We start from the raw sequence: 109184 nt of genomic DNA, 5'->3' as shown, positions 1-109184 counted from the left end.
TGGGTCCTGAATTAAGGGACTGTCGTCGTGGTTGCGGGGTTGTTTGTATTTGGACGATGGTCATGTCAGCTGTACGGAGTTCAAGAAGTGCCTCATTGTATTGTCAGCTGACTGAATGTTGATTGGTCGAGCTGGTTTCACGTGGAGCTTTGTCACGTTCGTGTCTCCTCTGGACCAATCAGAGACGTCCTGGACCTGTGAGGACCATCAGTGTTTTTGCTTTGCATGTGACTCATGTTCATCTCTTTAATTGTTTTGTGCATTGTAACTTTTTTTTTTTTTTTTTTTTTGCTCTTCATATGTCTCATCACACTTGGAATCACAGAATTCTTGACCATCGTGGTCACTGGTGTCTGTGTTGTGGTCCGTCAGACGGTTGATGTGTCTGTTGCCGTGTTTCTTTGCTGCACTTTGGGGAAGATGTTCTTTGCCTCAGTTTTAAGGTCTGCAAAATATTTTAAAAAAAGTTGTTTAACCCACTGAAAATGCCCCACCCACTACCACTGTGATTGACCTGAAAATTTAGGTCATCTGTGCTCGTTAAGAACTGATTTAAAGAATCAGGGCCTGTATCCTCGGTGCATCTAAAAGCCCCCTCAAAGAGCTCCTAACTTAGCCTAAAATATCCTGGCAAGGAATCTAAGCCTGAGAGACTTCCAGCAGGTGTCTGAGAGCAAGTCTAAGCAAGGAGGGGACAGAAACTCCTGTCTTTGTGAGGAAGCGGGGTTGACCTTGTTCTTAAGTATAATGCAGTCCTCTAAGAGCTGTGATTGGTTGTCAAGGAAAGAATAAAACACAAATGCGCTCCGCCCTCCTAGTCATGAGTGGACAGTGAAATCAACCAGTCATAAGCTGAACTGCATTGACGTGTTGTCATAAATGAATTGTTACACAGCTTGAAAATGTTTGAACGTACCTCATTCACAGGCCAAAGTGTGTACATGCGTGAGTTTATTTAGTAAATTCAATGTAAGTACATCATATAATTGTAAATGCGTTAAAAATACATGCATGACACAAGAAAGTGAAAACACTTATTTCCATTGTGGTCCATTTAAAATCAAATGACAATATAAAAGTAATAATGAAAGAAAATATTAATAATAATACAGATGATATTAATGTGAATAATGATAATATTAGTAGTGTTTATATAAGAACAATTTATAAATACATTAAGACAGTAAATTAGCATAAAATAATTACGTAGATGAAGCGGGTAGTGTGTTGCTGACTCACTGTCATCCTGCATACGGAGAATATCTCTGCTTCTTCTGTCTTTTCTGCCGTCTTCTCTGTTTAAGGCTTCTTAAAAGTCCTCCTCCCTCCTCTTACCAGTTTGGCGCCTTAGGAGCTCTCTTAAGGCCTAACGGACAACGGCGGACAACTTTCATCTTACCAGAATTTGAGGGTTTCTGAGTTTTTTCTTAGAATAATGTCACTGGGAGCTATTTTTAACCTTAGGCTGCTTTGTGGATACGGGCCCAGATTTCCAGTCAGATTGCTTTTACTTTCCTGTTGGACTAGTTTTGTTTCATCTGTTTTTACAGAGTGCTGACGATCCGTTTAAAACGACCCCTTTAAATCCGTACAGATGTCTTTAAGGCACCGTGTCTGCATGTAGAACTCATTGTTTTTCATCTCTTAGTTGCGTCCTCGCGTGACATCCGTTGCTCATCCTGTTGAAATTTGCGCTCCAACAGAAAAGGACTCGGGTCGGTCTGAAGAGAACTGGGTCCGATGGACTGTGGAAACATCTCTGTGATAACGAAACTTTTGTGCCGTCATCCTGATACCTCGACTCAGCCAAAGCATATAGAATTTAGCCTTAGTTTTTTACTAGCGAAGCACTAACCTGAGATAATGTGTATATTTTTATAGTTTCACATGTTTCATGAACTTTTCTAGAATTCTATATGCAAGGACCATGAAATGTTTTTTTGTGAATGATGGACAGAATTGGGAATGCAGCGTCCAAACAGTCGTATTCTATGTTTTTTCTGTAGCTGCATCCCAGATTCAGCCTGAGAACATTCACAGCGGCACAAAACATTTAAAATGGTTCGAACCTTTTATTTTTTTGTAATGTGTAACTATTTCTGACTTCATACCTGAAATGACTTGAAGTTTGTGCACACAACCCCGAAAACGAAATGCTGAGATTTAATTTATTCTTAATAATGCACACTGTGATCTCATTTAAACAGGAACGTAGATTTAAAAAAAAAAAAAAAAAGCACAACATTTGAGTCTCATTATGTGTTCCGTCTCCAAACGTGAGAGAAAAGTTCTTTTAAGTGGCCTTTTATCATGTGGAAGAGAAAAAAACACAACACTCTGAATAAATATTGTCCACAGCAATATTTATTCTTTGTTCTCATTCACAAGAATTCTTCCTGTTCTGCATTCCAAAAACAAAGCAGAAGCACTGAAGTCGGCGACTCCTCTGCTTCGGTGGTGCCTTTGTGGTGTCATGTTGTTTTGTTTTATTTGTCTGGAATCTGTCCAGGGTGGCACTTGGACCAATGTTTGAAAGTGGTTAAGTCTCAAAATAAGATGTGACATCATGTCATGTGACCAGAGCGCTGATCGGATGTGATCAGGGTGTTTCTTTACTCTCGCACTGTGTTCACGTTACTTGCTGAAGTGACCCGACTGAAGATCTCTGGGTCCGTGTTTGTTGTGATCCTTGTCACGGCACAGATCCAGGACCCAAACCTGAAACTTCAGTGTCAGGTTTGGTGTGTCAACGCTGTTGTCTGTCACATGCAGTAAAAAATCCAGATTCAGGTCACTTCAGATGGAAGTGTGAACATCAGCTTTGTGCCTCAAATCAGACTTGTGGAGGAAGAACAGTAAAATAATTCTCTGTAATCACATGGAGCTGTTTTTTTCCCTCATTCACTGTTAGTTTTAAAAAATTCTTGAATAATCTTTAAACAGGAAAAATGGAGGAAAAGTGACGACTGAAACTGATTTAAATGTAAACTGTCTGCATTCAGATGTGTTGTGTTTGGATGTACAAAGATGAGATTTTTAAATTTTATGTCCTTGAATTGAAATATGAATAAAACATATTAACAATCTGAAGAACAGTGATTTTATTCAGGTGGCCTGTTTTCCCACAATGCTTCACTTCTCACGTGGTGTCAACGAGTTCTGGACTCAGATGAAGAATCTAATTTGCTAATAATAATAATCTCAGATTGACCTTCAGCAGGTGTGCAGTGCAGGTGGGTGAAGGTTTCTGAATAAAAGCCACCAACCTGAGACTCAAACCCAGAAGACGGCCTGATGGACCAGGACCTGGACCTGACCCAGTCTGCTGGCTTACATTTGGCTTTTCTCTTTTGAATGATGAACCTCGACGTGTTTCAGCCACTTTATCTTCTGAACACCAAATCTGAGACATTGAGGAGAAAGATGACAAGAAACTGACATCTGAAGCCAAACCAACCGTTCCCCGACCAGAACTGTCTGCTGTGGATCACCACCTTCTCGACGTCCAATCAATTTTATTATATAGCGCCAAATCACAACAACAGTTGCCCCAGGCGCTTATATTGTAAGGCAAGGCCATACAATAATTACGTAAAAACCCCAACGGTCAAAACGACCCCCTGTGAGCAAGCACTTGGCTACAGTGGGAAGGAAAAACTCCCTTTTAACAAGAAGAAACCTCCAGCAGAACCAGGCTCAGGGAGGGGCAGTCTTCTGCTGGGACTGGTTGGGGCTGAGGGAGAGAACCAGGAAAAAGACATGCTGTGGAGGGGAGCAGAGATCAATCACTAATGATTAAATGCAGAGTGGTGCATACAGAGCAAAAAGAGAAAGAAACACTCAGTGCATCATGGGAACCCCCCAGCAGTCTAAGTCTATAGCAGCATAACTAAGGGATGGTTCAGGGTCACCTGATCCAGCCCTAACTATAAGCTTTAGCAAAAAGGAAAGTTTTAAGCCTAATCTTAAAAGTAGAGAGGGTGTCTGTCTCCCTGATCTGAATTGGGAGCTGGTTCCACAGGAGAGGAGCCTGAAAGCTGAAGGCTCTGCCTCCCATTCTACTCTTACAAACCCTAGGAACTACAAGTAAGCCTGCAGTCTGAGAGCGAAGCGCTCTATTGGGGTGATATGGTACTACGAGGTCCCTAAGATAAGATGGGACCTGATTATTCAAAACCTTATAAGTAAAAAGAACTCCACAGAACTCTAAGACTGAAGGTGCCACTGCTGAAATCCAACAAACCCGTGGTGCAGATAGTGAGTGCCAGATTCCTAAAAGGATGTCCTTGACACTTTTGCAACTGAGGAGCAGCACCTTAAACCAGACCAACTGTGAGAGATGTTTCTGAGATCATGTGCTCAGGCTGGTGTCCCTCAACAAAACAACAGCTTTGTGTCATCTGGGTGGTTTTTCGCGTGTCTCACACCCACAGTCTAAATGACTGGATTGAACACACAGACGACGGATCAGAAATAGGTGTGGTGTAATGAGACTTTGTTTCTTCTCAAACCCAGTAATGGACAGAAGATGAACTGAGATCCTGCCAGATGGACCAGAATAATAATCAACCAAGAGGTGTAAACCCAGAACCTCTGAGGCCTCAAACACGCTGACCCACAGGAACCTCACTTCACTTTAGACGTTGGACTATAAAACTGCACAGACATGTCCCCGGTCGGCTGAGATGCCCGAGTTATGACCCTCTGGAACCTGTAACATCCAAAAACCACTAGTCTGGGATTTATGCCTTTATTTTCTTGCTCCTCCGCTGGCAGAGGGAGTTCGACCAGAGCGCCATAAATCCAGACTGCACTTGCAGCACACTGACCATAATGAGCTCTGAGATAGTGGAAATATGTCGATTGTCTCCAACTGCCAAGAGTCAGTAAAACGTGCAACACACACACATGCACTAAGCACCGCCACTCATTCTGACGCCTCCGAGGTTTTATGGGTACAGCTCAAGAATTAGTTTTCATTCAAATCAAACATATTTTTGAGCCAAAACTTTGACCAAAAAAAAAAAAGATTTGGATGTGGAAACTGGAAACACTTCGGGTTGCCATGGCAACACTTCAATTTAAAACGCTTGAATTTATGGTTCCAACCTGTCTTAGTGAGTAAAAATGTCTAAAATGAATACTATTACAAAAAACTAAAGCACAAATGTCTAAAATGAATAATACTACAAAAAACTAAAGCATGTATCAAATTCTACTTAAAATATTTCTAAATTATTTCAATACTCCTATAATAAGCTATGACAAACAAATTTTTACCTTGTAAAATTTTCAAGGTCAAAGTCCTGTTAGAAATGACTTTTCAGAGCTAAAATATAATACAAAATATAGACCAAAAGGGGCTTTTCAATATTAAAATCAAATATCTGCTAAATCTGCAATATGGATCAATGTGAGTGTGTTCATAGCGTCAGTCTGCACCTCATAATGTAAAATGTACATTTAATGGGGTTTTCAGATCCAGATCAAACTTGGTCAGTTAACATCCTACATAAGACTGAAATATGAAAGCAATTTGATCTTTTTTGAGAGAGTTATGAATTTGATAGAGATTTTTCCTGACTTTGACCTTGAAAATTGAACCACTTCTTGCCTGTCAGGATGTGAATCTTCTAAAAATTACATGAAGATATGAAGAATTGTGGGTTAGAGGCTGTTCACAGACAAACGGGGGTGAAGACAGAACCTCGGCCCAACTTCTTGTTGGAGGTAAAAATTGGCTCCTGCTTGTGTCTCGATAGCACGTTGGCCTGAAATAACCCAAAGCTTCTTTTAGATCCGACTTAACATTGTTCTTGAAATGGACCAGAAACAACGTGACCTTTGGCCCCAACCTGTAGCTGTATTTCGGTAACTGTTTTGTTTAGGAGACAAACTGGACATAAAGAATCTGAGTCGATGTCGATGCTGCAGACAGGAAACATAATTTGACCATGAAGACTTGAAGGACCTGGTCAGGACTGGTCACTGAGAGGAGACTCGCCTCCTTTATGACCAGAACTTTGCCTCCTTTAAAAGATCCACAGCAGAACTCCAAGTGGTCCGGACCGGACAGGAGCAGTTCTGGGAGGTTATTAAGACGGAGTGTTATAAACCTTTTAATGAACACAGCGAGCACAACGAGTCCACGTTCAGCTGTGAAAAACGATGTATTCATTTATTTGTCTTGATTGCTGCCATATAAAATCCAATTTTTCCGTTAAAGTTTGTTAGTTCTGCTTCCTTCACTGTGTCTAACTTGACGTTCTGCTTGTTTCTGCTCACTTGTTCTTATTTGGTCCAGTGGGCCGGCGCGTCCTGTCCTGCTGTGACCTCAGCTGTGAGCAGTCGGCCTCTGGCGGCTTCACATCAGTCATGGTGGGAATCGTGGGCCGGCGGCACTCTGAGCGCAGATTTATAGTCACAGCCTTGAACGCTGTTGCTCATGGAGCAGAGCCCATCGTGTTGGAGGCCCAGATGAAGCCAGCTCGTCTGGGCTTCTCCCATCCACCCGACAAACACTTCAACGTGACTTATGGACTTGGACTTCAGGACCGAGATCTCATCTGCAATTACAGAGAGAACAGACTTTGTTGTATAAATTATGAGTCGAGATCCTCAAATACAAACACGGTGGAGAAAAGAAGATGGTGCAGGTTTAGTTTCTGTTTCTCTCAAAGTGGTTTCTGCTTGAAACACAGAAATCAGGTCCAGAAGCAGTGCCCTGGTTCCTGGATGACAACCACCTAGGTGGACCACCAGTCAGTCCCCAACTCTCAAAAGTGACATCTACAACCCCTGGCAAAAATTATGGAATCACCGGCCTCGGAGGATGTTCATTCAGTTGTTTAATTTTGTAGAAAAAAAGCAGATCACAGACATGACACAAAACTAAACTTTCTGGCTTTAAGAAACACTATAAGAAATCAGGAAAAAAAATTGTGGCAGTCAGTAAGGGTTACTTTTTTAGACCAAGCAGAGGGAAAAAATATGGAATCACTCAATTCTGAGGAATAAATTATGGAATCGTGAAAAACAAAAGAACGCTCCAAGACATCACTAGTATTTTGTTGCACCACCTCTGGCTTTTATAACAGCTTGCAGTCTCTGAGGCATGGACTTAATGAGTGACAAACAGTACTCTTCATCAATCTGGCTCCAACTTTCTCTGATTGCTGTTGCCAGATCAGCTTTGCAGGTTGGAGCCTTGTCATGGACCATTTTCTTCAACTTCCACCAATGATTTTCAATTGGATTAAGATCCGGACTATTTGCAGGCCATGACATTGACCCTATGTGTCTTTTTGCAAGGAATGTTTTCACAGTTTTTGCTCTATGGCAAGATGCATTATCATCTTGAAAAATGATTTCATCATCCCCAAACATCCTTTCAATTGATGGGATAAGAAAAGTGTCCAAAATATCAACGTAAACTTGTGCATTTATTGATGATGTAATGACAGCCATCTCCCCAGTGCCTTTACCTGACATGCAGCCCCATATCATCAATGACTGTGGAAATTTACATGTTCTCTTCAGGCAGTCATCATTATAAATCTCATTGGAACGGCACCAAACAAAAGTTCCAGCATCATCACCTTGCCCAATGCAGATTCCAGATTCATCACTGAATATGACTTTCATCCAGTCATCCACAGTCCACGATTGCTTTTCCTTAGCCCATTGTAACCTTGTTTTTTTTCTGTTTAGGTGTTAATGATGGCTTTCGTTTAGCTTTTCTGTATGTAAATCCCATTTCCTTTAGGCGGTTTCTTACAGTTCGGTCACAGACGACTCCAGTTTCCTCCCATTTGTTCCTCATTTGTTTTGTTGTGCATTTTCGATTTTTGAGAGATATTGCTTTAGGTTTTTTGTCTTGATGCTTTGATGTCTTCTTTGGTCTACCAGTATGTTTGCCTTTAACAACCTTCCCATGTTGTTTGTATTTGGTCCAGAGTTTAGACACAGCTGACTGTGAACAACCAACATCTTTTGCACATTGTGTGATGATTTACCCTCTTTTAAGAGTTTGATAATCCTCTCCTTTGTTTCAATTGACATCTCTCATTTGCAGCCATGATTCATGTCAGTCTCCACTTGGTTGCAACAGCTCTCCAAGGTGTGATCCCTCCTTTTAGATGCAAACTAACGAGCAGATCTGATTTGATGCAGGTGTTAGTTGTGGGGATGAAAATTTACAGGGTGATTCCATAATTTATTCCTCAGAATTGAGTGAGTCCATATTTTTTTTTCCCTCTGCTGGTCTAAAAAGTTACTGACTGCTTCTGTGTAGGCTCTGTTGTCCAGGTGGTTTCCATAGTAGAGAAGCTTGAATCTTCGACTGGACTGGGTTGCTTGACGTGAGGACGATTCACTTCAAATCACAGAAGCTTCCTCAGCTAAAATTCTTGCTCTGGTAGTCTGACTTCTGTCTTGACTCTTGTAGAGAAGAATAAAACAGAAGCCAACAAAAGCTGGAGTTTTTTAACCTAATCAGACCCCTCCTACCGAGAGGCCGACTGCTACAGGCTAGTGACTAAACAATAGCTCTAATTAGCACCTATTGTGCTCTAGTTAGCACCCTCCTAATGACAGGGCAGCTGTCCCTCCTAATGATGGGACGGATGCCTCCCCTGATGGCTCCCTTGACGACTCTCCTGATGACGTGAATGACTTATTACCATGAACAAAAGACTGAAACTGCTTTGACCTGAGTACCCCATTGTAAACAGGGGACAAAGCGTGTCTGAGACCCCCTCCCCGGTTAAGGCTGGGTTTCAACTGTTTTACAAAGAATGCTTCTTTGACCCCTCTCTCAAACCATTTCTTCTCTGGCTAATATTTTAACTTCCTTGTCCTCAAACGTGTGGTTAGTGTCTTTCAGGTGGAGATGAACTGCAGACTGAGGTCCACTGGCGCCCTCTCTGCGGTGCTCGTATAGCCTTTTGTGTAAAGGTTGCTTAGTCTCACCTATGTCGTGTTCGTTACAGTTTTCCTGACATCTGATATAATACACTACATTGCTCTGTTTGTAACTAGGGATCCTGTCCTTAGGGTGAACTAATTTCTGTCTCAAGGTGTTAACAGGTTTAAAGTAAACTGGGATTTTGTGCTGTCTGAAGATCCTCTGTAGTTTTTCCCCTACTCCTGCTAAATAAGGGAGAGACACTCCTCTTCTTCTTGTCTCTGTCTCCTGTCTATCTGGTCTCTTTGTTCTCTGGGACTTCTGCACTTTGTCCAGGGACCATCGTGGGTACCCACATACTGTGAGGGCTTTCCGGACAAGTTGTTCTTTAGCCCTTCTCTAGTTGTGGGCACCTGTAGGGCTCTGTGTTGAAGCGTCTTGATCACCCCGAGCTTGTGTTCAAGGGGGTGGTTTGAGCCAAAGAGCAGATATTGGTCAGTGTGAGTGGGTTTTCTGTAAACATCTGTCTGGAGCTGCCTGTTCTCTCCAATCGTAACATCACAGTCCAAGAAAGCTAAATGGTTGTTTCTGGCATCCTCAAGTGTGAAGTTGATATTGGAATCCACCGAGTTGATGTGTTCTCTAAAGTCCTCGACCTCTTGTTGCTTGATTTTAACCCATGTGTCATCGACATATCTGAACTTACTGACTGCCACAATTTTTTTTTTTTCCTTATTTCTTATAGTGTTTCTTAAAGCCAGAAAGTTTCCATTTGAAATTACTTTAGTTTTGTGTCATGTCTGTGATCTGCTTTTTTTTCTACAAAAACAAACAACTGAATGAACATCCTCCGAGGCCGGTGATTCCATAATTTTTGCCAAGGGTTGTACATGCTGCAGCCAGGTGAAATGTGGGTGTGGACTTGTTCTCTGGGGTCCTCAACACTGAGGGACCTGCACACTGGATCATGCCAAGAGAAACTCCCCACATGGATTAAACCCGGTGTCTGATGTTCTTCAGTGTCAGTGATCTTCCTCATCTGTGTCTCACTAAGTAACCCATTCACTGGACACAGCGAGACTCAAAGATCCTCCACAGAGACCTGGGACCAAAGACATCCAGCCCTCACCTTAGGTCACTGGTTAAAGTCCAAGTCTGACAACCAGGACCCTGAAGACTTGGACCTTCATTCTCCCGCAAAGGTAGCAACATCACCAAACACCTCTGACCTTTGACCTCATGACTCCATAAGCTCCTCACAGGTGTGCCTGAATCTCCAAGGCTGAAGACCCAGAGACATGAAGGTCACTGCTAAGGTCAGTGATCGTCGGGCTACTGGTTTCCACCCAACAGGTCCAAGAACTAAACGCTAGGAGCCAGCACACATCCCTGATGAACACCAGAGTTCAGCAGGAAAACGTCTAATGCCTACGTGTCTCCTGGCTGTGATGTCCAAATACTTCTTGGTGATCCTGCAAATTCTCAAGATGCCCTACAAAGAATCCAGATCAACCTTCACGATCAATCAATACTTCACGAGGCTGCAACTTGCAAATATCCACGCGTGGATCCACTGAGAACTCTGATGGTCGACAATCTTGGGCAGGGGTGCATCCAGAAAGTTTTTGCTGGAGTGGGTGGAGCTCTGATTCATCTCAATTGGGCAGTCTGCTCAATCACGGAATGATGGTGTAATAATGTCACAGATACTAAAAACAATTTTTTTGTGCTAGTAGTAAGCAACTCTTTCAATTGTCAATATGAACATTAAAAAAGTCCAATTTACAAAGTAAAATATACATTTATATTGTAAACCAAAAATGGATTTGGAACAATATGAACTCTAATAATTATTCATTTTCAAATCTGCCCATTGACCATTAAAATCTGGATGAAAAACATCATGAAACAAAGTTTCTAGACTTTGTTTTAAACCTGTAAGAGCTCCGTGTGGCTGTTCATGAGGTTATCAAACAGCATCACTGACTGAAAGCTGAAGGCGACGTGCTAGAAGCAGATTTTATTGGCCAGTGAAACGTTGCGTTACACCTGAGGAACAACAGCTTCATGAAACTCGACCCAATGAAGGAAGAGATGTGATCTGGATGAACAAATTGATGTCTGACGCTGTCAGCGATAAACTGGTGAGTCTGCAGTTTTTTTAGGTGCATACGCTGCGGTGTGTTAACTCGATGATGCAAATTTTGGACTTCGATGGGTTTGATGAAGTGAACTGGATCTGTGTTTAAGGTTACTGTGCCTTCATGCTGACAGCTACTATTGGCTGTTAGTAAAAACAACAAAAAAAAAAAATCATAAAACATGAGCTCTATTGATGATTTTTATTATTTCTGAAACACTTTTAAATCAGACTGACACACAGCGAAATACAAGACCTACAGTCTGAACACAACATGCTGCTTTGTTCCCACAACAATCTGAACGTCTGTCTGTCACCAGACACAGACCATCTCCCGCCACAAACCTGCACTGAAAAATTATATGGCAGGTGGAGTAAAATAAATAAATGATGGGACGTTCCCCCACACTTTGATATGAAGTAGAGCAGCCTGCTGGTTTCTCCTGCAGCCATTCTGATAGTGAAGGAATTTTGTCATCCAAAGAATCTCTGGTTGTCTTTTATTTGATCTTCAGCTGGCAGGAAATCAGACACCAAAACTCTGAAGCAGCAACACATCTGGTTTTTAACCAAATTCATGAAATATTGAAGGAAAAAAAACTGCACAACACGTAAGCTAAAAACAACCAGCAGTTTATTTCAGATTTCAGTAAAGCAGAAACTGAACAAATATTTAAATCTTAAAAGTCATAAATTGTAAAAAAAACAAAACAGAAATTAGTTTGTTAAATTACCTCTGCTGATTTTAACGTGTCTGTTTTATGACATAAAAAATGACAAAGATGTATTATGAGGGGAATAAAAACCTTTAGAATACGGTGTCAATACTGAAATGGAGGCTGGACCCAGAATGCACCTGGTTTCTGTGAAGTCTCTGAAGCTTCAGGTGTCTTGGTGGCTTCCCTCACCGGGCAGGTTTTCTGCACTATGTCGGACTCTTTACATTCAGCTCGTATTTCAAAGATTTGTTTTTACTTGGACATTAAACAAAGTAACTAAAAAAAAAAAAAATCAAATCCTGTATAATGTTACTTTAATTTGACATAAAATAACAAAAACCTGTCAGTTCCTTTTATAGGCACTAACTTTCTGAGCTTGGCTGTTTTAATTTGGACGTAGGCCTCTGTTGGTCAGTGAGGGTCAGTGGGTGTGTCCCGTCCAGGTGGAGGCATCTGATTGGTCGGCACCCCTGACAGCAGATCTCCCACGCTGCCGCAGTAAAGCAGAGAACGCATGGGCCACTTCTGACGGGACACACACAAAAACAAATAAATCAACAGGAAGTCTCTGCGGGACGCTAAAATGTCCCTGAGACATTTTAGACCATCGTAAACTGAACTAAATTCTCTGTGCATGAATAAAGTCATTATATTTTAGGATCAGAGTTTGTACACCAACGTGCTGCACAACTATTGATTATAAAAAAAAAAATCACTAAAATAGGTCCATTTTAACAGGTGATGCACTTTGATGCTTTTTTTTTTGTATGATGTGTTACAGTCGAGTTCTGGGGAAGATAAACATAATCGTCAGTAATTAGTTTTTTTCAGTCAGACTTCCAGAAAATGAAGCTTAATGATTCAGGAAGAACATTTTTTTCCACACTTTGAAACAAACGGATGATCACATGTAAAAATGAGTATCAGAGTGCAAACATGATGGACAGAAATCACGTGACGTGTGTGTGCACTCGCACGCTGTGAACCCTCATAAACGTAATTACAGTACAGCGACGTTACCGCCAAGAACTCTCACGACGTTTGATTTCTTTACACGAAAACATACTGAGCTCTTAATGTGACGGTCGTCAGTTCACTGGGTGGGTATTGGTCTGTAAATATCTTGATTTATGTGGTGATGTTTATTTTAATATATAATTCATGAGAAGAGGGAGGTTCCTACTTTTCCAACTGTTTCTTGGTTAACATTTTTCTTGTGAATTTTTTTTTCTTTTTCTTTGTGCAAAATAAATTAATTGATTCAAATATTACCTGTAATAAAAAAAAAATACTGACTATATATATATAGAGAGAGAGATCATTTGTATTCTGGTTATTATTATTAACTAGCTTGTTTATATTGACTGATTATATTCATAATGAAGTTGTATTTAACAGATTAATTATGCAGCCTTTTTAATGTCCTTGTTGTCACGGAGACGTCCCAAGATGCTGTCAGATAAATTAATTAATTCACAGTGACAAACATTTTACAAGGTGGAATGTATGTGTATGGATCAATTTGTGGATCTTTTCCCTCGATTACTTTTCAAATGATGCCTGACTGAATAGAAGTGATTAGATCAGGATCCAGATCTGAATCTGACCAGTTCTTTAGATCTGATTAACTTTATCTGATAAATAAACAGAAGCAGTGATCTGGATCCAGGTTCACCTTGACAGGATGCAGGTATCCGCCCTGCCTGGACGGCAGGGTGCGCTCGGACAGCGCCCCCTCCTGGTCCAGCGTCTCGGTTAGGTAAGCGATGTAGTTTGTAGCCAGAACCAGAACATCCAGTTTGGACAGTTTGGTGTCGGGCGGGACAGAAGGCAGCGCCGCCTGCAGACAGGAAGCAGCAAAAAACAAACGAGAGCTTGTAGAGAACCAATCCCACTGTGAGACCGGGTTCATATGCTGCCAAGGCCGGGCCACAAATATTTGGACACTGAGGTCGGTGTTTGAGGTCCATCAGAATGTTATTAATAAACAAAATAAAATTTATTAATAAGTAAATAAAATAAATATTTATTATATTAGTAATATAATAAATATGAACTTTAATTTCAGGGTCGTCACATTAACGTCACCGCTGTTTCTGCAAGTGGCTCTCGTTATTGGAGGGACCAACTGAACCCTTACGGGGGGGTGTTCGACTTGTTCATTCACTGGCAGGATTTTGCGTGTCTCTGCTTTTTCAAAGCATAACAATTGAAATCTGCTCTGGAACTTTTATCTGCTGACTTGACACAAAGCAGCGCAACAGATGCTCATCTAGATAACGTTGAAGTCTTAAAGAACCAGGGTTCAAACCAGTGCTTCAGTCCATTTTATTTAATTTAAGAGAACAGGACATGTCCAAATACTTATGGACCAGACCATAAATGAACCATCAAAAGATCCTGCCTGGTAATAAATCTGAAGATGGAAAAAGTTTCTTCCGGTTTCATAAAGCCGATACATGAAGCAGATTTCATGTTCCAAATGACTGAAATGCAAATGAAACATTTTGGACTCCTGTTTCATTAAAAGTCCAGCAGCAGCGTTTTGGACGAGTCAGATCTGACAGACACTAAATTAAGTTTTTCTTTGCCGGACTGGAACCACTTTTGTTTGTTTTTGTTTTACCTGCAGATTGTGAAAAGCCTGTCGCAGGTTTCGAACACGGCTTCGCTCCCGTGCAGCGTTTTCTGGACAGTTCTGACTCCTCAGCGTCCTGGACTGGATCACTGACCCAGAACCAGAGCTGGACCTGGACCCACAGATGGGCTGAACCTGAACCAAAACCCACAAAAGATCCAAATCAAAAGTTTTTTTTCTGTTCCAATAACAGATTTAAGACTGTTTACACAGATTTAATCACATCTTAAGTCCAAGAATGTGTGAAATATTACAAAATAAGAATAACAATAATAATGAACCAATGACTGCCCCCCCACCCAAGACCCTTAATTGGAATAAGCAGATATAGAAAATGAATAAATAAATAAAATTACAATAAAATAATTATTCATCTGTTTTAAATGCATATAAACTTTCTGTCGTTTGACTGTGATTTTTAAGAAATAAATGAACTTAAAATAAATATTTTGTCAAACACAAATGAAAGAAGACATTTATGTAAAAATACAAAATAGCCAGATTCATAAATGTATTATCAGTAAATAAGTTTTTTCCACATTAATAAAAACCAGATTGACAAAATGTCACTAAGTTTATTCATTTATATTCAAAATGTCAAAAATATTCAAGTTTTAATTTACAACATAAATCTTCAAGCTACATTTGTATCGACATCAGGGAGTGTAAAGCAGAACTATTTTTGTGCAAGAGGTTCCTAAAATACATCAAACTTATTTTTCATTTTATTTGAACAAATTTATTTTTTTTCTTCCAGCTGCTCAGTTTTAAAGTACATTTTCAGCAAATTTTGTTTTAAAGACAAGATAAAACTAATAAATGACAGAGATTCATTTATGCTGCTTTACAGTGATTATTATTTTTAAACTGTCACCTTATTTCAAATATGTTAAAAAGTGACAGAAGAAAATAATTTCACCAGCAGTTATCCACACGTCATATTTTATTTAAATTAGTGAAACAGTGAGAGGATTGTATTTAATGCTGCAAAGTAAATAAAAGAATAAATGAAATTTATGAAATGTAAATAACAGTGAACTATTATTATTGTTTACATGAACTGAGCTGTCAAATATAAAATTATTAAATCACAAAAGTTCAGTCTGGATGAACATTTCAGGTCTGTGCAGATTTTTGTTGCTAAAAATATTACAGAATGTTTTTGTTACAAAAAGCAAAAGCAATGTGTGAATTTAAAGATCCTGAGAATTAATATTATTTTACTAAAAATAAAATTTAAAGTGACAGAAAAATATAATTCAAAACAGCCTCTTAATATATAAAAAAAAATCAATCTATTAATTCTACCCATTTCTCTTTTCTTACACACATTAAAAACGTTTAATGGCACTTTTTAAATTTTAATTATTCAGACTCATTCAACCAACTTGTGAAAACGTGTCATTCTGTGATTGATTGACTGAGTGACTGATTGGTGCGGCGGAGACGACCACATACTGACCCACTTCTTGGCGGGCCAGACGCTGCGGGTTCCGTGCTGGTGCTGGAGCAGCGGCGTGGGGCTGCTGGTTGAACGGCCCGGTTGGACCTGTGGTTCTGCCGCGGGGACCAGGTGATGTTTCATCGCCACCGACATCAGACCTTCCAGAGGACTAACCGCCATCGATGGTGCAGAAGAGAAGCTTTGAGGAAGAGAATCAGGTCCCTTTAGATGCTGCCGGCGGCCGGATGGACGTCTCTTTCCTGTGTTGGAGAAGCTGCTGTGAAACGAGCGGTCGGGTCGTGAGTATTCTGCAGACTGTCGGGTCAAAGCCGAACGAGACGTCTGGAATCATGTTCAGAACAGACAGAATCCCTCACCTGAGGTCACGAAGCTGCCGAAGGTGAGAAGAAATTCTGCCATCGTGTCTGGATGGACCTCCTCCAAATGCCTCTGCAGGGTTCTTTGGACCCGAGAAGTACCAGAGTTCCACTGAGAACCACCCAGGTAGAGAATCAGGTCCAAAGTCTGCTGGCTACCTGTGTGCAAGCAGACAGTGTCTCTGCTCATCCCCGTCCTGAATTCCTCTGAGTCAAACCCGCTCTGCTCCTTCCCTTATCGGGTGAGGTAATGTGGGGATCTTCATGTGGTCCTTATCTCATCCGCCCGGTCATCCTGATCCTCCCCTGCCGAGATGTGTGCCAAGAAGAACCGGCCGGCAGGCAGCCGGGTCCGGGGGAGTGCACGACTGAGGGGGGGGCGTCCTGAGACGGGGCACGAGGGGGCTTGGGAAACTCGTAACCGCGCTAACAGCTGGCCTGAGGGGAGGGAGGGGGGCATGGGGGGTGCTCAGGGCAGTGCGACATTCAACATGTACGAGTCGGAAGCGATTTTTGGTTTCACTGGAAACATCTGAAGCATCTCAGTGTTGTGAAGTTCAACAGAACAGGACAAGAGAATCAAACCAGCTTAGTCCAGTTTGTCTCAAAGTTCCCCTGATTCGGGACAGACGTCCAGCAGCGGGACTCCCTTGGTGCTGGATGTCCGTCATAATGTGCTGAAAACGACCACAGTGTTAATTTATGGCTGTAAAGTGTTTCACACTGTAATTTATTTGATAGGGGTGTTTACTGCCCCCTACTGGTTGTATGCAGACTACAACTCTGAGCAGCCCTTACTGGGCCCCCGGTGCAAGAAGGTGGTTCATGTTTTATATGACTGTTTTCTATCATCAGGTTGAAAAAAAAAAAAAAAACTGATTTAAATATGAAGGTCAAGTTTGTAAGATTTTTATTTATTTATTTTTTTATGTGAGTAAAGTTAGTGAAGCAAATATTAAGTGAAAGAAATATTTTATTAAAAATAAAAGTTAGAAAAGATATGTCTGTGAGATTTATACTTTCTCATCTTTAAAAATGTAAAGCAAACAAAAGCAATCTGATTTAAGTAAAATGTATTTAACTGCATCCACACATCTGGTTCTTCTGTTTATCTACTTCAATGACATCAGGATTTCTTAGTATCTTCAGTTTTTTTTCATTGCCTCTTTTGTGCAGCAAATGCATACAAAAGGTAAAATATATATATTTAAGATTTAAAAGGAAGAGACTCAGGAAAGTCTCAGGATCCATTTTATTGCATTTTTTGCTGTGAAATACAGAAAATAAATGGTGTGAAAATTATTCTATTTCTTATAAACACAAGCATTTCTGAAAGACCAGAAGCTCCAAATATAATTTTGTAAATGCAAACTGTATTCACAAAACACCTTTACAATTACAATAATGTGAAAAAAATTACAAGGTGAGTAAATAGTTTAATTTTTTTTGCATAATTTTATATTAACTGCAGTCATGATTATTTAGAAACATATTAATTGTGACGATTAAACACCTCAACTAAAAATTATTAAACATCAAAAAATAGCAAAGTATTTTTAAATAAAATTCTTCATTTAAAGATTGAAGTATTTTTATATGGTCAACTTGTATTGAATATAATGAACAAATCAAAGACACTAAACAGAAGAAAATACTAAAAAATAAAGAAAACTATGGACACTAAATGTCATCAAAATGTTAAGTTCTGCAGAAACTCACATGAAGAGGTTTAATGATCTTGCAAAGCAAAATGTAAAAACTTAAATTCCCCCATTATAAGTTATTTTTACAGGAAGCTGGCAGATTCTGACTGGCTGTAATAAAATTTTGTGCATGATTATAATTTTGGCATAAATCTGATCAGAGGATGAAGGTGATCGTGTGGCTCAAAAAAAAAAAAAAAAAAAAAACAGTTTGAAGAATTTCTGGCACCTTCAACAATAACAGGCGACCTTTGACCTGCTAGCTGCAGCTGCTGAAGTCAAATGTGCACAGCTGAGCAACAAGCAAAATCCGAAACAACGGATTCACCACAGAGAATTTAAGATTCAGATGTTAGAATTTTGATGACAGAGTTCAGATGTTTTGCTGAACGGCTGCTTGATGTCTGATGGAGAACAGAGACGGAGTCTCACTACGGTGAGTGAGTGAGTGAGTGAGTGAGGACGCAAAGCTTCTGTCAGTGTGTAAAGCCTCCTGCATGTCCAGATGTTTGGTTCTGATAAGTCCAGGTGAGAACCACTGAATGTCAGATTTTGGACCATTTTTAAACACATAAAATAAAATCAAGATGGGCCGAACATTCAAGCTGTATGTTGCCACTGGAGGGCGCTATTACTTGTCTGAAAAAGAAAAGGTGAACAATTGCCAGAAGGCACATGTGATACTCGAGCGTATCTGATCTGATCCAGTTTAGTCCGTGAACATTCTTCTCTGTTCCACCATGAAGCTGCAGTTTGTCCAATCACAGCCTCAGACACCTGGACTCCTCCTGGCTGTCTTGGCGTTTTCCCTCACTCGTCTCCTCCTGGCTGTCTTGGCGTTTTCCCTCACTCGTCTCCTCCTGGCTGTCTTGGCGTCTTCCCTCACTCGTCTCCTCCTGGCTGTCTTGGCGTCTTCCCTCACTCGTCTCCTCCTGGCTGTCTTGGCGTCTTCCCTCACTCGTCTCCTCCTGGCGGTCTTGGCGTCTTCCCTCACTCGTCTCCTTCTGGCAGTCTTGGTGTCTTCCCTCACTCGTCACTGCCTGAAGGATTGATGGGGAACATTTTTATGCATGCTGTTTTATTTTTGATAAGTTTTTATTTTGTGGAATTATAGAGATTTAATTTAAAGGAGATGACTGTAGAACCTCTCAGAGGCGAGATTGTCTTAGACTGTCACCACGCTGTCAGGACAGTTTTTGATATGTAAAATCGGTGCCGCGTTCTCAGCTGCTGGATAAGTTGCACAATTTTAATGGTCGACGGTTGTTAGCATTTGGCCAATCAGCATGAACGTAGCAATCAGTGACTGCAATGGCGATGACATCACGATAAACCAATGTTGCTGTTCTCGTGCTTGATAAAGGTGCCGATATAAATTTGGCAGCACCAGGATATTACAAAACCACCCTGGGTCCTGGATGACAACCACCCGGACAAACAACCAGTCCATCCAAAGAAGTCTGAATTATTATGACTTTTTGATCATTATTTTATGTCACTAAATTTGTAACACGACTGATTAAATTCAGTCTGAACTCAAAGAAAAGAGGAAAGAAGCTTCTTTAATTCTCATTATTAATTGCATGTTTCTGCAGCTCGTCATCAGTCTGTAACTTACTGACTTCATTCTTCTGTCATTCAGCCATTCATCAGTTCACCCTCTACTGATGCTTCTTCTCCACAGACTTGCAGAAGTTCTGGATGTCTTGGGCCATCAGCACTGGTTCTTCCATGGCGGCAAAGTGGCCGCCGCTAGCCATTTGCGTGAATGTCAGGAGTTTGCGGTATTTCTGTTTGACCCACAGTTTGGGGGTGTGCATGAGCTCATCGGGGAAGCAGGCAAATCCAGTGGAGACGTACACAGGAATCCTGAAAGACACGATGACATGCTGGTGTCAAACTTAAACCGCTGCTTCTCAGTCATTCAACAAACTGCTCAGACCGCTAACAAAGCTAATGACGGCCTCTAGTCAAACACTGTGTCTAATTAAACCATATCAAAGTTAAATTCAGCTTCAATGAAAATAAATATTCATTTTCTGCCGCTCATCCCACACTTCCCTATCCTCTGCCAAGTCCTCTAATTCTTCTTGGGAAATATCTCTTTATGTCTCTGAAGGACAGTCGCTTTAATATCAAAGTAAAAACAAATGATCACCCCTCAAATCTCAAGAGTACAAATATTAGGTTCTCAGTAACACAAACAATTTCACTCAATAACAATTATTAATGTATAAAAATAAACTGTGCAATCTAAGAACTTTTGCAAAAATGATGCATCATGAACATAATGAAGCTTTATATAATCTGAGTGGGTGGGGTTATTTCTGTTACATATGTCACAGAGGTGTTGAACTGTGACATAAATTCATTTTGAATCAGGAGAATATGTGTAAAAATTGTGGGACTTTGGAGATGTTAAATATCAAACATGAAAAGGAAGATTTAAAAAAATGATTTGGCACAAAATGACCCCTTTAATAATTATCTAATCGGATCCAAAACCATTTTATTTTTAAATGTGCCTATTGAACATTTAAAATCTGGATGAAAAACATCATGAATCAAACATTTTTAGACTCTTTAAACCTGTAAGTGCTCCGAGTGGATGTTAACGATCACTGAAGCCAAACCGGCGTTTCATCGTAAAACGCCAGTTTACGTACAAAACCTCCAAATTTGAGATACATCAATGACAGTTATTGAAGCAAGATACTTTGGTATGACAACTATTTAACAAGTGCTTTACCTACATGTAGCAAAGCAGCAGGGAACGTGAACAAGGCTGTTTTTATTCCTCATGCTGAAGCTGATCCGTGATGTGCTAATAGCGCTTTTTTTCCCCATGGGACTGTTTTAAAAATAAAACATCTTTGTGGTGGTCTGCAAACTGTGCCAAAAGTGTCTTTATTTACAGACCAAGTCAGTGATGTCAAAACAAAAAGGATTGTGTGATTTAGATTTATAAATTTTGAGATGTTACAGATGCTGTAATCAATTTAATCTAAATGAACACATTATTTTGAAAACCATATAATTAAATAAATTTAATAAAGCTAAAAAAATGTCAGTGTGTTTTAGTGTATTTATTGCTTCTTCTTACTGAGAGAAACCAGTGCACTGCACTGACACCTGTCACTCACTTTGTGTGGGGTTGGTTCACGCCGTGGCCAAAGTTTTCTTTGTAGAACCTCATGGAGGAGATGATGCAGCCGGACGTCCAGTAGATCATCACATTCGTCAGCAGGTCGTCCAGGTGGAACTTCCTGTAAGTCATCACGCACACAGACTGAACACATGGCCACCGTGAGGACAATCACACTTGTCCATCAGCTAGAACAAATCCTCCAGACCATCAATGAAATCATGAGTTCTTCTACTTTTTCTTAGTTTTTAACGTCACTTTTGTCTTTTTTCAAATGCTCGTCTACACCGTATGAAGAGTGCAGAGTAACGGCTCCTACTGTTTGCACTTCCTGCTTTATTCTGGACAGTGCACTCCTCCTCCTGTCAGTGCATACTGCAGGACACTTGACGTCTCCTCGTCCACCCTCACTGTCTGTGCTGTGTTCCAAACCACACAGACCTCCCACGTGAAAAACATTATTTGGAACGTCCCCTGAAGTCGGCGCTCAGACGGGGAGGAAAAACTGCTCATCGAGCCCAAGGTCACAGAAAGTCGTTAGTGTGACGTGACTGAAGGGGGCATTGTTTAAATAACCAGCAAACAGCTAATTAAAGGAATTTTACTAAATGAGATTGAAGTTACAAAGTAACTGGACAATGTGACACACGTGGAACACGTGCAGGCTGACGGCAACAAATCAGCACAGTCGCACTGTACCTGTGTGTCTGTGTGGGTTTATGTCTTTGCTTGTTTGTTTTTGCACATTTGTTTTTATATTTATACATGTGTGTGTTTTTTGCAAAATACAGAAGAATGGAATGAATGACTGGAGAAATTGTGCACAGTGCATGATTTGCATTTTGCATCATCACCCTTCGCTTCATAGTGGAGTAGAGCAGAGAAGGATTTTCTTTCACCAAACAGATCAAATCCAGGCATCTCAGATGGACCTCCTGGCAAATTGTAGCTGAACTTTCAGCTCTTCTTTTTAAGAAAATCCTCATCTGTACCACTTCATCATGAAGCTGTATAACTGGAGCAACAAAATGCAAAATTTGTCCAATCGCAGCAACAGAAGGCTGTAACGTCTTATGGGTGTGTTGGTGGCTTTCCTCACTCTTCTCCTTCAGTTTTTGAGAACTGTCTACTCCACACACAGAGTGTCATACTGTTTGTATTTCTTCATAACTGAAGTAAATAAAGTCCAAGACATATTCAGTGGCAGCTTCACCATCAGAGAGCCTCGTCCACAACCACCACAAAAGACTCCAAGCTGTCAGTGAGGTTAAAGGGGGCAACACACGGTGTGAAGAACAGGGGATGGAAACTGGGTCGTTTGTTGTCATTTTGATTTAAAAAGAGCAAACACAGTTGATGGACAATAAATGGCTTCACCTGACTACTAACCATGAGGAGAAAAAAGTTTGGTGTCATCATTTATGTTCTCTGAAAAATTGGCCAAAAAAAAAAAAAAAATCCTGGCAAAGTATGTAAACTTTTCAGCACAATTGTATTTGTGTGTTTGTGTGTGTGATTAGGTTTGTAAGTGTGTTTATACGTGTGTTTTTACAACCCCTGGCAAAAATGATGGAATCACCGGCCTCAGAGGATGTTCATTCAGTTGTTTAATTTGCCATTTGAAATTACTTTAGTTTTGTGTCATGTCTGTGATCTGCTTTTTTTCTACAAAATTAAACAACTGAATGAACATCCTCTGAGGCCGGTGATTCCATCATTTTTGCCAGGGGTTGTAAGAACCTGGAATGCTGTGAGTTCTGGAACAGGAATTCTGAAGTGGCTCCACGGTGTGAGTGCAGAGGGAGGGGCGTGCTCGGGTTCGTGCCGGCTGTTTGAGTTCCACCAAAATGTCCCGTTTCCTGACGTTCTGATTCTTCGAGCCGCTCAGACACTAAAATAAATGAAATGGGAGCTGAGCTGCCCCTTGTTGTCAGATTGGAGCGTTTGTTCTCGTTATGTGCTTTTGATCAGGTGGAATCTCTCGCCATTTGCCTGCCGTGTTTCCTCGCCTATGTTTGGACTTTTACTTTGCTCTGAGGTCAAAGGTCACAGCACTGTATTTATTTCACATCATGTCACGTTCAAACCATCACGTGTCCAAGAAAAGTCTGAAAAGGAACCTGTTTTAATCCTGATCTGCTCACCTGGTGAGTCCTCCGTCATCCAGGTCTCTGAAACTCCGGTTCGTCCACGTGGAGAACTTTTCCAGAATGTATGCAGCAAGACCAACTGGGGAATCGTTGAGTCCTCGTCCTTCAGGGAGACAAAGTCCCTCTTAGAGTTACCAGAGTCACAGAGACACACTGAGCACTGTTTGCACCCTGAGCAGCTTTGTTTGAAGGTTCAAGCATTTTGGGAGAAAACAAGCGAGACCCAACGAAACCAACTAACTAAAACCTGCTGGTTCTGTTTGCTGGCTGCAGTGATCATCAAACGCGCTAATGTTTCGCTCTAATGTTTTGCTCTAATGTTGTTTGTGTGAAGTGCTTTGAGGCAGCTTTGTTGTGATTTGGCGCTATATAAATTAAATTAATGTTTCTGTTGACCTGGTAGAAGGTAGTGTTGTAGTACTCGAGTCTGGTCCTGGTCTCAGCCCCTCTAAAGACTCTGCTCCAAAATCCCAAAGCCAAGACCAAGACTTGGGATTTTGGAGTGGTTGAGAACAAGTCGAGGCCAAGTCTTTGGAGGAGGTGAGACAGAGTCCAGAGTCCAGACACGGGTACTACAACACAATCTGAAGCTGCGGTTCCACTGTGTTCCAGACCCGGTCACGTTCCACAGCGTCACTGTTTGCGAATCAGAACTGAGGCACATCAACTGATGTCCCTCTCGCCCTCCTCAGGCTGGAGGCCTCCAACAGAGTTCTGGGGCTTTGACAGTTCTGCTCTGTACTTTAGCTGGACAGAGCACCTCCGTCTTCTGGATGTTGTTCCTGGAATCTGCTGGACCCATTCTCCCGGTTTCTTGAGTTCAGCCACTTCGTCTCAAACTGAGGCTTGTGTTTCCATGAAGGACCTGAGGTACTCACTCAACAGTCTGGACCTCAGGGCTGTCATCCTGATGTACTCTGGGATCCTGGACAGCAGTGCTGACGCTCAGACGTCCCCACGAGCTGCTAAAACTGTTTCAGGTGATTGGTCCGGTTACAATGATTCATTTATTTTTTTGCCTCTTTCTTTTCAGGTATGTTCAGGTCGTGACAAATATTTTGTTTTTTAATCTGAATCGATCTATACGCTGTGAAAATGTTTCTTCAGGTGTAAAATTATTCATCCTGGCAGTTCTTTGACGTGTCCTCTGATTGAACACTGTGAGCCTGAAGGAGCCCGTTTATGAACCTTGACCTCCGTCACAACATGTGAACTGCTCAAATTCACAGCTGCGCTGAGTTACGATGTTACTTATGTGGTTGAAAAGACGTACAAGCAAAGCCTCAGAAGGTGAGCGTCTGCTTCATTTTTTAACATCACAGACGTCTCTAATGTCATCCAGCGTGGCCTCTGGAGGAGTGACCCCCAGAGGTCACAGAGTGGAGCTGAAGGTTGTACCTGCGGTGTCCGGCTTGGTGGCCTGGATGTGCATGTATCCAGACTCTTTGAGCGGCTCCACCAGCAGCTTGTCGGCACGCGGGTACAGACGCCGGATATCCACAGCGGTGAAGCCAAACAGTCTGGGGAAGAGACGTCCGAGCAGGATGGACACGACGACGAGCAGGGTCGGTTCAGCCGGGGCGAAGTTCAAGTGCAAACCTTTAACCGTCCTGAGGGAAGAATAAAAACATCTGCAGCTGATTTATGGTTTAATACGAAAAGTGACCAGAAATCGAAACAAAGACGAGCGGCTCCACGACTCGTTTACAAAAGAACATTTCTGCTTCTTCCACTGTCTCAAATATGACGACTTTCATCTTTTTGAGATGAAATAGTTTAGACTGATTTTAAACATGTTCAAGAGAAAAAGATAAAAAAAATTAAACACTGCAGATATTCTGCTTGGTGTTGTTTTATTTCAGAAATGTCTTAAATTCAACAAATAATCTGGATTTATAGACTGCTGCTGTTCGTAACACCACGGGAGCCACTAGAGGAGACTGTGTCTGAGGAGAAGTGCTTTTGGTCAGGCTTCTTTCTCTGTGAGGGCAGCACAAGAGTGGAACACAGTACCTGTGGTCATTAGAGAAATGACCACCTTTAACACATTTAAGGTTAATCTGAGGAAGTGGCTCGTTGACCATCAAACATGTCAGCACCAAATCTCTATATTATTTAACCTGCATGTTTTATATATATATATATATAATGTTTACTAAATTGTATAATAATGTGAACACTTATTTTTAGGGTGATTGCTACCACCTGTCCAGGGACTGCAGATGAAAAATAGCCGCTAAGGCTAATTCTGGTGCATTTACAGAAATGTTCATTAATGTACATTGTCTCTGTCAAATAAACTAATAAATAAATAAATAAACATCAGCACCAAAGAGGGTTTTTAAGTTTTGTTTTTGTTTAATATTTTTTTAAGGGCTTTTCGGCAGATTTAAACATGACTGACAATTGAAAGACAAACAGGCATAAAATTGGAACCTCCATCTGGTTTTGGGGGTGTATGTCAATCCAGAACAGAAAAATGAGAGTGACTGAGGCACCTTTGATTGAGATATAATGCAAAATGTACACCAAAAGGACTTTTCAATATTAAATTCAAATGTCCACAAAATCCACAATCCAGATCAGATCCAGATCAAACATTGTCAGGTGATAGTGAGTGTCGGTCTGCACCTCAGTTTCAAATATGAGAGTGATTGAGGCACATTTGATAGAGATACAATGTAAAATATACATTAAAAGGGGTTTTAATGTTAAATGTAAATGGCCACAAAATCTGTAATCTAGATCAGATCTGAATCAAACTTTGTCAGTCGATAAAAGATAACATCCTACATAAGGCTCCCAAATATGAAAGAAATTTGATCTTTGTTGACAGTTATTAATTTTTGAAAATTCGTTCAATGTTAAAAGGATGGGGATTTTTTTCCAATTTTTAAGATTTTTCCTGACTTTGACCTATGACTTTGAAAATTGAATCAGTTCTTGCCTATCAGGATATGACTCTTCAGTCAAAAATTCATAATGATATATGAAAAATTCTGGGTTAGAGGCTGTTCACAAACAAACGGGCAAAAACATAAAAATATAAAGTGAAAATTCAACAAATCTGTCATTTCCCTAATTGCACATTATTTTCAATAAAATTAGTTAAGTGATTATTAAACTTACAGAAATTTAATGACAAAAGTCAATTATTGAGCTAATATATAAAAATATTTTCAGGTTCCAGTTTGTCGAACGTTGAGGATTTGCTCTGGAGCATAACATGAAATCGAGCTTTATGACCCTGGAACGCTGAAGCCGCTGCTTTTGTGTTTCACATTACGTTCATCTGCATCACTTCACTCATTCATTCATTCATCTTCACAAACAGTCTCACACAACATCCATTCTATGAATGCACACATTCAAACTGCTCTATTTAATGTGTGTTTACACTCACTACCAGGTTCAAGTGCTGCATCTGTGGCGCAGCAGCAGAATCCTCAAAGCTGCTCTAGTTTCTTGAGATCTTTAAACGAGCCCCTGATGGAAGAATCTTAATTGTTCCAGCACTGGATATAAAGTCTCTGTGGCCTGAACATCATCATGTTTCTGACTGAATCGATACCTGCAGCTTTAATTTTCAGGTGTTGCAGTAAAGAGCTCGTCTCTTACTGTGGCTCCAGCTGGGCCATGTTGGTGCAGATCAAATAGCCCCAGTCGCCTCCATGAGCGTAAAACTGCTGAAAGCCCAGACGCTTCATCAGTTTGTGGAAGATCCGTGCCGCACAAACTGAGTTAAAACCTGTTCACACACACACACACACACACACACACACACACACACACACACACACACACACACACACACACACACACACACACACACACACACACACACACACACACACAGCTGTGTGACACCAGATCAGATTCCCGCCGTGAGTATTTCATATATTCGCACTGGACCCACCTTTCTTATGTGGTGCTTCGGAGAAGCCGAATCCTGGTATGGAGGGACAAACCACTTCAAAAACAAGGTCATCAGGATCCGATGGTTCTGTCAGTAGCAGGATCATCCTGTAGAACTCGTAGAAGGATCCGGGCCAGCCATGAACCATCAGCAGAGGGACGGCGCGCTTCCACTCCGGGAGCTGGGTGGGCTTCACGTGCACATAATGGACATCAATACCTGGACGGGATTCAGACAGATGGACCTGAAGTGAAGCGACACAGGAGATGGTCTGGAACGTGAACTAAAGGTGCGACCAGCCGCCCTGACCTTCGATGTTGGTTTTGAAGTGTGGATACTGGTTGAGTTTGTCTACTTGTGTCTTCCAGTCAAAGGTGTTCCTCCAGTACGACACCACCTGCTGCAGGTACTGAGCGTTGAAGCCGTAATTGAACTGACTGTCCTCTAGCGAGGGAACGGTGCGCGTGTGGTCCATCCTCTGGTGCAGGTCCTGACACACAAACAGACCGAGAGCGTCCACACGCTCACCTGAAGTCAACAGACTTTGACACGTCTCACATTATTTCTGTCTGCAGAGAAACACAGTTCACATCAAAGATCCTCAAGGTCCCGCAGTCGTATCCGTGCATGTATACCCAGGCCCATAAGTATTTGGACAGTGATGGTTTTTGTAATTTTGCCTCTGAACATCACTGTTATGGACTTTAAGAGAAACCATCCAGATGTTCTTGTGTCGACTTCATTCAAGGGCTTTAAGAACAATATCATTAACTATTTAGGAATTAAGGACATTTTTATTCACAGCCCCTCCATTTTCAGAGCCCATAAGTAATTGGACAAACTAAATTTAAGGACTATTTTTCATACAAATCACCATTTTTACAGCATTTTTCTTTTTTTTTGACAAGGTAGGGGCTGGACACAGGAACATTTTCTTGGAGTTAACTTCCATCATTCATGAAGAAACACAAACAGTGAGGTACTACATTTTAAATCTGATTGGAGTAGGCAGTTCTTCAAAAACTAAGTGACTGTGCAAGAAGGAGACTAGTGAGGGAAGCCACCAAGAAATTGTGCAACTTTTGTCTACTGTTTCAGCAGTCACACAGCTTCATGGTGGAACGGAGAAGGATTTTATTAGAATGGAGATGAAATTTCAGGTACAGTTTACCAGAAGGCACATGGGAGACTTGAGCCTAGATATGATGTTTTCTTGCATGAAAATCCTTTAAAATCAAAAAATTGTTGATGCCCAAATACTTATCAAGCTGTCTGTAAAAACACCTTTGCAATAAGTGAAACAGGAACAGTTGACCCACCTCAGCCAATCAAAAGAATGAAATAATATCTTTAATCTGGTGATATTGTTTTTGGAGCTCTTCACTTCATAATTAATGTTTTGCTTCAGTTATCCTGCAACAGTGTCTTCTGAAAGAGAAGATTATACCATCCTGATAAAGTCAGAGGGAATCTTACCTCAAGCTCTTCATCGCTCGTGGTCACTTTGAAGGAACGGATAGTGGTGTCCTCCTCACCATCAGGGGGCACTCCTGCCCCCCACCAGCCATCCTCTGTCTTCAGAACCTGCTCCTGGTTCTGCCAAACTAGGAAGAAAATCACTCCTGCGATCGTGAGACTGACCAACACCACTACAAACATGGTACCAAGACTCTGTTCAGGGACGGGGAGAACTGAAGGGGAAAGATCAGAAAGGATAAAGAGACCAACAACGCTATGATGTCAGTAAAACAAAGTGTTAAATGACTTAAAAAGCACTTAAGGTTTTCCTACAATGAAGGCGGGTGTGAAATCACCTTCTCACCACTTTCCATCTAAAAGAAAAGTCAATATATTTCTCCGGCTGTTAAGCGCTCTGCTTATTTGCTGCTGTGCACAGTAAAAGCTCAATGTGTAAAGCTACCGCACAGTTCTTTATCTAGATGATTGAAAATGTAAAAGAATTTTAAAGGCAGAAGAATCTTTCCAGTTAACATGAGGTAAATCTTCTGTCATGTGAACCGTAAAACCTCTCGCAGGCTCTTGAACTCAGTACAGCTGATTGTCAAACAGTGTAATTAAACACTTGCGTTAGACGCTTTCTGTCAATGAGGAAAGTTTATTGACCTTAACGATGTGGACGATGCTGTGATCTTTGCGGAATCGATGGAAGTCTAATTTCAGCACTGGAGAAGCAGAGAGGAATCAGATTATCTGGGTTTGTGACGGTCCTGGATCCAGACTAAGATCTAGACTAAGATTCAGACTTTCAGTGACTTCATGGACTCGTCCATCAGACGTGTCTTTGTATGTGGTCAAAGTGTTGTAGACATTCACTCATCTCAGCAGGAACATTCATGTCTCTGAGTCCTCGGCCTTTGAGATCCAGAGACACTTGGGAAGATCTAATGGGGTCAAAGGTCAGAGGTGTTTGGTGATGCTGATGCAAGAGAATGAAGGTCCTGTCTTCCTGGACTCTAACCAGTGACCTAAGGTGAGGACTGGATGTCTCTGTGGATGATCTTTGAGTCCCACTGGAATGACTTTGTGTCAAACAGGCGGAGGAGGATCATTGACACTGTCAGACACCACATTTAGTCCATGTGGTGTGTTTCGCTGCGCATGATCCAGCACACAGGTGTCTCATTGTTCAGGACCCCAGTAGCTCGAGGAGGTCAAGAACACGCCCACATTTCATCTGGCTGCAGCAGAGAGATGGTTATGTTGGAGAGGAGAGGATGGACTGTTTGTCTGCCTGAGTGGTTGCCATCCAGAACCCCAAGACGGTTCTGTTTAGCCAAACTCCAATATGAATATGAATATCAATATGAAGATCTGTGAGGTTCGACATGTGTGGGACTGAACCAGAAGCTGCTTGAGACGTTCTTCATAAGCTTCTAAGACCTCTACTGTTGGCCCCGCCTCCTTTTTAGACTTCTACCTCACCAGCTTATTTCTGTTCCTCTCAGAGAAAGTGATGAATGTGCAGATTTTAGTAGAAAAAAGCCATCGTTTGTTCTCGCTGACATTCCGTGAACGCCGTCAACACGTGCACGGCTGTGTACTGTTAAAAAAAAAAAAAAAAGAGACTTACAGTTTATTATAAACTGGAACTCTGTGGTTGCATCAAATCTTACATAATGGAAACTGATTAGTGGCACATTAATAAACAGAACATTCATCTAAATGTTGGATCTCGATAAAAGAAAATAATAATAAACATGAAGCTGTAATATAAAAATGTTCTGATCAGGATCCAGACTGGATTCAACTTTTTTTTTTTTTATTGTTCTTGAGCATGATATATTGTAAGGCAAAGCCATACAATAATTACGTAAAAACCCCAACGGTCAAAACGACCCCCTGTGAGCAAGCACTTGGCGACAACCCCAACGGTCAAAACGACCCCCTGTGAGCAAGCACTTGGCGACAGTGGGAAGGAAAAACTCCCTTTTAACAGGAAGAAACCTCCAGCAGAACCAGGCTCAGGGAGGGGCAGTCTTCTGCTGGGACTGGTTGGGGCTGAGGGAGAGAACCAGGAAAAAGACATGCTGTGGAGGGGAGCAGAGATCAATCACTAATGATTAAATGCAGAGTGGTGCATACAGAGCAAAAAGAGAAAGAAAGACTCAGTGCATCATGGGAACCCCCCAGCAGTCTAAGTCTATAGCAGCATAACTAAGGGATGGTTCAGGGTCACCTGATCCAGCCCTAACTATAAGCTTTAGCAAAAAGGAAAGTTTTAAGCCTAATCTTAAAAGTAGAGAGGGTGTCTGTCTCCCTGATCTGAATTGGGAGCTGGTTCCACAGGAGAGGAGCCTGAAAGCTGAAGGCTCTGCCTCCCATTCTACTCTTACAAACCCTAGGAACTACAAGTAAGCCTGCAGTCTGAGAGCGAAGCGCTCTATTGGGGTGATATGGTACTACGAGGTCCCTAAGATAAGATGGGACCTGATTATTCAAAACCTTATAAGTAAGAAGAAGAATTTTAAATTCTATTCTAGAATTAACAGGAAGCCAATGAAGAGAGGCCAATATGGGTGAGATATGCTCTCTCCTTCTAGTCCCCGTCAGTACTCTAGCTGCAGCATTTTGAATTAACTGAAGGCTTTTCAGGGAACTTTTAGGACAACCTGATAATAATGAATTACAATAGTCCAGCCTAGAGGAAATAAATGCATGAATTAGTTTTTCAGCATCACTCTGAGACAAGACCTTTCTAATTTTAGAGATATTGCGCAAATGCAAAAAAGCAGTCCTACATATTTGTTTAATATGCGCATTGAATGACATATCCTGATCAAAAATGACTCCAAGATTTCTCACAGTATTACTAGAGGTCAGGGTAATGCCATCCAGAGTAAGGATCTGGTTAGACACCATGTTTCTAAGATTTGTGGGGCCAAGTACAATAACTTCAGTTTTATCTGAGTTTAAAAGCAGGAAATTAGAGGTCATCCATGTCTTTATGTCTGTAAGACAATCCTGCAGTTTAACTAATTGGTGTGTGTCCTCTGGCTTCATGGATAGATAAAGCTGGGTATCATCTGCGTAACAATGAAAATTTAAGCAATACCGTCTAATAATACTGCCTAAGGGAAGCATGTATAAAGTGAATAAAATTGGTCCTAGCACAGACCCTTGTGGAACTCCATAATTAACCTTAGTCTGTGAAGAAGATTCCCCATTTACATGAACAAATTGTAATCTATTAGACCAGTGCAGTGCCTTTAATACCTATGGCATGCTCTAATCTCTGTAATAAAATTTTATGGTCAACAGTATCAAAAGCAGCACTGAGGTCTAACAGAACAAGCACAGAGATGAGTCCACTGTCTGAGGCCATAAGAAGATCATTTGTAACCTTCACTAATGCTGTTTCTGTACTATGATGAATTCTAAAACCTGACTGAAACTCTTCAAATAGACCATTCCTCTGCAGATGCTCAGTTAGCTGTTTTACAACTACCCTTTCAAGAATTTTGGAGAGAAAAGGAAGGTTGGAGATTGGCCTATAATTAGCTAAGATAGCTGGGTCAAGTGATGGCTTTTAAGTAATGGTTTAATTACTGCCACCTTAAAAGCCTGTGGTACATAGCCAACTAATAAAGATAGATTGATCATATTTAAGATCGAAGCATTAAATAATGGTAGGGCTTCCTTGAGCAGCCTGGTAGGAATGGGGTCTAATAGACATGTTGATGGTTTGGAGGAAGTAACTAATGAAAATAACTCAGACAGAACAATCAGAGAGAAAGAGTCTAACCAAATACCGACATCACTGAAAGCAGCCAAAGAGAACAATATGTCTTTGGGATGGTTATGAGTCATTTTTTGTCTAATAGTTAAAATTTTATTAGCAAAGAAAGTCATGAAGTCATTACTAGTTAAAGTTAAAGGAATACTCGGCTCAATAGAGCTCTGACTCTGTCAGCCTGGCTACAGTGCTGAAAAGAAACCTGGGGTTGTTCTTATTTTCTTCAATTAGTGATGAGTAGTAAGATGTCCTAGCTTTACGGAGGGCTTTTTTATAGAGCAACAGACTCTTTTTCCAGGCTAAGTGAAGATCTTCTAAATTAGTGAGACGCCATTTCCTCTCCAACTTACGGGTTATCTGCTTTAAGCTACGAGTTTGTGAGTTATACCACGGAGTCAGGCACTTCTGATTTAAGGCTCTCTTTTTCAGAGGAGCTACAGCATCCAAAGTTGTCCTCAATGAGGATATAAAACTACTGATGAGATAATCTATCTCACTTACAGAGTTTAGGTAGCTACTCTGCACTGTGTTGGTATATGGCATTAGAGAACATAAAGAAGGAATCATATCCTTAAACCTAGTTACAGTGCTTTCTGAAAGACTTCTAGTGTAATGAAACTTATTCCCCACTGCTGGGTAGTCCATCAGAGTAAATGTAAATGTTTTTAAGAAATGATCAGACAGTAGGGGGTTTTCAGGGAATACTGTTAAGTCTTCAATTTCCATACCATAAGTCAGAACAAGATCTAAGATATGATTAAAGTGGTGGGTGGACTCATTTACATTTTGAGCAAAGGTAAAGGTCAGTTTGTTTGTACAGGGGTCAAAAGTTGCTCCAATTTTGATTAAAAAAGTGATGCAATTTATTGGTTGGGTTAATAAAGTTTTAAAAATGAATAGTTTGTACCATGTGTCATGCTCAGTTATCATGTTACGGGGCAACACGGGTCAGAGAATCCAATGGACGGTGACCTTCTTTGACCTTTACTCTGGAGACCAAACATTCAACACGGTCAAAACTGTTCCATTTATAAATCCTATCAGTTTTAGTTATTAGCTGTAGTTAGCAATCAGTGTGTGGTGGTGCTGCATGTCACTGCATCCACCACACAACAGCCTGTGGTCCTGGATAGCAACCACCCAGGCAGACAACTGGTTCACCTCCACCTTTCTAGAGTAACCATCCATGAGCCTCAGCCAGGTGGAATGTGGGCATGTCCTTGACCTTCTCCAGTCTCTGGGATCCTCGACACTGAGGCATCTGCGTGCTGGATTCACGTCCAGAGAAACACACCACATGGACAAAATACGGTATCTCACAATGTTTGTGATCCTCTTCATCTGAGTCTCACTGAAAACCCAGTGAAAGACACCTAATACCAAAGACCAGTCCAGCTGTCTCAGCAGTGGCCTTCATGTCTGTGGACCCTCGGCCTCTAGGATCCAGAGACAGAGATCTTATTGAGTCATGAGGTCAAAGGTCAGGTCCTGTTTGGTGGAGCTGATGTTGTCTTCTGTTCTCTCCAGGGAGTTCTTTTGAGAAATGTGTTGTTTTGTCCATCATGTTGTTGCAATTTAACAGTAAAATTAAAAAGCACATTTTTGTTTACCATGTGTGAAAAGAAACCTGAATTTTTGTCAAATCTAGTATCCTGCAAAAATCTTAAGGACTGAGTACTTTTTTAGGTGCTGGAAATTAATGTGGTTAATTACTGTTTTTGTAGAATTTGTCGTGATGGGAAGGTTCGCCCAAAGAGGTGTGTGTGTGTATGTGGGTGATTCTTTAACTACAGGCACTATTGGCCTTGTAAATGTAATTTCCACCACACCATTGCCTTACAATATAAAGTGCCTTGGGACAACTGTTTGTTGTGATTTGGCGCTATATACATGTGCTCTGATGTCACTGTTTATCTCCATAGAAACTACCCAAACAATCTTTCATACAAACTGTTTAAAAGGGACATTACAGTGTTGTGGTGGAAATTACGGCAATGGTGTGGGACAACTACATTTTGTTAAAAAAAAAAAAATCACAACAGTTGTATGACATTGAATACCCAAATTATGTTTTGATTATTTTACTGATATTTTATTCAGGGATATTTTAAAACATTAGAAAAAATGTTTCTTTACCATTGAAGATCAAAAGTCTGGGACAAGCACAAAACGGCAATATTTGCATATAATGATGCTGAAAAAAGGTGAAAAAGTCATCATAGACTACTAGAACAAATTTCTTAAAACACTTTCATTGTAAAGATAACTATAAAAGTGTGAAATTTCCCCTTTTTTCTGTTTTTCATACAATATGATCAAAGGACATAAGTGCCTGTAGTCTAAGAATCACCCATGTATGTATGTATATATATATATATATATATATATACACACTCAAAAATATAAACGCAACACTTTTGGTTTTGCTCCCATTTTGTATGAGATGAACTCAAAGATCTAAAACTTTTTCCACATACACAATATCACCATTTCCCTCAAATATTGTTCACAAACCAGTCTAAATCTGTGACAGTGAGCACTTCTCCTTTGCTGAGATAATCCATCCCACCTCACAGGTGTGCCATATCAAGATGCTGATTAGACACCATGATTAGTGCACAGGTGTGCCTTAGACTGCCCACAATAAAAGGCCACTCTGAAAGGTGCAGTTTTGTTTTATTGGGGGGGGATACCAGTCAGTATCTGGTGTGACCACCATTTGCCTCATGCAGTGCAACACATCTCCTTCGCATAGAGTTGATCAGGTTGTCAATTGTGGCCTGTGGAATGTTGGTCCACTCCTCTTCAATGGCTGTGCGAAGTTGCTGGATATTGGCATGAACTGGTACACGCTGTCGTATACGCCGGTCCAGAGCATCCCAAACATGCTCAATGGGTGACATGTCCGGTGAGTATGCCGGCCATGCAAGAACTGGGACATCTTCAGCTTCCAAGAATTGTGTACAGATCCTTGAAACATGGAGCCGTGCATTATCCTGCTGCAACATGAGGTGATGTTCTTGGATGTATGGCACAACAATGGGCCTCAGGATCTCGTCACGGTATCTCTGTGCATTCAAAATGCCATCAATAAAATGCACCTGTGTTCTTCGTCCATAACAGACGCCTGCCCATACCATAACCCCACCGCCACCATGGGCCACTCGATCCACAACATTGACATCAGAAAACCGCTCACCCACACGACGCCACACATGCTGTCTACCATCTGCCATCATTTGTTGTGATTTGGCGCTATATAAAAAAAAATTGATTGATTGATTGATCTGCCCTGGACAGTGTGAAACGGGATTCATCCGTTGCGAGAACACCTCTCCAACGTGCCAAACGCCAGCGAATGTGAGCATTTGCCCACTCAAGTCGGTTACGACGACGAACTGGAGTCAGGTCGAGACCCCGATGAGGACGACGAGCATGCAGATGAGCTTCCCTGAGACGGTTTCTGACAGTTTGTGCAGAAATTCTTTGGTTATGCAAACCGATTGTTTCAGCAGCTGTCCGAGTGGCTGGTCTCAGACGATCTTGGAGGTGAACATGCTGGATGTGGAGGTCCTGGGCTGGTGTGGTTACACGTGGTCTGCGGTTGTGAGGCTGGTTGGATGTACTGCCAAATTCTCTGAAACGCCTTTGGAGACGGCTTATGGTAGAGAAATGAACATTCAATACACGAGCAACAGCTCTGGTTGACATTCCTGCTGTCAGCATGCCAATTGCACGCTCCCTCAAATCTTGATACATCTGTGGCATTGTGCTGTGTGATAAAACTGCACCTTTCAGAGTGGCCTTTTATTGTGGGCAGTCTAAGGCACACCTGTGCACTAATCATGGTGTCTAATCAGCATCTTGATATGGCACACCTGTGAGGTGGGATGGATTATCTCAGCAAAGGAGAAGTGCTCACTATCACAGATTTAGACTGGTTTGTGAACAATATTTGAGGGAAATGGTGATATTGTGTATGTGGAAAAAGTTTTAGATCTTTGAGTTCATCTCATACAAAATGGGAGCAAAACCAAAAGTGTTGCGTTTATACAACTCCTGGCAAAAATGATGGAATCACCGGCCTCGGAGGATGTTCATTCAGTTGTTTAATTTTGTAGAAAAAAAGCAGATCACAGACATGACACAAAACTAAAGTCATTTCAAATGGCAAGTTTCTGGCTTTAAGAAACACTATAAGAAATCAAGAAAAAAAATTGTGGCAGTCAGTAACGGTTACTTTTTTAGACCAAGCAGAGGGAAAAAAATATGGACTCACTCAATTCTGAGGAATAAATTATGGAATCACCCTGTAAATTTTCATCCCCAAAACTAACACCTGCATCAAATCAGATCTGCTTGTTAGTCTGCATCTAAAAAGGAGTGATCACACCTTGGAGAGCTGTTGCACCAAGTGGACTGACATGAATCATGGCTCCAACATGAGAGATGTCAATTGAAACAAAGGAGAGGATTATCAAACTCTTAAAAGAGAGTAAATCATCACGCAATGTTGCAAAAGATGTTGGTTGTTCACAGTCAGCTGTGTCTAAACTCTGGACCAAATACAAACAACATGGGAAGGTTGTTAAAGGCAAACATACTGGTAGACCAAGGAAGACATCAAATCGTCAAGACAGAAAACTTAAAGCATTATGTCTCAAAAATCGAAAAATGTACAACAAAACAAATGAGGAACGAATGGGAAGAAACTGGAGTCAACGTCTGTGACTGAACTGTAAGAAACCACCTAAAGGAAATGGGATTTACATACAGAAAAGCTAAACGAAAGCCATCATTAACACCTAAACAGAAAAAAACAAGGTTACAATGGGCTAAGGAAAAGCAATCGTGGACTGTGGATGACTGGATGAAAGTCATATTCAGTGATGAATCTCGAATCTGCATTGGACAAGGTGATGATGCTGGAACTTTTGTTTGGTGCCGTTCCAGTGAGATTTATAATGATGACTGCCTGAAGAGAACATGTAAATTTCCACAGTCATTGATGATATGGGGCTGCATGTCAGGTAAAGGCACTGGGGAGATGGCTGTCATTACATCATCAATAAATGCACAAGTTTATGTTGATATTTTGGACAACAGCTGGCAACAGCAATCAGAGAAAGTTGGAGCCAGATTGATGAAGAGTACTGTTTGTCACTCATTAAGTCCATGCCTCAGAGACTGCAAGCTGTTATAAAAGCCAGAGGTGGTGCAACAAAATACTAGTGATGTGTTGGAGCGTTCTTTTGTTTTTCATGATTCCATAATTTTTTCCTCAGAATTGAGTGAGTCCATATTTTCTTCCCTCTGCTTTGTCTAAAAAAGTAACCGTTATTGTCTACAATTTTTTTTCCTGATTTCTTAGTGTTTCTTAAAGCCAGAAAGTTGTCATTTGAAATGACTTTAGTTTTGTGTCATGTCTGTGATCTGTTTTTTTTCTACAAAATTAAACAACTAAATGAACATCCTCAGAGGCCGGTGATTCCATCTGCGCCCCCTGTAGGAGGCTCGCGGCATTGCACCGTAAATGTACTAAAAACATCGGATATTTGTTCTGTCCGGTAACGCGTAAGTTCACTAACCTGCATGGTTCTGTTCTGTTTTCTGCACGTTTGTCCAACAAATAAATTGCGAACTGTTGGATAAATTCAGTAAGTCCAGAGTCCGCTTACCTGGTCCAACACCACGGACCGAACGGAACCTGCCTCTCTGGGTTCGTTCGACGTTTAAAGCGCTTTTCTCCGCGCTTCCTCTTCCAAGGTGAGCAAAAACTTGCTTTTAGTAAAGGTTTTTTAGCTTTGGTGCAACGAACAGTCCAAAGGTTTTCTGGGGCACGCTAGAGGAAATACCAGAGGTGCATGATGGGATATGTAGTATTAGTGGCTGAGCGGCTGCCGAGAACCACAACCTTTGAAACTTCTCTTAAAAAAAAACAAACAAAAAGAACTTCTCTCGCTTAGCAAAGACGTTATGAGAACTCGTTCTCATTTATAACCTCTCTCTCTCTATATATATATGTGTGTGTGTGTGTGTAAATGAAACGAGTCAGACTCTAAGATGATATAAAACCACTTTTCAGCTTTATATTTTTAAAATCCAGATAACATTATTATTCATTAATACTTCTCTGTTATGTCAATAAATCATGTTTTAGTGTGAATGTGTATCATGATGTGGTGGATTAACACATGGGCTTGTCTGGGAAGATGTCTGAGGACCTCACTGTGGACTCCACCTTCCACATTTTTCAGTTCTTCCTTCAGATCCCGGTTCTTTTCAATCTTCTCCTGGTCTTTCTGATGTTGCTCTCACAGCTCCCACAACTGCCCTTTAACCACCGCTATGACTGTCGGTCTGGAACTTGAAGATCCACAGCACCTTAGCTCTGTTCTCACCCACCCTGGGCGGTGTCCCCCCATGTGGACCAGTACATCCAGGCCATATTTGGCACAGGGGTGATTCTTAGACTACGGGCACTTATGTCCTTTGATCATATTGTATGAAAAACAGAAAAACGGGGAAATTTCACACTTTTATAGTTATCTTTACAATGAAAGTGTTTTAAGAAATTTGTTCTAGTAGTCTGACTTTGCCTTTTTTCAGCATCATTATATGCAAATATTGCTGTTTTGTGCTTGTCCCACACCCAGACTTTTGATCTTCAATGATAAAAATGAATGGTAAAACATTTTTTCTAATGTTTTAAAATATCAGTAAAATAATCAAAACATAATTGGGGTATTCAATGTCATACAACTGTTGTGATTTTTTTTAAACAAAATGTAGTTGTCCCACACTATTGCCATAACTTCCACCACAACACTGTAATGTCCCTTTAAATAGTTTGTATGAAAGACTGTTTGGGTAGTTTCTATGGAGATAAACAGTGACATCAGAGCACATGTATATAGCACCAAATCACAACAAAGTTACCCCAAGGCGCTTTATATTGTAAGGCAATGGTGTGGTGGAAATTACATTTACAAGGCCAATAGTGCCCGTAGTTAAAGAATCACCCACAGATGTTTCTGTACACTGTTCCAGTTGATTGCACCCTCCACTATCTGCTGGACTGTCTCTGGGGTTATGTCATGTAGGTTGGACCTTTGCTCTTGATATGGTTGACTCCTGGCTCTGTGGATGTGGTCCTCAGGGTCTGTTTTGTGCTGCCATGATCAGAGCCTCTGTGTTGTCCTTCTGCTCACCGTTTGTAGGATTTCGTGGTTTGGGCTTCCATGACATCTTTTCCTCACCACCCTGTCCTCTGCTGTCTGAAGTCCTCAACTAGCAGTTTGTCCCCTGGGGTCCAGCTTCTTGAGATACTCCTGGAGCCTCCTTTTTTCATCCGTGATAGTGGCTTTGAATAGTCATACTTAAATTATCTGAAGCCTGTGTAAAAGCTTCAAAAGAGTCACAGACACATCAATAGAGGTAACAACCAAGATGTCAAAAAATAAAAAGTGTTTCATGGGACACACACACACACAAAACTAAATATCCCTGTCAACCCACCTCAGCTCTACCACAATGCAATTTCAAAGTAGTGTTTTAATTAACTTCATACATTTTAAGCTGCACTAGTTTAATCTAAAAGGTCAATAAAAGCACCAGGTTGAGTTGTGAGTAGGTGGCAGACTTTAAAGTAAAGGAATTTTAAATTTGATTCTGTACACTTTCATGGACCACAGCTGGTGTATCGTTCCTCCCCCATTAGATTTGGAAGTGTCCTGTTGCTTCAAAGATAAATCTCTGCAAAATGTCAAACTCTAAGATAGAGAGATACCAACACAAATGAACCAAATAATGCATGTTTTATTTGAATGCTTCTTATAATTCTTCTCAGGTGATATGATGCAGCAGGTGTTTGGTTTCTCCACACTACTGTTATGAAATTAGATGTTCCCACTTCATTCAAGGGGTAAGAAGAAGAAAAAAAAAAAAAAAAACCTGCACTGAAATAGTTTCCGACTTGGAACATCTTCCCCCCAGAAGTTTAAACCTTAAAAAAAAAAAATAATAAAAAATTCTCCACACATCAAGGTCCTAATTATGCTTCAAGAACAGCAGCAGATGTTCCACTTTTCCCTTCCAAACCTCTTCAAATATTTTCCAGCTGCCTGTCTGATTTTCTTCCACAGAAACAATCAGGGACATGATCAAAATACAACAACAAAAAAACAAGATGATGAAAACGTAAATGAGAGAACAAGATGACATCCCTGATTGATCCCAGGTCCTGACACAGTCCAGATCTCAAACCCATGAGGTTCTTGTGCTCGCCATCACTCAGTTTAGCCGCTCTGTGACACTTCAGTCTGCTTCCATGGCACCGCTGTGCGTCTCTTTGCACACCATGAGCCTCATCAGTTTTCCGTGCAGCTTTTCAATCTTCTTCACGTCCTGGGCCTGATCTGTCTTATACTGCAGACACTGAGAAGAACAGACCACTCCATTAAAAAGAATAAACGTTTGTGCCGAGTGAACTTCCAAACTTCACATCCAAATTGAGGGATTTTTTTCCCCCTCCTTTTGTTTGAGCTCCATGGTGAGCAGTCCACTCCCACAAAGATGCATTCTGTCAGAATTTGAACATGATATTTATCTGCAGGTCAAAGCCAACTTGATCAGCAGGTGACAAACAAAACATGCATCCGATTTCACAATGACTTTAATTTCTTTCAATCAAAGTCAGATGGGAGCTTCACACCCGCATATCCTTAACATGATGAAGGTGTGATTTAAACAAGAGTCATCAGGAGATGACACGTCCCCACAAATCAGTAATACAAAGTGTCAGATCGCCCAGAAACACCCTTATGCTAAATATGAATGAAACTGGTCAACTGGTTCTTGAGATATCACACTAACGAGCAAAAACAGCTGCACGGGCAGACAAGTTGATCACTATATCCCACCCGTATTCATACCAAGGGGATAAAAAAGGAGATTATCCTTTAAAATTACTTTAATCTGAAAATAAACCAGTGCGAACGTCACCACCAGATTGCCCTGCTGAGAATCTGTGCATTTCTACTGTAACGGTAAAATGACTGTTCTGTCACATTACTTTGGATTCAGACTTTAACCTCCATGTTAGCGCAAAAAACCAAACAAACAAACACATACCTGGCTCTGCCCCATGATGTATGATAAACCGCATACGGCACTGAGGCATTTACAACCTGCCCCCCGACCCATTGGTCTGTGTGTACCATTGGAATGAGTTTTTCTCTAACAAACCGTTACTTATGGAGACTCTGGCAGATTTCTCTGGTCATAATTCCCCACACAGAGCTGTCTGTGTGTGTTGGTTAAGCGGTTGTAGAAAGTACAGGTCATGCCCACGTTTCACCTAGCTGCAGCAGGTAGAGTGTTCCTTTGTAGAGGAGGAGGGGATGATGATGATGGACTGGATGGTTTCCATCCTGGACCCAAGGCAGTTCCTGTGCATGCTCCCACACCTGACTTCACACTCAGACGTGTAACAAAGCATCCAGCATGTGTAACAGTACAATAACACAATCAACTGACTGGCATCCCCACACACTATCACTATTCAATCCCCTTTATGCTGTCATAAAGTCTTAACATTAAAGAAACAAAATAATCTAAACCAGAACATTGCCATCCTGAATGTTAATTTATTTTTGCACATTTTTAGTATCGATGAAAGAATTCCTATTTTATTAGTCATGTTTCTCATGGAGTTGATGTTAAAAATGTATCATGATATTGCGATGTATCGTTAAACCGCTAACGCTTGAGCGAGTAGTCATAGTGAACTTAGAAACTAGACAAGTTTTTCATGACATGAACAGATTTTATCACAGACTGAATCTGGGTAAAATTCACACGATCATCAAAGCTACAGAAAAATGACGTCAGAACATTACGTATGAAGTTAAAAGGCGAGTTACGACGTCACCTACCACTGCATTGTCGGTGACTTTAATGCACAGGTTACCGTCACAGTGTCGATATTTCACAACCACTCGGACCTGCAAACACAAAGTTTAATCACTTTAATAATGAGCAGCTTTCATGTTGCTTTGCTAACAAGCTAACCGCTTAGCATGCTAGGTTTCCTATGTTTAAAAAACAGAGTTTTAACCTTCATGGGATCTGTCAGATAAAGTTTCTCTGCCGCGCGGGCGAACTCCTCCCAGGTCTGATAGTAAGGCATGAGTCCAAAAAAAAAAAAAAAAAAAAAACGAGACAAAAGCCCACCAGAACCACTGCGAGTCAAAGTATCAGCAGCCTGCCTGCACCACTGCACCACATCAGCAACGAGTCGAGCTAGCAACCAATCATATTACAGCACGGGCGCATCCACATCCGCTTCCGCATCCACATCCGCCTTCAAAACAAAAGCAGGAATCCATCGAACAGGATAGCAACACAAAAGTATGTAAAGCAACAGTTACAATCATGAGGTTATAAACTCTAAATAGAAATATTAACACATTTGACAGATTTAAGGTTTCATAAGAAAGATGCATTTTTTTTCCTGGTAAAAATAAACTTTATGATTAAAAACAGTTTATTGAACAAAAGGAAACACGAACATTTAATATTTAGAAACACCTCAAAAACACAGCAAAAAAAAAAAAAAAAAAAAAAGCGTTCTGGTGTCGCAGACCGACCCCCCCCCCCCAAAAAAAATCGGTCCACCCTGCTTTCACTGTAGTTAAGGCATGCGTCATTGATTATCACCTCGTTTCTGTTTCAAAGTGCTTCCAGCCATCATCTAGGTTTCTTCCTGTTAAAAGGGAGTTTTTCCTTCCCACTGTAGCCAAGTGCTTGCTCACAGGGGGTCGTTTTGACCTTTGGGGTTTTTACGTAATTATTGTATGGCTTTTGTCTTACAATATAAAGCGCCTTGGGGCAACTGTTTGTTGTGATTTGGCGCTATATAAATAAAATTGATTTGATTTGATCTATCTCAGTGACATTTATCTGAAGCTTTTGTACAACAATAATTTCCACATAAATTCACCATTATTTCATTATAAAAGACGGAGGAAGCGATCAGAGAACCACAGCTACACGAGCTGCTAGATAAGTTCACTCCGTCAAATCGTCACTGAACATTGCCTCATTTTTGCTTAAAACTGCCTTGTTTCTGCTTAAAACTGACTTTAGAATGATTTAAGATGGTTTACTTTGTCATCTGATGATTAATAATCAGATTAATCCATTTGATTGCTTTGGATGAAGAGACTCCATCTCAGACGAGCAGCTGAGCTCTGAAATGACACGTGCAGTGGAGGCAGGGCAGACTGATTTTTAGGGGGGACTGTTCGGTCTGCAACACTGGTAATAAATGAAAACCTTTTACAAATATTACTTTTTAAAAATATCTTTTATATTTTGGATATTTTCCAAAGTGCCAAGATATAAATTGCACTCTGACCACACACACACACACACACATATATATATATATACATATATATATATATATATATATATATATATATATATATATATATATATATATATATATATATATGTGTATACACAAGAAATGGCCTCTGTTGGCATTTACATAACTGACAAATCCACATATAACATGAGAATTTTCAAAAAAGAACGTATTCACATTGATACAATTAAAGTAACACAAATCTGAAAGTCCAGAATTAATCAAATAAATTCTCAGGAAATAAGCCATTATAGGTATTATTTTAACGATTATTTTAAGAGGTGGAAAACTCCCGCTTTAGAAAGTAAAAGTCCAACCACATATTTGTTCTTCCTAATAAACCAGCTGATTAATTAGTTAAACTCTTCAGGCAGGTGGGTGAGCTAATTAATGAGATCACCTGTTTGAGGTGCACAGGTAGAAGAAATACATGGGAGGGTTTTTACTTTCTGAAGCCGGAGTTTTCCACCTCTGATTATTTTTTTTATTTATTTTCTGTTCATTTAAGGAGAAAGCGTCGACGTCACGCGCATGCGCGCTCGCTGCAGCTGTGTGTGTGGGAACGCGCGTGCGAACGCGCGTGCAGATCTGTGATGTGAGTCGGAAATAGAATTCCGCACTTTGTGCCTGCAGGATTAAAGTTTGTGTCTTATTTTATTTTATTGAAATTTATTGTTTTATCATGGTTTTATTTATTTATGTATTATTTTATCTTATTTATTTTACTGTTATTATTGTTATTATTTTATTATTTTGCGTGACTATGCTTTTGCTGTGCAGCACTTTGGAGACTCGAGTCTGTTTAAATGTGTTTTATAAATAAAGTGGATTGGATTGGACTGAAAGTTTGAAATGTCGTTGAAGGACCGACCTGCTTCAAATGGTAAACGAACGAGACCCTGTGAAGCTTTGAAGCATTTTGAAACATTCAGCAGATGGTTTACTGCGCTCATCGGCGACATCTGGTGGAAAGGTGTATGCACTGCAGCCAGCTGTTTTTTCATAGTTTCCAGGCTGCACTTTGTCACTTCACTTACAAACGAAACAAAACAGTTTACAGCAGCACAAAAGGCACATAAAAATAGAATAAAATGGAAGAATGAAGTCAGAAAACGGACAACCGCACAAACACACAAGAATAAGCTTTTAAAAATAAACTTTCTACTAATACTGGGTTATAGTTATTACTGATTTATTTAGATGACATTATGTCCTGTACATGTACAAAAAAAAAAAAACTTGGAAAAGAGTAATCTGATTAGATATACTTTAGAAAACAAAGTATTCTACTGCAGCCTGAGGGCCCGCCTGCAGGGGGCAGTGTGACCAAACTCAGGCGCTCCCTTTTCTTAAGGTGTTTACTTGGTAACTTAATTAATTTTACTAATTGGTTTATGTGTGACTGTAAAACCAAACAGCTCTCATAATCTGTTCTGAGACAACAGAAAAAAGTTTCAGTCAGGAATTCATTAGACTGCATTTAGATCTTTGTGTTTCAGAAAATTCTCATGGATTTCTAAGAGAAGCAGAAGAAAAAAAAACTTTTGAACTTTCTGAGTTCTTCATCAGCTCTCTTTTATATTTTTGAACACACACAACTGAACATGTTGGGCCTCATGTTTTTGTTGTGGGGAAAATGTGACGTTTCAAATTCATCTTGATAAAAAGTAGGGGGCGTGTCCCCCCGTCGTTGACCTGAAGATTATTTAGAACAGAAGAAATACAACTTTTTTTTTTAATAAAAACACTTGTACGTTATTGTGTCGAAGCGCGTGAGTAACGGGCGTTCTTGCACGTGACTTTCTTTCTTTCTTTTAAACCGCGTGGACTAAAACAAGTTTCGACGCAGCGCTTCGACGGTTCGTGTCCAGTCGGACCTCGCGCTCGTTGCGCTCAGGACGTCATGGCCTCGATGCCCGTCGGTTGGTCGCCTCGGAGCTTCGAGAGGCGTCGGAAGGCCTTCTACCGGGCCGTGCGCGACCTGAAGCCGGTGTGGCTGCTGGAGGACATGCGCGCGATGGAGACGTTCTACCAGGAGGAGGACTCGGGCTACAGGACCTACACGCCCTCCGAGGCGCTGCTCTACGCCGTGGTCCACGACCACCGGGACTACGCCCGCTTCCTGCTCAGCAGCTATGCCGCCGAGGCGCTGGCGGAGCCCGGGGAGCGCGTGTGCCGCTGCGCGCCGTCGTCGCACGTGGCACTGGCGGTGCGTTACGACCGCCGCGTCATCCTGGAGCTCATCCTGCGGCACCGACCCGCCTGCAGCTGCGCCGACGGCGGCTCCACGCCGCTGCACCTGGCCTGCGAGCTGCAGCGTCCTGACGTGGTCGTCATGTTGCTGGGTCACGGAGTGTCGCCCTGCGTCCCGGATCGTGACGGCCGGACTCCGCTGGACGTCATCCTGGAGGAAGTCCGGGACTCGGAGGAGGCGCTCGGTGGCCACAGGCGGCGCTGCCTGGACAACCTGCTCATGTTCATGCCGAAGCTTGAGTTCAAAATGAAGCCTGCTCTGGTTCTGGGGCCAGACAGCTGGACCCGGGTCCTGGGTGAGGACACGTTCTACTATCTGGTGGGGAGACGTCCGGCCCCGCTGGTTCTGGCCGCCATGCGGACTGTGGTGAAGCAGCTGAGCCGTGAGACGTTCACGGACAGTCTGTACGAACTGCCCATCCCTCCGTCCCTGAAACCCGCTGATCCCCGGGACCGGCAGGACCAGTAAGACAGGATGTCCACTGTGGAGGAGTGGTAACTTTATGGTCAAATAAACCTTATCTGATGCCAGGTCACACTGATTTCGGATTCAGGAACCGAATTCAGCTCTCAGTCAGAAAATATTCAACTAGAAGCCTTTAGCCCAGGGGTGGGCAATCATGTGCCATGAAGGGCCAAGACACTGCAGGTTTTCCTTACAACCAGTCACCTCAGCAGGTGATTCCATTAATGATCAGGTGTTTATGTTCAGGGGAGAAGCCCATCAGCAATCCACCTGCTGAGGTGATTGGTTGCAAGGAAAACCTGCAGTGTCTCGGCACCTCATTGGCGACCTTTGACCTTGATCATTATTCCTGGTCTTTGATGCATCTTTGAGCTGATCACTGACTTTTGAATGTCCTTCTGGATATTGTGTTTTCATTGGCATCTTACTTTAATCCAGTAATCAAAATCAAGGATTGGACTCAGACCTTTGATCTTGATTGCGAAATTAATTGTTGCTCCCAATGCAGGATCAAAGGAATGAATGTCAAAAAGTGAAAATCAAAGGAAAGGTTCATCCTATTGCACTCAGACCTTTGATCTTAATTGGTGAATTAATTAGCAATCCTAATCCAGGATCAAAGAATGAAGGTCAAAGACTGTAACTGAAAGGAAAGATTCATCCTTTTGGACTCAGACCTTTGATCGTAATTGCAGAATTAATTATCAATCCTAATGCAGTCAAAGGAATAACGGTCAAAGGAAAGATTTGTCCTATTGGACATAGACCTTTGATCTTGATTGGTGAATTAATTAGCAATCCTAATCCAGGATCAAGGGAATGAAGGTCAAACATTGTAAATCAAAAGAAAGATTCATCCTATTAGTCTCAGACCTTTGATCTTGATTGATGAATAATTAGCAAGCCTAATACAGGATAAAATGAGTAAAGGTCAAAGCTTGTAAATCAAAAGAAAGATTTCTCTATTGGACTCAGACCTTTGATCTTGATTGCCAAATTAATTATTGAGCCTAATGCAGGATCAAAATAATGAAGCTCAAAGCTTGCAGATCAAAGGGAAAATTCACACTATGCTACAGGTTGACATCAAATTTAAAGAACTCTTTTGTGAACTGAGATATACCTCTTCCCCTGATTCCACTGAAGTCACTTCATATCCTTTTGAGATTAGATTAGAAATGAACAACAAAAATACTTGGAGGAGATCAATCTGTAGAGCCATATTTATGCATGGATTTAAAGGGATGTCTGGTCTTTTTTTTTTTTTCTCCCTCTACCCAGTTTGTTACAGAGTACCTGCCAATCATTAATAAGTGCTAAATATTTATTTTTTTGTGTATTGCATAATGGACAAAAATGCATTGAGTTGTGGTTCTTCAGGTTGTTGAATATCCTTAATATGAAAATAACATAACAGGTTTGCCATCAGTTCCTATAGCTTTGCTGCAGACTGCATTCAAAAAATAACTTGCTCAGTGAACATAAAAAAAATTATGGAAAATATTTCCACCCAAGTAAAATGCATTAACGTAGCCAGAAACAATTTTGCTGAGTGACCTAAGTGTAAATTTTTTGGGTCAACATGATGAACTTGCTTTACTGTTGCCTAATTTCCATGGTTCAGGCTAACTATATTTGAAAAGGTAAATGTAGACCTAAATGTAAATTTATTGGGTCAAGACAATGAATTTGTGTTACTGTTACTCAGTAACCATGGTTTAGGCCAACTTGATTTTTAGGGGTAAATGTAAGAAAAATAAAAAGTCCCTTCAGCTTCTCCCTTGTGTGCGCTCGGGGTCACCACAGCAAATCTGAGGTGGATCTGCATGTTGAGTTGGCACAGGTTTTACACCACATGTCCTTCCTGACACAACTCCACATTACATGGAGAAATGTGGCAAGGGTGGGGTTTGAACCGGGAACCTTTCTTACTGAAATCAAGTGCACTACCCACTTGACCACCACCCCTGCCCTCTAAGTAGTTACAACTACTTTTAAAATAGTCTAATTACACATCAATTTAACTTTGCTGTTTTGTATCAGCACAATTTATGCAGATCCACCTCAGATTTACTGTGGCGACCCTGAGTGCAAACAAGCGAGCACCCAAAGGGACTTACTGTTTTGTTTTGTTTTGTTTGTTTGTTTGTTTGTTTTTTTTTATATTTACCCTTACAAATCTAGTTGGCCTGACCCATGGTAATTATGTAGCAGTAACACAAATTCATCATGTTGACCCAACAAATTTACATTTAGGTCACTCAGCAAAATTGTTTCTGGCTACGTTAATGCATTTTACTTGGGTGGAAATATTTTTCATAATTTTATTATGTTCACTGAGCAAGTTAAATTTTAAGTTGTTGCATGTTATGTTGAAACTACATGATTTGAATGTGTTCACCCATAAAACTTGATTCTATATCGTAGAAGCTACATGTTAGATTTATGTTCATGTAACATAGAAACCAACAACATCCGTGTTGGTTTTTTGAGTGTGGTTGGACCACTTGTCTACCCAGGTGGTCACCATGCAGGACACAGCTGTGGACTGGTGGACATACCAAAATGCTGCACCTGTGCATGCCCAGAAATCTGACGCACTGCTTCTCTACGACCTCTGTTTTATTTAAAGATGCTATGAGTGACATTTTCTACAGTAATGCAGCAGCTGGCCATTATATCTGTGCAAAGATTTCATGTCTTAATGTCGTTGTGAGCAGAGAATGGAGCAACACTCCCTCTGCGCTGAGCTTTTCTGTCCTGTTTCCTTTCTAAGTGTGGTTGCATGTGCGCATTTAGTGCATGACATTTCTGCGTGTGAACAGTTGGTGCATGTGAGTCCCGCCCTGTGACATCTTTGCCCTCCCCAGGCTTATAAAGTGACTACGAAGCACCAACCTCCAGCTGTCAGAAATAAAGCAAACTGGGAAGTGGCAAATCTTACAGGTCCTTGAGTGGCATCTTGAGTTTGGCTTTAAATGGGGACCCCCCCCCTTGTTAAAATGTCCAACTTTATGGCAGAAAAAAGATTTTTATTTTATTTTATTTATTTTTTTAAACAGTCTTGTACCAAAGACTGTTTTTGTTCTTTCTCGCTAGTATCTCCAGTCAGGGGGCTGATACGAATATTGGGGAGTAAAAAAAGTTAATTAAATTAAACAGTGCTGATATATCTGCTGATATATACATTAAAGTAGGAAATACATGCTTACTGACACGTTGATATTTTAGGGTGTTGATTGGCAGGGAGTGTTTGTTTGTTTGTTTGTTTATTTGCTTTAGCTCGTCCCACACACATAACACTGTTCGGTGTTCAGCCGGTGATGATTTTATACTGGACCAGTAAAATCTTTTTGGCCCAGAGTGAAACATTGAAGGTTCAAAAATGTCAGAGTTGCTGAAGTACACATTAGAGATGCACGGAGCAGAAATCAAGTCACAACCAGGCAGGACTTAAGTGACTGAGTTTTTGAGGTCTGTCGGGTCGGTGCCGCCTGCCGACGGAAACCAGGATTCGGAGGGCTTGATTAAATAAAGACTTTGGACCCGCACAGCGCAACATGCAAAGACACAGCACAACACGAAAAACAAAGAGTCACAAAATGGAAAGGCAGTACAGAAAAACTGAGGGAAAGGGAATAAAAGCTCTTGTGACTGATGCTGCTAAGAGCAGAAAAACTTCAGAGATGTTTGCCGCGGGGGCCGAACGGAGACTGGTGGTGGCGGCGATACAGCAGGTGTGTGTGCCAGCATGTGTGGATAAACACTCATTTATATAAATGTTTACCTTTCATATAAATGACCCCCCCCCCCCCCCCTTTCCAGTTGCACCTACGGGTCTGACAGATTTACGTCTCCATAGACGTTCAATTCAATGTACTCACCTAAATCTAGTTAGTTACAAAGTATTGGAAAACCATACCATATTCATATCCTGATTAACTGATTAGTTGCTTTTGTTAAAAACCATTTTACCGCTATTTTATATTTTCATCAAAGGATGCCTCACATAATTGCATATCTACAAGTTTACAGCTCACATGTTGCAGTCTGATGTGGTTTGAACATGAAGACCTGCTATTTTCATTATTTATTCAAGGCTCCAGAATATAAAAGGATATTGTTCAGTATATTCATGTTATTAAGGACTTGTGTGTTTAGATGTACGTCAGCGGGGTTGGCACAGTGTCTTCACGTGGATTGTAGTGGTGAGACAGTCAGTCTTTGTCCCTGTCCATCCCTGAGTGTCAGTGTCCCTGTTGTCCTCTCCAGGACAGTCTGACAAACTTTAATACTGAAGAAGTATGATCGTTAGCAGAAGGTTTTTCATTGTTCTGTTCCTGTTCCACTGTGTGAGGATTCTGCCTGAAGGTCGAGCAGGTTTGGTTGGTTCTGCTGGTTTGGATCAAACACCCAGGTCAGCTTATCCAGGAAACGAAAGTGAGACTAGGTTCCTACCAGAGCAAAGTTCAACTTACTCAAATGTGTTTTTCTGTGTGTGTTGGTTGATTTTGGGGGCCGCCTGTAACACTCTTTATTTAAAGAAAAATTAACAAAAATTCCCTAATTCAGTGTCTTCCAGGAACTGGAACCGAAACCAAGTTTAGTGAGCTCTTTTGTGGGTCATGCCCTGCCCCCCTCCTCCTGGTTTAATGAAAATCAATCCTTGAGTTTCTGTATAATTTTGGTTCCAAACAAACACACCAACCAACACAGAATCTTTGAGCTGAAGGTAATAATTGCTTAGAGAGTCGGTTTCTCCCTGAAATAGAATCCATGTTTTAGGGCACGTCAGGGGTCACCACCCTGGTCCTGGAGGGCACCTGCCCTGCATGTTTTCTAACCCTCCCTGATCCACTCCCAGGAAATTAACTCTATCAGGTGTGTTCAGCCAATCAACAGCTGGAAGACAGCACTTTAAAAAAAAAAACAGGTGTGGCCTGAGTAGGTTGATGTAGAAAACATCCAGGACCAGGGCTGGTGAGCCCTGAGACACAGATTTGAACAAAAGCTCATAATGGTCAGTATTTGTGATTGACTGATGAAGTGACAAAGCAGGAGTAAGTGTGCAGGCTTTGTTATTGATCCATGTTCACCTGGTGATGTGCGTATATCTACACTGATTGATTATTCTTCTGTTGAAGCACGTGTTCATTTTACACACATTACGACTTTAATATTTGAGATTTCTCCATGAAAATATCTACCAAAAAATAACAAATTTATGTTTGCACTAGTTAAAGAATTATTTTATTTACCTGGAACTCGGCTTCAACCAATTTACCTCACAATATCTCAGAAATAATTTATTATTATTATGATTGTTATTATTAGTGTGTCCCTCAGACAAAGTCCAGTTTGTGACATTCAGCAGTGTGTAACATAATCATTTTAAAAAGTCTGACCATTTCTCTGACTATGAGGACAATTTGATGGTGAAATTAGATCTCATGTTTGTTGAGTTAAGACTGAATTATTGTTGTATAAATTACCAGCTTAGCACACATCATAGCGAGAAGGCTAACAAACATGTTACCATCAGCCCGTCGTCCGTGACATGGACACTGTAATCATAGAGAGACAACACAGCTGCAGACTTTATCCTTTGCTCATTTCTCCTTTTTTCCAAAATTGGGCACCTGATGACTTTGACCGGGTTCTGTCCATCTCTGTTTATTTGGCACCCAACAATCAACATTCCCCCACCCACACACACACACACACACACACACTCACTCACTCACTCACGACCAGAAGTCAAGACTAAACCAATTCACCTATTTTTATTAGCCAGTAAAAGTATGCAGGAATTATAGGCTTATATTTGCAATATTATGAACGAGATGTGTGTTATTTGGAAGACAGTCAAGGTGTAACCGACTTTAGCCCACTAATATGGCAGAATATTTAGAGCCTGTCTCAACAACATACAAGTAGCAAGTGACAAAGTCACAGATTTTGAGTTTATATAGGCTATGTCAAGTGATGTCTCACACGGTCAGGTCCGCCAAGCTACACCGCTGCTCCCCAGACTGTGCTACCAGTGCACCTGCCCGTCCCTTTGCCCCTCTTGCTACGCACCTGCACAGTTTGTGTGAGCAGGAAAAGAAACAACAAGCAAAACCTGTATATTTATGTAGAAAATGCTACCTGATTGACAGGTAAAAAGGTTCGATCCATCACAACCCACACTGTTGATTCTCTTTTTCAACTTAAAGCATTCAGTGCTGCAGCACAAAAAGTGGACAAGCTGCTTGCCATATCCAGCACTGATGTATGGAAAACATGAGGCTGAGAATACTGGAACACATACCAGACGTGTCATTGAGGTCTTTCAGTAGTACCACAAACTAATGTGGCGCCCTCATGTAGATGAGCTGCTGTCAATCATGGTGGAGGTAAACACACATATAAGTTGTGTGGAGAAAAGATTATGTTGTTTTGCCCCTGTCTTAAAGTAACCCTAATGATGTACTTATTATTATTACACTAATTGCACGAATTTGTTTTTGTAGCCACTAACGACTGGGAGTGAAGCATGCTGGGGTCATTCTGAACTGGGAGTGAAGAGCTGGGGTTATTATGTTTTTGCAAGAGGAAATAACTTTCAGATGCCTGTTGATTAAAGGAATTATGTGCGCCAGGGAGTTTGAGATGGCCACTCACCCTCCCTTCACGCACACACTAGAAAAGAGGGGGCAGAGCCATGCTCCGATAGAGTCTGCTGCGGGTTACGAGCGAACGCCCAGCCGGTTGACAAGCGCACTCTGCCGAAGGTGTTGGCTCTCCACCTTAAAGGCGTCACGGTAAGAGAGAAAGAGATATTTTATGCGCTGCAACCACTTGTGTTTGATGTAACTGCTTTTGTGGGGAATAAATATGCGCCTGTTTGTTCTAGCAAAATGCAGTCTGTGTGATCATTTCTGTGTGCCGATCTGAACGAACCTTGTTACAAAACATTTTTGGCGTTGTCGGCAGGATAACGAGGGGTGTTCAGACTACACACAGAAATGTCTTGTTTTGGGAAAGGAAAAAGAGATGCAGAGGTGGCATCTCAACAGGAAGAAGTGGTCCCGGGGTGGGATGGGATTACTTTTAAGGAAATAGGCCAGCTTCTACGGCGACGTGGGGGACGCCCTGGGCCGTGGACTGGAGCAATTCCCACCGCGACTCCACCAGTTTTATGTGAGATGTTAAAGCGGGTGGAGGTTAAAACGAAAGCTCCATTGGGAGGTATTTTAGAGATGATGATGGATTTGTGTGCACTCATTTTGACACGTCTGTCATGTTCAGGAATGTTAAACACACCTGCTGTCTTGAGTCTTGATTTTTTTTTTTTTTTATGTATAAGTTTACAATGAATTAGTTGCAGAAATGTTATATGTGGAAAGTGGGAATTTATTATTACTAGCACTGTATTTTCTGGTGTATAAGTTGCACCTGTTTAAAAAAAGCCTCTTGAAGATGAAAAAAAAATTGCACCTTTTTTCTGCATTATCACTACTTTGGGACTTTTGTGCATCTTGTTTTTGGCATTTCTTCTTTTGTATGGGGGGAGGAACAACAATGCTCATTTGATATGGCAAAAGAAGCCATACAGCAGGCTGTGTCCTTAGGAAAAATGCAATCAGGACCAGTAGAACTTCAAGTGTCTGCTCTAAATGATTATGCTAATTGGAGCTTATGGCAAAAACAGAACAGGATACGAAAACCTTTAGGGTTCTGGTCGAGGAAACTCCCAGATGCGAGGATGCGTTACACGCCCTTTGAAAAACAGCTCTTGGCATGTTATTGGGCGCTAATTGAAACTGAATCACAAACGGTAGGACATGAGGTAATGATGAGAACACACATACCCATTTTGACATGGGTAATGAGTAATCCTACCACTCATCGAATAGGGACAGCTCAGGAGGCTAGTGTAATTAAATGGAAATGGTATTTATCAGAGCGGGTAAAATCAGGTGAAAAAGGAGTTTCATTGCTGCATGAACAAGTAGCTGATACTCCTGAGGAAGATGAGGTGCCTTTTGAAGTTCAACCATTGGAAGAATCTCCTGTAAAAGCGGGGAAAAAGTGGGATGATTTGTCAGATGATGAGAGAAGTCGAGCATGGTTTACTGATGGATCCTGTCAATATCAAGTAGGAAAAAGGCGATGGAAAGCAGGAGCTTTTAACCCACAATTAGGTCAGTCTCTGGAAGAATTAGGAGAAGGAAAAAGCAGTCAGTGGGCGGAGTTGAAGGCCGTGCATATGGTGGTCATGCAGGGAGGACCACAGGGCCTCCATATTTATACAGACTCATGGTCAGTGACCCAAGGACTACTTACCTGGATGCCTACATGGCATGCCACTAATTGGAAAATACATTCTAAAGAAGTTTGGGGAAGAGAATTGTGGGAAGACATTTGGGAAAAGGCTAAAACAATTCCTATTACTGTGATGCATGTAGATGCACACACTAATGGACAAGACTCAGAAGCTTTATTTAATAAAGCTGCAGACCAGTTGGTAAAAGTAATGACAGAGCAAAGACAATCGAGTCCAGGATTGGCCAGATGGGCTCATGTCAAAGCAGGACATTGGGGAATACAAGGTACTCTTAAATGGGCAAGGGACCGAGGTATTGATTTAAAATTGGATGATGTAAAAACTGCAATAGCTGAGTGTGAACAATGTCAACATTATCGGAAGGGTGTTCCTCAACATTTGCATGGGCAGTTAAATCATGGTAAAAGTCCCGGTCAAATTTGGCAGTTGGATTTTATTGGACCACTGCCCATGTCCAAAGGATGCAGTCATGCATGCACTGCTGTAGATACATTTTCTGGGGTCTTGGTAGTGCATCCATGTAAATTTGCAAATCAAATGGCCACACTTAAGTGTTTGGGAATAATACAGCAGTATTATGGATTACCAGTACAAGTTCAAACTGATAATGGTATTCATTTTACGGGAAATAAAGTAAAAGAGTGGGCCAAAGAAAATCATGTTGAATGGATTTATCATATTCCCTATTACCCGCAGGCGGCGGGGTTAATAGAGCGAATGAACGGGCTTCTTAAAGAGACCCTACGGAAGCTGTCAAAAGATCGTACTATGCGACATTGGAAACAGGACTTGACTACTGCTGTGGATCAGTTGAACAATCGGCCAATAGGGTCGGGATCCACACCCTTGATAAGAATGACTTCAGGAGAAGAGATGGAGCATACTACAGAAAGCATCACAAGCGGAATTACCTGTCAGAGCAACTCCAGGCTCAGCAGGACTGGATTTAAGAACATTGACAACCGTAACATTGGTACCTGATCAAATTCAAGTGATAAAGACAGGGTTAGGCCTGCAGTGTCCAAAGGGGACATATGGACACATTTTACCACGTAGCGGTTTATCACTCAAAGGTTTAACCATTCAAGCCGGAGTGATAGATGCAGATTATCAAGGTGAGATTGGAGTGGTTTGTCGATTATTTGGAGAACAACCCCTGATATTGAATAAAGGGGATAAAATTGCTCAATTAATAATCAAACCCTGTGAAATGGGGATGGTACAAGAAATACCAAAACCCATAGTAATAATTACACGAGGAATACAAGGCTTTGGTTCCTCAGATCGAGCGGGTGCCAAAGTTTGGGTTAAACAACCTAATGGACCGCCCAAAGCGGCAGAAATTATAGCTCAAGGGAATGATGCAACTGTTAGTATACTCTATCAGGGTGAAGAAAAATGGATAAATGTACCTATATCAAAGTGTTATATAAGAGAAGATTAATCATTGTCATTCTACCTGTAGTTACCCCTGTGTTGTCTAGGCTCGGATTGATGCCCTGGTGGGAGTTGCTGATCGGGCGATCAAGGACCACAGGAGGTGAACGTCGTCATGGCAACCAGTGGAAGCCCCGGAATTGGAGGTGTCGGCTGTTGGGTCATACTCCTCCTTGTAGGAGGTGCCATGGTCTCCAGTTGTTGGGGGATGACAGAAGGAAACGAACTTGAAGAGATATCATTGTTTCAAACAGGATGGAAGAACTCTGCCAACAACAGAACGCAAGATGATTCACTAGTGATTGCAAACTATGGCGATGTGTGAACTGTTTTGCCAGACACCATATACCAGTATTTACTATGGGATGTAATGTCACTCTTCGTGCTAAGGTGAACATGTGTATCTATAACAAGACTAGTAAAACATGTAGTTCTATTAATGGAACTAACTGGGCTACTACCCTGAAGGATAAATTATGAATTAGTAACAGTACTGAAATTAAAGGAAGAAGAACATTCCTATATATGATAAGAGGACTGCCAAAAGAAGCTAAAGCAACACAAACTCAAGTTGCACCACTAATTGATACTTGTACTCATTTGGCACAGGCCACAGTAAAAACAAAGGTATATTGGCAAATTACCTTTCCAAATATTCCGACTTGCAGAAGACGCCGAAGAGCGTGGTATGACACTTTATTAGGAGGAACAGGAACTGTCCTAGGAGTATCAAATACAGTTGATAATGAAGTGACCAGAACCATGTTGTCAAACACAGGTCAGTATTCTTCTCAGGTATTACATCAGATAGGAGAGTGGTTACCAACAGCACTGGTGGGACAAGTACAAAACGCTGATTTATGGCAGAAGAATTTTCGATGGCAATTGAAGTTATGGAATGAAACATACAATTCATTGAAAAATCTATCCCATATAGGAAATTGGACAGTATGTGCAGTACAAACTATTCATGCAGAAGCTCAAAGAGAAAGATTTCAGCGTATAGTTACCACAGGGAACTATCATGATTGGAGACGGATTTGGAATATAACTGATACCTTATGGTTAAAGTTACATCCAGAATTTACACAATGCAATGAAACAGTGTGTACTGGGCATTGGACCCAGTACAATGTGACACAACCAAAGGTTGTTTGTAAATATCAGGTATTACCTGTAATAACGGCTACTGGTTATTGGTTTTTGCATATGGACGGAGAGTGGTTAGAACCAAAAACCAATACGACTTTTGATACTAAAATGTGTGACATCACTGATAAAGGAATGGCCTGTGTGCTGCAAACTGGATATGCTAATCCATGTCTAACCGACTCAGAGGTTGTACTTTGTGATTGGGCTAGGGAAACACCCAGAGAAATGTTGTGGCAAGTTGGCCCACATGCTCTGTGTGTGGCAACAATGAAAAATAATTCACAGGTACCTTCGGTTCCGTATACTGGCTGCCTGAACAATGTGCACCTGTGGCATTGGGGAAACCGGACTTATCGTTTGACTAATTATTCTGTATCAAGTCGGCTGACTTCGGTACAATGGGATGTATTGCATTCCCCATGGAGTCTTTCCCTGGAGCGTTTCAAATGCGCATTGGAACAATCTACGGAAATTCAGCAATTAATAGAGTCACATAAGTCCAACGTCTCCAGTCTCATGGTATCCACATTGATTACCAGTGACCGGGTAAAACATGTAGCAAAATTAATACAGCAAGCATCAGCACACCACTGGTGGGATATCTTTTCAGGGATGTCTCTCACTGCCAGGAGCACCTTAGTGCCACCTTTAATAGTGTTAGTAATAGCAATATGTGTTATGACTTTTTGTAATATTTTTACATGTATATATGTTATACGATTAAGACGGGAAGTGGAATGGGTGATATTTCAACGAATGAGATGAAATTGATTTTGTTGATTCATGATCTCTTTGGAGTAAACCAATATATTGTTTGGAACAGGTATAATCAAGACTATATTACTCAAAATTTTGTTTGTGAATCACTAGAAGAAATGTGGGAAATGCTATGGCATGATATAATCGTTGGAATAGGCTGGAGCCCAGCATTACCTGAATCTGCTAGTGGTTACATAAATTGACTGGTGCAAAACACCAAGAGTGGAATGTGTGGAGAAAAGATTATGTTGTTTTGCCCCTGTCTTAAAGTAACCCTAATGATGTACTTATTATTATTACACTAATTGCACGAATTTGTTTTTGTAGCCACTAACGACTGGGAGTGAAGCATGCTGGGGTCATTCTGAACTGGGAGTGAAGAGCTGGGGTTATTATGTTTTTGCAAGAGGAAATAACTTTCAGATGCCTGTTGATTAAAGGAATTATGTGCGCCAGGGAGTTTGAGATGGCCACTCACCCTCCCTTCGCGCACACACTAGAAAAGAGGGGGCAGAGCCATGCTCCGATAGAGTCTGCTGCGGGTTACGAGCGAACGCCCAGCCGGTTGACAAGCGCACTCTGCTGAAGGTGTTGGCTCTCCACCTTAAAGGCGTCACGGTAAGAGAGAAAGAGATATTTTATGCGCTGCAACCACTTGTGTTTGATGTAACTGCTTTTGTGGGGAATAAATATGCGCCTGTTTGTTCTAGCAAAATGCAGTCTGTGTGATCATTTCTGTGTGCCGATCTGACCGAACCTTGTTACAAAACATAAGTGATCTGTAACAGTGAGACCACCCCAACCAAAAAAAAAGTCTGCTTATTTCAAGACATTTTGAAGCAGTGGTTCAGTCCACAAGTATTTGGACAGTGTCATTATTTATTTATTTATTTTTTTGCATCTCTGCCGCACAACAATAGAGTTATAAGTAAACAATCCACATGTTCTTGTGTCAACTTAAACAAAAATTCACATTACACATTCAGTAATCACAGCTACTGTATGTTTATACACAGCACCTCCATTTTCAGAGAGCATAATTAATTGGACAAACAAAATATAAAGATAATTTTTAATACAAATCTTCACTTTTTGAGGCAGTTTACTTTAGACACAGTCAGGGAATGAACACATGAACATTTTCTTGACTTCATTTCCATCAGTCATGAAGAAATGAAAACCATACGGTGCTGTACGCTAAATCTGGCTGGAGGCAGTTCAAACTGACCATGCAAGAAGACTCGTGAGGGAAGCCACGAAGACACGGCTTTGACTAGAGAAATAGTGCAAAATGCAACTTTTGTCTGTATCATCAGCAGTTCTGCAATTTCATGGTGGAACGGAGAAGGAAATGAATTCAAGGATACTGATCAAACTGAGCCACAAATCTCTCTCATCCTCTATCTGCTGCTGATCTTTGTTTTAAGAGTCATTGAACCCACTTTTCACCAAGATAAAGAAAAACACGTCATCTATGATTGTGATCATCCAGATACAGTCCATGTGAAAAGTACTCAGCACATTTGGGCTTTTATGTTCATTGGATTTAATCTGTAAAGAATATCTTTTTCTTGTCTTCTTTATTCAAGAATATTCCACTCTGCATACACAAAATAATAGATGGTATAAATATTCTTCAACACCCCTTAAAATCATTTTCACAGACGTCCATAACACCTCTGAAGGAGGTTCAGTGGCTGTGATTGGAGAGACAGAACCAGCGTGGAGCACAGAACTTCTGAGTTCAGAGTTTACCTGAATGCACCAAAGTGTGCAATCTGGTAAACTCTATTTCCTGCCTTAATAATAATAATTTGACAGTCAGTAAATGAAGTTTTGACTGGTGCAGCAGATGGACAAATATTGAACATGAGCTCTGCTTCCTCTGTCAGTCATCTCAGCACATCGTGTGCTGGAGCTTAATGTCAAACTTTGAACACGTCTTAAGAAAAGTGACCGTTTTCTAAAGTCCAGACAGACACTTGGTGTTAATATTTATGAACATTAAATCTTGGACAAACAGATAAGCGTTCATATCAGTACCTGTGTGTCACCAATTTGTCAGCAGAGGTCAGAGATGTGCAACCCCCCCCCCACAACACAGAAATGCACGCCTGTGTACGTGTTGTCACGCTTTCTAGTTCACATGATAACATGAACATTATTAATTTGAACTGAAACCTAAAATCAGGGTCAGGTCAGCATGAGCTGTTGCCGCGCGTCACCACATCCACTACATCATTGTGTCCTGGATGGCAACCACACAGACAGAGAACTGGTACATCATGGGCCGTCATCACCATCTACCAGCTGCAGCCAGCTGAAATGTGGGCGTGTCCTGACACCTGGGGTCCTCTGCACTCGGGCACCCACACACACTGGATCACAGACCGGTTTCCCTAACTAGCATTCGCTTGACACAGTCATTCCAGCAGGACACAAGAGATTGTCCAAAGAGACCTGGTTCCTAAAACATCCAGTCGGCGCCTTTGGTCACTGGTTAGAGGACTGATCCAGTTTGTCATTCTGACCTTCTGAAACAGGATGGGAAGGGGTCGGCCAAAAATATCCACTACAACAGAAATAAGACCCCACAACTACTACAGTTATCCATCATCATACATCATATAAAAAATTGGTACAATTCAGCAATAATGATGTAACATTAACTAGTGTGATTTTTTTTTCTTTCTCTGAAGAACAGTGGTGTAAATAGACTTTATTAGCAGAATCTTATCATAATTGCTGATGTTTCTGTCTTTCACACAGCAGTTTCCAGAGTACCGCTGACTACCATTAGTCTTGGAGCTGATCTGGTTCTGCTGGGGGTGGAGCAGTGCATACTTCATTATTGTTGGGATCGGCCTGAAACTCTAAAAGTTATTGGGATCTGAAAAAAAAAGAAAGAAAAAAAACACTTTTTCTCTATGGGATCCAGCTCAGCCAAATTTTGTACACGGGTTCAGCTGGATGTTGCCAAGTACATGCCTGAATTAGGTCCTGATTGGACCGAAACCCTGAAAGTTATTGGGGTCAGAAAAATGCATCTCTTCCCAAAAGGAAAAGTTTTCAACCTGTTCAATGTTTTGACATTATATGGTCAAAATACAAACCGCATTTATCTGTGAAACTGAGATGCTTATCAACCGTATCATGAGTGTGTCAGTCTCTGAACAACTGCACCATTTATACTTTCTACATTTTTACAAATCAGATTTATTTTACAAGAAATTGTTCAGTTTTCATGAATAACTTTTTTTTTTTTCAGAACACTGGCTAACCCTAATCACGGGTTCTCCTACTGCAGTTTAAAATCTTGATTCATGCTGACAGCATGTTTATGGGTCTCTTTGTTGACTTCTGCAGCCACGTTGCTGGTGTGATGGGAAATTTCTCATTTCCACTCGTTTTGTTGTGTGGTCCAGAAGAATTTAGTTTGATGTGGTCTATGTGGCCCCCACGCCTCAGGTTTGACAACCATACAGGTAGGACAGGTTTGACAACCAGACAGTAAGACAGGAGGCAGCAGGACCGTAAAAACTTGGACTTTCAGTCTCTGAGGTGCTGGTGTTTGGTTTTCCAAAGCCAAGGGAGGAAAAATACTTGTTAATGTAAATGTGAATTTTCCTAAAGAGACAGAGTCAGTGAAGGAAACAGAAACGGATGAATCACTTTAGCTGATGAGGTGATTTTTAATCAAGTCTTTGTTCTGGTTGAGGTTTGTGTCAGTCCCATCTCCTGTTTAAATACTTGACATTCCATCTGACAGAAGTGACATCACATCAGGGACATTGCGTGCGACTCCAGTCCGCTTTCCTGACAAGCTCCGCCCACTGGTCTTGCTCTAAACAGCTGCAGAAACACTCACACAGACCCAAATGAAATCAGACAGATGACCCTCACCGTGAGCTGCTGAACTGTTCTGGATCAAGACTTTGATCTGGATCTCTATGCACTTATTGGAAGCAATTTTTGAGTTTTATGGGCTCCAGTTTTTAAAAAATATTTCAGTTGAAATATAAAATCAGAAATTAAATATTTCTCTGACTGCCAACACTCAGGAACCTTTTTTTAAAAGTTCTATAATCTGGATCTGTTTGATCCTGGTGACCGTCTGCTTATGTAGAATGTTCAAGATAGAAGTCAAAAATATTTAGAACATTATACAATCTGGTGTCAGTGTTGATTGACAGGCTGTTTGTGAGTTAGTTGATGCTGTTTTCCAGAAACACCGAAGCCTCTTGGCCTGTCCTGGGACCAATTCAACAGGGATGGATCCAGGGGTGGGGATGGGGGATTCCCCCCCCCCCTCACCACCAGCAGCGGGAGCAAAAAAAAAAAAGAGAAAAGAGAAAAAATAAAGTAAATGAAACAAAAACTTTTTAAGTTTGATCATCTAAAGTTTGCCACAATTTCTGAGTCATTATCTTCCACTGAAAAAAGATGATTAGGAATCGGGTTTAGGAACGGTATGGTTTACAATAATAAAAAAAAGATATTTAATAAAAAAACAATAAGGTTTTAAGTTAGACTTTTTTATGTTTGTATTCATGATGGAAAGAGTTGCTTATTACGACTACAAAAAAAAATAAAAAATAGTGACAATATTAAATCAATGTATGATGTATGATCAATGATGACAATATTACACTGTGATTCCTTGAAGGAGTGTAATCCACTCAGCTGATTGAATAGTTATGATGAATCATAACCCCACCTCTCCCCTCCCACACACACCAGAACTGTCTGGATTCGCCCCTGCAGTTTGAGGTCATCAGCTTCATCAGAATGGGAAATGCCCAAACTAGGATAAGCAACATGTGAGATTGTTTTCACTTTGAAACCGGTTTTTAGCACCTCCCAAATATCAGGTGGATTAAACCAGCACCTGCACATCTTTAAGTGCATTTTTAAGCACACCACTCATCATGCACACACACCCTGTGCGCGGAAGCTTCATCCCGTTAATGATGATGATGATCAGCACCATCCCGGCTCTGGGGACTGACTGTGACTTTAACCGGACCGTGTGCCTGGCCCAGGCTAACGGAGATGTCCTGATTGGAATTTTGCTTCCTTCTCATAACTCTGTGAAGGGTCTCAGTCATCGGACTCGACCTGAAGACTTCCCGTGCTCAGGGTGAGTAAAGACCAGAAACAGCTTGATGGTTTCTCTCATGCAGACTGACTTCATCACATAAATAAACCTGTCATCAGGTGTTCCAGAATCCACAGGTGGGCTCTTCCAGAGAAATGTAGGTGTTGTTGCACATCTTAAAGTTTCCATCCAAACTGGGGGCAGGTGGTGACCTCGTGTTTACAGCAGCCAACTTTTGACCAGAAGATCCCCGGGTCATTTCCCCAGTCAGACTGGAAAGTCATTAAGTTGCTGTTGGGTTTGCACCCCGTTTTTAAAGAAATGAGAGGCACAAACACTGAAAAGAAACCAGTCAGAGAGAGACAAATATATATATTTTTTGCTCTGCGCAGAGGAGGAGAACAATGAAGCAGCTTGTAAGTGCTCAGCTACAAAGCTCTCCTAAAATCTCCTCTGGCCCAGCCTTTTATTTAGTTCAACATGAGAAAAAACAAACAAGGACAGTCGGGAGAGGTTACACATGAGTCATGTCTGCAAGAGGGTGATAGCAAAGCAAGGTAACGGCTGAAACCTTCCATTCCTGCAACATGAGCCTTGTGGCTCGTCAAAGCAGGATAAGGCAAAATGAAAAATAGTTTGCTCAATCATGAAGAATGCAGACAACAAGTCTTTCTTTCTAAAACCTCCTCACAAAGAGGAAAAATAATAAGCATAAACTATAAGAAAATAAATAATAATAATATAAGCATAAACTAAAGAAAATAAATGATAATAATATAAGCATAAACTAAAGAAAATAAATAATAATATAAGCATAAACTATAAGAAAATAAATAATAATAATATAAGCATAAACTAAAGAAAATAAATAATAATAATATAAGCATAAACTAAAAATAAATGATAATAATATAAGCATTGTTGGGAAAGTGTAGGAACACGGACCCACAACAGGGGACGCAAATGAACGGACAATGGAGAAAGTCAAATCACAAAGTTTTACTGTTGTGAATTCACACAACAAACACAACTGATTACAAATACAGCAGTAACCGAATTCCAATGGTGTCGTGTGGGCAGGCTCGACGATAGGAGACGTCTGTCCGAGTCGAACCGGAACCACCCGATTTCCTCTGCCACCGAACCCCGGGGATACTGGAGCCACCAAGTCCCGAACCCCAGGTGGCCACTGCCTCCGTTCGTCGGATCCGGTACTGCTGGCAAGGAACAGAAACAGTCAGGTGTGGGTGCGGCTGCACCCAACAACACACAGGGTGGAAACACCACCTCCACCTCTTGTCAGGAAAATACTGGTAAGTGCAGGAGTGTGAGTACTTATCCAAGAAGTCCAATACAGTCTCCCGCTGTACTACTCACTATCTGCTATCCAACACACAAGCAACAAAGTATTATCGTCAAGAACACAATTGGCTGAGTACGTTACCTCCTTAGTAGAGCGATATCTCGGCCATGAGGTGGAGATGCCGTCCTGCTGATATACCTCCCTGTTGATTGATATCAGCTGTCTCAGGTGATGGGTGACAGCTGTCACCCTGGCTGCTCCTGTGAGGCGGCAGCGCCCTCCGGTGCCTGGAGCCCGCACTCCACGCAGGGCGCCCTCTGGTGGTGGTGGGCCAGCAGTACCTCCTCTTCAGCGGCCCACACAACAGGACCCCCCCCTCAACGGGCGCCTCCTGGCGCACGACCAGGCTTGTCCGGGTGGCGACGGTAGAAGTCGGCCAGGAGGGCCGGGTCCAGGATGAAGCTTTTCTTCACCCAGGAGCGTTCTTCGGGGCCGTACCCTTCCCAGTCCACCAGATACTGAAAACCCCGGCCCATCTGTCGGACGTCTAGGAGCCGGCGCACAGTCCAAGCCGGCTCGCCGTCGATGATCCGGGCAGGAGGTGGTGCCGGACCCGGAGTGCAGAGGGGTGAGGTGTGATGAGGTTTGATTCTGGAAACATGGAATACTGGATGAATCCGCAGTGAGGCCGGAAGCTGAAGCCTCACTGCGGCGGGATTGATGACCTTGAGAATTTTAAACGGACCAATGTATCGTTCCTGTAGTTTCGGGGAGTCCACTTGTAGGGGAATGTCCTTGGTGGACAACCACACTTCCTGCCCAGGATGATACGTGGGAGCCGGGGTCCGCCGCCGGTCTGCATGGGTCTTCGCCCTCGTCCGGGCCTTCAACAAAGCAGAACGGGCGGCACGCCACACCCGACGGCACTTCCTTAGGTGGGCCTGGACCGAGGGCACACCGACCTCTCCCTCAACCACCGGAAACAACGGGGGCTGATACCCCAAACACACCTCAAAAGGGGAGAGGCCGGTGGCTGATGATACTTGACTGTTGTGGGCGTACTCGATCCAGGCCAGGTGGGTACTCCAGGCCGTCGGGTGCGCGGCTGTCACACAACGTAGGGTCTGCTCCATCTCTTGGTTGGCCCGTTCTGCTTGCCTGTTGGTCTGGGGGTGATACCCGGACGAGAGACTGACCGTGGCCCCCAGTTCCCGGCAGAAGCTCCTCCAGACGTGCGAGGAGAACTGGGGACCGTGATCGGAGACGATGTCTGATGGTATCCCATGCAGACGGACGACGTGGTGGACCAGGAGGTCCGCTGTCTCCTGGGCCGTTGGTAGCTTCGGGAGGGCCACGAAGTGGGCCGCCTTGGAGAATCGGTCCACTATCGTGAGGATGACGGTGTTTCCCTGGGACGGCGGAAGGCCCGTGACAAAATCCAGGCCGATGTGAGACCAGGGGCGATGAGGCACGGGCAGCGGCTGTAGCAATCCCGATGTCTTGCGGTGGTCGGCCTTGCCCCTGGCGCAGGTGGTACAGGCCTGGATGTAACCCCGTACGTCGGCCTCCAGGGATGCCCACCAGAAGCGCTGCCGGATGACTGCCACGGTTCTTCGCACCCCAGGATGACAGGAGAGCTTAGAACCGTGACAGAAGTCCAGGACTGCAGCCCTAGCTTCTGGTGGGACGTAGAGTTTGTTCTTCGGTCCGGTTCCGGGGTCCGGGTCTCGTGTCAGGGCCTCCCGGATGGTCTTCTCCACGTCCCAGGTGAGGGCGGCCACGATAGTGGGCTCCGGGATGATGGGATCCGGGGGATCCGACGACTCCGTTCTGACTTCATCTTCATGTACCCGGGACAAAGCATCCGATCTTTGATTTTTGGTCCCGGGACGGTAGGTGATCCGGAAGTCAAAACGGCCGAAGAACAGTGACCAGCGGGCTTGCCTGGGATTCAGCCGCTTGGCGGTCCTGATATACTCCAGGTTCCGGTGGTCAGTGAAAACCGTGAATGGCACGGACGTTCCCTCCAACAGATGTCTCCACTCCTCAAGGGCCTCTTTCACCGCAAGGAGTTCTCGATTGCCGACGTCATAGTTCCGTTCGGCTGGGGTCAACCTGCGGGAAAAATAGGCACACGGGTGAAGGACCTTATCGGTCTTCCCGCTCTGGGACAGCACGGCTCCTATCCCTGAGTCCGAGGCGTCCACTTCAACCACTAACTGGCGACTAGGATCGGGCTGCACCAGAACGGGTGCAGACGAGAAGCGCCGTTTCAACTCCTTGAACGCGGCATCGCAACGATCCGACCAGGTGAAGGGAACTTTTGGCGAGGTCAGGGCTGTCAGGGGGCTAACTACCTGACTGTAGCCCTTAATGAACCTCCTGTAGAAATGAGCAAAGCCTAGGAACTGTTGCAACTTCCTACGGCTCGTGGGTTGGGGCCAGTCTCTCACCGCCGCAACCTTGGCCGGATCAGGAGCGACAGAGTTGGAGGAGATGATGAACCCCAGGAAGGACAAAGACGTGCGGTGGAACTCACACTTCTCGCCCTTCACAAACAGCCGGTTCTCCAACAACCGCTGCAGGACCTGATGTACATGCTTGACATGGGTCTCAGGGTCCGGAGAAAAGATGAGTATATCGTCTAGGTATACGAAGACGAAGCGGTGCAGGAAATCCCGCAAGACATCGTTAACCAACGCTTGGAAAGTCGCGGGAGCGTTTGTGAGACCGAACGGCATGACCAGGTACTCAAAGTGACCTAAGGGGGTGTTGAATGCCGTCTTCCACTCGTCTCCCTTCCGGATCCGGACCAGATGATACGCATTTCTAAGATCAAGCTTGGTGAAAATTCGGGCTCCATGCAGGGGCGTGAACACCGAATCCAACAGGGGCAACGGGTATCGATTGCGAACCATGATTTCGTTCAGTCCCCTGTAATCAATGCATGGACGAAGTCCGCAGTCTTTTTTACGCACAAAAAAGAAACCTGCACCCATCGGGGAGGTGGAATTCCGGATCAACCCGGCGGCTAACGAGTCCCGGATGTAGGTCTCCATTGATTCGCGCTCAGGCCGTGAGAGGTTGTACAGCCTACTGGACGGGAACTCACTGCCCGGAACCAAATCAATGGCACAATCATACGGACGGTGGGGGGGAAGAGTGAGCGCCAGATCCTTGCTGAACACGTCGACAAGGTCATGGTACTCCATCGGCACCGTCTCCAGATTGGGCGGGACTCTGACCTCCTCCTTAGCCTGGGAGCCGGGAGGAACCGAGGAACCTAGACACACCCGATGGCAGGTTTCGCTCCACTGAACCACTACCCCGGACGGCCAATCAATCCGGGGATTGTGCTTCAACATCCAGGGAAATCCTAAAACCACACGGGAGGTGGCAGGAGTCACAAAAAACTCGATCTCCTCCCGGTGATTCCCTGACACCACCAGAGTTACAGGTGGTGTCTTGTGCGTGATTGGAGGGAGTAGGGAGCCATCTAGTGCTCGAACCTGCACAGGCGAGGTAAGCGCCACCAGAGGGAGCCCTATCTCCCTGGCCCATCTGCTGTCTAACAGATTCCCTTCAGAGCCCGTGTCCACCAGTGCTGGGGCCTTCAGGGTTGATTCCTCATAAAGGATCGTAACTGGGAGTCGTGTGGCAATGTGGGTGTGTCCCACGTGAATGTCTCGGCCCACCCCTAGCCCAGTCTCTAGGGGCGGGCGTTGGTGTTTTAACCGCTCGGGGCAGTCTCTCACGTGGTGCTCTATCGAGCCACAAACAAAACATACTCCGCGGGCCCGCCTCCTCTGTGCATCTGGTGCCCTAAATGTTGCCCTGCTCGTGTCCATAGCTTCGTCAGCAGGGGGAGCTGTAGCCACACGGAGCGCGGGGGCCGTGGAGCGTGGGGAAGGCGGAGCGCGGTCAGAACCGGAAGGGAGAGGGACGGCGCGTGCCCGGCCACGCCCTTCGTCTCGTTCCCGACGACGTTCTTCTAACCGGTTGTCTAGTCGTATGACAAGATCGATGAGCCCATCTAAATCCCGCGGTTCGTCCTTAGCCACCAGGTGCTCCTTGAGAACCAAAGACAGTCCGTTTACGAAGGCGGCGCGGAGGGCAGTGCTATTCCAGCCGGACCTCGCAGCCGCGATGCGGAAGTCGACTGCATAAGCAGCTGCACTCCGGCGCCCCTGTCTCATTGACAGCAGCACGGCTGAAGCGGTTTCTCCTCTATTAGGGTGATCAAACACTGTTCTGAACTCCCTCATAAACCCATCATATGTCTGAAGGAGCCGTGAATTCTGCTCCCAGAGCGCTGTAGCCCAAGCGCGTGCCTCACCGCGAAGCAGGGTTATTACATAAGCTACCTTGCTAGCATCAGTTGCGTACATGACGGGACGCTGTGCGAAGACGAGCGAACACTGCATAAGAAAGTCCGCGCACGTCTCCACACAGCCTCCGTACGGCTCTGGGGGGCTTATGTAAGCTTCAGGGGAAGGTGGGAGGGGTCGTTGAACGACCAGTGGAACGTCACTGTTACGCACAGGGTCGACGGGAGGGAGAGCCGCAGCGGCGCCCGGAGGGCGCGCTTCCACCTGCGCGGCGAGAGCCTCCACCCTGCGGTTCAGGAGGACGTTCTGCTCGGTCGTCACATCCAACCGAGTCGTGAAAGCGGTGAGGATCCGCTGCAACTCACCGATCACCCCTCCTGAGGACGCCTGTGCGCCCTGTTCTTCCATTGGCCGTTCAACAGCCGGTTGACGCCCCTCGGGATCCATGACGCTGGCCGAGATATCCTGTTGGGAAAGTGTAGGAACACGGACCCACAACAGGGGGCGCAAATGAACGGACAATGGAGAAAGTCAAATCACAAAGTTTTACTGTTGTGAATTCACACAACAAACACAACAGATTACAAATACAGCAGTAACCGAATTCCAATGGTGTCGTGTGGGCAGGCTCGACGATAGGAGATGTCTGTCCGAGTCGAACCGGAACCACCCGATTTCCTCTGCCACCGAACCCCGGGGATACTGGAGCCGCCAAGTCCCGAACCCCAGGTGGCCACTGCCTCCGCTCGTCGGTACTGCTGGCAAGGAACAGAAACAGTCAGGTGTGGGTGCGGCTGCACCCAGCAACACACAGGGTGGAAACACCACCTCCACCTCTTGTCAGGAAAATACTGGTAAGTGCAGGAGTGTGAGTACTTATCCAAGAAGTCCAATACAGTCTCCCGCTGTACTACTCACTATCTGCTATCCAACACACAAGCAACAAAGTATTATCGTCAAGAACACAATTGGCTGAGTACGTTACCTCCTTAGTAGAGCGATATCTCGGCCATGAGGTGGAGATGCCGTCCTGCTGATATACCTCCCTGTTGATTGATATCAGCTGTCTCAGGTGATGGGTGACAGCTGTCACCCTGGCTGCTCCTGTGAGGCGGCAGCGCCCTCCGGTGCCTGGAGCCCGCACTCCAGGCAGGGCGCCCTCTGGTGGTGGTGGGCCAGCAGTACCTCCTCTTCAGCGGCCCACACAACAAGCATAAACTAAAGAAAATAAATGATAATAATATAAGCATAAACTAAAGAAAATAAATGATAATATGAGCATGAACTGTATAAAATCCTTGACAGTTGCCAATAAGCAAGATCCTTAATCTCCAGTTTGCTGGCGGTGTGCAGAGATACACTGGAGTAAGAATGTGAGGCATCTTTGAAAACGCGCTGAACATCAGACCGTATAGTTTTACAGAAACATATTTGAACATTAACTTCATAATATATGTGAATTTAGAAGGAGAACATTGTTTGTGTCTGTCTCAAAGTATTTATTTGCTTTTTTTTCTTAGATCTCAGTAATTTGTTCAGAATTACTTCATTGTCATATGAAATGAAAGTGATGCTTGAAAAGCTTCGTTGTCGTGTTACCATTTTTTGTCTTTTATTTTTTTTACTGTGCATGCTGTGGAACGTTCCATACACGTTAGTTTTTTCTTATTTAACGCTGCCACTGGAGGCGTGCTGTCTTGAGATCACTTTTTCTCAATGTAACTTACGTTTGTATGAATCTTACCAAGACATCTTAAAAAGGCTTCATCTGATTTGAATCAAACCTGGGACTTACACTGGGGCCTGTGGATGAGAGCAAGTCATCTGATTTTCCACAACACTAAAAGCATGTTGTGCTTTTCAACACAACAGTTTTGACATGTTAACAGAGATATTTAGTTTTTTTGGAAAACATGGAAGAGACATTTTGTGTATGTGCCATCGCACTCACAAAAACAGTCTGGTAAGGGTTCGTGTCCATATATTGTTTGTTTTTTCTTTCTGGAAAATCCCTGAGAGAGCACCCCCAAAGGTGTCATCCCAGTATTCCATCTCAGTATTTTCAGTGGGAATAAAAAAAAACTGTAGGCTTTGTTTCTGTGACAACAATAAACAGCTAATGACCACTTTATACTGTACAATGGTAAAACAAAAAGTCCTCACCCTCAGCAGTGTCTATCCAAATAACAAATCAGCAAAAAAAATAACCCTCCCAGTTGGCTGAAAAAGCACCTCACTGACATCACAGTGTCTTTCTGAAAAGTTCAGGGATTTTTCAACTTAACTGCTCAGAAAAAAAAAGGAAAAAGCAGACCACTCTGACAAAAGTCACTGAGTGCGCAGCTTTTTCTGGAGGAGGCTGCATACACTCCATTCTCATTTACAGCCTCAAGAGGTCTAACAGGAATCCTCTGTACTCAGGGGTATTCTGTAATATTCAGTTAATCTTGTTTGTAAGCATATAGAAATTTGTAGATAACAAAACTTTTGACTGATATTTTTCAAAAATCAGGCCAGATTTCCTTGGCTGGCTGATACCAGAGCTCTGTTTGCTTTAATATTGTTATCATTATTGTTGATTTTATATTAGGATATTTTGTATTCCCAGTAATAGAATAGAATAGAATTTATTATTATTGTACATGACACCAGAAAAAAATCCTGTGCATGACAATGAAATTAAAAACAATCTCTTAAAAGCATGTTTAAAATAAATAAATAACCCTAAAAATTCTACATAAACCTACCTAGTTTAAAACACTCAATCACAATCATAAAATGGCAGGTCCAGCAGTATTCAGTGCACAAACAGCTCTTCCCACAAAGCTATTTTTAAGTCTGTTTGTTCTGGCCTTAAGTGCCCTGTATCATCTGCCTGATGGTAATAATTCAAACAAATAGTGTCCAGGATGGGAGGAGTCTCTGATTATAGTCTTGCCTTCCTGAGACAACAACTTGTATACAGTTCCTCTAATGAAGGCAAGAGACAACCAGTGATCTTCTGGGCTGTGGTGACAACCCTCTGGAGAGCTTTCCTGTCTGTGACTGTGCAGCTGGAAAACCACACACACAGACAGTAGGTAAAAATGCTCTCTATGGAGCAGCGATAGAAGGACGCCAGCAGTCTCTGTGGCAGATGGTTATTCCTGAGAACCCTCAGGAAATAGAGTCTGCTGTGCCTTCTTGATGGTAGCCACAGTATTTGTGCTCCAAGTCAGGTCATCTCTCAAATACACGCCCAGAAAACGAAATTCAGAGACCCACTCCACACAGTCCCCATCGATGACCAGTGACTGGATGACTGTTTTCCTCCTTCTATAGTCCACCACCATCTCCTTTGTCTTTGAGGTGTTAAGGATCAAATTGTTCTCCCTACACCAGACCGACAACCGCTGCACCTCCTCTCTATAGGCAGACTCATCCTCACCAGAAATGAGTCCAACCACAGTAGTGTCATCAGCAAACTTAATGATATTGTTGCTGAAGTGAGAGGGGGTGCAGTCATAGGTGTAGAGGGTGTAGAGCAACGGACTCAGCATGCAGCCCTGAGGGGAGCCGGTGCTGAGGCTAATGGCCGAAGAGATGTGAGGGCCAACTCTCACCCTCTGAGAGCGGTCTGTGAGGAAGTCCAAGATCCACCGGCAAATGGAGTGGGACACCCCCAGGTCCAACCACTTAATCACCAGCCTGCTTGGAAGGATGGTATTAAATGCTGAGCTAAAGTCCACAAAGAGCAGCCTCACATAGCTCCCCTGCTGCTCCAGATGGGACAGAGCAGCATGTAGAACCATAATGATGGCATCCTCCGTGGACCTGCTCACACGAAAAGCAAACTGGTGAGGGTCAAACCCAGCTTATGAAGCACATTTCATAAGCTAAAATTTCATCGTGAAGCTTATACAGCTTCATGATGAAATGTTTAGTGGAAGATTTTCTTAAAAAGAAGACCTGACAGTTCAGCAACAATTTGCCAGAAGGTGTTGTGTGGGCCGCTGAAGAGGAGGTACTGCTGGCCCACCACCACCAGAGGGCGCCCTGCCTGGAGTGCGGGCTCCAGGCACCAGAGGGCGCTGCCGCCTTATGGGAGCAGCCGGTGTGACAGCTGTCACCCATCACCGGACACAGCTGTTCCACTCAGCACAGAGGTATATCAGGAGGACGGCGTCTCCACCTCAGTGCCGAGATATCGCCTAAGACTGAGGTAATATTCTCTGCATTCATATTCTGAACAACCAGCTAAAGCTTGTTAAACCTTTTCAGGACTGTTGACTACTGGTAGCTACATTGCTTGGATAAGTACTCACCTTCCTGCTATACATTGACAAGAGGTGGAGGCGGCTTCTCCCCTCTCCGTTACTGGGTGCTGTCGCATCCACACCTGTGTGTTGTTGCTCTCTCCCGCCAGCAGTACCGGATCCGACGAGCGGAGGCAGTGGCCACCTGGGAATTCGGGACTTGGCGGTTCCAGTATTTCCAGGGTTCGGTGGCAGAGGAGATCTGGGTGGTTCCGGTTCGACTGAGACAGACGTCTCCTACCTTCGAGCCTGCCCACACGACACCAGCGGATTCGACCCCAAATTGTGATTGTTGTATTCATTGTGCTCATTCCACAATAGTAAACCTTGTTATTCCCTTCCTCCATTGTCTGTTCATTGCGCCCCCTGTTGTGGGTCCGTGTTCCTACACTTTCACAACAGGATATCTCGGCCAGCGTCATGGACCCCGAGGGGCGTCAACCGGCTGTTGAACGGCCAATGGAAGACCAAGGCGCGTCGGCGGCTTCGGGAGGAGTAATCGGTGAGTTGCAGCGGATCCTCACCGCTTTCACCTCTCGGATCGATTTAATGACCGAGCAGCACGTTCTCCTAAACCGCAGGGTGGAGGCTCTCGCCGCACAAGTGGAGGCGCGCCCTCCGGGCGCCGCTGCGGCTCTCCCTCCTGAGGACCCTGCGCGTGAAAGTGACGTTCCACTGGTCGTTCAACGGTCCCTTCCTCCGTCCCCAGAAGCATACATAAGCCCTCCAGAGCCGTACGGAGGCTGTGTGGAGACGTGCGCGGATTTCCTGATGCAGTGTTCGCTCGTCTTCGCACAGCGTCCCGTGATGTACGCGACTGATGCTAGCAAAGTAGCTTATGTGATAAATCTGCTTCGCGGGGAGGCACGCGCTTGGGCTACAGCGCTCTGGGAGCAGAACTCACGGCTCCTTCATACGTACGATGGGTTTGTACGGGAGCTCAGAACGGTGTTCGATCATCCCAACAGAGGAGAGTCCGCTTCAACCGCACTACTGTCAATAAGACAGGGGCGTCGGAGCGCAGCTGCCTATGCAGTCGCCTTCCGCATCGCGGCGGCGAGATCCGGCTGGAATAGCACTGCCCTCCGCGCTGCCTTTGTAAACGGACTGTCACTGGTCCTAAAAGAGCACCTGGTGGCTAAGGACGAACCGCGGGATTTAGATGGGCTCATCGATCTAGTCATACGACTCGACAACCGGTTAGAAGAACGCCGTCGGGAACGAGGCGAAGGGCGTGGCTAGGCACGCGTCGTCCCTCTCCCTTCCGGGTCCGATCGAGCTCCGCCCTCCCCACGCTCCTCTGTTCCTGCGCTCCGTGCGCCTATGGCTCCCCCTGCTGACGAAGCTATGGACACGAGCAGGGCAACATTTAGGGCACCTGGAGCACAAAGGAGGCGGGCCCACAGAGCTTGTTATGTTTGTGGCTCGAGTGAGCATCTCGCAAACGACTGCCCCGAGCGGTTAAACTCCAACGCCCGCCCCTAGAGACTGGGCCAGGGGTGGGCCAAAACATTCACGTGGGACACACCCACATTGCTACATGACTCCCAGTCACGATCCTGTTTGAGGATTCAACCCTGAAGGCCCCAGCACTGGTGGACACGGGCTCTGAGGGGAATCTGCTTGACAGTAGATGGGCCAGGGAGATAGGGCTCCCTCTGGTGGCTCTTACCTCGCCTGTGCAGGTGCGGGCGCTAGATGGCTCCCTACTCCCACCAATCACGCATAAGACACCTCCAGTAACTCTGGTGGTGTCAGGTAACCACCGGGAGGTGATCGAGTTCTTTGTGACTCAGGCCACCTCCCGTGTGGTTTTGGGTTTTCCCTGGATGCTAAAGCACAATCCCCGGATCGATTGGCCGTCCGGGGTAGTGGTTCAGTGGAGCGAAACCTGCCATCGGGAGTGTCTAGGTTCCCCGGTTCCTCCCGGCTCCCAAGCTAAGGAGGAGGTCCGAGTCCCGCCCAATCTGAAGGCGGTGCCGACGGAGTACCATGACCTCGCTGACGTGTTCAGCAAGGATCTGGCTCTCACGCTTCCTCCCCACCGCCCGTATGATTGTGCCATTGATTTGGTTCCAGGCAGTGAGTTCCCGTCCAGTAGGCTGTACAACCTCTCCCGGCCGGAGCGTGAATCAATGGAGACCTACATCCGGGACTCATTAGCTGCCGGATTGATCCGGAATTCCACCTCTCCGATGGGTGCAGGTTTCTTTTTTGTGGGTAAAAAAGATGGCGGGCTTCGTCCATGCATTGATTACAGGGGGTTGAACGAAATCACGGTTCGCAACCGATACCCGTTGCCCTTGTTGGATTCAGTGTTCACCCCCTTGCATGGAGCCAAAATCTTCACCAAGCTGGATCTTAGGAATGCGTATCATTTGGTTCGGATCCGGAAGGGAGACGAATGGAAGACGGCATTTAACACCCCCTTAGGTCATTTTGAGTACCTGGTCATGCCGTTCGGTCTCACTAATGCTCCCGCGACTTTCCAAGCATTGGTAAATGATGTCTTGCGGGACTTCCTGCACCAGTTCATCTTCGTGTATCTAGACGATATACTCATCTTTTCCCCGGATCCTGAGACACATGTCCGGCATGTCCGTCAGGTCCTGCAGCGGTTGTTGGAGAACCGCCTGTTTGTGAAGGGCGAGAAGTGTGAGTTCCACCGCACCTCTTTGTCCTTCCTGGGGTTCATCATCTCCTCCAACTCCGTCGCCCCTGATCCGGCCAAGGTTGCGGCGGTGAGAGACTGGCCCCAACCAACAAGCCGTAGGAAGCTGCAACAGTTCCTCGGCTTTGCTAATTTCTACAGGAGGTTCATTAAGGGCTACAGTCAGGTAGTTAGCCCCCTGACAGCCCTGACCTCCCCAAAAGTCCCCTTCACCTGGTCGGATCGGTGCGAAGCCGTGTTCAAGGAGTTGAAACGGCGCTTCTCGTCTGCACCAGTTCTGGTGCAGCCCGATCCTAGCCGCCAGTTAGTGGTTGAAGTGGATGCCTCGGACTCAGGGATAGGAGCGGTGCTCTCCCAGAGCGGGAAGACCGATAAGGTCCTTCACCCGTGTGCCTATTTTTCCCGCAGGTTGACCCCCGCTGAACGGAACTATGACGTCGGCAATCGGGAACTCCTTGCTGTGAAAGAGGCCCTCGAAGAGTGGAGACATCTGTTGGAGGGAACAGCCGTGCCATTCACGGTTTTCACTGACCATCGGAACCTGGAGTACATCAGGACCGCCAAGCGGCTGAACCCCAGGCAAGCCCGCTGGTCACTGTTCTTTGGCCGTTTTGACTTCCGGATCACCTACCGTCCCGGGACCAAGAATCAAAGATCGGATGCATTGTCCCGGGTGCACGAAGACGAAGTCAAAACGGAACCGTCGGATCCCCCGGATCCCATCATCCCGGAGTCCGCTATTGTGGCCGCCCTCACCTGGGACGTAGAGAAGACCGTCCGGGAGGCCCTGACACATGACCCGGACCCCGGAAACGGACCAAAGGACAGACTATACGTCCCACCAGAGGCTAGGGCTGCAGTCCTGGACTTCTGTCACGGTTCTAAACTCTCCTGTCACCCTGGGGTGCGAAGGACCGTGACAGTCATCCGGCAACGCTTCTGGTGGGCATCCCTGGAGGCCGACGTCCGGGACTACGTCCAGGCCCGTACCACCTGCGCCAGGGGCAAGGCCGACCATAGAAAGACCTCAGGGCAGCTACAGCCACTGCCCGTGCCTCATCGCCCCTGGTCCCACATCGGCCTGGACTTTGTCACGGGTCTCCCGCCGTCCCAGGGACACACCGTCGTCTTCACGATAGTGGACCGTTTCTCCAAGGCGGCCCACTTCGTGGCCCTCCCGAAGCTCCCAACGGCCCAGGAGACAGCGGACCTCCTGGTCCACCACGTCGTCCGTCTGCATGGCATACCATCAGACATCATCTCCGATCGCGGTCCCCAGTTCACCTCGCACGTCTGGAGGAGCTTCTGCCGGGAACTGGGGGCCACGGTCAGCCTCTCGTCTGGGTACCACCCCCAGACCAACGGGCAGGCAGAGCGGGCGAATCAGGAACTGGAGCAGACGCTACGCTGTGTGACAGCCGCGCACCCGACGGCCTGGAGTACCCATCTGGCCTGGATCGAGTACGCCCACAACAGCCAAGTGTCATCTGCCACCGGCAGGTGTGCTTGGGGTATCAGCCCCCCTTGTTTCCAGTGGTTGAGGGAGAGGTCGGTGTGCCCTCGGTCCAGGCCCACCTACGGAAGTGCCGTCGGGTGTGGCGTGCCGCCCGCTCTGCTTTGTTGAAGGCCCGGACGAGGGCGAAGACACATGCAGACCGGCGGCGGGCCCCGGCCCCCAAGTATCGTCCTGGGCAGGAGGTCTGGTTGTCCACCAAGGACATTCCTCTGCAGGCAGACTCGCCGAAACTTCAAGAACGGTACATCGGACCTTACCAGATCCTCAAGGTCATCAACCCCGCCGCAGTGAGGCTTCAGCTTCCGGCCTCACTGCGGATCCATCCAGTTTTTCATGTTTCCCGGATCAAGCCCCTTCACACCTCACCCCTCTGCACCCCGGGCCCGGCGCCGCCTCCTGCCCGGATCATCGACGGGGAACCGGCTTGGACTGTACGCCGGCTCCTTGATGTCCGTCGGATGGGCCGGGGTTTTCAGTATCTGGTGGACTGGGAGGGGTACGGTCCCGAGGAACGCTCCTGGGTGAAGAAGGGCTTCATCCTGGACCCGGCCCTCCTGGCCGACTTCTACCGTCGCCATCCGAACAAGCCCGGCCGTGCGCCAGGAGGCGCCCGTTGAGGGGGGGGTCCTGTTGTGTGGGCCGCTGAAGAGGAGGTACTGCTGGCCCACCACCACCAGAGGGCGCCCTGCCTGGAGTGCGGGCTCCAGGCACCAGAGGGCGCTGCCGCCTTATGGGAGCAGCCGGTGTGACAGCTGTCACCCATCACCGGACACAGCTGTTCCACTCAGCACAGAGGTATATCAGGAGGACGGCGTCTCCACCTCAGTGCCGAGATATCGCCTAAGACTGAGGTAATATTCTCTGCATTCATATTCTGAACAACCAGCTAAAGCTTGTTAAACCTTTTCAGGACTGTTGACTACTGGTAGCTACATTGCTTGGATAAGTACTCACCTTCCTGCTATACATTGACAAGAGGTGGAGGCGGCTTCTCCCCTCTCCGTTACTGGGTGCTGTCGCATCCACACCTGTGTGTTGTTGCTCTCTCCCGCCAGCAGTACCGGATCCGACGAGCGGAGGCAGTGGCCACCTGGGAATTCGGGACTTGGCGGTTCCAGTATTTCCAGGGTTCGGTGGCAGAGGAGATCTGGGTGGTTCCGGTTCGACTGAGACAGACGTCTCCTACCTTCGAGCCTGCCCACACGACACCAGCGGATTCGACCCCAAATTGTGATTGTTGTATTCATTGTGCTCATTCCACAATAGTAAACCTTGTTATTCCCTTCCTCCATTGTCCGTTCATTGCGCCCCCTGTTGTGGGTCCGTGTTCCTACACTTTCACAACAGAAGGTACAAGATGAAAGCATAAATTTGATGTTTTGGTGAAAGAATTAAGTACTTTTATTTATAGACTTAAAAGAGAAAAGACAGCACTCTCCCTCTCTGTCAGTCTCTCTCTCTGTTTCTCGCTTTCTCAATTTTCAGTTTGAATGGAGCTTTATTGACATGGGAAACGTGTTTACATTGTCAAAGCAAATGTTGGAGCAAAAAAATAGAAATTAAGTCCTCTGTCTCTCTCTCTCTCTCTCTCTTTCTCCCTCTTGCTATCTCTCTCTCTCGCTTGCTCACTGTTTTCTTGCTGCGCAAACTTGGAACTTTTCGGAAACAGGAAGACTTTCCACTGTAAAATAAACCGTAAATTTCTAAATGTATCATCAGCTACGCTCACGCGGGGAACTCTCGATTAATACTGAAGGATTTTGATGGAGTTTTTCCCATTCATTGGATAGAAACTGTTCAGCTGTGCTGCACTCTGAGCTGCCGTTTCATAGTGTTTCACACCCTCAGGACGCTGAAGTGGCTGATTTTTTTTTTTTTCAGCAACAGTTCACTTCATTTTTTGGAAAATCTGTGTTCGGCGACATAGACAATTTGAACCTGATAGCCGTGCAGAAATTTGCCGCTACCCGTGGCTTAGAACCTTGCTCCTCAAATGCAGAAGAGACTTCTCTCAAACAGCTCGACTTCAGTTCAGAAACCTCCCCCTCCCTCCTCACACTCAGTAGCAAACAACAGAGATCAAGCAGCAGTTGAGTGCTTTCACAGACATGGCTTCTCTCTGGTATCGGAAAACGCTGCAGGTTGTATCGGTATTTTCCGATACTTGAATTACATTTGTTTAGGAAGCTGATACAAATACTGGATCGGATCGGTCCCATCCTTGAACTGAGGCCAAAAATTTACAATGGCAGATCACCCTGAGTGTCCTAATGGATTGTTGTTTCATTCATTTATCCTCTTCACTCCTCTCTAATTGCAGTTTATCCACAAGACTCCTCTGTCACTCTTCGGGCAAATTGCTCAGTCCACTTCCAGGTGTTTCCTGCTGCTGTTCTTCAAGTGTTTCTTGGGTGTCCTTTCTTTCTGTTACCTCAGAGGTTCCGTTACTGTGCTGGTTTTGTGAGGTTGTTCTTTGGTTTTTTTGGTGTGTTGCTGATCCAGCTCATTCCTCTCCTGTAATTTAGTTCTCTATGATCTGTTGCTGCGTCCTTTCCCGCATGTGTTGGTCCAAACACTTTCAGGAGGCATTTGTTGGTGACAGTTTGTACTTTCTCTGTATCTTCTTCAGTTGTTCTCCAGGTCTTGGAACCATAGAGGTGCAAAGATTTCATGTTACTCACAAAGTTTGTTCTTTTCAAAGGATTCAAGGATTCAAAAGGAGTTTATTATTATTATTCATATGCACATAGGAACATGTTCCCTGCACAGTTAAATGTGTTTACTGCATTTTTACCCATCCTAATTGCCAGTTAGGAGCAGAGGTCGCCTTTATTGGCGCCCGGGGACCAGCTCCAGATGTATATCCCTGCCCTAGGTCATGAGCAGGGGTGAGCAAGCCTTGACCGGCCTCATGACACACTTAACAAACAACAACACACATAAGCCGGTCTGGTACATGAACACATATAAAAGCACACACAAGGAAAGAATTGGGAAAAGAAAAACCTCCATTGCTGCTGTGTTGAACTCACGCAGCCGCACTGGAGAGCAAAAAAAACCCCATAGCACAGAAAAACAGTCATAACAAAAAACAAATCACAACAGACGACAGCCGAGACTTGGATGTGTCCAGTGTCCAGACAGACAGCCCGGAAGGCCGCCCGTGGCGCCATCGACAGGCCTTATCTGTCCATCCTGGGGGGATCCCAGTCCTGAATCAGTCCAACAGAGTCTCAAGGTCCCACAGTCAACATCTCGGGACTGGGAAGGGGGGGGGGGGAGACAAGGAGCGAGGCTATCAGGAGTGTTCCTCGGGGGGAGGATTTTATCCCAGCAGCTTTGAAGGACAGCTGGTGTTTGGAAACCAAATAGATATCCAGATTAACAAACGCCTGGCAGATTCCACAGTCTGAAAGTTCAGAGTGGCTCCCAAATACATCTGAATAGAGGAGATGTGGTCTTACTCCCTGAGCATGCCCCTCCCTGAGCCTGGTTCTGCTGGAGGTTTCTTCCTGTTAAAAGGGAGTTTTCCTTCCCACTGTCGCCAAGAGCTTGCTCATAGGGGGTTGTTTTGACCGTTGGGGTTTTTCTGTAATTATTGTATGGCTTTTGCCTTACAATATAAAACACCTTGGGGTGACTGTTTGTTGTGATTTGGCGCTATATAAATAAAATTGATTTGATTTGATTTACTGATGATCAAAGCGGTTTTCCAGTGCTGCCATTCTCCCCGAGATGGATTCCAACGTGCGGTTGACACCCGCCGACTGAGCTGACACTGCCCTTCCAATTGAATCAATCATGTGGGGCAGCCTGGACGGGCCAATTAATGCCGCCTCCACCTTCTTAATTTTCCGGTAAACCAGTGCTATGGCCGCCCCACACAGCAGAAACCCGGTCACCACAGCTCCAAATAAGTAAACATCTTCAACGTCCTCCACAGACAATGTGTACAGGCACATGACTTGCCACCTCTGCCAGCTGTCCATCACGTAATCCGCCACATGTGTCCCGGCAGGACAGGTCGGGTCCTCCGCTCCCGAGTGTCTTGTGGAAAAAATAGTGTCAATTGCATTCAGAGACCACTTGATCAGATCCATTTTACTGTTTTCCAGAGGAGCAGGGCTTGCAGCATCACAGACAAAACACGTTACAGTAGCAGGAAAGTTGAGGAGGGAGGAGGAGAGAAAAATGCGACCGTCCCGACCGAGAGCAAGAAGGCTTTGGTTACTTTTTTGGTTACTTTCTAATCCACTGCTTCTTGGGATGTCCTTGTCAGTTCTACCAACTGGTCCAACTTTTCATTCTCTTATAAATCAAATGTTCCTCATCCAGTTTCATTAACTGTGCTGTTGATCCTTTGATGCAGTGGACCTTGGATTTCTCCTTCCTGTGTTTGTGGACACTTTCAGTAGTCATGCTTTCTTTGATGTTTGATTACCGATGTGCGAGAGGATGTATCATCACTGAAGTCCAGGTCATCCACTTTGGTCCACTGTGTGCCGGGTTCTTCACTACCTGCTTTGTTTCATTATCCATTCTATTGCCAAAAGGGAAGCGGTGGAGGTTTTGGTGGATTATAATCATTTATTTACTGCTCCTAAGTTCGACTGTGCCGGGTTCCTCACTACCTGCTTTGTTTCATTATCCATTCTATTGCCAAAAGGGAAGTGTTGGAGGATTTGGTGGATTATAATCATTTATTTACTGCTCCTAAGTTCGGCATCTTGGATCTGTGGTCTCTGGTCTTCCTGAACTGCATCACAGCAGAATTAACAGGACTTCAGAGTTATTCACTGTTCCTGGACCAGCAGCATTCCTGTGGAAGAAGTCCATCTGAAAACCAACCTTTGCATGGAATGTTATTAAAAAAAAATGCCACAGCGACTCGGTCAGTAAATATTAAAAATGATTGATGGAGCTCAATGGCTTTCTTGTTTCTTTTTCTTTTTGCAGTTTTGATCTGGTGTCATTTGTGAGGTCTCTGTCTATAATCCACACAATTGAAGAAATCAACGCAGACCCCACCGTGCTTCCAGGAGTGCGTCTCGGGTACGTTTTTTGTGACACGTGCTCCGACGCGGGAAAAGCTTTGCAGAATGTCAACTACTTCCTTGCATTCAACGGCTCGCTGCCCTTGGGGTGCAACTACACCGACTTCAGGCCGAGTGTCAAAGTGATCCTTGGAGCACGATTCTCTGAGGTGTCCATCGCTGTGGCCAGACAGCTGGGTATCTACATGGTTCCTCAGGTAGGGCCTACAAACCCAGTCTAAATGCTTCCTCGGGTAGGTCCTACAAACTTAGTCTACATACTCCCTCGGGTAGGTCCTACAAACTTAGCATACATGCTCCCTTGGGTAGGTCCTACAAACTTAGCATACATGCTCCCTCGGGTAGGTCCTACAAACTTTGTCTAAATGCTCCCTCGGGTAGGTCCTACAAACGTAGCCTAAATGCTCCCTCGGGGAGGTCCTACAAACTTAGCCTACATGCTCACTCGGGTAGATCCTACAAACTTAGCATACATGCTCCCTCGGGTAGGTCCTACAAACATTGTCTACATGCTCCCTCGGGTAGGTCCTGCAAATTTAGCCTACATGCTCCCTCGGGTAGGTCCTACAAACTTAGCCTACATGCTCCCTCAGGTAGGTCCTACAAACTTTGTCTAAATGCTCCCTCGGGTAGGTTCTACAAACCTAGCATACATGCTTCCTTGAGTAGGTCCTACAAACTTTGTCTAAATGCTCCCTCGGGTAGGTCCTACAAACTTTGTCTAAATGCTCCCTCGGGTAGGTCCTACAAACATAGCCTACATGCTTCCTTGGGTAGGTCCTAAAAACCTAGCCTACATGCTCCCTTGGGTACGTCCTACATGCTCCTTCAGGTAGGTCCTACAAACTTTGTCTAAATGCTCCCTCGAGTAGGTCCTACAAACGTAGCCTACATGCTCCCTCGGGTAGGTCCTACAAACTTAGCATACATGCTCCCTCGGTAGGTCCTACAAACTTAGCATACATGCTCTCTCGGGTAGGTCCTACAAACATAGCCTACATGCTCCCTCGGGTAGGTCCTACAAACTTAGCCTGCATGCTCTCTGGGGTAGGTCCTACAAACTTTGTCTAAATGCTCCCTCAGGTAGGTCCTACAAACGTAGCCTACATGCTCCCTCGGGTAGGTCCTACAAACTTAGCATACATGCTCCTTTGGGTAGGTCCTACAAACTTTGTCTAAATGCTCCCTCGAGTAGGTCCTACAAACTTTGTCTAAATGCTCCCTCGGGTAGGTCCTACAAACATAGCCTACATGCTTCCTTGGGTAGGTCCTAAAAACCTAGCCTACATGCTCCCTTGGGTAGGTCCTACATGCTCCTTCAGGTAGGTCCTACAAACTTTGTCTAAATGCTCCCTCGGGTAGGTCCTACAAACTTATCCTACATGCTCCCTTGGGTAGGTCCTACAAACGTAGCATACATGCTCCCTCGGTAGGTCCTACAAACTTAGCATACATGCTCCCTCGGGTAGGTCCTACAAACTTTGTCTAAATGCTTCCTCGGGTAGGTCCTACAAACATAGCCTACATGCTTCCTCGGGTAGGTCCTACAAACATAGCCTACATGCTCCCTCGGGTAGGTCCTACAAACTTAGCCTACATGCTCTCTGGGGTAGGTCCTACAAACTTAGCCCAAATGCTCTCTCGGGTAGGTCCTACAAACATAGCCTACATGCTTCCTCGGGTAGGTCCTACAAACATAGCCTACATGCTCCCTCGGGTAGGTCCTACAAACTTAGCCTAAATGCTCTCTCGGGTAGGTCCTACAAACTTAGCCTACATGCTCCCTCGGGTAGGTCCTAAAAACCAGCAGTTAGTTAGATGGAGTTTGCATATATGAACATGCAAACACAACAACGGAAAGGACCAGGTGGGAAGCGACCCCAGAACAGTACTAACCACTAAGACTCTGCTTTTCAAACATGTAATTTGTAATATTTAAACTGTTAATTTCACTTTTATTATTTTTGTATGCCTTTTGTTAAAGTTTCTTTTCTATTTTTATGTGTTTGAAATAAATATTCATTCATTCAAGTTGAAGTTGGCACAGGCACATTGGCCACTAGTTGTCAATGTGGTGAGATGGTCTCAACATGCTACAAGATCAGAACTTTTTCTGAGTCCATAGTTCCTTATTATTCAATCTATTGAATGTTCTCACACTGCTTTTAAAGCCTTTACAAAATGGGAAATACATGTTTCATATTGTAGTCTGATATTGGAAAAAGAAGTGATGAATTGATCCATCTAGTGTCAGGTACCAAGTCATCAGAGTAACACCAGAAGGGGTGTGTGTGTGTGTGTGTGTGTGTGTGTGTGTGTGTGTGTGTGTGTGTGTGTGTGTGTGTGTGTGTGTGTGTGTGCGTGTGTGTGTGTGTGTGTGTGTGTGTGTGTGTGCGTGTGTGTGTGTGTGTGATGAAGTGAACTCAGGAAAAATAGTCACACACGTGTCCAGGCGTATAGAAATATACCTGCACGTGAACAGATGAAGAGAATTAAGAGCCGTCCTGTGGTTCTTCAGTGAGACCTTTAACTCGGCTCCTTTTCTCTCAGTCTGTTTGTTCTTCAGGCACTTGGACTTGTTAATTGTCTGTTTGTGTTCCACTTTGGTGTAAACCAGTTTTGGTTTTGGACATTTTATAGCTGCACTCAGCTATAAAATGTCAGTATTGTTCTTTTAATAAAGCTGTGGCTCCATCAGGTTTTTTCCTCATTGATGTCTTTTTTTTTTTCCTGGTCTCTGATTTGTTGGCAGTTAACACTGTCATTAATAACTTTGTGACATTTCCTTTGTTCTTAAGTGTTGATGAAGAGTTTCAGGTGAAACATGTAGGTGTTTAGCCTGTTTATTATTAAACTTATTTTAGTCTTTAAACTCTGCTGTGGATTTTAAAATTATATATATATATATATATATATATATATATATATATATATATATATATATATATATATTTTTTTTTTTTTTTAATTAAGGCTTATCAACTGCTTAAATAGGCCAACATTTATTACATTTTAAAAATACAGCTGTGGTCAGAAGTTTACATCCACTCGTCGTGGTAAATTTGGGTTTTTAATGATGTCTTTGAACTGTTCTTTTGTCACTGTGGAATGACTGAACAGCAAATGTCATCAATGACTCCAAAAAACCTGTTCTGAGTTCACAAGTGTGAATTTATTTTGGATCTTCTCTCATCCACATAGGGTCAAAATTACACATACGATTTATACGGATTTATGGAACTGATGATCTTGAAAACTGTAGTTCTCTAGAAATTGCTCCAAGAGACCTTCCCAACTTGTGCAAATCTATAGTTCTCCTTGTTAGATCTTCACTGAGTTCTTTGGACGTTCCCATTGTTCTGACTACTGGTCAGAACAATGAGTGCCGTCAAACACGACCTTTTTATGCTGCAAAGAGAAACTACCAGATGTAGTCAATCGTGAGTTAATAGGTCTTGTTGTTGTGATGTTAAGACATTATTCTTGATCCTTCATCACCACTCATTAAAAGATTTAAGTGAATGTATGTTTATATTTGAGTCTGTATGTATAATTTTGACCCTGTTTGAATTAGTGAAGATCCAAAATAAATTCAAACTTGTGTACCATGTTCTTGTTTTTTGAAGTTTCCTCATGATGTAATGATTAATGATGTTTGGACACACTTTCCCATTTATTTGAATGGGAAGGTGTGTCCAAACTTTAGACTGGTAGTGTGTGTGTGTGTGTGTGTGTGTGTGTGTGTGTGTGTGTGTGTGTGTGTGTATATATATATATATATATATATATATATATATATATATATATATATATATATATATATATATATATATATAAATTTTTTTTGTTTTTATGTTGACAGGTGAGCTGCACGTCGTCTTCACCAGCACTAAGTGATAAATTGAGCTACCCAGCTTTCTTGCGCACTATTCCCAGTGATGTTCATCAGACCAAAGCTGTGGCCAAAGTCATGGATTACTTCAACTGGACCTGGGTGGGCGTCGTCTACGGTGACGACAGTTACGGCAGAGGTGCTTTTCAGAGCTTCCTCCGTGATGCTGAAGAGATGAGGGTGTGTGTGGCCTATCAGGAGGTGCTGCCTCACTACCTCGACCATGAAGATACTCCGCAACGCATCAAGGAGGTTGCAGAACGGATCCGCTCCTCTAGCGCCAAAGTGGTACTGCTCATCCTGAAGGTACAGCTGGTGAAGCCTCTCTTTGAGGAGATGATCCGTACCAGCACATCTAGAACCTGGATAGCGAGTGATGCCTGGTCCAGGGACCAATATCTGGCCCGTCTTGATGGTATCAATACAGTGGGGGACATTTTGGGCTTTACGTTTGTTTCACAAAGGAGTAAATCACTTGACAATTATCTGAAGAATCTTCAGCCACCTCCAGAAGGACACAACTACTTCATTAAAGAATACAAGAACCTGAGGTTTAACTGCACCCCAGAGTGTTTCTCAGAACATCCTCCATCTTACTGTCCATCACCTGAAGACCTAAAAATCAAATCTGCCAATGCCTGCAGCGTAAAGGATCCACAAAAAGAAAACGATGACTATCTGGTCGAGGCCATGGACACGAGTCAATGCTACAGTGAGAGAATCGCAGTGTGGGCCGTCGTCAGTGCGCTCCAAAAACTTCTCCGGTGCAACAGCTCCTCCTGCTCCGACGAAATCAACTTCCCGCCGTGGCAGGTGAGCGTTAAGGTCAAAGTTCGATTTGTATGTGCAGCAGGGCGCCGCTAAAATCTTTATTTACAAATGCTCCTTTGGCCCATATCTGTGAGGAAAAGCTGACTTTTAACTGAGGTTTTGTGCTTTTTCTTCACAGCTCCTGCAAGAGCTGAGAAAAGTTAAATTTGAACTTAACAAAGAGACTTTCTCATTCGACAAGGATGGAAATTTTGTCAATGGATATGACCTGATCATGTGGGAAGAAAACGTAAACCACAGGAAATTTCAGCGGATTGGGAAATACAGCGTTCTGAAGGAAGACATACAAATTGAAATGAAGGAATTCAACTGGCTCTCAACAGGAAACCACATGGTGAGATGACACGTGCACGCCCTTCACACCGAGCACGCACCTGTCTGTCACCGTATGTCTGACTGCGTTGGACTTCTGTGTGACTTCATTATGACATCATTCATATCAGTCCGTCACAAACACTTTACTGATCAGTAGCTTCAGGTCATCACTCGGCTTCTTGGCTGTTGAGATGTAACAAAACAGTTTGTTTGTTTTTTTCTCAGCCCAGTCTCACACTTTTTTTTTTTTTTTTTTTTTGTCATACCGTTTGGAAATGTCACATTTTCTTGACACAGTGGATGTTCAGCACTATGTTTAACCCCTGACCACCTCATTTTGGCTTGTCAGTATCTCACAAAGAAAAAGTGAAATTTCCCATTGATTGGATATACAGGCTTAGACGGGGTTACCCCTAACCCTAACGCCCCCCCCCCCAACCCAAATTTTATGACACCATTACAAAATTATTTCATGATACAGTCACAAAAGTGGAACACATTTCGTGACTGTATCACAAACTAATAGACTAAATGGCTTGTCGTGATGCCATTATGAACTTGGCGTGAGATCAGGTGGCACAGTGGATTTGTTGTGTGGGCTGCTGAAGAGGAGGTACTGCTGGCCCACCACCAGATGGCGCCCTGCCATGCGGGCACCTTTTTGCCCTGAAGAGGACGCACTGGCCTGTTGGCCTCTTTTTGGCACCACCAGGTGCACCGTTAGGTTGTCAGCTGTTAATCATCATCATCATCATCACCATAAAAGCCTGGGAGAGACACCATAACTCTGCCGAGTTATCAGTTTACCCGACAGGTAAACTCTCTCAGCCGTTTTGTGCCATTTGCACATTTATTGTTACTAAAGTCTGTTGCAGTGTGATTTATACTTTCACCTTGTAGCTGGGTTGTGGAAGTTTGGAGGAATTGGCGTTCTCCACTCCTCACTTCACATTTTTAAGTATAACCTTTGACATTGTACGTTCTCAAGTTCCTCAGTACTCTGGGAATTATTGGATTTTTCCTTTTTGGAGGAACCTGTGTTTTTGCTGACTGTTTGCTGGGTGTACACACACCCATCTAATCTGTCTTTGCTCCTGGCAGCAGTACCGGTCCGACAGCCTTGAGCGGTGGCCACCTGGGGTACCAGGACTGGACTGGGCTGCCGGCTGGCGGTGGAACTATGTGGGTTCTGGCTCTTCTCTGGATAGGCGTCTCCTACCCTCAGGCCTGCCCACGTGTCACTTTTGTATTGAATTGGACTCTGCATATTTGGAACTGTGTTGCACCTTTTGCATAATAAATTGTGATTTAGTCGTATCCTATTGACCGCTCAGTTACGCCCCCTAACGTGGGTCCGTGCATTCAGTTTCTCAACAGGATTAGTAGTTAGCACTGGTGCCTCACAGCAAGAAGGTCAAACTACTCCAAACTCTAATCACCTCAAGATGTCTATCCAAGTAATATACCAACCAACTTTGAAGGAAATCTGTCCTGAGTTTTTTAAGTTATTTTGTACACGTGCACTCCGGTGAAACCAACACCCTGTCCACTGCCTGACCCACACACAAGGTAAAACAGCTGAACTCACACCGGTTACTGCAGCCGTCAGCGTATTTCAGTAAAATGTAGATTCGTAGTCAGGGGTGTGGCCTAGTGTGGGTGTGGTCTTTTAAACATCAAAGGTCATTTTTCACAGAGGCTACATTCAGTCACACATCTGGACTGTGGATTTGGACAGCTGTGGGGCTGAAACCTTCAGTATCTGCTGATACCAAAAGACTATTTTCTGTGATTTGTGACATCAGAACAAAAAGGTTTCTTAAACTCGGGAAAAAAGATTAAGTTTTACAGGCCAGTTAGCTTTTTAAAAATATGAGATGAAACACATTTTATTACTGCTTACAGTCCAGAAAAGTATTCTGTGGTACATTTAATGTGCAGGTCAACCCCTGAATGGCATTTTTCCAAAATTTATAAGTACACAACACATTTCTCATGTTGGACCTTTGATGAGCCGACCCCGCGTCCGTCCGGTTCACATCAATACCGGAACACGACAGAAAGACTCTGCTTCTTCCTGGTTTTTATTTATTTATTTATTTATTTATTGACAGACAACATTTTTTGTCATCTGTCACAACAGCGGAGTTCAGCCAGACCACAGTTTACACTGATGCAACTTTACGATAAATCCTCAGACAGCGCCGTGTTTCCTGTTATAATTCCAGAGGAACAGGATTGTCATAAACCACGGAGCAGAGCTGCCTGATCTTTGGTTAATGTGTGTATCTTCTGCTCTCGGCCTCCTCAGTCTCGATGCTCTCTTCCCTGTGAACCCGGGTTTGTGAAGAAGATCTCCAACGTGTCTTGCTGTTACAACTGCACTCCGTGTGTGGAGGGAACCTACAGCGACGCCGTGGGTGTGTACCCTCACAGCTGTTTTCACTCGTTTGTTATACTATACGTCATACTATATACTGTACTTTAACCGTTTATCTCGGACTTTCCCAGGAATCAATGCACCAAACAAAAGAAACTCCAATAACAAATGTACACAACAATGCACAAAAATCCCAAGTCAAAGAGCCGATTAAAAACAAAACAAATAAAAACAAATTAAATGGATTCACACTTTTATTGTAGTGTTTCCATTTTTGAAATTTAAAATTCTTATGTTAAGTAACAGCACAGGCTGTGGTGTGCACATGCCTTCCACACTGGCCAAGCTCCTAAATGCCATTAAATGTGAGTCTTTGGTGACCGCTTGCGAGGGTATCAGATCAATCCCAGTACCAGAAGGCATCTGTGTGATCTGATCTCACGTCCACGCTCTCAGTATACACATACATCATGTCTGCTTCCAAAAACCAAACTGTCGGTACAGCACAGCTGAATCTGACATGGGTTTCATGTGGAGTTGAACACAGGCTGAAGCGACTCTTTGACCCAAAATGGAAATCGGCGTGTTCTCCATCAACAAGAATCTGCAAAACAAGCAAAATCTCACCAAGTACATTTGTCTGGTTTCTAGTTAAACTACTTAATCTACACTTAGTAAAAAAAAAAGAAATCACTGAAGAAAAATTTCAGTAAGATAAAGATTTGTTACCCAAGGTCTAAATATGGCCATCGGGTAATGCGAAGGCCTTTCGGCTGTCTGTCCGTCTGTCTGTGCTCAGCAGAAGTCCAGTCCTCTTACTGCCACAGTCATCAAATTTACAGACAGCATTCTTGGGACACAGACCTTGGACAAGCTCAAAGGTGGCTAACCTTGACATAGTTAAGAGGTTAAAAAGTCACATTCTGTTTCCTATTTTTATGCTCATACAGTTGAGGGTATTTTAGCATTGCGTTATGTTTTATAGATTCTTCGTCTCTTTCCTGCTGATCCCGTTAGGGGGCGCCACAGCAGATCAATGGTTTTCATCTCACCCTGTCCTCTGTATCTTCCTCTGTCACACCACACACCTGCATGTCCTCCCTCAGCACATCCATGAACCTCCTCTTTGTCCTCCCTCTTCTCCTCCTGCCTGGTGGCTCCATCCTCAGCATCCTTCTCCCTATATACCCTGGGTCCCTCTGCACATGTCCAAACCATCTCAGTCTCACCTCTCTGACTTGGTCTCCAAACCGTCCCACCTGAGCTGTCCCTCTGATATGTTCATTCCTAATCTTGTCCATCCTTGTCACTCCCAAAGAGAATCTCAACATCTTCAGCTCTGCCTCCTGTCTTTTTGTTCATGTCACCGTCTCTAAGCCGTCCAACATAGCTGCCACCTTTCTCCACCCACTCCACCCTGCCTGCACTCTCTTCTTCACCTCTCTACCACACTCTCCATTACTTTGGACAGTTGACCCCAAGTATTTAAACTCATCTACTTTCACCACTTCTACTCCTTGTAACTGCACTATTCCACTGGGCTCCCTCTCATTCACACACATGGACTCAGTCTTGCTCCTATTGACTTTCATTCCCCTTCTCTCCAAAGCATATCTCCACCTCTCCAGGCTAGACTCAACCTGCTCTTTACTCTCACTACAGATCACAATGTCATCTGCAAACGTCATAGTCCATGGAGACTCCTGTCTTTATCTCATCCGTCAACCTGTCCATCACCATTGCGAACAAGAAAGGACTCAGAGCTGATTCTTGGTGTAATCCCACCTCCACCTTGAATGAGTCAGTCTCACCACATCTCACCGCTGTCACACTATTCTTGTACATGTCCTGCACTACCCTAACATACTTCTCTGCCACTCCAGACTTCCTCATACAATACCACAACTCTTCTCTTGGCACCCTATCATAAGCTTGCTGTAAATCCACAAACACACAATGTAACTCCTTCTGACCTTCTCTATACGCCTCCATCAGTATTGTCAGAGCAAACATTGCATCTGTAGTGCTCTTTCTCGGTATGAAACCATATTGCTGCTCACAGATCTTCACATGTTTTCTAAGCCTAGTTTCTACTCCTCTTTCCCATAACTTCATGCTGTGGCTGACCAGCTTTATGCCTCTGTAGTTACTGCAGCTTTGCACATCACCCTTGTTCTTAATAGGAATAAATAGGAACCAGCACACCTCGTCATTTTTTAGATAATACAGGTTAATTGAAAGAGTCTTAGATAAATGGACTGCATTTATATAGCGCTTTTCCATCTGCATCAGACGCTCAAAGCGCTTTACAATTATGCCTCACATTCACCCCGATGTCAGGGTGCTGCCATACAAGGTGCTCACTACACACAATAGGGGATTAAAGACCTTGCCCAAGGGCCCTTAGTGATTTTCCAGTCAGGCGGGGATTTGAACCCAGGATCTTCTGGTCTCAAGCCCAACACCTTAACCACTAGACCATCCCATCTTTTTTGGAGTTATATGAGAAAAAACAAGACAAAAAACATTTTAAGCTTCTGTTATTTGTAAAAAATCAGGACTAAAATAAGGATCAAAGTAAGTTTTCACATAATTTCAAGACCTTTTTTCAAGAAATATTAACAAGTGAATTTTTACTTCTTGTATTAGCTGATTTTTGTTGCTTATTACAAGTGAAAACACAACAACTTGTCCTAGAAGACAGTAAATACAACTAACAATAGCTAACAATTACCATTCTAACAGAACACCAAATTCAAATCTGGAAAATTTGGGAAAAACTACAACACAGCCATTGAAAAATGACACAGCTAAGAAGAAACTACACAATCTGGGTTGAAACTGCTCTTGTTTAGGTGGCACTATTCTCCCACATCTCAAGTTCACCAGGGTCTGGTTCTTGGATGGAGTAGTTTGGTGAGAAGAAGCTGAAGTCCTATCTTGGCTCTGGGGTCCGTTGGTGCCCATGTTTATGTCTGGACTGGACACAGGTTACTTCCCCAGCCAAGACCAGGTCCCATTTTTGCAGCTGGGTAGACTGAGACGATGCAGATTAAGTTTTTGTCCAAGTACACAGACGGGTAGCATGAATGGGATTTGAACCCAGGTGTAGCTATTGGCAGGCCAGCTCCTTATTCACTCATCCACCTGATCTACTTAAGAATTGTGCCTCTCAAATAAAACTTGACTGTTTGAAAAGAGGCACTCGATGAGAACCAAACGTTTGGTGGTCTGTTGTCTTTAACAAATACCTTTTTCCCCGCAACAGATTCACATGACTGCAAAAGGTGTCCCAATGGAACTTGGTCTCTGAAGGGTTCCTTTAAGTGTGAACCACGACTGGAGTCCTACATGAAATGGAACAGTCCACATCCCATCACTCTGGTGGCAGCTACAGCTTTTGGGGTCTTGCTGTTGGGCGTGATGTTGATCATCTTTTTGGTGCACAGAGATTCCGCACCGATGAAACGAGCTGAAGTGAGACTGTCCTGTGTGATGATGGCTGGACTGGCAGTGAGCTTTGGAAGTGTAATCTGCTTCATTGGAAGGCCCAACATTCATCTGTGCCGGGCGCGGCAGGTCATGTACGCCATGGGCTTCACTCTGTGCGTCTCCTGCATCCTGGTGAAGGCCTTTCGGACCTTCTTGGCATTCCTTCCCTTTGGCCAGGTGACACACAGGACACTGAACAAGCTGTACAACCCGCCGGTGATCGTTTCCATTGTAACGGCTCTCCAAGCAGTCATCTGCATTCTGTGGCTGGTCTTTGATTCTCCTGATATCGACACCACTCCTCCGTCCCCACAAAGCATGGACAAACCAATCCAGTGTAATGTCGGAACCACATACATTGGCTTTGGCATTATGTTGAGCTACATAGCGCTGCTGGCGTTTGTTGGCTTTCTCTTAGCCTTCAAAGGCAGGAAGGTTCCTCAGGAGTTCAGTGAGACGGGCTATATTATTTTCAGTATGATCATGTACCTGTTCGTGTGGGTGTGTTTTGTTCCCGTCTACATCACCAACATAGAAAAGGGCAGCCCCGTGCAGGCGTCAGCCATCCTCGTGTCGAGCTACGGCATCATTTTTTGCCATTTCTTGCCCAAATGCTATGAAGCAATTTGGGGAACGAAGACAGATACCCTGGAGAAGGTGCTGAGGAGGTGGCGAAACATCTCCAGTCCAATCCCTGAACCGGAACCAGACAATCACATCAACAAGAGCATAAGGTCACTGAGCCAAATCAGCATGGCCGATTCTGAGGCGCCCATAATCCCAGAGTCCGAAGAAATGAAGAATAAGTTTCCATTGTTCCTCTTGAGCACAGGCACCGACCTGAGGAAGAAACTAAGAAGCAGGTCTTTGTAAGAAGAAACAATTGTGGCCTCGTTTCTAATCTTCAAGCCAAAGAAATGTGAAACAACTTACCGCAGGAAGGTCAACGTTTAAAAATATAACCGTGACAAAATCTGACATATTATTTGAAATAGTCAGAATAAGAGATGCACCAGCATAACGAAGGTGGCTAGCACTGTCGGGTCAAAGCCAGAGAGCCGTGGGTTTGATCCCAGTGTGGACCGTTTGGTGTGGCGTTTACATCCTGGGTTTGTTGGAGAAAATCATCTAGATTCCAGTCCTGGTTGAAAGGATCAGCAGCCCTCATCATCAAGTATGTAAATCAGGAAATAAACCAGGACAAGATTAAAAAACATGTATCATAGTTAAATAATGTAAACAGGAAATGTACCCCGATACCTTCACCGACGTCCACTCTCAGAACCTTTGACAACAGCCGTCTGCTGGTCGAAGGTTCCATCTGAAAATGGCTGTTGTCTGTTTTCCAACATGGCCACCACAGATGCCAACGAAACACGCCCACACAAACAGGAAAACACAGTTATACAAAAAGAAGAGAATTAAACTTTATACCCATAAAGCAGAGGGTTATGAGTTCTAGAGAACAGAGTTAAGACATTCTGTAACATTAAAAATACTCAGAAGAGTTTGAGCATCTAATGTCAGATGTACGCGAGAGCTGCTGTGTTTGTTGGCTCTGTGACAGTAGGACCAGCTGTCCACACTGTCCCCGCCCCGTTCTGTCCACACTGTCCCCGCCCCGTTCTGTCCACACTGTCCCCGCCCCGTTCTGTCCACACTGTCCCCGCCCTGTTCTGTCCACACTGTCCCCGCCCCGTTCTGTCCACACTGTCCCCGCCCCTGTTCTGTCCACACTGTCCCCGCCCTGTTCTGTCCACACTGTCCCCGCCCCGTTCTGTCCACACTGTCCCCGCCCTGTTCTGTCCACACTGTCCCCGCCCCGTTCTGTCCACACTGTGCCCGCCCCGTTCTGTCCACACTGTCCCCGCCCCGTTCTGTCCACACTGTCCCCGCCCTGTTCTGTCCACACTGTCCCCGCCCCGTTCTGTCCACACTGTCCCCGCCCCGTTCTGTCCACACTGTCCCCGCCCTGTTCTGTCCACACTGTCCCTGCCCCGTTCTGTCCACACTGTCCCCGCCCCGTTCTGTCCAGTTTCCTTCTGACCCAGAACAGGTCAAGCAGAAGAAAACCACATGAAGGATTTACACACACACGACACTCGATGTCTAAATTTGCTCAGATTTGTATTTATCTATTTATTTATTTATTTAATTTGCATCCGTCTTATTACAGTAGACATCAGGTCGTAACCATGTGAACAGCTGATTCCACTGAATGTATTCAGCCGGAACAGCCTGTGGGTGGAGCCATATGTGACGGCTGGTAACCGCCATTAAGTTTCCTGACGGGGGACACTTGAGACATGTGTCCAGTAAAGAGCATTCATGTGTTAAGTGCTGACAGTCCTTCGTTTTGACGGATCATCTGGAAGAGTAAGTGACGTTTGTTGTTGCAGATTAACTTTTTATATGGATTTTGTGCAAAAGCTTCATGGACACCCGAGACGTGTGATACTCTGAAATAATGTCAAACCGTGATTTAAACAAAACCTGTTCTGATATTTTATTTAAAAATATCTGTTGTTGTTGAAGGTCAAATGTAAGTGTTCTTAAGTTGATCAGCTGATGTGAGATTTTCTTTTTATCTCGAGGGGCTAATAAAGATGGTTATTTCCACTCATGTTGTTTATGTGTCCGTCTCTGGTGAAAACCATTTGGGCCGCTGTCTGTGTAAATGCACTTTTGATCACAGCAGAAAGTGAGACACAATATGACTGAACCTCCCACAGCGTCCACCTTCATGCCCTCAGACACACTGTCTGAGCTGTCTTCAGCGAGAAGGTGCAGGTTCTCATCCCGCCTGGTCCTTTCTGTGTGGAGTTTGCATGTTCTCCCTGTGTTTTCATGGGTTCCCTCCCATGTCCAAAGACATGCTGGTTAGGGAAACTGCTGACCCTGAATTGACTGTAGGTGTGGACCCTGCGACAGCCTGGTGTCCTGTCCAGGTTGAACCCAGCATTGGGTTCCAGCTCCTGTGGCCATTAACTGGAATAAGAGGGCGGAGAAAATGGACAGATGGAGACTGTCTTCCCCTTACTTGATGGTCAGATGTAAACAGACTGCAGGGGCGGAGTCTAAGGGGGCCGCCTTGATGTTGGAGTAATTCTACTTTCTGTAGCATCAGTGACAACAGTGGCTGCTGTCATGGTGTTTTGCCATTTTTGTAGCAGATCAAAATGAAGCTGTGTCAAAGAACCCTTGAGATAATTAGAGCAAACCAGGAACCGCCCTCACAGGGGGGTTGACATTAAGTCAGACCCGTACAGTGTAAGGTGACGTCTAACACACCTGCTGTTCCACGATGGCCACGCCCAGATCCCAGATGAACTGGTGTGAAAGAAGCTTTAATCAGACAACCTGCAGCCAGTCACCTGTGATGATGACATGAACTTGTTGACTAGGATGGTATCGACACCGAAAACTATGATCAGCAAGCCTGTGATTGGATAAACAATGGAGTGTGAGGTGTAAAAGCTGACCCCAGATAGGACTTTTGTGAAGTGGGTGAGGCTCTATGGCGCCCCCTGGATGTGACACCAGTCTATTGTAGATTTCTCCCACACCCTGTCTGATACCCGTTTATAGGGCGCCAGCATAAACTTGGCACAGAGAATAGCACAACGTAATGACCAGTTTTCACCTGGTCCAGTTGTCATTTTTAGGTCCAGCAACCACGCCCACTAAATAAGAGAACCAGTCACACTCATGTGGGGGTCTTGAACAAGGGGTTGTGTTCTAGCACAGAACTGGTACACTGGCACTGTCCATCAGAAAGCCTAAGCCCCTTAGACCAGCTCAAACCTCCCCTAAAGTCCAACACAGCACAAAAAGCATCTCAGTGTGAGGCCTCAGAAAACCACCGTCACACCTCACGTTCACTCTGCCTGCACATATCACCGCTCACCCACAACGGCGGCCGCTGGCTGCTGTGCACTCGAACAGGTTGGTATCAAGTTCAGACTTGACTGAACCCTTGAGGGCACAGCGCCCAGCTGCTTTAGTAGCAAAGTGCACTGGGACACGCCCCAAACAGGCCTGAAACCTCTGCACAGGTCTGTTTTACATCTGTTGTTATAATCGAGCCCAAAGTGTCTCATCCAAGAATTCAGATAGCCTGAAGCACACACCTGGAATTGAACCCTGACCTATTTAGTAATGACAGTAAAGGAATGTTGCCAAAATCCAGATCGACAGTGTGTCAAAATAAATCATTAAATACAAATTAAACATCACTAATAAGCCTGGATTTTATTTTTTTTTAAAAACCATCCAGATTAATCAAAACAAAAGACTAAAACTCTGAAAAAACACTGAAAGACATTTGAGTCAGAAGCAGAAAGTAAAAAATTTGTTCTTTTGTATTTCCCATGATTTATACAGTCTGAACATTTATCATTAAATATTTAGACTGTTACACCAAGCACCTATACAAATATTAAAACTTATATAATGTGTATATATGATGGAACTGAAGCTGTGGCTCTCTAACAGTACTGAATCGAGGTTAAAGGATCATGATGGTGACAAATTTTCTCTCCACTTGGAAATTTCGTATTGTGAAATCATAACGGAAGAGTGCAGACGATGGCTGAGTTCCTACTGAGGTCCATCATCTAATTCTGCTACATTAAACTTATCGGCTCCGGAGCAGGTTTGTAGTTGTGGATGTGTTGCTGTGACAACCAATCCAGCATCTGTTTTGAAGAACCAAAAGATCCCGGATAAGGTGACATTGCACTTGTGACCTCATTCCAAGGTCAAAAATAGTGATGACATATGTAACAAGGTGTAGTCTAGGTTGAAAAGATGTTCCCACTGGCTTGACTAGTGGGGGATTCCCTGTTGACTGACCTGGTGGAGCCTTGATCTCAAATACAAGCAATCTGGTGTTCAAACCTCCACTATGGCCACAAAAATGTGTGACCAGGTGACATATATAACTGTGTTTACTCTTTTTAAATCATAATGACAACAGAAATTACCCAAATGATCAAAAGTTTACCTCCCCCTGTTCTTAATACCGTGTGTTCAAATCAAATTTCAAAATCAAATGTATTAATTTATATAGTGCCAAATCATGACAAGTCACCTCAAGGCGCTTCACAAACATCTTTTAAAAGGCAGAATAAAATGAAATCAAGATTAAAAACACAATCAAAAAAATTAAAAGCATAAATAAGTAAAAGGAATAAAAGAAGACACACAATTGTATAAAATGCTAATGATAAAACAGGGAAAAAATAGTGTGCCTTCAACCTAGCCTTAAAGTCTTGCCCCTTTTAATATTAATGAAAGATTGGAGTCTTTTGTGGTTGTTGTGGATGAAGCTCTTTATTTTCTCTGATGGCAAAGCTGCTCATTTTTCTTGGCAAAAATCCTCCAGTTCCTGTAAATTCCTGGGCTGTCTTGCATGAACTGCACGTTTGAGATCTCCCAGAGTGGCAAAATGATACTGAGGTCAGGAGACTGAGATGGCTACTCCAGAATCTTCATTTTATTCTGCTCTAGCCAGTGACAGGTTGACTTGGCCTTGTTTTTTGGATCGTTGTCATGTTGGAATGTCCAAGTACGTCCCATGCACAGCTTCCAGGCTGATGAGTGGAAATGTTCCTCCAGTATTTCCTGATAACATGCTGCATTCATCCTGCCATCAATTTTCACCAAGTTTCCTGTGCCTTTGTAGCTCACACATCCCCAAAACATCAGCAATCCACCGCCATGCTTCACAATAGGAAGGGTGTACCTTTCATCATAGGTCTTGTTGACTCCTTTCCAAATGTAGCATTTATAGCTGTGGCCAAAATGTTCAATTTAGGTCTCATCACTCCAAATGACTTTATTCTCTGTGTGTTTGATGTATTGTAAATATGATACTTTGTGCCATTTGCATAGTAATGGCTTTCTTCTGGCGATACAACCATGCAGCCCAGTTTTCTTCAAGTGCCTCTTTATTGTGTATCTTGAAACAGCCACACAACTTTTTTCAGCAAGTCATATATTTCAGCTGAAGTTATTTGTGGGTTTTTCTTTCTATCCTGAACAATTTTCCTGGCAGTTGTTGCTGAGATCTTTGTTGGTCTACCTGACCGTGGTTTGGTTCCAGCAGAATCCCTCATTTTCCACTTCTTAGAGTTTGTACACTGCTGATTGGCATTCTCAGTCCCTTGGATATGTTTTTATGTCTTTCCTGTTATGTGTTGGATGCGGTCGGAGCACCGACCCAGCGTTTGACAGGACCCAGCACGAAATAAGCAGAGCATGGTTCAAAAGATAACAGACTTTAATAAACATAATGAGTGCAGTGATAAACAACCAAAAATGTCCGCGGTCTGGTGAGGTGAAAACACGGCGCGCTCTCAGCAGCGCAAACGGTCCGGAGCCACAGCAGTTCGGACCCAGGGACCCCGCCAACACCCCCCAGGTGGCTGCGACAAACCGAGTCTGTGAAGAAAGAAAACATGAGGTGAGTCCAACACTCTCCACCCAGAGAGACACAACTCAAAAGGTGCACACAATCAGCAAACACTTCCTGGCTTAAATATATCTCAGCTTCTCACCCTGCAGGCACGGAACAACTCAGTTCAAATCTCCACGGCAGCAGAAGCTGATTAGACAATTAGCATAACGTGACAGCTCAATAACACAAGGTGTGAGGGACACCAAATCCACTGTCATTACTTCATAAAAGTCACCAAAACCAAATTACCTCAGGAAGTGTGCTGAAGAGCGTGAGACCTCACCCAATCCTCCTTCACAGACTGTGGCGTCAAACCTGGAGTGGTCTCTGCGTCCGTAATGGTGAGATTGTTCTCCTGACGTTGATCTCACACGTCTGCTCACAAGGTCGAGTCTCTGGCAATCACACGCTGTGCATTCAAGGTTTAAGTGCAGCAATCTCTGATCAAGACAGAATACACCACAGCTGTGAGCCCTGATGACCTGCACATGAAAACAAGCCTCAGGTGTTCAGGGTGAGGTCCTAATGCTCAGCCACTCAGTCCTGAATGCATACCACCTGGTGGGAGAAACAGAAAACAAAAACCAAGCCAGCCAAACACCCCAGCACACAACATTTCCTGTTTTATACACTTCAGTTACCTTTTCAATGGCAATTCTTTGCTTTCCCTGTGACTCAGAAACCAGAAATGTCAGTGCAGCACTGGATGAAAGATGCAAGGGTCTGTCTGGATTCCAGAAATACACTGATCTTTTTTACACACACTGATTACAAGCAAATGGATCACAGGTGAGGATGGTTACCTTTTGTAGCCATTCAAACATGTTTTTGTCAGCTTGTGTGCATGTTATCAGGCCAAAATCTCCAGGGTATGTAAACTTTTGATCAGGGTAATTTGGTTAGTTTCTGTTGTCATTATGATTTAAAAAGAGTAAACACCGTTGTTTGACAATAAATGGCTTCACACAACCACTAACCATGAGTGAAAAATTGTTTTTGTGTTATCGTTCATATTCTCTGAAAAATGTCCCCCCCCCCCCCCCCCCCCCCCCCCCCCCCCCCCCCCCAAAATAAAAAAACAAAACAAAAAAAAAATGTGCCAGGGTATGTGAACATATGAGCACAACTATATGTGGTTTTATTTAATCAAGTGTTTTGGTATGTGGAGGCAAAATTATGTAATTATTCTTTGTCCAAATACTTATGAACTTGATTGAAAATGTAAAGTTTTTCTCCGCAGAGAAAAGTCCTGACTGCAGCAAGAAGCTCCTCAGACAGATTTATCTGAAATCTTCTTTAATCCTCGACGCTGCAGAGAAACCAGAGTAACTCTAGTTTGCAGCGTTATGTGTGAAAGTTCTTCAGGTTTGGAATCCACTCAGGTTGTCAGGTGAATGATCTCCATGTGAAAAACCAACATACCTGTCCAAACCACAACCAGCTTCATCAGCTGACAGAATGTCACAGAAACATTCCAGGAGGCAACCAGTGTAACCGGAGAACACTGCTCGCGTGACAAAACACAATGCTGTCAAAGAGGAAGTGGGAACGTTTCAGGTTCAACACTTTTGTTGACTTTCCTGTAACTGTGTGACCTCACTGGAGCTGTAGGTGTGCTGCCCAGAAATGAAGATCTGATGTTTCCTCACTGGTTGGTGCTTAACTTCAGGATACAGAGAATTTAATTCGATCTGGCAGAATGCAGGAATCACTGCCAGCAGCAGCTGCAGTTGTCTGGTTGTTTTTTTGCTCCCCTGCCTTCCCTTTTATTTCATTATATTTTGAAAAGACAAAAATTCAGTTTCAATAGAAAACACATTAGGAAATGCACATATTTTGTAATTTTCTTATTATGAGATTGTCTCCCATAAGAACAGTGCAGCTGGTGGTTGGACTCAGTTCCTAATTTATATCTTTGACGTCCATCTTCTAATTGTGTTTACATGAAACCAATCAGCTCCTGAGCAGGTTTGCAGTTGTGGATGTGCTCCTGTGACAACCAATCCAGCACCTGTTTTGAAGAACCAAAAGATCCCAGATAATGTGATGAGTAGTACAGCATGTCTTTTTCCTGGTTCTCTCCCTCAGCCCCAACCAGTCCCAGCAGAAGACTGCCCCTCCCTGAGCCTGGTTCTGCTGGAGGTTTCTTCCTGTTAAAAGGGAGTTTTTCCTTCCCACTGTCGCCAAGTGCTTGCTCACAGGGGGTCGTTTTGACCGTTGGGGTTTTTACGTAATTATTGTATGGCTTTGCCTTACAATATAAAGCGCCTTGGGGCAACTGTTTGTTGTGATTTGGCGCTATATAAATAAAATTGACTTGATTTGATTTAGTTAACAACTTACTCTGGCAAACATGGTCGTCCATATAGGATAAATCAGAAAAATGCACAGATGTCTAGAAATAAAAAAGTATCTTCAAATTGATTCATATTTTTCACATGGAGACTTACCAAAGCAGCCAAGTTTATGGTTTTCGACCTGAACCTTTCACATGTTGCTAGAAAATCTCACAGAAGTGTAAATTAACTGAAGTATTGGATCACATTTAAATGCTCACTGACGCTGACGGCCACTGGTGCAGAATATTTCATGAGGTGAAAGACGGAATGGTCCATCTTTTGGTGAGTGTCACGGGTCCTTCATGGTACAGACTGCTGTCTGCTTTCCTCAGTCCAGCAAAAACATCAAAACTGATCGAGAATCTGCAATATTCTTTAAATCTGAGGCAGAGTATTTGTGTAAATGTGAAAATAACATATCGAATTTAGAATATTTTATTCTAGGCCGTGTTTCCTGCCAATTTATTTCTCTGAATCTAATTTATTTGACTTCTGTTGCAATGAAGTTGCGATCGCCGGTGTCCCCACCCATTTCAAGAAATATTTTGTTGAAATTCACATCCTGAGCCGTCTTCAAAATGGAAATAACGTCAGGTATTTGGTCTTTTGGGTTGCTTTTGAGTTCTGTCTGTCTCTTGTTCTGTCTATTTGGTTGGTAGTCCTCTGTCCTGCTCTCTCTTGTCTTCCTCGCTGGGCTCTTGGTGGTGGGTGTTTCTCTCTGTCTGGCCACACCCCGGTTCTGGGAGCTTCTCCACACACCTGTTCTTGATTTGCCGTTAATCACCTGGGTGCTTTATAAGTCTCACAGTTTGTCTTTGTCCTTCACCAGATCGATGTGCCTAGTGCCTCTCTCCAGCCTTGTTTGTATATTTTTGCCTTGCTCTGATTGCCTCTTTGTGTTTTTGACTACCTGCTTGTGTACCTCGACCACACCGTTAGCCTGATGCTCTTGATCCTGTTGCTCTGTGTGGACTTTCCGTGTACAGACCTCAGCCTGAATATCAAGTAAACAATTTTACGCCACAAAGCTGTGTTTCTGCGTCCTGCATTTGCATCCTGCTTATCCTGTCAACCAATCCTGATAAATAATTTGTTCACATAATTTGTCAGGACCCGCAGAGACCTGGGTGCCGATAGGACACGTCAATCACTCAAACCTGAGGTATTCAAAGTTTATAATTAGTGTAAAAAAAAAATTTGTGTAAAAACAAAACAACAATTTAATGCTTCAGCTGAACAGTTAAATCAACTTAAATCCTCATTTCTTTCAACAATTTTTATTAAAACAAAAAAGAAAAGCCACCATATCCCCTGATGATTGACTTACTAAGGCCAGAAAAAAAGTAAAAAGTGTAAAAGCATACAACTTTTCTTTGTTGATCAAAGAATCGTTTATTGGTGTTAACTTTAATTAAAATCTTCCTGAGCAAACCTAAGTTGCTCTTTTTCTACATATCAATCAATCAATCAATTTTTTTTATATAGCGCCAAATCACAACAAACAGTTGCCCCAAGGCGCTTTATATTGTAAGGCAAGGCCATACAATAATTATGTAAAACCCCAACGGTCAAAACGACCCCCTGTGAGCAAGCACTTGGCTACAGTGGGAAGGAAAAACTCCCTTTTAACAGGAAGAAACCTCCAGCAGAACCAGGCTCAGGGAGGGGCAGTCTTCTGCTGAGACTGGTTGGGGCTGAGGGAGAGAACCAGGAAAAAGACATGCTGTGGAGGGGGACAGAGATCGATCACTAATGATTAAATGCAGAGTGATGCATACAGAGCAAAAAGAGAAAGAAACAATGCATCATGGGAACCCCCCACAATCTACGTCTAAAGCAGCATAACCAAGGGATGGTCCAGGGTCACCCGATCCAGCCCTAACTATAAGCCTTAGTGAAAAGGAAAGTTTTAAGCCTAATCTTAAAAGTAGAGAGGGTATCTGTCTCCCTGATCTGAATTGGGAGCTGGTTCCACAGGAGAGGAGCCTGAAAGCTGAAGGCTCTGCCTCCCATTCTACTCTTACAAACCCTAGGAACTACAACATATCAACATATCATTCTGTTGTCATGGGTGAAAACGATTCACATCCTGGTCATGTCAGTGGAGTGGCAGAAAAGTATGTGAGGGTGGTGCAGGACGTGTACAAGGACAGTGTGACAGCGTTACACAACAACAGTGCGTGTTCTCACACCTGTCCACAGTGCGTGTTCTCACACCTGTCCACATTGCGTGTTTTCACACCTGTCCAACCTGCCCTGAGCCTGACCCTGAACTGGTGTCTGTGTGGGTTCCTGCTGGTTCCTCTGGTTTTCTGCCACCATCACAAACATGATTTTTGGCTTCTTTCTCCTTCTAGAGCCATAGATACTTCAGGAATGTGACTCTGAAAAATAAATGTTGCACCATATCTGCTGTGGTGACCCCAAACAAATGGACACAGCTGAAAGATTAATTAGAACATTTATATTTATTTTGTTATTATCGTCCTTGTTGAATCTGAGAATCTCTCATTTTGAAGATAAGTCATTTTGCTGAAATTTGAAAAGACTGTCTCTGAGTTTGTTCAAAATAAATTACGTCTTTAACACATTTAATGGCTACATAATTTAGACAGGAAAGAAGGGTTAAAGGTCATGAAGGGGTTCAAAATAGTTCAGCTGTGATAAATAGAGAATAAGGGTGATGGAGATGTGAGCTGTTTAATCCCACAGCAGGTGGAACAGCACGCGCTGATTGGAACAGCAGGAGATTAAGATCCTGACGGCTGTTGGTGTGTTTTTGGTGACCTCATAAGAAACGAAGACGGGATGAGAACCCTGACCAGGGGTGCCATAACCCATCCATCCATCCATTTTCTTCTGCTTTATCTGGAGTCAGGTCGCGGGGGCAGCAGCTCAAGCAAAGCCGCCCAGACCTCCCGATCCACACACACCTCCCCCAGCTCCTCCGGGGGAACCCCAAGGCGTTCCCAAGCCAGCCGAGAGATGTAGTCCCTCCAGCGTGTCCTGGGTCTTCCCCGGGGCCTCCTCCCAATGGGACGTGCCCTGAACACCTCTTCAGCGAGGCGTCCAGGGGGCATCCAGAAAAGATGCCTGAGCCACCTCCTTTCGACGTGGAGAAGCAGCGGCTCGACTCCAAGCTCCTCCCGAGTGACCGAGCTCCTCACCCTATCTCTAAGGGAGCACCCAGCCACCCTGCGGAGGAAACTCATCTCGGCCGCTTGTACTCGCGATCTCGTTCTTTCGGTCATGAGCCAAATCTCATGACCATAGGTGAGGATTGGAACATAGATCAATCGGTAAATTCAATCAATCAATCAATCAATTTTTTTATATAGCGCCAAATCACAACAAACAGTTGCCCCAAGGCGCTTTATATTGTAAGGCAAGGCCATACAATAATTATGTAAAACCCCAATGGTCAAAACGACCCCCTGTGAGCAAGCACTTGGCTACAGTGGGAAGGAAAAAACTCCCTTTTAACAGGAAGAAACCTCCAGCAGAACCAGGCTCAGGGAGGGGCAGTCTTCTGCTGGGACTGGTTGGGGCTGAGGGAGAGAACCAGGAAAAAGACATGCTGTGGAGGGGAGCAGAGATCGATCACTAATGATTAAATGCAGAGTGGTGCATACAGAGCAAAAAGAGAAAGAAACAGTGCATCATGGGAACCCCCCAGCAGTCTACGTCTATAACAGCATAACTAAGGGATGGTTCAGGGTCACCTGATCCAGCCCTAACTATAAGCTTTAGCAAAAAGGAAAGTTTTAAGCCTAATCTTAAAAGTAGAGAGGGTGTCTGTCTCCCTGATCTGAATTGGGAGTTGGTTCCACAGGAGAGGAGCCTGAAAGCTGAAGGCTCTGCCTCCCATTCTACTCTTACAAACCCTAGGAACTACAAGTAAGCCTGCAGTCTGAGAGCGAAGCGCTCTATTGGGGTGATATGGTACTACGAGGTCCCTAAGATAAGATGGGACCTGATTATTCAAAACCTTATAAGTAAGAAGAAGAATTTTAAATTATATTCTAGAATTAACAGGAAGCCAATGAAGAGAGGCCAATATGGGTGAGATATGCTCTCTCCTTCTAGTCCCCGTCAGTACTCTAGCTGCAGCATTTTGAATTAACTGAAGGCTTTTTAGGGAACTTTTAGGACAACCTGATAATAATGAATTACAATAGTCCAGCCTAGAGGAAATAAATGCATGAATTAGTTTTTCAGCATCACTCTGAGACAAGACCTTTCTGATTTTAGAGATATTGCGTAAATGCAAAAAAGCAGTCCTACATATTTGTTTAATATGCGCTTTGAATGACATATCCTGATCAAAAATGACTCCAAGATTTCTCACAGTATTACTAGAGGTCAGGGTAATGCCATCCAGAGTAAGGATCTGGTTAGACACCATGTTTCTAAGATTTGTGGGGCCAAGTACAATAACTTCAGTTTTATCTGAGTTTAAAAGCAGGAAATTAGAGGTCATCCATGTCTTTATGTCTGTAAGACAATCCTGCAGTTTAGCTAATTGGTGTGTGTCCTCTGGCTTCATGGATAGATAAAGCTGGGTATCATCTGCGTAACAATGAAAATTTAAGCAATGCTTTCTAATAATACTGCCTAAGGGAAGCATATATAAAGTGAATAAAATTGGTCCTAGCACAGAACCTTGTGGAACTCCATAATTAACCTCAGTCTGTGAAGAAGACTCCCCATTTACATGAACAAATTGTAATCTATTAGATAAATATGATTCAAACCACCGCAGCGCAGTGCCTTTAATACCTATGGCATGCTCTAATCTCTGTAATAAAATTTTATGGTCAACAGTATCAAAAGCAGCACTGAGGTCTAACAGCACAAGCACAGAGATGAGTCCACTGTCTGAGGCCATAAGAAGATCATTTGTAACCTTCACTAATGCTGTTTCTGTACTATGATGAATTCTAAAACCTGACTGAAACTCTTCAAATAGACCATTCCTCTGCCGATGATCAGTTAGCTGTTTTACAACTACCCTTTCAAGAATTTTTGAGAGAAAAGGAAGGTTGGAGATTGGCCTATAATTAGCTAAGATAGCTGGGTCAAGTGATGGCTTTTTAAGTAATGGTTTAATTACTGCCACCTTAAAAGCCTGTGGTACATAGCCAACTAACAAAGATAGATTGATCATATTTAAGATCGAAGCATTAAATAATGGTAGGGCTTCCTTGAGCAGCCTGGTAGGAATGGGGTCTAATAAACATGTTGATGGTTTGGATGAAGTAACTAATGAAAATAACTCAGACAGAACAATTGGAGAGAAAGAGTCTAACCAAATACCGGCATCACTGAAAGCAGCCAAAGATAACGATACGTCTTTGGGATGGTTATGAGTAATTTTTTCTCTAATAGTTAAAATTTTGTTAGCAAAGAAAGTCATGAAGTCATTACTAGTTAAAGTTAATGGAATACTCAGCTCAATAGAGCTCTGACTCTTTGTCAGCCTGGCTACAGTGCTGAAAAGAAACCTGGGGTTCTTATTTTCTTCAATTAGTGATGAGTAGAAAGATGTCCTAGCTTTACGGAGGGCTTTTTTATAGAGCAACAGACTCTTTTTCCAGGCTAAGTGAAGATCTTCTAAATTAGTGAGACGCCATTTCCGCTCCAACTTACGGGTTATCTGCTTTAAACTACGAGTTTGTGAGTTATACCACGGAGTCAGGCACTTCTGATTTAAAGCTCTCTTTTTTAGAGGAGCTACAGCATCCAAAGTTGTCTTCAATGAGGATGTAAAACTATTGACGAGATACTCTATCTCACTTACAGAGTTTAGGTAGCTACTCTGCACTGTGTTGGTATATGGCATTAGAGAACATAAAGAAGGAATCATATCCTTAAACCTAGTTACAGCGCTTTCTGAAAGACTTCTAGTGTAATGAAACTTATTCCCCACTGCTGGGTAGTCCATCAGAGTAAATGTAAATGTTATTAAGAAATGATCAGACAGAAGGGAGTTTTCAAGGAATACTGTTAAGTCTTATATTTCCATACCATAAGTCAGAACAAGATCTAAGATATGATTAAAGTGGTGGGTGGACTCATTTACTTTTTGAGCAAAGCCAATAGAGTCTAATAATAGATTAAATGCAGTGTTGAGGCTGTCATTCTCAGCATCTGTGTGGATGTTAAAATCGCCCACTATAATTATCTTATCTGAGCTAAGCACTAAGTCAGACAAAAGGTCTGAAAATTCACAGAGAAACTCACAGTAACAACCAGGTGGACGATAGATAATAACAAATAAAACTGGTTTTTGGGACTTCCAATTTGGATGGACAAGACTAAGAGTCAAGCTTTCAAATGAATTAAAGCTCTGTCTGGGTTTTTGATTAATTAATAAGCTGGAATGGAAGATTGCTGCTAATCCTCCACCTCGGCCCGTGCTACGAGCATTCTGACAGTTAGTGTGACTCGGGGGTGTTGATTCATTTAAACTAACATATTCATCCTGCTGTAACCAGGTTTCTGTAAGGCAGAATAAATCAATATGTTGATCAATTATTATATCATTTACCAACAGGGACTTAGAAGAGAGAGACCTAATGTTTAACAGACCACATTTAACTGTTTTAGTTTGTGGTGCAGTTGAAGGTGCTATATTATTTTTTCTTTTTGAATTTTTATGCTTAAATAGATTTTTGCTGGTTATTGGTGGTCTGGGAGCAGGCACCGTCTCTACGGGAATGGGGTAATGAGGGGATGGCAGGGGGAGAGACGCTGCAGAGAGGTGTGTAAGACTACAACTCTGCTTCCTGGTCCCAACCCTGCATAGTCACGGTTTAGAGGATTTAAGAAAATTGGCCAGATTTCTAGAAATGAGAGCTGCTCCATCCAAAGTGGGATGGATGCCGTCTCTCCTAACAAGACCAGGTTTTCCCCAGAAGCTTTGCCAATTATCTATGAAGCCCACCTCATTTTTTGGACACCACTCAGACAGCCAGCAATTCAAGGAG

At 43.6% G+C, this 109184-nt stretch overlaps 5 protein-coding genes and 1 long non-coding RNA gene across 9 annotated transcripts; 3 read left to right on the top strand and 3 right to left on the bottom strand.

Moving 5' to 3' along the window:
* Positions 1 to 11962: 11962 nt before the first annotated feature.
* On the bottom strand, positions 11963 to 16348 carry LOC117502640 (transcription factor 24-like). The gene is made up of 5 exons (XM_034161709.1): positions 16224 to 16348; positions 15865 to 16123; positions 14391 to 14537; positions 13440 to 13604; positions 11963 to 12289 (listed from the first exon to the last, which is right to left on the bottom strand). The coding sequence occupies exons 2-5, from the start codon at positions 16024 to 16026 to the stop codon at positions 12176 to 12178; spliced, it is 588 nt and encodes a 195-aa protein (XP_034017600.1). The 5' UTR covers positions 16027 to 16123; positions 16224 to 16348; the 3' UTR covers positions 11963 to 12175.
* A 1144-nt stretch (positions 16349 to 17492) lies between these two features.
* ephx1 (epoxide hydrolase 1, microsomal (xenobiotic)) lies at positions 17493 to 38236 on the bottom strand. Of its 4 annotated transcripts, none has more exons than XM_034161684.1 (11): positions 38080 to 38211; positions 32749 to 32758; positions 28614 to 28828; positions 27447 to 27627; positions 27138 to 27356; positions 26840 to 26969; positions 24620 to 24831; positions 23216 to 23324; positions 21070 to 21192; positions 19545 to 19795; positions 17493 to 18966 (listed from the first exon to the last, which is right to left on the bottom strand). In XM_034161684.1, exons 3-10 carry the CDS (start codon positions 28794 to 28796, stop codon positions 19588 to 19590), a joined length of 1365 nt encoding a protein of 454 aa, XP_034017575.1. In that variant the 5' UTR covers positions 28797 to 28828; positions 32749 to 32758; positions 38080 to 38211; the 3' UTR covers positions 17493 to 18966; positions 19545 to 19587. The 4 variants fall into 4 exon arrangements, with proteins under 4 accessions (XP_034017575.1, XP_034017578.1, XP_034017574.1 ...); XM_034161687.1 differs by lacking the exon at positions 17493 to 18966 and having other exon boundaries at positions 19127 to 19554; positions 19596 to 19795; positions 38080 to 38209; XM_034161683.1 differs by lacking the exons at positions 17493 to 18966; positions 32749 to 32758 and having other exon boundaries at positions 19127 to 19795; positions 38070 to 38236.
* A 1953-nt stretch (positions 38237 to 40189) lies between these two features.
* On the bottom strand, positions 40190 to 42683 carry srp9 (signal recognition particle 9). The gene is made up of 3 exons (XM_034161708.1): positions 42509 to 42683; positions 42327 to 42395; positions 40190 to 40827 (listed from the first exon to the last, which is right to left on the bottom strand). Exons 1-3 carry the CDS (start codon positions 42578 to 42580, stop codon positions 40708 to 40710), a joined length of 261 nt encoding a protein of 86 aa, XP_034017599.1. The 5' UTR covers positions 42581 to 42683; the 3' UTR covers positions 40190 to 40707.
* A 2916-nt stretch (positions 42684 to 45599) lies between these two features.
* zgc:112001 (uncharacterized protein LOC550384 homolog) lies at positions 45600 to 46763 on the top strand. Its single transcript, XM_034161692.1, has one exon. It carries the CDS (start codon positions 45726 to 45728, stop codon positions 46542 to 46544), a length of 819 nt encoding a protein of 272 aa, XP_034017583.1. The 5' UTR covers positions 45600 to 45725; the 3' UTR covers positions 46545 to 46763.
* Positions 46764 to 53291: 6528 nt separating this feature from the next.
* Positions 53292 to 56836, top strand: LOC117502647. The gene is made up of 2 exons (XR_004558370.1): positions 53292 to 53347; positions 56339 to 56836. It is a non-coding gene; the product is annotated as an uncharacterized LOC117502647 (long non-coding RNA).
* A 6134-nt stretch (positions 56837 to 62970) lies between these two features.
* LOC117502615 (G-protein coupled receptor family C group 6 member A) lies at positions 62971 to 96019 on the top strand. Its single transcript, XM_034161673.1, has 6 exons — positions 62971 to 63361; positions 82389 to 82683; positions 86349 to 87191; positions 87328 to 87543; positions 89836 to 89944; positions 93173 to 96019. Exons 1-6 carry the CDS (start codon positions 63150 to 63152, stop codon positions 94267 to 94269), a joined length of 2772 nt encoding a protein of 923 aa, XP_034017564.1. The 5' UTR covers positions 62971 to 63149; the 3' UTR covers positions 94270 to 96019.
* The last annotated feature ends 13165 nt before the right edge of the window (positions 96020 to 109184 follow it).

This window comes from Thalassophryne amazonica, chromosome 21, assembly GCF_902500255.1.
Source record: "Thalassophryne amazonica chromosome 21, fThaAma1.1, whole genome shotgun sequence".
NCBI lineage: Eukaryota > Metazoa > Chordata > Actinopteri > Batrachoidiformes > Batrachoididae > Thalassophryne > Thalassophryne amazonica.
Note: the sequence above shows the minus strand (reverse complement) of the source record. Positions and strands in the feature narration are given on the sequence as shown.

Excerpts from the sequence above, each read along its gene's own strand:
- LOC117502640 (XM_034161709.1), bottom strand. The coding sequence starts at position 16,026 with ATGGCGGTTAGTCCTCTGGAAGGTCTGATGTCGGTGGCGATGAAACAT. Across the intron at positions 14,538-15,864 it reads TCTGGCCCGCCAAGAAGTGG|GTTCAGCCCATCTGTGGGTC; the intron begins GTCAGTATGTGG and ends GTTTTGGTTCAG. Across the intron at positions 13,605-14,390 it reads AGGCTTTTCACAATCTGCAG|GCGGCGCTGCCTTCTGTCCC; the intron begins GTAAAACAAAAA and ends TCCTGTCTGCAG.
- zgc:112001 (XM_034161692.1), top strand. The coding sequence starts at position 45,726 with ATGGCCTCGATGCCCGTCGGTTGGTCGCCTCGGAGCTTCGAGAGGCGT.
- LOC117502615 (XM_034161673.1), top strand. The coding sequence starts at position 63,150 with ATGCACACACACCCTGTGCGCGGAAGCTTCATCCCGTTAATGATGATG. Across the intron at positions 63,362-82,388 it reads GAAGACTTCCCGTGCTCAGG|TTTTGATCTGGTGTCATTTG; the intron begins GTGAGTAAAGAC and ends TTCTTTTTGCAG. Across the intron at positions 87,192-87,327 it reads TCAACTTCCCGCCGTGGCAG|CTCCTGCAAGAGCTGAGAAA; the intron begins GTGAGCGTTAAG and ends TTTTCTTCACAG.
- ephx1 (XM_034161683.1), bottom strand. The coding sequence starts at position 28,796 with ATGTTTGTAGTGGTGTTGGTCAGTCTCACGATCGCAGGAGTGATTTTC. Across the intron at positions 26,970-27,137 it reads CGAAGCACCACATAAGAAAG|GTTTTAACTCAGTTTGTGCG; the intron begins GTGGGTCCAGTG and ends GTGTGTGAACAG. Across the intron at positions 21,193-23,215 it reads GATGACGGAGGACTCACCAG|GAAGTTCCACCTGGACGACC; the intron begins GTGAGCAGATCA and ends GATGACTTACAG.
- srp9 (XM_034161708.1), bottom strand. The coding sequence starts at position 42,580 with ATGCCTTACTATCAGACCTGGGAGGAGTTCGCCCGCGCGGCAGAGAAA. Across the intron at positions 42,396-42,508 it reads ATCTGACAGATCCCATGAAG|GTCCGAGTGGTTGTGAAATA; the intron begins GTTAAAACTCTG and ends TTGTGTTTGCAG. Across the intron at positions 40,828-42,326 it reads AAGTCACCGACAATGCAGTG|TGTCTGCAGTATAAGACAGA; the intron begins GTAGGTGACGTC and ends TGTTCTTCTCAG.